This window comes from Gordionus sp. m RMFG-2023, chromosome 2, assembly GCF_954871325.1.
Source record: "Gordionus sp. m RMFG-2023 chromosome 2, tfGorSpeb1-WG-v2, whole genome shotgun sequence".
Classification (NCBI taxonomy): Eukaryota; Metazoa; Nematomorpha; class Gordioida; order Chordodea; family Parachordodidae; genus Gordionus; species Gordionus sp. m RMFG-2023.
In genome coordinates this window covers 25,010,854-25,155,032 of record NC_088776.1, presented here as the reverse complement: position 1 = coordinate 25,155,032, position 144,179 = coordinate 25,010,854, and the positions used below count along the sequence as shown (strand labels likewise).

At 25.8% G+C, this 144,179-nt stretch overlaps 5 protein-coding genes and 2 long non-coding RNA genes across 11 annotated transcripts; 3 read left to right on the top strand and 4 right to left on the bottom strand.

The window, feature by feature from the left end:
• Positions 1-4,114: 4,114 nt before the first annotated feature.
• Positions 4,115-37,249, bottom strand: LOC135923174 (uncharacterized). Its single transcript, XM_065457776.1, has 12 exons — positions 37,149-37,249; positions 36,819-37,108; positions 29,343-29,430; positions 29,071-29,237; positions 24,750-24,900; positions 17,325-17,584; positions 14,665-14,818; positions 13,850-14,012; positions 13,438-13,532; positions 12,920-13,015; positions 7,140-7,253; positions 4,115-4,357 (listed from the first exon to the last, which is right to left on the bottom strand). The coding sequence occupies exons 1-12, from the start codon at positions 37,155-37,157 to the stop codon at positions 4,211-4,213; spliced, it is 1,734 nt and encodes a 577-aa protein (XP_065313848.1). The 5' UTR covers positions 37,158-37,249; the 3' UTR covers positions 4,115-4,210.
• LOC135925397 (uncharacterized) lies at positions 19,870-20,468 on the bottom strand. Its single transcript, XM_065460692.1, has 4 exons — positions 20,293-20,468; positions 20,225-20,251; positions 20,084-20,155; positions 19,870-20,042 (listed from the first exon to the last, which is right to left on the bottom strand). Exons 1-4 carry the CDS (start codon positions 20,336-20,338, stop codon positions 19,870-19,872), a joined length of 318 nt encoding a protein of 105 aa, XP_065316764.1. The 5' UTR covers positions 20,339-20,468.
• LOC135923176 (uncharacterized) lies at positions 21,340-22,225 on the top strand. Of its 2 annotated transcripts, none has more exons than XR_010571149.1 (4): positions 21,340-21,492; positions 21,544-21,587; positions 21,654-21,725; positions 21,766-22,225. It is a non-coding gene; the product is annotated as an uncharacterized LOC135923176 (long non-coding RNA). The 2 variants fall into 2 exon arrangements; XR_010571148.1 differs by having other exon boundaries at positions 21,340-21,519; positions 21,561-21,617; positions 21,670-21,725.
• Positions 37,250-46,387: 9,138 nt separating the features above from the next.
• LOC135925095 (uncharacterized) lies at positions 46,388-47,146 on the bottom strand. The gene is made up of 4 exons (XR_010571526.1): positions 47,060-47,146; positions 46,851-47,015; positions 46,761-46,815; positions 46,388-46,719 (listed from the first exon to the last, which is right to left on the bottom strand). It is a non-coding gene; the product is annotated as an uncharacterized LOC135925095 (long non-coding RNA).
• A 6,012-nt stretch (positions 47,147-53,158) lies between these two features.
• Positions 53,159-85,508, top strand: LOC135923725 (ribosomal protein S6 kinase-related protein-like). Its single transcript, XM_065458635.1, has 10 exons — positions 53,159-53,173; positions 74,067-74,174; positions 74,219-74,259; positions 77,148-77,175; positions 77,741-77,830; positions 80,883-80,971; positions 84,043-84,162; positions 84,529-84,755; positions 84,852-85,095; positions 85,229-85,508. Exons 1-10 carry the CDS (start codon positions 53,167-53,169, stop codon positions 85,274-85,276), a joined length of 1,002 nt encoding a protein of 333 aa, XP_065314707.1. The 5' UTR covers positions 53,159-53,166; the 3' UTR covers positions 85,277-85,508.
• A 5,189-nt stretch (positions 85,509-90,697) lies between these two features.
• Positions 90,698-113,248, top strand: LOC135925413 (sodium/glucose cotransporter 4-like). Of its 3 annotated transcripts, none has more exons than XM_065460718.1 (15): positions 90,698-90,894; positions 92,906-92,974; positions 93,085-93,189; positions 93,559-93,618; positions 93,918-94,022; positions 94,527-94,632; positions 94,766-94,846; positions 95,204-95,409; positions 95,507-95,642; positions 96,936-97,043; positions 101,593-101,743; positions 108,677-108,845; positions 108,992-109,206; positions 109,377-109,516; positions 112,974-113,248. In XM_065460718.1, exons 1-15 carry the CDS (start codon positions 90,745-90,747, stop codon positions 113,183-113,185), a joined length of 2,013 nt encoding a protein of 670 aa, XP_065316790.1. In that variant the 5' UTR covers positions 90,698-90,744; the 3' UTR covers positions 113,186-113,248. The 3 variants fall into 3 exon arrangements, with proteins under 3 accessions (XP_065316790.1, XP_065316789.1, XP_065316791.1); XM_065460717.1 differs by having other exon boundaries at positions 108,992-109,210; positions 109,378-109,516; positions 112,974-113,247; XM_065460719.1 differs by lacking the exon at positions 112,974-113,248 and adding an exon at positions 109,596-109,871 and having other exon boundaries at positions 108,992-109,210; positions 109,378-109,516.
• Positions 113,249-120,678: 7,430 nt separating this feature from the next.
• Positions 120,679-138,226, bottom strand: LOC135923126 (uncharacterized). 2 transcript variants are annotated; one of them, XM_065457711.1, is made up of 14 exons: positions 137,990-138,226; positions 137,911-137,951; positions 137,703-137,869; positions 137,569-137,610; positions 137,291-137,383; positions 137,202-137,250; positions 131,800-131,882; positions 131,560-131,632; positions 130,147-130,266; positions 126,171-126,293; positions 125,794-125,931; positions 124,578-124,703; positions 121,605-121,867; positions 120,679-120,938 (listed from the first exon to the last, which is right to left on the bottom strand). In XM_065457711.1, exons 1-14 carry the CDS (start codon positions 138,040-138,042, stop codon positions 120,897-120,899), a joined length of 1,413 nt encoding a protein of 470 aa, XP_065313783.1. In that variant the 5' UTR covers positions 138,043-138,226; the 3' UTR covers positions 120,679-120,896. The 2 variants fall into 2 exon arrangements, with proteins under 2 accessions (XP_065313783.1, XP_065313782.1); XM_065457710.1 differs by having other exon boundaries at positions 120,684-120,938; positions 126,084-126,293; positions 137,990-138,222.
• Positions 138,227-144,179: the final 5,953 nt, after the last annotated feature.

Below are 144,179 nucleotides of genomic sequence, written 5' to 3'. Positions count from 1 at the left end.
GTTTAATGGCATTTTTATAATTTAAATAGACAGCATTTTTTTTTACTTAACATAAAAAAATATATATCCCTTATCAAATTCTTTGACAAATAATTTCAGAAATGCAAGACATACATTAAATTTATCTGAAAAACAACAATAGCCCTATATAATAAACAACATATTTTTTAGATATAATTTTAATTCATCATATTACAAAAAAGTATAAAAGTCGGTTATTTTTTATTTTATTTGTCATGATTCTCTAATAAGTGGTTGCCCAGGCCTTCCTAGTTTCCCTTAATACGGAATTTACATGTTTTTTTTCCATATTAGACTAATTGGTAAATCAGATATTTCCCGTTCATGTGATGATATTAAAAATTTAACTACCTCCGAGGCGGGAAAAAATTTTCAAAATTATAATGGGTAGAACTGGGCTTGGAACCTAAAAATTAATATTCGCTTGCACCTGACTTGGGAATATCTTTTACAAATTATTAAGGGTTGAGCTGGGCTTGATAAACTTTTTTTAAATTATAAGATCTTGGATGCTTCCTAATATTGTGAGCTTGAACCTGGCATGATATCTATAGTAAAAAATGAATAAAAATCTCATTCCCCGTCATTTTTGACGGGCTTTTTACTAGTATTAATATATTGTACATTTTTTGCAGAGAGAGGGGTGGGGGAATTTTCATTACCTTAAAATTACGAGAACAAGGCAAATTTTATGGTGGGGGTGTCCACTTGCCTCCTCCCTAGCGACGCCTATGCTTAGGATCTAGCTATGAATATTTTGGCGTCATTCCACCCAAATATCTCGGCCTTAATGTAAGAATCAGCAGCGTAGCTTTAGCCATTCGTTTAAATGTAGCAGTTTCTGACTCAAAGAAGTATGCCAAATGTAAGCAATCTGGCCGCCATTGCCTCCAATGCATTTTTAGTAGTGAACATTTAATCAGGCATATCAATAGAAAAAAATTGTCTTTGCCACAACTTTAGAACCCAAGGTGTTTTCGATAATAGAAGACCCGATGGAATTGTTAGATTTCCTGGAAGAACAGTTAATTCCTAGGATGGAACTTTTTTTGCGTAAAACCCCTCTCACCCTCCAACATCAACGAGAACATTCTATAATACACACAGGCTCTTGAAACAAATAAATATATGGATATACCTGGCGAGTATCCAAAAAAAAATAACAACCTTCGTGAGCCAGGCGATTAGTCTAATTTTAAAAATTTGACAGACTCCTAAGGAGAAGAGAAAAAGAAGGAATATATCTACTAAAAATCTGCAAACCCCGGCCAGCAGGTCGAAAAATTTTAAAAAACGGGCTGGGATGGAAATTTATTTAAAAAATCATACCTGGGCCGGTTAAATATTTTAATGGGCCGGGAAAATCGTACATTAAAATATAAGGCCGCGCAGTACAAAAATATCAAACAGTGCTAATACTTGATTTTTCGTAAATTTTCATTAGGCAAATTCGGGCATTAAAGCTTTGGTATATTTTTTGAATTTCAAACTAATATTTTGATTAATACAATTTGAAAATAAATTACAGCATACTTATTTCTTTGTACTTTAAGAGTTGTCTAACTAAAATACTAAATCTATAAATAATATATTAAATTCACAAAAAATTAATGTTACCAATATTTTTGGATGATATAGAAACAGGGCAAATATATTGGGGTGAAAATTTAATTAATAATTGAATCTATTCTATTATACATAGATTACTAAATCAACACTCTACATATTTCATACAATCATAAGACATTTATAATAAAAATTTCCTGCAAACAGAAATATTTTTTTTTACAAGACCTTTATAATAATTCTCTGGTTAATATACAATTATATTAATTTTCATAAATGATAATAATAATGAATTTATTTAGCTAGAAGCTTGATATTTAGGTCATTATAATTAAAAACTCTGTAATTAATAGCGTCGTCGTGTGGTATAATTTTTTTAAGGGGGTGGGTATGAGATTTAAATGAAGTTTGCCTTCAGTGAATTCCTGTCATGTAGATATATACAATTGGTATTTAAGGTGTTGTTAAAAATGGTCCAACGTAAATTCGACGCGGCGTCAATTCAGCGCAGCGACAATTCGGCGCATATTTAATACAGCTGCAATTTATTATAAATTTATAAGTATATAAGGATGATTAAATAGAATTTTGAATGTTAGTCCTGTTAATTATTTCTATATATTTTTTTTACAAAATTCTCAATTATATTTACTAAATGTGTAATATCATTAAAAAATTTAATAATATTAAAAAAATGAACAACCAATATTTATACCGATTTATTTGGTGGACCAATTTACCATATTATAAGGTATGTTGATTAGGAGCCAAAGTTATGTAACCCTAGAGATTTGGTGCATAGAAGAATGAAAGAAATAATGAAAAAGAAAGGTTCGGACCTCTATCTCTAATCTTACATATTATTTTGGCTAAAATCATAATTGACAGTTTATAAAAATATGCCGAAATTGGCCCGAATAATTAATGCGCAATTTTTTATTTATATTATAGGTATTGAAATTATGAATATGCTAATTGAAAATAAAATTATAAATTTCCAGTGTCATTAAATATGAGAAATTTGACATTCAAATTATCATGGATAAAAAAATATAAGTGGCTTATCATGACATTGACTTAAAAAAATCAAAAAAAATTTTGTATGACTAGATTCATTGAAAGACGAGTCAGTGAAGCTCTTTATTGAACTATATGATGTTGTTTTTGCAGCACTGGAATTTTATAAATCAAGCAAAGGGAAAAGATTCAACAGATGCTGAGAATCTTTTGCAGGATATTATTTAGCCACAATTTTTAATATCCATTCAATGTGTTTATTTTTTATTTAATTATACATATGATTTTAGCAAAATGTTACAAAAAATTTATTTGGATTTAAGAGAGGTTATGAATAGAGTAAAGGATATTGTTGAAATATTAACAAAATTTCTTGAAATATATGGGAAAGCTAATGTTTGGGATTGAAATTGTTAAACCTAGAGTAGTTTCAAGAAAATCTAATTGCTCAATATTGATGCATCTAAGATTGAGGATTTTTATAAAATAAACATTTTTATTCCTTTTATTGATACATTTTTATTTAAATTAAAGGAAAGATTTATTAGCCATAATTTTATTTTAAAAAGCTTTTATTTTCTTTGCCGGTTGAGTCTAAACTGTTGATTATGCTTGAAACACGAGAGTATATTAGGAAAATCTCAGATACGTTGATGATATAGCAGGCTCATATGATAAGTTTAAACGGCCGATTTGGGTCTATTTTTAAAAACTTTTCCATGTGTAATTGCACTTTAGATTCCCAAATTTTTATCTAGAATAATCTCCTTATAAATATTTAATAGGGCTAATCCATTTAAAGGTTTTTCACCGGTAGTATTTCTTAAATAGGTTTTTAACCTTTTTAAAGTGAAAAAGACCTTTCATTAGTGCAGGTAATAATTGGTAATGTTTATAATGTGATAAATTGTCCACTAAAGAAATCGGTATAAATATTGATTGTTAATTTTTTTTGATATTATTAAATTTTTTATTGATATTACACATTTAGTATATAAAATTGAGATTTTTGTAAAAAAATATAAATAAATAATTAATAGGACTAACATTCAAAATGACTTCTATTTATTCCTCCTTTTTTTATACTAATAAATTAAATTGCAGATGTATTAGATATGCGCCGAATTGATGCCGCGCCGAATTATCGCGAATTGTCGTGCGCCAAATTGACGTGATACCGTTAAAAATCCCGATTTGGGTCGATTTTAAAAATGCCCCGATTAAGATTTTACCCAAAATAAAATTATGTAAGCCTGAAGATTTCTCATAAATGGCAAAGGTTTTGACCTCTATTTACCAAATATCGAGGCCTACATAATATTATTTATGCTAAAATCCTAATCGGGTAGCTTTTATAAATCGACTTGAATCGGACTTTTTAACTAAACTAAACTACATTTTTGAATAAGTAATTATTATTAATTACTTATCCATGTTCTTACAAAAATTATTAATTTGTTAGATTATTTATAATATTTTTATTTTAGAGCAAGTTCATTACAAGTCCCGTATAAATTTTATTGTAAAATTTCTGATTTTTTTTCTCGGATAATCTCGGTTTGCTGAATTATATATGCACAACAAATATAATATAAAATAATAATTATTATCCAAGTTTTTTCGCTTTTTTAGGTTTAAAACAATCCAATGCATTAAATTTTTGGATAGTATTCGTATATATTTTGCTCCTCCTATCGGCCACTATTGTATCACCTCCTATCATGTCTAATAGGCTCAAATCGTCATAAAAATCCTATATTTGCATAAATAGTAAAATATTTAGATTAAATTTTGAAAATAAATGGTATTTGTCAAATTTTTTTTATATTACCAACGTTTATAAAATCATTTTCAATAAAAATATAAACAGAATATTCGTAATTTCACTTTTCATAACTCATAAATGATCATAACAGTTTTATCAAAAATATTAAAAAATTAAAATTGTTTTATTTTAAACTATTCCAAAATAATTAATCGTATTCTATATTCTTGTATTCACTTAAATTAATAAAAAGGAGACATATATCCATTTATTATATAACGTTTATTTGCTAAAGGCCGAAGATAAAAATAACTATTTTAGACAATAAAATATTTATTCTACATCTCTAAGTCGCTTTATAAATAAAATTAATAAATCTGCTAGGTTAATGAATGGTGAAGGATATACTGTCCAAAATTAACGGGACTTAAAATGGGGCAGTTCGTAATTATTTTTAGGTCACGGTTTAATTTGTTTATCTAAATTGTTTAAGTTCCAAATTGTTTATATATATGTATTTAGATATTGATACTATGAGGATTCAGAATTTTTTACTTTAAATAATTACTGAAAACTATTTTTAAATTTAAAATCCGATTTGACCGTTAAAATTTCAGCACGTGTAGAGTACCTTCTAGAAGTTTGCATTGGGCGGATTTTTAGCCAACAAGCCCGCCCAGCATGTATTAAATTTTTAACCAACCCGAACGCCCATATTTAAAACTAGCCGGACCATGGTTTTGGAAAAAATATAAACCCGTCCATTGTTGTAAATTTTTTAGTCTGACCTGCCTTTGGTTTTGAAAAAATACCTAAGCTGTCACTCATAAAATTAAAAATTAACGAAAAATAAAATAATTTTTTGTCCAACAGCTGCTAAGCATTTTATTCATTATCATATAGTTTTATGATTGGATAAATGATAAAAAATAAGCATATAAATTTCTAATACAATAAAGGATATAAATAATGAATTTAAAATTATCAAATCAAATATAGTGATAAAATATTTATGACAAATTATAGGTTTTCAATTAATTTGTAATCGTTGCTTTTTAATTATATTTTTTTTTATTCATTTTTAAATAATTTGATAAATTAATAAATTGAAATAAAATATAAAGGGCGCACTTATTTTTGATTAAGCATGTGCAAGGCAAGCGAGGAGATATAAAAAATTATTATGTTAAAGAAATAAAAAATACTAATAAACAGTTTTCGTTCATATTTTGATAATGATTCCTATTTATTTTAAAATAACAAAAACAAAAATTTATCTGCTTGCCCATCCATTTAACATTTTTAACCTTCACGACCGTGTTAAATAGGCTGGGAAATGTGGATAGGTTTTTAGTACAAATTCCCTATGAATTTAAAGCATTTTTGCCTGAAATTACGCGTATTTCTTAATTTATATGAAAAATCTATATATCAAACATTAATAGAAATTAAGAGTAGTTCAATGTTCATGACAAAATTGTCCGAGTACTCATACGCTATACGTGTTGGAATACTTCCGGCAAAATCAGATTTTAGTAATAGTAAAAAAGGGCACTATGAACGAACTTTTTCATATAAAATCAAACTGAATAAGAGAACTTACATAATTTATATAATATAAATATTGATATCAGAATGAATCATTTATCATGTTATGATTCCAAATTACCCAGTCAAGTAGTTAGCCAAAAAAAATTCCAGTCAAACTTTATTATTTTTTAATATTAGAAGGATTATTTTAATTAAATTTTGTAGCTTTCTTAATCATTGCCCTTTTTAAAATACTTAGTATCTTTTTAAAATACTTAGTATCTTTTTAAAATACTTAGTATCTTTTTACAAAAATATAGTATCCTTACGCATTTATATAATATTGAAAAATGGCACCATGTGTTTAAAAAAGACGTTATATGACCAAAAACTATATATCATATATAAAGGATAATATAGGCTTAAACATTTATAACTCAATTAAAAAAAATTTTTTACAAATCAAAAAATTGCCAAAATATACAAATTATTATCAATTAAGCAGATAACCCGTCAAGAATGACCGGTGAATCAAAATTTTCTCCTTTATTTTATGATAGATGAATCTATGCCTATCTCATGAGGTGTGAATCAGAAATTACCATTATTTTGATGAGAGGTTATTCCAAAATTATTCCTTATGTTTATAAAAATGTAGTATACATTTAGTACCTTTAGTAACAAATAATTTAAATATTTATAAATACTATATAAGTATAAAAAATTGTATTTATGCGCACAATAAAAAATCTTTTTGACTAAAATTTTATACATTTATATTTGCAATATATGTCCTAAAAAAATATAATCTGCTAGATGTGGGGCATACCTTATTTTCAATTTATTATTGCCCACTAAATCCTCAACTTTCCAGAAAGAAATACCTTGATCTTTCAGGATTCGCCATTTTAATTTATAGGAGTATTCATACCATAATCGAATCAAAAAAATAACAAAATATTAGAGACAAATATATGATATAAATTATTTTGTAAATAATCTTTTATTTTAAAAATTTTTGACTTTAAAAAATTTTTTTGTCTAACTATTCGACTCTGTGTAGTATATTTAAATTTTAATTTTAGTCGTTTAAGGATGAAGATTCGATTTGGTTCAAATTTATTAAGCTTAAACTAAAATTCACCCGTAGCTATAAAGATCTATTTTGATAAAAAAAAAGAAGCTTAATTTAATTTGGATTATAGAATATAATCAAATTAATATATTATTAATATAATACTTTAGTTTTTTCTGAGAGAATTTCTTGCTTCCTGGCGGCAACTTTGCGAGCAGAAGTAGCTTTCTTGAATTTTCGTTTCTTGATTCTTATATCAATTTTCCTTGGTTTTAAACTCTGCAAAAAAATAAATAAAATTTTAAATCTTATATTAGGAATTCCAACATCAAATCAAGTTACGGCGCTTTTATAATTCCGCCCTCTACTAAGTGATAAACGTTACTATGATTTAAATTTAACTCGAAAGAAAACTTGAAATGTAAATAAACAGAGAAATAAAACAAATTACAAATTAGGTAAAATCGCTATCTCTTTAGTTGCGTTTTTCCAATGATTGAATATATTTTAAAATATTTTTTTATTTTACATCTCCTGAATTTAGTTTCGGAAATTGGCTTGCTCAAAGCCTGAGCCATGTGAAAGGATTGAATTTTATATTCGGTTTATTCAAAGGAACCACTGGGCTTTTTTATATGAAATATGATTTTTTAAATTGTATTAGCCATTCCTTTCAACCAAGTCAAGTGAACGTAACAATACGCTCAAGTTTATTCAAATATATTTACAAATAAATAAAAAACCTTAATAAAATATTACAAGTTCGATTCACGGTGTATTTTTTTTAAATATTATGTTTTGTTAATTTAATAATCGATATTATATAAAATTATTGAAAATAACATGTAAGCTATGTATAAAATAACATATATAGAAATAAAATATAAAAATATTTTTTAAAAAATAACATTAAATATATTTAAAGAAATTTAGAAATAGTCATCCTCCTCTGGTGACGGCCATGTATATTTAAAAAATTTTAAAAAGTAACATAAAATTTAAAAGCTGATTTTTTGTTTGATCAAATAAGCCCTAGATTGTTGTTTTAGGCTCTTTTTGCTAATTTGCTATATTAAGGATTTCCTCTTTCCCAAATGAGAAACTGATATTAAGATGGGTATAAATATATTGTTGTCGGCTAGATAGAATATTTTTTGGATCGTAATTTAGATGGGGCGAAAATGTCTATATATGTAAAGTCCCAGTATAAGTGTTTCCCCATATTCCAGGGGGTTAATGTATGCTCAGGCTAAGAGTTATTAATAATGGAAGTATCTCGTGGTTCGAGGTGTGAAGGATCATCAGATTTGAATAATGAATTTTGGATTAATTCTTTTATGCCTTACATATTTGTATCTGTTTACGAGACAAGGGAGTGGATGTTAGCCTTAGAAACAATCATTATTCCACATTTTTTACAGTTGTAAGGTAGATATATGTCTAAGCCTAGCCTGAAAGCCAAAGCATATCTAAATTCTATATTTGTCAAAAGATATTTATTTTACATACTTGGATAAGCTTAATTATTCGTGGCGATTTATCCTTTACCAATATACGAAAAATAGTACACTGCTGTGTCGTTGCTCGAAGGTAGAACGGAGGGTGACATCGCAGCAACATCCCAATCATTTTGTAAATTAAAGAGTGGAAAAATTGCTCCAAAGTAGACCAGTTTGACAAAGCATTGTTTAACATGAAGTCCTCAAATGGTTTAAATAATTTATGAATGAGATTTTAGATTAGTAATTATGAGGAAATAAAAGCAGCTATTGAAAGGGGTAATGTTGATAGCCAAGTAGGCCTGATTTTGATGGAAGGGTTGTTTGTAGTCAGCTATTTTGGTCGAATTTAAGATTGACTATATTCGCAAGTATCGATTACAATTTTTCTTCATATTTTTGAAGTATAGGAGGAAACAAATATTTGTACTTCGGTAATATAAATTTTTTTAATTAAATGTAATGCCTGATGGGATGGTTAATGCTTGAAAATATTTTCTTTTGAATATAAATTAATTAGATTATAAAAATGTTAAGATGCCTGTGAACCCAGAACAAAAATTTTATCTTTAATCACACGAGTAATGAACAATAAATGGGGAAGAAAAATTTGTAGTTGAGTATAATTTACATTTTTTATAACAAGATAAATGTCATCCTGGATCACTTCTCATAGCAGTAATGCAATTTCCGTGAAAACTTTAGAGTCCCCTGAAATTTTTTATAGATATGATTTTTTTTGCTAATTTTAGATAGAATTTTATTTTTTGTTAATTTTAGATATTTTTTTATTCATAACCGATTGTAAAATATAATACCCTACTATATATTCGGCAGAGTTGTTAAAATAGCGAGCTACTTGTAGCGCGCTACCTTTTTTTGTAATTATTTAATTTTTAGCGTGCTCCTTTTTTTGAAAGTAAATGAATGTAACTATAAACATGAAAATATAAATATAATATCAAAATTAATTATAATTTTTATGATTTATTTTTAATTTAAAAATTGAAATATATTTTAAATTTGTAATTTATATTTTAAATTTGTAAAATCACGTGTAAATAATTTAAAATGTCATCGCCTATGGATATCCAAATCGTTGAGTGAGTCAGACGATGATATTAATGAAATGGCGAGATAGTATATTTATGTCTTCTCATGTCAAATTTTATCGGGAAAAATATTGTCTGCGAAAACAATAAGATTAGTATTTAATATAAGAAACTATTAATGATTAAATGCACTGATACACCATGCGAATATTCAAAGAATAACTATTTAAATTTTTTATAATCATTTATTAATTTTATTTCTAGATTTACCATCTAATGATTTGTTACAATTATTTAATCAGTATGGATACATATAATCATTTTAAAACCTATAAATAGTGATCACCATCAAAAATTCACTAATCTATTATAACAAATTCTCTAGAAAGATAAGCACACTATTTATTAATTATATATTTTCTTATTTCTCTATTCTTACCAATAATCTATGTAAATTAGTGTCAATCAGTGGATCCTGGCTTATCCACAAGAGGTACCGTCAGTGCTCTTAAATTAAACGGGCCCTTCAATTAGTGGATCCTAGATTATCCACAAGAGGTACCGTCAGTCCTTAAATTAAACGAGTCCTGACAGTAGGGTAAATCACTGACAAAGAGTGGATGAAAATTCACTGCATTGGAGACGCTCTCTATAGGGTAGTGGAGTGCCCACTTAAATGTAGGATGTCTCCCCAGTGTATGCCACGATACAATATTAATGAAATGGAAGATACCAGGGAAGAAAATGTTCTTAATAGCAATAATACAAATTTCCCATTTCCTAAATTTGAAAAAAATTTTTAAATTAATATAAAAACCAAAACTGGCTTTAAATTTATTTTGTTTAAAAATGTAAAAAAAATATTTCCTCAAATCAATACAGTAACTATAACCTCAACTAACACCTAAAGGTAAATGATCATTTTTAAATTCTAATAGTATTTATTTTATAAGAATGTTCATGCCAATAGTTATAAGAAGATAGAAAAACATCTCAATAATTTTGGTATAGGCGACTCTACATCCAAAAAGACTAATTCAATTCAAACCAAATTGATTAATAATGCAAAGGCCAATATTTCTCAGAAACTAGCTGATTGTTGATTTTATAATTGATACAGTTCGACCAATGTCCTTGGTTGATAATCCATCATTTACCATAATGATTAAAACTCAATCCCCTGGTACAACAATTTTATGTAGCCAGACACTAATGAATAAGATAGCAGATAACTCTAAAGTTATGAAAGATGCTCTAATAGTAGAGTTGTCAGAAATATCATATATATGTACCACTGCAGATAGGACACATAATAAAAGGTAACTTATTTATATTTATAAATTGATCTGATTAAATGTTTTTAGAGCGTATATGGGAATAACAGGCCATTGGCTAGGACTTTAAAAATAAGATCTGTAGCATGAGCTCTCAAAAAGATAATGGGATGCCAGACATACAATAAGTTGAATGGTCTCATACCAAACAAAGATGGCCTAGTTACAACCACAAAAGTAATTTCCACTGATAGTTTTTTGAAATAAAAGATAATATAATAGAAAATTTTATCAACGCGTTTTTTAAATCTAAAAATACTCAAATGAGTATTTTGAGTATTAATCTTTCTTATATTAAAAATATGTATATAAAATTAAATACTGCCTTGTCCTCAAGTGCTAGTGTTGAGAGATTATCTAGTAAGGCGAAGCTTATACTTTCTGATCGTCGCTCTAGACTTGGGGATGATAATATTGAAATGATTTTATTAAAATGCAACAAAATAAATAAAAAATGAATATTACCATAAATACTTATTTTATTACATAAATTTTTTTATAATCAAAATTAACTATATTTAAATATTTATAAATGTTGATTTTTATGTATATTTACTATACAATTACAAAAAATAAAACAAATTTATTTCTAAATTTTTTTTATAAAAAATAGCTTAAAAAGTAGCCAAAACTATTTTAAAGAATAGTAACTAATAACGCGCTACTTTTTTTTGATAGGTAGCGATAGCGTTGACAAATAGTGATAGCGGTAGCGCGCTACTTTTAAAAGTAGTGTTTCATTTAAAATTTCACCAAAAATGGATTTAAATCAAAAAAATCATTTTTGAAGTTAAAAAAATGATGTCATATTTCACCAATATTGCTATTTAAAAATATGTAAATTAGTGTTATTAAACGGCCCGATTTGAGTTGATTTTTAAAAACGGCTTACTCAATATTTTATATATAAAAATATTTTGTAAGTCTCGAGATTTCGTTAATAAAATTTTCGGGCTTGCGTAATACTTTTCTGGATAAAATATTAAGTTCGCCGTTTTTAAAAATCAAATCGAGTTCAACAACAATAGTCAATATGCGATAATAAATTTTTTTATTTTCTTTTATAAAAAATCTACAACCTAAAATAGTTGAAGGGTTAAATATCTATTATTTTAAAAATCTCTATTAAGATATTTTAGTTTTCAACTTTAGCAAGTTTAATAGCCTACTTCGTCTCAGGAATTAAAGAGTTGATAAATAGGTAACATTTGGAATTTAATTTAGTGTTCAGCTATGAGCAAAACAAATTTTAAAAAAGGAAGTTGGTCAGAACGTGAAGGAATCGGATTGAAAACGCCATTTTCAAATTGACTTTGACATCAAATAGCAAAAAATTAGGAATCATAAAATTTTTGTTAAGAATTTCTTTATTAGTTCCTTATTTTAGAAAAGATTTTGTAAAAAAAATTTAATATAGAATTGATGGTAATTTAATTTTTAATAAAATTATAGTCACAGACCTTCATGGGTCAGGCCGGCTCACTAACATCATATTTTCCAGCGGGCCTGAGTTTTTGAAAAATTATTTTAACGTAAATTTTTTCATTAAAATTTAGCTTTAAAAACAATTGCTAATTTAAAAAAATATTGCAATTTTTTTCTTCTAATAATATTAAATTTTAGTATCGCAAACAAAATAATTGCATACACTAAAATATTGTTTATTTTCTACCATAAATTACTTTTTAAATATAGGCTTGGGCAAAATTTTTGAAACTTATTATGGGCACGGGCCAGGCTTCAGAAATTTTTAAATATTAAATATGGGCCAGGCCTATAAAATTTTGACTGTGGCCTGGGTCGGGCCTGAGCAAGATTTAGGCCCACAAAGGTCTCCTATTAATAGCTCGCATATTAATATTGCCCTTGTAATCTTATGTTTAGTAACTTTGGCCCGCATCAGGCCTTTACATAAATGTCATTTACCTCTATTTTTAAGTGTAAAATTAGGTTTAAATATAGTTTTCATTGTTTTTTATATAAATTAAAGGTTAATAAAAAGTGTTTAGCCATTATGTGCTTTATGTATTAATATGATATAAAGATCAAAAAATATATACCAATATTTTGTTTCTTTGTTCCAATTTTTCTTGAAGAGTGATCACATTTACTTTATTAATGTTACCAGCGTCTAAGGAGATTAATTCTGGTTGAATCTTTTATTTATTTTATTATTAAAAATATCAATATTTAATTTTTTTATCAATATAATGGGAATACATTGTACACATATAATATACATTATAACTCGCCCATTTATAGCGTTTACTCTCAACTAATATTATTGATAACGTTTCCAAAATCTTCATAAATACTAGTTACCAGGTTTCAACAAGAAAAATAAAAAGATCAATCAATTTAAGAACAAATTTAATGGAATTTAATTAGAATTGGTAGTTAGTAACTGGATAAAACCCCAAATTTTTTCGTTTTTGAAATTTAAAATATTTTATTTTTATAGACCTAATTTAATTATTTATACTTATATTAAAATCTAATTTATATATTAAAATACTTAAAAATAAAGTTGTGCGTTTTAATGAAAAAATAAATAAATTAATAACCATTGTTGCATTACCTTTCCTAGCAAAGCCTTAACTTCCGCTTCTTTCCTTTGAGATTTGGTTTGATAAGGATTCGCTTCGAACGAATCAAAATTTGCTTCTCCCGATCCTATCCACAATGTGATGAGTATATAAAAAGATAATCGATAAAATTTTATTTAAAAAATATTAAAATAAATTTGCTAATCAATAATCATTTAACATATTTATAGTTCTTAAACGATTTTTAGTCGAAATTGAGTTGGAATCATAATCTATCCTTAAAGTCATCCCCCCATTTATATTTTTAAAAATAATTGTTACAAAAGGGATGTTTTGTTAAATCGTTTTCTCGTAAAAAAATAGGAATCGAGCGATGAATTAGACAAAATAAATAATAAATTAACATAATATTTTTTTTGTTGGGGTTTAAATGATTGAAATAACCTGGAACTATGATACTGGTGAATCCCGTTGAATGTCCAATTCCCAGGACATCTTCGAAAGGACAGAATTGGAGATCAGTTATGGTGCTTCGACTATTAACGTCATATAGCATGTACGGAGATGTACCCTCTTCTTGGATACGGCTGCAAGAGTCCTTATAAATCTAGTTGTAAATTATTTTATTTAAGATAGAAAGAAGGTTTTAAAAATATGAAATTTTGAGAACACTCATTTTATATAAAAAGAATATATATGTCGTAATGGGATATGGAATTCCTCAATTTTAAGCCATTTACTTGAGGGTTACTTTTACATTTTTAAAATCTGATTTTAATGGAAATGTATTCCAGCATGTTAAATTTCAGACAATTTTCGCCATGAAGGATTGTATATATTTTTTTCAAATTATCCAATTAAAAAATTCATGGCAAAATTGTCTGAAATTTGGTTTGGGTACTCTACGCATGCTGATATACATTTCCGGTCAAACTAGATTTTTCAAAATAAAAAATCAATCTTAATAAATTATTTAAACTCTAGAGATTTCGAATCCCCATCCATATCCACAATATATATCTTTCTTTCTTTTTTACATATCCAAATACGATATATATATATATATTATATTTCTCTAATATTATGCAAATTTATTGGGATATGCATGTAAAATAAATGTTAACAAATATTTTTAAAGTGATTAACCAAAATTTTAGAATGATTTATATCCTATCATGGATGGTATCATTTATTGCAAATTATACAATTTACATATATATTATGTTACCAGTTAAAATATGTAAAAAAAAATTCAATACTTCGATTCTGGAACCTATTGAAAGAGCTAAATGTTGATTTTGACTAAAAGCCAAGCGATTTGCGCAACCGGTTAATCTGAAGGCATCTAATATTTTGTAATTTCTCAAATCCCATAGATGCAGATTCTTATCGATGTCACATGTAGCCATGTACCTTTTTAATCGAAAAATCAATTCACAAAAATTAAATTAATAAAAAGAAATCGTGCATTACTTAATTTTTTTTATTCCTACCCCCCCCCCCCCACTTCATATAATAGGCAATTTCTAGAAAGTAAAGTTAGATACCAACCTAATTTATAGAGCGATTCCTGATTAAAATATTTGGCATTAAGGTGGTATTGATTTGTAGCAATCCTGATTTTGAATATTATAAAATAGGCCGATCTTTAATGAGTCTTTAGATGAAGCAACTCTTAATATAAAACCTATCCCCTCAGCCGTCTATAGAGTGAAATAAAATATTTGAAATAATGACTTTTTTTTTTAGTTGATTGCTGGAAATAAATTTCCCAGAAAAAAAGAAGGTAGATAATCCTTGAACAAAATTTCTACATAAAATCAGGACAAATTTTTTTTTAATTTTAAAATAGGGTTATAAAAATGTAGTCCAAATTTGAAATCAATTTTTTTTAATTACAAACACTTTTACTGTACAAATAGAAAAGTATGTTAAAAAATAATCGAATTTGTTGAAACGAAAATAGCAGATATTTACATGGGCTTTAAAGGAGAACTTTTTTGGTTAATCCAAAGCTAAAAAATAAACCAAGAATAAAAATTTTTAAAAAAGCATATACCAATTTTCATAAGTAACAAAAAGAAAAATTACAAATTAAAATAAAAGTGTAAAACTTTTTAATTTCCAATCCTGATAAAAAGTTAAGATTAAAAAAAAATAGTAATGGAATTCTTCCTAAATAATTTTAAGTGTTTTTTTAAAACACATATTGACTTAAAAAGTTATGTGCTATACCAGGGTTGGCAAGTCGGTCAATTGACTGGTCAAATTCGGTCAATTGACAGAAGGAGTATTTGACCTGGTCAAATACGGTCAAATACTCTAAAATGTTATTGATGAATAATAACTATATTTATTTAATGAATTAATATATATTTAAAGTATATGTCAATCTAATTTATTTAAAAATTATTTTAAAATATATTTGTATCATTAAGGCATCGATTTAATTATAATTTTATAAATAAATACAAAATTTTCATATTAAAATATTAAGAATTTTTCTCATTATTAATTTGATTGGATCTAAATATATAAATAAATATAATAATTTTACTTAAGCAGGTTTGAGAAAATTACTAATTTCCAATTTATATTACATTATATACAATTATCCAAACAAAAGATGGGCATCATCAATAAAATGTAATGAGCAAATACAAATATGCAAGGAAGCTCTGAAAGCAGCTGTGGAAGAAGTTGGATATTTGTCCAATAATATATTAAATGATATTTTGGACAAAAAATTTAAAATTTTAAACTATTCATAAAAACATTTAGCTATCTTATTGACCTTAGTTCATGTAAAAAACGAGATGCTTAATTTAGAAAGCACATAATACAATCATGTCCATGATTTTATAACTTACCAACCTAAAGAAAAAAATATTTAAGATAAGTTTGAAAAAGAAAACAATACAAATACATGTGCTCACACTGCACTGCTGATTATTGATCCCCAATATAAGGGGAGCATCTTACTAGAGTTTGATGAAGCATATGACATAACATAAAAATTAGTCGTTTCATAAAGAGATAATCATCAAAATATTTTAAGTGATATCATAAATTTCAGAAGTAAACGCGGCGTATTTAATAGCCAAAATACGTGGAAAGCAGTAACTTTCATAAAAAACAATCAGATTTCGGGCTCAAGTTGTTGGAATGGGCTTTGTTCACATTGAATATTAAGAGAAGTGTCTAAGAAATCCGATTGAAGATCTCGACAACCAGAAAATTGGTAGGAGTATATCATAACCTAAGATTGATTAAAAAATGTTAAAGAAAATGATAAGATTGATTATAAATTAGAACAAGGTTCTGCCATGGAGAGCGAAGCATTAATTATAGAATTTAGAAAATAATTTAATATACATACATTTTTTACAATTATATATAAAATAGAATTAATATTGCAATAAAAAATATTTATTTGAATTTGATCATATTTTACAGTATTTGACCATATTTTACGGGTCAAATAACGGTCAATTGACCGAATCTTATATGACCGGTCAAATGCACAACCATGTGCTATACTACAACCCTGTGCTATACTAACCATAATATATTTATAGCCTATTACTTTACTTTAACTAAAGAAAAACGATTTTATCAATATATTTCCGACCCTTGCAATTAATATAGATTCTAAACCAATATCAGGCTTTTATAGTTCGTTATCTTCCTACCAAAGTATTTTTTTAAATTTGATTATCTACTTAAAAATAAATAATATTTTAAATATTTTTTTTAAAAATAGGATAGGGGTATTTATATCCGGGGTCTTATTGGAGACATTTCTACCTGATTACCATCCTAACTAGCAATAAATTACGAATTTAATTGCCCAACAATTATAATGTTAACATTTAAATGCCATAAAGAGATGAAATTGAAAAAAATTAATTTTATTTACATTCCCTTGGAGTCTATGGCGACACTTTTAATCGGGCACCTATGACACAAAATTTTGGCCAAGGGTTTGGCACAGGTTTCTGAGTTAGAAGATGCGCAATTAGGCGACCACATTGAAACACATCCATTGGAGCTACCGACACAAATTATGGCGTTCTGAGGATTTTGACAAACAACGTTCAAGCGACCTAAACCTGTGTATAAATGAGACACTATTTTGCCTAGGGATATGTCGAGCCAACTTAAAAAACCTTTCGAATTCTGGTGTTCATTAAAATAAACATATATTAGCGCCAATTTTTCTTAGAAAATATTTTTTCAACTTTAGATATCTAATGAGCATGTTTTTTTTAAAATGTGAATAACAAAATAAATTAAATGAATAATAAAATAGAAAACTGTGGCATGCTTACCCAGGCTACGAGCATAAACACACCAAATTATTCAAAAAAAAATTCAATGATATCAAATTGATGAACGTAAGCGCTATATAAAACATTCTATCCCAAAAGGGACCTATGAAATACTTTTGTAAATGTAAAAATGTTGATAAAAAGCGTTATAAAAATTATTTAATCCCAAAAGTGACCTATATAAATATTTATGTAAATAAATTCATGTAAGTATCAAATGTTGAACATAGGCGTTATATAATAATACTCTATCCAAAAATGGACCTATGAAACACTTGTGTTAGAGGAAAAATGTTGATAGAAAAAACGTTACAAAAATTGATAAGAACCTTTATCAATAAAGGTTAAAGGAGAAAAGCAATTGAAGAAAAGGCTAATTTCATACAATCCTAAAAAATTATATTCTTAAATTAAACTATATTGTTGATATAAAAGTAAATTTTAGTAAATTTGTAGATTTAAGACCAAATATTTATTTTAAAATGTATGAAAACGACATACCACTTATTGACTGTCGGCTATTATACATTCAGATCAACATAATTCAAAAAAGGACCTCTCTACTCAATGTAATTATTCATAAAAAGAAAAATAATATGGATAATCCGTTAAAATCCTGGAAGACTGACAAAATATATATGTTAGTTTTCTTTTGGGGTGAAATGTTTTTTATAACGCTTTCGATCAACATTTAGGCATTTACACAAGTATTTCTGTCCCTTTTGGATTAGAATATTTATATAGCGCTTATTTTCAGCAATTTGATATTTACATGAATTTTTTTTTGATACATTTTGGATATTTGATATATTAGCGTGTATAATAAACATATACATGCATCTGTGAAATTATATATTATATATATTGTGTGCATGGTCGTGACCTGTTAAAGGTGGGTATGTTAGTTTTATATTTAATTATTTTTATATCTGGATTTGTGAAAATAAAAATACATTAATTTATAAGTTTGTTTTTATTAAATATAAGTGAAATACTTTGATTAAAAGGATCACCCTTTATTATATTGACATTTTTAGTAATTATTTATATAAAAATAATAATAAAATATAAAACCGTGACACAAAAGTTAGGGTGCATTCACAGTAGAGAGCGACAGCGACACGACAAAATACAAATATATGTAAAATGACTATTCATAGTGAGCTTTTGCGACGCGACACGACATTCCCGCCACATTTGTCGCATTAAACGACAGAGCAGCTGATGTGTCGTAAGCGACATAGCATTAATTGTAGTTGCGACAAGCATATTTTTATTTTTTAAAAAACGAGGTATCTATACAACTTTAAAATTATTCCTGTTATATCCTTATATGAAAAGGAGAAAAAATAATCTGAATGTTGGAAAAGAGAGGAAGGAGAGTTCTCAGTACTATTCCCAAAACTTATAAACAATCCTGAACAGTTTTACAATTATATGAGATTAACCAAAGTATATATTTCATTGTATAATCTAAATTGAAATTTTGTATTTAGAAAACCTTTTATTATATTTTAACTCATATTAAATCAAAACTAATTTTATTAAAAATTTAACATCAGTAGAAGAAAACTTGATGATCACACTAAGTTTAATATTAATTTTATTTTATATAATCAAAATTGCTTAGATATTTGGGAACAGGATGTAACTATCCAAGTTTAGCCTATTCATATAAAATGGAAATATCGACAATTCAAAAAATAATTATAACAACATGTACAGTACATTGAGATTAAAAATCTCTGCAAGCATATATTACAATTATAAACAATATTTCTCCATGATATTACAAGCATTAGTGGATGGTAGAGGTAAATTTATAGTAATTGCTATAGGCAGTTATGGCAGTGAATCAGATGGAGATGTATACTCAAATTCTTTGTTATCAAAAATGATTGAGAGTGGAGACTTAGATATTCCACTATTTAAAAACTTACCAAATAGAAATAAATTATTATGGCCATTATAACCTTATAATTTAGTAAATTTTAAAAATATTACTCTACTTTTATATTGATTTGTAATTACTTAATAAAAAGAAAGTTTATTTATTATATGTGTCTTAAATATGATTAAAATAGTATAAAAGCCCTCCAATGAAATAATAACAATGTAATATAATATTTATTATTATTCTTGATCACTGTCAAAATTGAAGAGTATATCAAAAATAATTTCAATAAGCTTTTTCTTTCCCCTTTCTCGTCTTTTTGCAAGGGTTTGCCCATGCATGACATTGATCCAAGAATTTGTAGATAATCTTCCTTTCGTTTTTTCTATTTCAAGTATTTGCTCAAATAGATCTAGTTTAAAATAATAAAAATATTCTACAAATGCAAATTACCTTGATCAATATCCCTCTTTTTAATTAATTTTTTGCAAGATAAATTTGTTCCTATACTAGTTGATGATGATGCTAATTATATATAATATTATTTTTATAAAATATGATAACAATCATTCCTTAAAATTGTAGCATCACTACTTGTCTCTATGCAGATAATTTCAATGGCTATGTATTAATAAAATCTTAACAAATATTAATATATTTACCATCTTCATAATGATAATTTTCATTACCACTCATTTGCTCATACATTGCTCTAGCAATATTTGGTTCATCAATTTTAGATATAACAGGATTTGTTTTTTTCAAATTGGTATACTGAATCCCTGGCTATATTTTTTATATTCCCTCATAAAGCAATCTCTTAGATTTTTCCATGCTGATTTGGCCATCTCTACTGCAAAAGAAAAATATTTCAAATTAATATACTCTTTAATTATCTGTCTCAATATTGTTTTCAGCTGATGGTATCTGATGAAGTTGATCAAATCTTTATTGATTTTCTATAAAAAATTATTAACATAATATTTATTTATATTCTAATATATATATATAACATTTAATATTTTAATAGCATTTCAAAAATTTACTTGCAAATTTTCTTTTTCGGCCATATTGTAGTTATGTCGCTTTGAAAAAAAAAATATTTTGTAAGTTGATTTCAATGTTTAATGCGACAAATGTGGCGGAATGTCGTGTCGCGTCACAAAAGCTCACTATGAATAGTCATTGGTATTACATATATTTGTATTTTGTCGTGTCGCTGTCGCTCTCTACTGTGAAGTGTTGTTAAACTACCTAACTTTAGTCAACTATAAAACAGCGTAGCCATGTTTTTATAAAAAAATATTCGAATCAATCTTCAAGTTGAGACTAAACTTAGAAGTTTAATTCAATTTTTTAGGCTTAAAAGCTTGACTGAGCCACAGTAGAGATGGTAAAAGTTAGGTAATTTAACAACACTAACTGTGAATGCACCTTTACAAAACATTTTGTTTTTTTTTCAAAGCGACATAACTACAATATGGCCGAAAAAGAAAATTTGCAAGTAAATTTTTGAAATGCTATTAAAATAATAAATGTTATATATATATTAGAATATAAATAAATATTATGTTAATAATTTTTTATTGAAAATCAATAAAGAAGATTTAATCAACTTCATCAGATACCATCAGCTGAAAACAATATTGAGACAGATAATTAAAGAGTATATTAATTTAAAATATTTTTCTTTTGCAGTAGAGATGGCCAAATCAGCATGGAAAAATCTAAGAGATTGCTTTATGAGGGAATATAAAAAATAGAGCCAGGGATTCAGTATACCAATTTGAAAAAATCAAATCTTGTTATATCTAAAATTGCTTAATCAAATATTGTTAGAGCAATGTATGAGCAAATGAGTGGTAATGAAAATTATTAATATGAAGATGGTAAATATATAAATTTTTGTTAAGATTTTATTAATACATAGCCATTGAAATCCCCTGCATAGAGACAAGTAGTGAAGCTACAATTTTAAGGAATGATTGTAATCATATTTTATATAAATAATATATATATTTAGCATCATCATCAACTAGTAAATGACCAAATTTATCTTGCAAAAAATTAATTAAAAAGAGGGATATTGATCAAGGTAATTTGCATTTGTAAATATTTTTATTATTTTAAACTAGATCTATTTGAGCAAATACTTGAAATAGAAAAAATTAAAGGAAGATTATCTACAAATTCTTGGATCAATGCCATGCATGAGCAAACCCTTGCAAAAAGACGAGAAGGGGGAAAGAAAAAGCTTATTAAAATTATTTTTGATATACTCTTTAATTTTGACAGTGATCAAGAATAATGAAAAATATTATTGTTATAATGGTATTTTTGTTGTTTATTTTTTCGTGAAATTATTTTATATTTTTGTTGGCGCGGATTAATATTATAACATATGCGGAATTATTTGTTTTGAAAAAAGAGAAGACTCATGGTGAGTCGAGGATATATTTTTTTGTTGGAAAATATAATTTGTAATTTAGATATATTTTAATTTTTGGAATAATTTTTAATTTTTTTTGAAATAGTAATTTTAATTTTTTTATAATTTTGTTAAAAATATAATTTTTGTATAAATAGACTAATTAAAGTTTCGGTGTCAATTTGTTTAAAGAAAAATAAAAGTAAAATAAATTAATTCCTGAAAAGGACAGTTCAATTCGTTAGAAAGGTCATTAAGATACGGCAGCGTCAAATTGGTGCCGTGACCAAAAAAATAAAAGGTAAGTTTTATTTTTATTTTTTTTTAGGTATAAAAAAATATAAAAAGGATAAACTTAACATCTGTTAAGGGCACAGTGGGTTAACTGTGGTACTGAATTTATATTTTAAAGTCACAGGGGTTCTGTGGAATATTTTTTTTTGAGAAAAATTCGGTAGAGTATCGTGGTTGTTGTGTGAAATATTTTCTTTGAGAAAAATTCGGTAGAGTACCGTGGTTGTTGTTAAAGTCACAGGGGTTCTGTAGAATATTTTTTTTTTGAAAAAAATTCGGTAAAGTACCGGGATTTTTAACAGGGATAGGAAAAATTGGAATTTAGGTTACAGTTGAGTATAAAAGTGTTTAAAGAGTCTGATGTATTGTTGTGTTATTTCGGTATTAATTTTATTAATTGTATCATATTGTTTAACTCTTCAGGTAGTTAAGATTTTTTTAGTTATTAACTTTTTGTAGGTAATATTTTGAGATATATTTTATTTTGTTAAGATAGTTAATATAAATTAATTAATTTAGAAATATTTTTAAGTTAATTTAGATATATTTTGTTTCAATAATTTTATTTAAAATTCTTTTTGTCATTAGGATACGTGGACAGACGTTGTTGATTGAGGGACATAATGGGGAAGAAGATAGATATGATAGAGTAACGTGGTTGTCTATGCAGGAGATGTTGCATGGATGGGCAAGTAGTGAAGATTTGAAGATGGGAGAGGTGAGGATAGAAGAAGGGACATGTATCGAGATCGTGGAGAGTCATCAAGGTTGTTGGAATAGAGGAATATAAATATGGTTTGTTTTAAATGCGGGGGTAGAGGGCATATGGCGGTGAATTGTAGAGAAGGACCGGATGTATTAAGAGTAAACTCGCCCCGGCCGATGATGTCGACAAGGCCGATGCCGCCGCCACGGCCGGTGCCACCGAAGAGATCGGGGACATTCGAATTGCCCTCAACGTCACAGCAGAGGCAACCGGTGGTGTGTGAGGCACCCGAAAGGCAGGCAGTGGAGGAATTTCTGGAGGTCGGGGTGAGCATGGGGGAGTTATACGAGTTATTTGGAGACTACAGACCTTTACCCCACCTCTAATAAGGAACTTTGGAGTGGGGAAGGGTGGAGGTGTTATAATGGTATTTTTGTTGTTTATTTTTTCATGAAATTATTTTATATTATTGTTGGCGCGGATTAATATTATAACATACGCGGAATTATTTGTTTTAAAAAAAGGGAAGAATCATGGTGAGTCGAGGATATATTTTTTTGTTGGAAAATATAATTTGTAATTTAGATATATTTTAATTTTTGGAATAATTTTTAATTTTTTTTGAAATAGTAATTTTAATTTTTTTATAATTTTGTTAAAAATATAATTTTTGTTTAAGAAAAAAATAAATAGACTAATTAAAGTTTCGGTGTCAATTTGTTTAAAAGAAAAATAAAAGTAAAATAAATTAATTCCTGAAAAGGACAGTTCAATTCGTTAGGAAGGTCATTAAGATACGGCAGCGTCAAATTGGTGCCGTGACCAAAAAAATAAAAGGTAAGTTTTATTTTTATTTTTTTTTAGGTATAAAAAAATATAAAAAGGAAAAACTTAACATTTGTTAAGGGCACAGTGGGTTAACTGTGGTACTGAATTTATATTGATAGTTACATCCTGTTCCCAAATATCTAAGCAATTTTGATTATATAAAATAAAACAACTTAGTGCGATCATCGAGTCTACTGATGTTGGATTTTTAATAAAATTATTTTTGATTTAATATGAGTTAAAATATAATAAAAGGTTTTCTAAATACAAAATTTTAATTTAGATTATACAATGAAATATATACTTTGGTTAATCTCATATAATTGTAAAACTTTTCAGGATTGTTTATAAGTTTTGGGAATAGTATTGAGAACTCTCCTTCCTCTCTTTTCTAACATTCAGATTATTTTTTCTCCTTTTCATATAAGGATATAACAGGAATAATTTTAAAGTTGTATAGATACCTTGTTTTCTAAAAAATAAAAATATGCTTGTCGCAACTACAATGAATGCTATGTCGCTTACGACACATCAGCTGCTCTGTCGTTTAATGTCGTGTCGTATTTGTAGTGTCGCTGTCACCCTCTACTGTGAATGCACCCTTAATATCAAAATGTCGGAAATATATAAACAATTCCGGCATATTCGAATTCTTAAAAATTAAAACGCGCTAAAAAGTATATGATTTAAAGTTGAAAAAATAACACATTATCGGTATACTATATTATTATAATTAAGTGATCATAAAAAAGGTTGTTTATTCGACGTTTAAATTTTCGATTTCACTTTAGCTTATATATAGAGGATTTTATATTTAAAAGCCATTTAATATAAAAGTATTATTCATAAATAAATTATTTAACCGCAGCAGCCAGTAAAAAATGATATGGTAAAAATTCCATTTGCAAAACATCGTATAATTTTTTAAGGCAATGCAATTCGGTGCCAGTGTTGTCATAAATATGAGCCCATCTCTTTTGACCAACGGCCAACATATTTTCGGTGTGCAGCCATCTTAAATTTATATTTAAATAATAAATCGTAAATTTGATTAGGTTAAAGATCAAAAATAAAATACATCTAATGTGTAGTAGGATTATTCAAAAATAATTCGAATAATTACGAATACGAATAATAAATTATTTGTTTTATCTGAATACGAATAATCATTTATTCGAATAAAACGAATTATTCGTATTATTTAATAAATTGTTTAATAAATCTAACATTTGTCATTTCTATTTCCTGCCAATCTGACAGGTGATGTGTTTGTGTTTATAAAGATTCTAGCACAAATTTAAAAATTTCTGAAGTGAAAATTTAAATTTTTATTTGCCACATTTTTTGAATCTCACGAAAAGTTTATTTTTTGAATCTCATAATAAATTATCTTAAAAATTAAACAATAAGAGGTATATAAAAATATATTACATCTTTAACAATAATTATTGTTAGCTAACCTAATTATGTTAGAGGAGAATGCTTCTGATGAAATTATGCTTGATGTTGAAGATGAGAAAATTTCCTCACAAAAGAGAGCAATCATATGGGATCAATATAAAATCCTTAAAGAAGGTGAAAAGGCTTCTTGCAATCATTGCAAGAGTATTATAAAATGTAAAGGCAAAACAACCTCTCCTCTTATTAATCATTATAATAGGTTTCATTCACACCTTAGTAAAAAAAATAATAAAATTGACATTTTTTTAGAGTCTACACCAAATTCTTCAAAAAAAAATTAATTTTAACAATAATTTATTAAAATTATTGATAAATAATAATATACCTTTTAAAATTATTAATTCAAATGATTTTAAAAATTTTATAAGTGATCTTGATTGTTCTGTAAAATCATTATGCTACAATACTTTAAAATGGAAAGTGTATAATATATTTGCAGATAAAGAACAGTTGGTAAAGGAAAAATATATAAAAATAAGTCAGTTTAATTTTTCATCTGACATTTGGACTAGCAACACAGGTTCCTTTTTTAAGGCTAACAGCCCATTTTATTGATGATAATTTTAAAATAAATAACATAATTTTGGATGTCAGTCCAATAAATGAAACACATTCAGGTGAAAATATATTTAAAGCCTTTGTTAAAAATAATTTAGAGAATAAAAATTTTTATATAACTTTTAGATAATGCAACTAATAATAAAACATTTATTGATACATTTTCTTTAAAATATCCATTAATAAAAATAGGGCACATCCGATGCTTTGCCCATGTAATTAATTTAATATCCAAAGAAATTTTAAAAATTTTAAATCCTTCAATTCTAAAACTAAGAAACATTATTAGAATGATTCGTATGTGGTGGAAGGCAAATGCATATCGGATCCCCATGCTCTCGAAAATGGCAAGGGATTATCTATCTATCTATCTATGCAAGGAACATCAACTGCTTGTGAAAGGCTTTTCTCAGTTGGAACTAATTTATTGTCAAAAAACCGCATGTCATATAAGGAAGAAAATAAAAGAAAAACTCTTTGCCTTAAAAATTGGCTTAAATTATAAAATAAATTAATAATATACATTTTAATTTTGTTTATAACTTGATTATATATTATTTATTATCAGATTATTGATTACATATTATTATAATTTTTTCTGTTTAAAATCAAATTTGTAATAAAAAAATTTGTCAATATATTTGAGTATGATTTATTTTATTAAAAAAATTAATTCGAATTATTCGAAATATTCGAATCGAATACAAATAGTAGATTTTATTATTCGTACGAATTCAAATAGTAAATTATTCGATTCAAATTCGTTTTTGAATAGGCCTAATGTGTAGTTGCTATTTAAATAAGGACCTGGAAGAAAAACATTCAGGAAAAAAACTAGGGCTGTGCCAATATTAAATATCGGATCGGTACCGATATTTAGTGTTTTCCGAAAATATCGGATCAGGCCGATACCTGTCATAAAACCGATCCGATCTTTTTACCTTTCTTTTTTTTGTTATTTTATTTTATTTTATTTTATGTTATGTTATGTATATTTATTTTACATTATTATAATATTTTCTAAATAATTTTTTTTAATTTTATTTCTTTTTAAAATAGATTTATAGTATTTTAAAAGTTTTTGTTATAAAAATAGAAAGGAACACCCAAAGTTTTATTTATTTTAAATCTTTTTAAATAACGCCAATTTTTTTAATTATACTTTAAATAAAAGATTTTTTTTTAATATGGTATCTGAATTATGGAAATATTTTACAAAAGACAAAGATAATTTTGCAAAATGCGTTATCTGCGGAATCATCTGAGTCTGCCTTCAGTACGGCAGGAGATATAGATAGTCCATATCGTAGAAACTTATTCCCAAAAAATCTGGAGGCTCTCATATTTATTAAAAAAATCTAATATATTATAATTTTATATATTAAATATTACAATTTTATAACTCATACCAACATAAAATGGATATATATTTTTTTTATTATAGTCTTAATTGTAGAAATAAAAAAATTAAATTAAATTCATATTTCGATTTTTTACATAAAAAATATTTATTTCTTAATTACATTTGGTTCAAACGGGGGTGATTAAAAATCAGTATAAATATCGGATCGGTATCAGATCGGGTTTGAAGCATCGGAAAATATCGGCTCGGATCGGTGATAAATATGTGGATCGGCACAGCCCTAAAAAAACCCTAAAATAACAACGGAATATACAAATAAGATAGATCTTGTAATTTGGTGTAAAAATTTTTTTTAACCCTCAATTAATAATTAGCAGCATGGTTGATAGTATTTAGCCTTATTTTATCTCAAATAATATTCAAGAACACTAATTTGAAGAATTAATGCTAATAAAAAATATACTTTATTATAACTTCATTAAAAATGTCAATTTTATCAATTATCTAATATTTCAGAAAAGGATTCATATTAAAATATAAATACATTCATTGTCAAATTAAATGTAGCAATAAATTTTTTTTAATTTTTTTTTACCCCCTCATGACGTAATTTCCATTGCGTTAAAGATTCTCATAAAATCAATGTACTCCTTGCTATAGTTGGCAAACAACTAATTCATCTCAGTTTATGGCTTAGCCTAAGCCAATAAAGCAGCTACGGCTAATTAGCTGTAGTCGTTTTATTCTTAGGATCAATTTTAATCGGCTAAGCCATTTCCATATTTGTAAGATATTATCAAGAATCGTTTTAAAATCGACTCATTTATTAAATCCTTTTTTATATCACTTGAAAAATAAAATTTTGTGTATGATGTTAGAGGTCTAACTTTTATTTTAAAAATTTTAATATTTAAATTCCAAAATTCCAAAATTACCTATCTTTTTATATTTAAAATTACATCTATATGTATCATTTATAAAATCAATTCACAGTTGGCTGCACTGTTAGATCCTAAGTTTCAAAAGTTAAATATCGTGAATTGTTATCTTAAATTAACATATTATAATTCAATTTTTATGATTATGACATTGCCTTAAAAAGATGTGGAACAAATAGTTGAATACGAGAGAGATGTTTATTGAAGCAAATTATATACAAAAATTAGCCGATAAACATTCACCTGATGCTCATGTGATAAACGATATTCAGATTTAGAGAGATAATGTTACTTGTTATTTTAACCTCTATCTTCATCAGTAGATAATGTTCTAGACCTTTGGAAAAAGAGAAAATTATTTTATAACTTAAAGTTTTTGTCAGTAAAATATTATGTCACGCTAAAAGCACTCCCAGTTAGCATATTTTCCAGTTGCCAGGCTAATTTTAAATTCGAGAAGATCCTGAATATGCCTTTTAAATTTAGACACATTAATTTATCTTTTTTATAATAACCATTAATACAATATAATTTAAAAAATTTGTTAAATTTTTAATATATTTATATATAATAAATTTTATTTGGCAAAATTTGTTTTAATAAAAAAAAAATTTTTTTAGTGTATTATTAAAAAATCTAAAAAATTTTTTAGGTTAAAATTTGGCGCACCGCTGACTATATAAACGGCGGAATGAAAAACGGAGCAACAGCGATCGCCATAAAGCAAAACGCCACAGCTAATTTTTCTCATCGGTGAACGGGTCTAAGTATATATAGATTAAATAGATAATATAACAAAAAAATAAAACACTATCATCATGATTAAACTCATTGTTAATTTATCTTCATAAAAATATAATAAACCTAACACAATTAATGGCTTCTCCAACATTTACTTCAAACTTTAACTTTTTAGTATGCCATTCAAAACCAGACAAGTGACCTTTAGTGCCACCCAAAAGCAGATCCCGCCCATTTCTTGAATAATCCATGGTATAGGGGCCAAATTGTTCCAAATTTAAGATAAAAGACTAAAGTTGTTTTAATTAAAAATTTATCAAATTATATAAACAGATAATTTTTAGTTTTACTAAGTTTTTAATAAATTACAATTGTTTAAATAACATAATCTTAACCTTATTTGCCGTAGATATGTCAACATTTTCCAATATATCTTTTTGAGTTAATTCATAACTTTCTTCTTCATTTTCAGGAATTATATAGCTTCAAGATAAAATTGATATATAAAATAAAGATCTAATAAATATAATGAAGTATTTTTTTCCCGAGCCCAGCCAGGTTCAAATTTTATATATACAAGCCCAACCTGAGTCTGGCCCAATTTCTTTAGGACTGAGATTGGAATGGCCCAGATTTTGTAACTCGCGCAAGTGGTTGGGTGGGGCATAGTGTTCATCTCCATATTAAAGTTTTATTTAACATACATTTAGATATTTTGGTAAAATATTAAAAAATTTAAAATTTCATATCAAAAATTTTAAGATTTCATATTAAAAAATTTAAGATTTCATATTAAATAAAATTTTTATAAAAATCTATTTAAAACATGTAATAATTAAAAATAATGAATATTTAAATATTAGTATAATAAAATTATCTTCAAATAATTATGTAAGAGTTAATTGACATTTTTGAATAAAAAATGTTTATATCAATAAAAATTATTGAATAAAAATACATGAAACTTTGTCTTGGAGTAAAAATTTAAATACCTTTAGGGAGTCATTATACCCCAACAACTACTCATGGGTTAATCGAGATATATAAATCAAATACATTTTTATCAAGTTAAACAAAATTTTAAAAAATCAATTGCTTCATCACGCTTTATTCAAATAAAAGAGGAGTTTTATTTTTAAGGCCATGTTGGCCGAAATTTTTTAATAAATATCTTAATGTGCCTAGCCTACCCCAATTTGTTTTAATTTTCAATATAGCTTAGCTACACAATGCAAAATATTTTAATATAAAACTTTTAAAATAAAATATTTATCAGAACCAAGATGAAAATTACTATAAATAAAAATTTTTTTTAGATTATTCAACAAAAAATATTTATAATATACCTACCAGAGTTGTTAAAGTACAGATATAAAAATGTGATATCCGTATCTAATAGATAGCCATTCGAATCTGTTTAGATACATTTTGATATAATTTTATTTTACGTTTTTTTTATATAAAATAATAATATTTGAATTAGATTCATTTAATGTCTGAGTTTATTTCATTACAAAAACAAATCAGACAAATTTTATTTTAAGCAATGGATGATGACAACATTCTAAATTTTATATTATAATTTATTTTATATATATTAATTTTAAAAAAATATATCAAAATTTTTAGATCAATATTTCTGGAAAATCTCTGAAAAGAAATTAAATAGTCTAAAATTGTATTATTTTGGGCATCCCTTAGATAATATAAATATTGATATATAAGTTTAAACAGATAAAATTTTGAATAATTTTTTATAAATGAGTGTCTGATTTTAATATATTTAATGATTATACCAATATAAAGTTGTTATTCATTTAATATAACGACCACTCTGCCGTCAATAGTGTTGTTAAACGGCTCGATTTGAGCCGATTTTTAAAAACGGCTAACTAAATGTTTTATTCAAAATATTATGCAGGCCAAAAAATTTTGCTCATAGATGATACAAAAGTTAGGATATCTATTAACGAAATCTCGAGGCTTATGCAATATATTTCTAGCTAAAATATTGAGTTAGCCGTTTTAAAAAATCGGCTCAAATCGAGCTTTTTAACAACACTAGCCGTCAAGTATTCCGGAAGAAAGATTTTAAATCTAAAAATGTCATTACAGTATAGTTGGGTAATTACTATAGTTTTAGGTAAACCTAGTTTTTAGCCGAAAACTATTTTGTCTCGAGATTTTTATTAAAAAGAGAGCAGCTCAAATTTGGATGTAACTAATATAAATTAAAAAGTCTTAATATTGAGGGATTTTCTCCGGTAGGCGTCAAAAGATTGAGCCGAATTAGCTGATATTTAGTCATTACCCAACTATAATTTACAAATAAACGGGGGTGTCCCAATGATAAAAAATTTTTTTTATTATTTTTAATTATTATATATTTTGTATATGAAATATTAAAATCTATCAATCATTATTTTAATTATATATTTGTATTAAGATGTGATATTGGCTCAGTAAAATTTATTTAGCTTACTTTGAAATGAATTTTAGCAATAGAATTCTAAATTTAACATTATGCACTAGAGGTCTACAATGGGAAGTTTAGCCCACAAGCCTGTCCGCCCAATGTTTTATAAAAAATCAACCCGCCTATTGTTTAAAAATATATACCCACTCTCCAACCAATATTCTAGATTCTTTACCCGCCAGCCCATATAAAATTTAAATATGACCATTCTTTCAATTTTACAATGCATCTCATAAAAATGATTCAGTTTCAGTGCCACACCCCTAAAAAAAAGTTTTACAACTTATGAGTTATTATATTAAACATAAAAAAAATACGAATTGATCAAATAAAATATTGGAAAAAATATATTGATATTTGTAATTATTATAATGCAAAATAATAATGATCCACATTTTTTGGATTTAAACATCTTCTCCTTTGTTCTAATTCCAGCAATGCTAAATCCTCGTTCAGGAGAAGCACTAATTGCTGGAATTGCCAATATTTTTCTAGCTAATCTTGATAGCTTTGGTAAATCTTTATCTTATCGTTCCACCACATAGTGAAACCATATAATAAATTTTTAAAAGTGATTTAAAATTAAAATTAATTGTAACATAATAAGAAGCCTTAAATCTTGTTATATATACGAAATCAAACTTGCCATAAGATTTAAATATTTTTTTATGTTATTAGGTAACAGTGTGCTCCTCTATATCAACCTCGTCCATTTTCTGTGGTATAATTTTGATGATGCTATCTATTTCAAATATTGTATTTATAATTTAATACTCATTAATTGAATTCTCTTTGCTTTTGGGAAAACGGGTAAAATGTGTAGTCCATGGAATTTTTTAACCTGACCACACACCCATAGTTTGAATATTTTTTTAACGTGCCCGCCTACCCAATCTTTAAAATTTTTACACGCATCTACTTAGATGGTTGAGTAGGCTAAAAACCTTCCTATTTCAGACCTCGATTATGCAAACCATACATAAATATAATAAAAAATTTATCTGGAGCATTTTTAAAAACGTATCTGTTACGTTTTAGATGATGTACCTGTATCTAGATCCAATGTATCTGTATAAATCCATTTGAAAAGTGTCTTTTAACAACTCTGAAACCTACTAATCTAAAGCTAGTGTTTTGAAATTTATGATTTTATCTAATTTTTAGAATAATAATAAAATATAGTAATCTTAAAACTAGAAATAAAGTTAAAGGAATTAATCATAATCAAAATATATCATATATGATTCTAAGAGATAGATCCAAATCAATGGGGGGCAGAGAAGACAAGAGGGGTAAGCTTTTTTATCTAAAAAAATTAACAAATCAAACCAAATTTAAATTTAATGCCATATCTTCATAAATTATCATCAAAAATTTCTTAATGTTTACTAACCAATTCTAGAATCTACTGCTACGCAACATTTTTCCTTGTCAATAGGGAGATTTGATGTTTTGGATTGGTCCAACGAAACATCCTACCGAATTCCGCATTTGTTTTATTGTAACTTGATGAGGCATTCCTAAATTGACTACTATCTATGGTAGTCTGAATTAGTGATCTGCATCGGGCCTAATTTTTTAAGCCCGGCCCGAAATTTATTTTATAAAGTTTTGCCTGGCCCAGCCCGAACCCGAAATTTTTTTTAAAAAATTTTGCCGGCCCAGCCCGAATTTATTTAAATAAAGAAATTAATTTTTATAATTACTCAAAATAAATGATATATGTTATTTGGCGTCTTCTATAAATAAAATCACATATTTTTATTTCACATAAAAAATTCAACATAAAATTAATAAATTTAGTAAATTTTAAAAAATTTCTAAGGCCCGACCCGACCCGAATTTTCTTAAAAAATATTAGGCCCGAAGCCCGTTTGGCCGGGCTGGGTTCGGGCCTACTTTTGTAGATCTCTAGTCTAAATATTACCCCATTAATTTTCATTATTACCATAGATAGGGTCCTTGTTCGTGATTCAATCTTATTTTCAACTTGAGTATCGCCCTAAACATCTAACGAATGGTTACCATATGCGGTCGATGGATAGGTTGGCTTATTTTTAGTCTTCCAATACTTGTCTATATATTAACTCCGATCAATGATGACTATGCCCCAGTGTCAAATTCAATCTAACCCATATATCTTTGCAGTTAGTTTTGCTCCATTTTGTCAAATCTTCCAATATTATGGATAGAATCACTTAATGAAACACATATGATTTAAATTCTTTGATTTGCAACAAATTGCAAAATGACCAATTTTTTTACATTTTTTACATGCCGCATTTTTGGCTGGACATCTATCTTCTTGGTCATGAATAAACCCACATTAAAAACATTTACATTTTAATTACCAAAAATTAAGCCAACCTGTCCATCGACCGCATATGGTGACCTTTTATTTGATGTTAAGGGCGAGACAAAAGTAACGTTAAGATTGAATCACGGACAAAGACCTTATTTGTGGTAATAATGAAAACTAATGGAGTACCTTTGTTCAGATTACCATGGATAGTAGCATTCAACAAGTTACAATAAAACTGGTGCGGAATTCGGCTAAGGAAGTGTCATTGGACCATTCTAAAACATTGAATCTCGCTATTGACGAAAAAAAATATTGCGTGGTAGTATTCTAGAATTCGAGAATTGATTAGTAAACATCAAGCAATTCTCGATAAGATGGGACATATATGTGATTTTGCAGTGAGAATATATTTAAAAAATACAGCTGTACCAAGATCGTTTCCAGTCCGCAAGTGGCAATTAAAATGGAATTAGACCAACTAGTGGCTGCGTGAGCTATCGAAAAGATTGATTCGGCTATAACTAGGGTACAGTAGTCAACGCCAACCATAAATGTATACAAGAGTAGACGGTGTTTTAATTTGTGCTGATATGCCCTACCTTAGAAGATTTGCTAAAAAATTTAAGGTGGTGATAAATTTACCGTTATACTGAAAGATGTGTACTTACAGATGGAGTAGAATCGGAATCTCAGGAGTTTCTAGGATAGAGACAAATAAGGGATATTTTCGTATTGATGAATGTGGCAAGTGCACCTACTATATTCCAGATATATGGATGAGTTGTTAAAAGATTGCCAAACCAGTGCTTACTTAGATAACGTAATTATTTCTGATAGGAACAATGAGCACATAAAAAATTTGTGAATGGTGTTAGACAGATTACAGATTGACGAAAGTTAGATTTTTACAAAAATCCGTATCATTTTTTATTGATAAATCCGGTATACATCCTAATCCAGAAAATGTAAAGGCCATCCGAAATGCACCAAAGCCTAAGAAATGTACAACTTAGTTCTGGTACTCGTAAATTATCATGAAAGTTTTATTCGAAAACGACATAGTAGAACTGTGTTAATACATAGATAAACGAGCGTGAAAGTACCTTGGCAGTGGGTGAATGATGAACAAGATTTTTTTGAAGAGGTTAAAAAATATTGTCATCCAAAGCGTTAATACCTTATAACGTGTAGTTACCAATAATTTTACAATGTGACATCAGATTCAGGATTAGGGGCTGTGTTGTTACATCAATTAATAGATGGAAGGACAAAACTTTGAACTGATCACAAATTATTACAGCGATCTTGGGAAGATTGGAGATCTACCTATAATTTCTAATAATCGTTTGACTCATTGTGATCAGAAGATGGTTTCTTATGATTTCACAATCTAATATATGCCTGGAAGTAAAAATGTTATTGCAGATGAATTATCAAGGCTCCCGATATTGGGCGTTGAAGGTTTACAAAAAGAGTTGGGATTAACATTAAAAAAATAGCAGGTCATAGTTGGCAAAGTTAGCAAAGCATTGATTGTCATAAAATTAAGAAATTATTAGTATTTTATAATAAACAGAAAGAGTTATCTGTTGATCTTGATATAGAATAGAATGGGAGATTGGTTATACCCAATAAATAATGAATGCAGTGCTAAAAATAATTCACTGTGGTCATCCTGGTGAAAATGTAATGAAATCAATTTTTAGAACATATTGTTTGTGGCCTGTAATATCAATATAGAAAATTAAATCAAAATATGCTCTGGATGCTACAAAAATAGACCTGAAATTCAAGAAGTCTGTATTCTTGGACTATAGGTAAATTGGAACTGAATCCATATTGATTTTGCTGGACCAGTGTATTCGCAATATTAAAAATTTGGTGTAGATTCTTACTCCAAATGCTTGAAGTTGGTCTAATGCAGAATACCTAAAATGAGGCTATGAGCAAATGTTTAAAAAAATAGTTTGATAGGTTTAAAATACTAAGTATATTGGGACCATAATTCATATCTGTTTCGACGTTACTGTGAATTAAATAAAATAAACATATATTTTGGACACCCTATCATCAAAAAAATTACACAAAGAGAGAATCTTCTGATCCAGATGAGGCTTTGACACAAGTTTTAACAACCTATCGACTGGGGAAGCATAACTCTACAGGGAGATGTCCTGCCAAGATTATGTTTGGAAGATAAATGAAAACTAGTTTGGATTGGATAAGACTAAATGTAAAACATGAGATTGAAAAGGCAAATGAGAGACAAAATCATGATTTATATTCAAAAGGGAAAGTATTTCACAACCTATTTGGTTAAACAATAAGAAGGCTGAGGGTTGGAGAAAGGGATTGATAAAAGAGAAAACAGGGTTATATTTATATATTGTTGAAACTCCCTATAGAATATTGCAAAAATATGCAGATCAGCTAAGAGATCTTTCAATTATTCTGTCTTATGAAAGTTCATCAAAAGTTACAGAAATAGTTGTGCCAGTAAATGAAGCAGGTATAGACATTATATTGTTTATCAAGAAACCGTAAATTAACAAAGAGGTTTATTGAGGAAATTTAACTGTAAAATATTTGTAGGAAATGTAAATATATTATTCATAAAAAAATAGAACATTTTAAAAATTCATAACTACAATGTTATTGTAAAAAATTATTTTGACAACTTGGAATGAATATATAACAAAATCTATGGTATTCTTATGGTTTTCTAATATAAGTAATAAATTTATTAAGAAAGTAAAAATAATTATTTTTAAAAGATTATAATTTTTTAAATATTTATAATAATTTAATTAAAATTTTTAAAACTACTATATAGTGTCTATTATTTAAGATAAGAGTAGCTTGTCAATGGGGATAGGGTATGTGAGGGGGTCCAATATAGACCACCCCCCCCCACACACACTCTTATAAAATTTGTGGTTGTGTGTCTATATAGCTGTATATAGCTGACCAAAATTAAAATATTTTATTTTGTAAACTGGTTTAGAATAGTAACTAAAAAAAACTTTAAAAAACGTGTTTTCTACTTTAACAACTAAAGATTCAACTATAATCATGTCTAAAAAATCTCTTAACCCATATTCCTCAGTGAGTAAGATTTCTGTTTTGGCTGCTGTTTTTGCAGCAAAATAAAGACGTTTCTCTCTTTGTAATTCTTTAATTCGTTGATATTTTGATTTAATATTTATATGCTCTGTCACGTTTTCGCCTCTTGAATATTTTTTCCCACATTCGTTTATCTTCTTTGAATGAGAATTATGAAAGGATTTTTCATCTGTGAAAGGACTATTATTATAATTATTTTTTGGTTCTATATATTTTTCTTTAGTCTTATTAGAGGCATCTACGAAATATCGCAAAGTTCGCTATGATAAAATTTATATAAAGTTAAAACAACAATTTTACTTTGGACATGCTTTTCTCTATCGTTACTAAAATATTTGCTAAAATCAAACGATATACATTGTGTCACATATAACTTTCAAATAAAGTCATATGTTAGTTGGCAGTTTATTTAGAAAAGCAACGAATTATAAAAAAAATAGAGAGAGGCAGATGTGGCGGGTGTATTCTTAGATGTTGTGTTTTAACTAGTTTATGATAGTTATTATGTCTTTCTTCTAGTGATATGTTTTTATATTACCATTTATATTTTTGTTTTTCTTTGTTCAATTAGAAGTAATGTGTTTTTCTCGTATATCTTTTTTTTTCTTTATTCACGTATACCAAGCTTGTTTTGATTTCATTCTCAAAACTGGTTCTAGCTAGTTTTCGAGATGGACCTGGATTATTAACATTCTTTTTTTATTATTTAATTTATCTATATAAAGACCACCAAAAAAATGAAAACGAGTTGATTTTTTTTTTGAAAGATTAATTAATTTCTTTTTTGGTAACTATTAAAAATAAATTTGTTTCACCATATTTACACTATGTTGTCCGCGTGATCCCATGATAAAATCAATACCCAAACCCGGCCCCCTGGATCCCATTATCAACCATCCCGGACCCCCGATCACGGACTGTTTTCCCCATTCTGACGGTGGGACCCGTCGGTCGGAATCAAAATTTTAAATTATCAATGAATGTGAGGAAAGAGCGTTGATGGCTATGTGATTTAGGTGCTAAAGCATCTCCCTTTCCAAAATTAGCATCAACTTTGAAAAATGAGTTAGCTACCACCCTATTTTTTTAAATTGGCACCTAATTTTTAAATAATTTGCATCCATCTAAATTAAATTTAAATAATTTGCATCCATTTATAAAATTTAAATAACTTTATTTCTTACTAAATTCAATATATAAAAATTTTCTTTATGGCATTAAATCATTTTATTATTTTCTTCCTTTTGCTTTAAGCCAAACCAAATTTTGTATTTATAATTATTTTATATATTATTATTTTATTAGATTAAATCCTACACAGAAAATATAACAAACCTATTAAAATTAACAGTTTTAATATTCAGGGTAAAATTTTTCATATTTATTTATTTTTCTTTTATATGCCTCTCAAAATACAATATGAACATAAGATCTTATAAATCAAAAACTCGACAATATTTGTTTCCGTAAATTTTTCATATTATAAAAGATGTTCTAGAGTTTGTTTAGGCATATTAGAATACGGTCTTTTTGGCAACAATACTAATAGGTACAAGTATAAATTAAAAATATTTTTAAAAAGAGATAACGCTTACACGTAGTTATCAACTAATATCATACAATCGGAAAATTATAATGTAGATATATATACAATACACGTCTAATATCAATAATTTTCTATTAATCTTTAAGATTAACAAAAGGCACCAGTGGCGTATCTTGGATTTTCTTATGGGGGAGGGGGGGGGTTAATTGGCCTTCGGCCGGGTCTTATGTTTTAGCTATTCTATTAAATTATTCATAATTTAATAATAATTCTATTTCTATTTTTAACTATTATTTACTAATTCGTGCTTATGGATATTACAAGCCTATTTTTTATTATTTTAAGTTAGGTATATTATATTTAATAAAGTTGTTTTAAATGTAAAGTTGAAATAAAGTTTAATGTCATTTTTTTATAAAATTTGCTTTAAAAACTAGCCTCAGCTTAAATTCTCGTACAATATAAGTAGAATATAATTTTTTATTGAAAATACGAATAGTGTATAAAATATTGACTAGGAAATAATTTAAAAAACAAGTTTATTTTACTTCTTATCAAATACAATATTATACAAAATTTTTTATTAAATACTATAATTATAATGTGATTTTTAATTTTCATGGGAATGTTGCCAATTCATCAAGAATTTCGTTTGTCATTGGAACCAAATCTCTGTGGATATTTAACAGAGCTAACCCATTTAGCCGAGATTCGAAAGTAGTACTTCGTAAATATGTTTTCAACCTTCTCAGTTGGAAACAGTCCTTTCATTCGTATCTGTTGTAATAGGCAAACATGCAAGAATATAAAACAACTTCAAAATATTAGAAAATTTAGCCAAGGTTTCATTACACCGATTGAGCGCATCAATAGCATGCTCAGGTAAAATAGCTAAACGTAGTAAATATTTATACCACAATGAAGAAGGATCTTTGGGTAATACAACAACTTGAAGCAGTGGCGTCGCTAGGGGGGAGCGCAGGGGCTCGATCCCCCTGAAAAATTTGAATAGCCCTCTAAAGCAAAATTTTTTTTTTTAATGGCTCCATAATATCTCCTTGAGCTAAAATTAAATTTTTTAATTGCCCTCTGAATAATTTCTTTTATAATTCTATTGAGTAATATATAGATTTAATTTTATTAAAAAATTAATAAGACTATCTTAATTTTTATTAAATGAATACTATTTTAATTATTAGATTAGATTATTACATATGAATTATACTATGTCAGCTTGCAATCAAATTCTGTGTTAAAAATATAACAATATCACTCACTAAATATTAATCTAGCTTTAACAGTTGAAACTTAATTGACTTTTATTATTTAAATTATTATATAACCCTAATAAATATAATTATTTATTAATTGAATATAAATAATTTAATATAGCCGAGTTCAAAATCACTAATCAATTATGTTATTGATTTTTAAATTTAATTATCATGCCTCTTCCTAAAATTATTTTCAAGGTCCAAATCCATATAAGTATAAGAGATTTATTTATAAAAAGTAAGTAGACATATAGTTTATAATCCTCTATTATATATTTTTTTTTTATAAAATATTAGGTAAAATGCCACTTTTACAGACGTATGTTATATAATATATTACAGTTAATATTTTTAAAATTTTACTAATAAATGCTTTTGATAATAAATATAAGTAACAATTTGCTTACAAATAATTAACGCTATCTATTTATTTAAAATATAATTAAAGTTAAATGTATTATTATTCATCCCACAATAGATATAATAAATTCGATATCTTTTCTTCTCTTTTTTTACGTGTTTTTAGGAAAGCTATATTTTTCTTCTTCGAAAATAGATTTAAGTTAAATCTTTAATACAAATATATTTTTGATATTATTATAAACTACTATTATTTTAAGATATAATATACCAACTAGAGATAGCGCCATAATAATATATAAAATCTTAATTGCTTTCATGATATCACTCTGATTCATATTTTGTAGTTACAAAATGTTTCATTTCTAATATGACATCCTTACCGTGTAAATAACTCAAGGCTTCAATATATTTGCATAATTTCTTCTAAAAGTTTTAATGTATAATAAATTGTGATGGCTTACCATCGTGAGTGTCATGGATAGGACTGCAAATTAACCAGCATCTATTATTTGTGTGGCTATGTAATTTAAGATTATTACTACTGCTGCTGAGAGCATATGATCGCATATTTTAGATAAGCAATAGGTCAACTGTGTAGTCGTTTATATAACATTGAAAATGGAAGATAATCTTTTAGAAATTTAATATCATAAAATAATTTTATCGATTACTTATCTAGCTTCCATCATGGAATCTAAGAGGAAGCTCTAACCACCATATAGTTTATTGATTTGGATTGGTCGTTTATATTTTCTTCTTCAAGAATTGTAGATTTGGTAAGGTCTATAAATTTTTTCTTATTAGTCTATTCTATAAAACATTGTCTAAAATGGTAATAGGGAGTTATATTAGTTTCATGACCTTTTGTCAATGTAAGTTGCTAACAGCGTCTACATGAGCGGGAGGGGTAGGAACAGTTTGCATCCTATTTTTTTGAGGGGGTAAGTTGCTCTAATGGGGGTAGGATAAATTTTTTGGGGTTATCTATTAAATTTTGAGATGAAATAGGACAAAATTTATTGCTGTAAAAATATACTTTTATTATAGTATTATAATGCAATTCATCTACCAAATCTATATATTGCAAACAATCATACACATTGTTTTCCAAATAAACTATCCTTTTAAATGTAATTTAAAAGGTTTAGATATTTTAGCAAGCTCATAATGCCATAATAATTAATTCATTGTAAAAATGGAGGTTTTAATTGAATTTATTATCTAAAAAATAAATTCTTTATATTCACAAAATATCGATAGTTGGTAGTAGAGATAGATTAATTTAAGTTATCCTTTATAAATTCTTTGAAAAGAGTATCATTAAATAAATAGGTAAAAATAATGATAATTTTTAGGGGGGTAGGCAAAGGTTTTTGAAGGGGGTTTGCATCCAGTGAAAATCCTGTCATGTAGACGCTGGTTGCTAAGAATTATATTATATTATGTAGTTTTCAAAAAATATTATCAATTGAGACATATATGAATTAATTAACCTTTTTTATCATTTATTATTCTTCAGACTCAAAATCATTTTATATCAACAATCGAAAATATTTTATACTGTAATAAATAGATTTTCTATTAAAAAAATATTATTTTTAGAAATGTCTTGAATTATTTTTATATGCTAGTTTATTTTGTATGCAGAATAATTATTTAGAGTTAGTAAATTTTAAAAAAGTATAATATATTAATATAAAACCCGGCCGAAGGCTGGGCAAAAGCGGGCCGAAGGTCAGCAAATTGGGGGTATGGAAGCGAACCCCCCCCCCCATAAAAATTTTTAGTTGAGTCCCCTGAGATTGTAAAGGCTAGCGACGCCCTGACTTGAAGATTGCTAAAGACTTGTTTTTTATCTAAAAACCATACTTTTATTTGCGATAAAAAAGTATCTAATAATGGGAGGAAAATGGATATTTTATAATATTCTTCAGCTGAGCCAATATTTATATTACATCTCAATAATTGACTAGGTGCTAGACGAGGTTTAATTATTGTTATATCATAATTAGCCTTCGATTTAACGTCTAGATAAATATTATGAAAATAATTATCTACGTTCATTCTTATTGTATCTACCTGTTCATATATTTTTTCCGTCAAATCAATAACCTGAACCAAATTTGGTTTTTGTAAATTTCTACAAAGTAGTGAGCTAAAAATAATTTATTGATGCAACTAGCAGCAATGATAAACTCTGATTGATCAATTGAATTCAATAATGTTATCACTTCTGACGACACATTACTTTTTTTCATGCTCAGCCTTATTTCACTTTTGTATTTCTATTTCTTCTGTTCTACAAAATGGAAGTAAAAATGAAAAATATTAAAAAAATTATAGATATTTATTAATAATTAAAATTATATTAAAAATACTTATTAATTCTAACTCACTAATAATTTTGAATTTTATAAAATAATTATATATAATAATAAAATAAATTACCGTTTGATTTCAATCTCTTTGACTAAAAATTTTTCCATTTTATTAATATTTTTGAATAATGTTAATGTACTCACAAGGAAAGGAAATTTTAATAAAATTTATTTATAAAAAATAAGTTTTATGTTGGAAAATTGATATTCAAATATTTGTAAAATTTTGATAGGGAGGGAGGGGGAGGGGGGGGGTAAAAAAATTTATTAGCTTAAAATGAAATATTTTAAATCTTATCAATCATCCCACAATGGATATCTTCTTTTACTTCTCTTTTTTATGTGTTTTTAGGAAAAAATTTTCCTTCTTTGAAAAACAGTTTTGAGTTAAATTATTAATACGTTAATATTTTGATATTATTACAAACTACTATAAGCCATAATATACCAACTAAAGGTGGTGCTACAATAATATATAAAATCTTAATTGCTTTCATTATATCATTCTGTCCTTAATTTTTAGTTACTAAATGATTCATTTCTAAGATGGCGTCCTTACAGTGTAAATGACTCAAGGCTTCAATATATCTGTATAATTATTTCTTCTAAAGATTTTTAGTGTTTTTATTTTATAAATTTATCTAACATAATAAATTCTGTTATGAGATTACATCGTGAGTGTCATGGCTATGATTGAAATTAACCAGTATCCATTATTTGTGTGGCTATTATAATTTAAGATTATTACTCTTGTTACTGAGAGCATTTGATTGCATAATTAAATGAGTAATAATGGTCAACTGTCTAGTCATTTATTATTATTTAAAATGGAAGATAATCTTTTCGAAATTCAATATCTCACAATACTTTTCTCGATTACTAATCTAGCTTCCATAATGTCATCTGAGGAGGCTCTAACCACCATATAGTTTTATGATTTAGATTCGTCGTTTATATTCTCTTCTATGAGAATTATTGATTTGGTTAGGCCTACAAATTTTTCCTTATTAGTCCATTCTATAAGACATTGTATAAAATGTAAAACACAAGTTATATAAGTTTTATGCTAAGAATGCGTTGTGGGGTTCTTAAAAACTATTATCAATTGAGGCAGTGTATGAATTAATCAACGACGCAATTTTTTTTATATCCGCAATCGGAACATTTAATATTATAATTTTCCGATGTCCTCAATACGTCATCGTGACGTCATCTCATCGCTACGTCATGTCATCGGTACGTATTTATTTATTTATTTGTTGATTTATTATTTGTTGATTTATTATTTGTCGATTTATTATTTATTTTTAAATGTCTATACAAACAGATGAGCCAATAACATCGGTTAACTATGCAACTGTAGGATGCCAAAGTAAAACCTTAAATATTCTTTTAATTTAACTTTACAAAATTCTACAATCATTTTCATTTTTGTACAAATGCAGGTTCTCAAACTAAGACAGTTTTTATATACATATTATTTATTATCATCCTTTAACAATATATACCTTTATAAAACTTCCATTTCCTATGCAAGTATTGGATGTCAAAGTAATACATTAAATATATATTATTTACAAAATATTACAAATTATTCATATTATCATTAATATTTAATAAATCTACCTATCAAAAAAATACATTTACTCAATAAAATACCAACAGTCAAAATAATTATTACTCAAGAAGCTGCTATCAGTGTAAATAATTATTCACCAAATGTAAAATACAATATGATACATAATATTTTTGTTATATCAATTATATTACAATACTAGTAGATAGCCCATCAAAAATGACGGGGAATGAGAATTTTCTTCTTATATTTATGTTAGATGTTACCTGTTATTTGAAAATTATATCCAATTTAATTCTTTTTACCCCTTGCCATCTTCAGGCCAGGTTCAATCTATTAAAACTAAGACTAAATACTATGGTTTGAGTAAGAATAAATTTAAAGCTTTTACTTGATAATACCAATATGTTAAATTTACTGATCATTTATACATAATATTTCATATTAAAAAAAATTCCCAGGTAAAGTACAAAGTCATAATAATTTTGAAAAATTTATCTAAGCTGAATGAACGATCATAATAATTTTGGTAGTTGAGAACTGAAATAAAACTTTTAAATAATCATAATGAATTTAAAAATACAATAAAAATCAGATTTTCATGGGCCTTGGTTTTTTGATCAGGCTGAGCCCAGGCCTGCAAAATAATTTGTTTTAGGCCAATGTCTGACCCATAGTTAATAATAAAAAAATTATCAAACGTCCAAGCTCATAATTTTCCCTATGCCGAGCCCAATATAATTTATAAAAAATATTTTCCAAGCCCAGTCCAACTCATAATAATTTTATAAAAAATTTTCTCAAGCCTGTCCAACCCATAGTAATTTTCAAAATTTTTTCCCAAACCTGGAGATAGGTAAATCTCTAAAAACCATATCAATTTTTTATTCTATCTTAACCCAGCTCACCCCTACTTCAGACCAAGGCCAACCCATTTAGACTAAGAGTGAATACTATTTTTTGAATAAAAATAATATTTAAATTAGCTTTTACATGAGGGCCATATAATTATTCTGCGTTAAATATTACACCTATGCCTAATATTAAAAAAATTTTCAAGCCAGGTCCACGCACTTGGGAAAATTTTCTTAAACCTGCCAAAGACCATAATAATTTTGGTAGTTGAGAACTGAAATAAAATATATAAAAAGTCACAATGCATTTAAAAATACAATCAGAATATGAAAGTTTCAATGGTAATTGAAGTATTAGTAAGTGGACAATTTTTACAAAATTATTTAATTCTTTATTTTATTATTCAAAATATTACACTACTAATAATCTCTGCAATTTCTCTTGGAATATCTGTCAATTTTTTCTTAAACCATACAATAAATATATTACAATAACTTAGATCGTAACATTAAAAGGTGCTGGAAAATAAGGATCTACTATATGTCAAACAATATATATGGTTGAAAGAAAATATTGATGATATTACCAAATATTCTGAGTCAATTTTAAAATTGACAACAAATGTAAAATATTAAAAGACAAAAATATAAAATAGTTTTAATTTTAGGAATCTAAAAATTGACATCTCGGAACAGTATTATTTTATATATGTATATAAAATTAACTGCATCATACCTTAATGAAATTGCTATCCCTATGTCTAATGATTCTGTATATTATGTTACTATTATTTGTTATTTATTATTGAATAATAGCTAGATCAAGATAATGCCAACAAAGAAAATGAAAACCCTATAGTTATTAATAAAAATATTCCTATTCCTACTCTTAAAAGATATTATATAATTTCTATTATAATTTTATTATATAACTCAAATATAATAACTTATATATATTTTATGGAAAAATTATCTTTCAAAATAAAAGTTATTATTAGTTTTCCAACTGTTTATTAAATATTGATACAATTATTTACAACATATATTTATTTATTAAGTATATAAATAAAATTTAAATATAACCATTATCAAATAATAAGTTCATATAAATTTTAATAACTGAAAGGTAATATATAATAATAAATATAATTTAATATTTACATATCTTTTAATAAATAACTAATAATTGAATCATATCAAACATTTTGAATATTTTAATTTTTTTAAAACTTAAATGTGTCCAAGATGTTGTTATTAATGTAAAAATTTTAAGGATTTTTTTAAAACATTTTGGACGCAGCTTAAAATAAAATTTTAGTTAATTATCATTCAATAAATTTTTTGGGTTTAAAGAAAAGTTATTTGGAGAATAGAATAATATTTCTTAAAATTATAAAAATAAAATTTGGTATCTATTCTATCTCCAATTTTGGAATAATAATAAAAATGATTATTTTAGAAAGGAACTATTTATTATACACATGAATTTCATATAAAACCTACACTTATCATAAAAAATTATTTAAATGCTTTTAAGACCTTCATAAATACTCTTTTAACTTCTCCCTTAACAATCATTCTTAATTGTTATGTATACCTAATAAATTAAGACACTGGATACAAAAATTTTCATGGCTCAGTTATATATTTTCCATTTTATCAGACTTTAGATTTTTATAAGTAAATTTATACCCTATTTTTTTGTGACATAATAATTTACTATGTTATTTATATATATATTATTTTATGTAGATAAGAATAACAATAAATTCTCATATACCTAGGAATCTTAACTTATAATGTTTTTCTTCTGGACTGGTATTTTTCATAGGATAAGGTTTCATAGTTTTTTAAGGTGTTTGATATTGGTTTTTCTAACTCTAAAATAATTAAAAATTATTTATTAATATTAAAAATTTACTTTGATATAAAGTGCTTACCATCTAATGAGCCAGGTCAAAATATTTTTATGCAATCTAAAAATATATTAATATATCTAAATTTATAATACCTTCTCCCAATGTTCTCTAGTTGGAACTGGCATATGAATATCTTTTAAAGTTTTCCATATAGCATCACATACCTCTGGAATGATGATAACAAAGCAATTCGCTTATTCTGCTTTTTAACTTGGTTTGTTTTTTCTTATATTGGTAGTTGGGTTTTGTTGAATAATCTAATAAAAATAATATAATTATAAAAAAACTGAAAAAATTATACTTGGTTGCTGGATATCATTGCTATGAAATGTGAAGTGAATGAAATGGTAAGTGTATGAATGCAGGTGATTACTATTGGATCGATTACGCTATAATCATTTTTATTAGACAAATATGTTTTAAAAGAAAACTATTGGCTAAATTTGATTGACGTTTTTTGAAGATTATTATAATAGATTTAAAATTAATTAATTTTTTTTTTAACTATTTAAATTTCAAGATTTTTTTTTATTTAAAAAAGCATCTTATTAATTTATAGAATCATATAATAATAACCTTTTATGCTCTAATAAATATTTCAAGTTTTATTTTTTTTTAAAAAAGCATTTTATTAATTTATAAAATCAAAATATATTAATAACATTTTATACTCTACTAAATATTTATATATTAATGATAAAGCCATATATCATAAATATCATTTACAACATTGTAAAGCAAGGGGGATTTTAAATACACATTTTATTAAGGGTAGCGTGGCTATTTTCATTTTTGTCAATGTGTTTTTAGGCGGATTTAGCAACAAGAATGTGCCCTAACCCCCCCCCCCCCCTTTCAATCTATTAATTAATATTATGATACATAATATTTTCATTATATCAATTATATTACAATATTCAAAATTTATTTTCTTATTTATTTTATTTTTATATAGATCAGTTGTCATTTAAAAAAAGCATTTTATAAATTTATAAAATCAAAATATAATAATAACCTGATCATAGTAAAAAAAGTATAAGAATAATTTATTTTTATTTCATGGATAACAAATGATGATGCAAACATTAATCATTAAGCATAAAAAATAAATTGTTAGAATTGTGCAGTGAACTCAATTTCAATCCATATTTTTTTCCATAACTAATTTTGGGGTTGTCTCCAATAAAACGAGGTAAGATTTGTTATTTCTTATAATAATATTAGGGCAGACATGATTTTGTCATGATTCTCTAATAAGTGGTTTACCCAGACTTTCCCAGTTTCTTTTATTACGAATTCACATGTTTTTTTTAAATGTATGCTAGGAGTTAACTCGTAGACTAATTGATAAATCTGAGATTTTCCCTTCATTAATTATAAATTTAATATCTCCGGGTTTGGGAAAATTTTTTTAAAATTATTATGGGTTGGACTGGGCTTTGAAAATATTCCTCAAAATTAATATTGGCTTGGTTTTCAAAATTATTATGAATTGAGCTGAACTTGAGAAATTTTTTTTAAAATAAGGTCTTGGATGCATGGAAATTTTTTCCAAATTTTTTGTATGTAGACTAGGAGTTAACCTGTAGACTTATTGGTAAACCGGAGATTTCCCCTTCAATAATTAGAAATTTAATATTTCCGGGTTTGGGAAAAATTTTTCAAAATTATTATGGGTTGGACTGGGCTTGGAAAATATTTCTCAAAATTATTATGGATTGAGCTGGGCTTGTAAAATTTTTTTTAAAATTATTAAAGTCTTGGATGCTTGGAAATTTTTTCCAAATTTTTTGTTTGTATATTATGAATTAACCTATAGACAAATTGGTAAATCGGAGATTTCCTCTTCATTAATTAATATCTCTGGGTTTGAGAATTTGAAAATTATTATGGGTTGGACTGGGCTTGGAAAATATTCCTCAAAATTATTATGGATTGAGCTGGGCTTGAAAAAATTTTTTAAAAATTATTATGGTCTTGGATGCTTGGAAAATTTTTCCAATTTTTTTTTCTGTATACTAGGAGTTAACTCGTAGACTAATTGGTAAATCGGAGATTTCCCCTTCATTAATTAGAAATATAATATTTCCTGGCTTGGGAAAATTTTTCAAAATTATTATGGGTTGGACTGGGATTGGAAAATATTCCTTAAAATAATTATGGATTGAGTTGGGCTTGAGAAATTTTTTTAAAGTTATTAAAGTCTTGGATGCTTGGAAATTTTTTCCAAATTTTTTATATGTATACTAGGAGTTAACCCGTAGACTAATTGGTAAATCGCAGAAAAAGTATTATCTTTAGAAATATCTTGTATTGTTTTACTTTGGGCTAGGCACTCCAAAAATATTTTTATAGTTGAGCCCCAGAGATTGTAAAATCTAGTGACACACCTGCCTTGCTATATTATTATATGAAATTATATACTATATAGCTTTTTTAATGATATAATTACTACATATATATTTTTTAATGAGTTTAGACTAAAAGGTAAATTTATGTTTATTAAAATATCCCTACAAAATTAAACAATTTAAAAAATATAAACATATAAAAACCAAATAAGGTAAAATTTATTATAAATAAAATAAATTTTAAAAATAATATATAAAATGTTTATAATATAGATTTGTGGTGTCATCAAATTATTATTTTGAAATATTTAGTAAAAAATATCACTATAGAATGTAAAAACAAATTTTTATAAAATATATAAAATACAAAATAAGGCAACATTTTATTTATAGAAAATATATTATATTTTTATAATATAGGATTATTGTATAAATAAATTCCACTTCTTTTCAAAATTTTTTATCCTTTCAATGCCAGTGAAAGTAGGTGATGGCATATGAATGCTTACTAAAGTTAGCCATATAACTAGACATGTGGTCCTTCCTAATGATTATTTGGATTAATGAAATCCTCAGAAGGAAGGAAAGGCCAGGCTAAGATAGCTACAGCTAGTGGCTAAATATCTAGATATAAAATTTGTTTAATAAAGTACTTTATTATTACCTAAGACAAACCCTGCGTTTTTCTTGTATGGTTATAGGATATTTTAAAAAACTGTTGTCTTTAAACTATTTAAAAATTAGATTGCAAATATAAAAAATTTCCTATATAAAATAGAATTAAAGATAAAATATAATAAATAAATACTTTTGTCATTCTCATATAATTGTAAAATTTTGCCTTATTTTTTAAGATTTTAGGAGAGAGGTTGCACTCTCCTTATTACATAGGCGAAACCAAAATTTTCCTAAGGGGAAAGGAATTAAAAAATTACTGGGGGGCCCCAGACCCCAATTTGGACCCCGCTTTTGCCCGGGCTTCGGCCGGGTTACCAGTCTATATATAGTCATAAAATATTTTTAGAAGATAGGAGGTTAATTTTAATAAAATAAAATTAGCCTGGAACAAATATGAAATATATTTTTATTAGTTTATATAAAATATAACTTATATATATAATATAAAAGCATGGTAATAATTTATTACAAACAAGTATATGAAATTTATTTATAAAAAGTAAGTAAGCATATAGTCGATCAGCGTCTACATGAGCGGGAGGGGTAGGAACAGTTTGCATCCTATTTTTTTTTTTGGGGGGGGGGGTAGGCTGTTTTAATGTGGGTAAGATAAATTTTTTGGAGGATTATCTATTAAATTTTGAGATGAAATAGGACAACATTTATTGCAGTAAAATTAATACTTTTAACATAGAATTATTATAATACAATTCATCCACCAAATCTATATAGCAAACAATCATACACATTGTTTTCCAAATAAAACTTTCTGCTATCCTTTTAAATGTAATTTAAAAGGTGTAGACATCTCAGCAAGCTCATAATGCCATAATAATTAATTCATTGTAAATAATGGAGGTTTTAATTGAATTTATTATCTAAAAAATAAATTATTTATATTCATAAAATATCGATAGTTGGTAGTAGAGAAAGATTAATTTAAGTTATCCTTTATAAATTCTCTAAAAAGAGTATCAATATTAAAAAGGTAAAAAGAATAATAGTAGAGACACCGCCGCCGAAAGCGGCGGGGATTTTTTAGGGGGGTTAGGCAAAGGCTTTTGGAGGTGGTTTGCACCCAGTGAAAATCTTTCATGTAGACGCTGTAGTCGATATTCCTCTATTATATAGAATTAGTTACAAAATATAAAGTAAAATTCACTTTTACAGACATATTTAACAGTTAGAGAATATATTACAGTTAATATTTTAACAAATTTTACTAATCGATGCTCTTGATAATAAATATAGCAACAATTTGCGTTCAATTAGTAAATGCCATCTATTTCTTTAAATAAAAAATGATATTAAAAATTAAATTATTCATCCCAAAATGTCTTTAAAAGATATTTTCTGATGTCCTTATCAATATTTTATAGTTTTCTGTAAAATATTTAATTCGCTATATTGGTAAGAATTACTTGATTGTCATATGATAATTGATAAAATTAGATATACTGTAAATCTACTACATAAAATATTCCACTGTTCGTATTGTGCTTTAATTTTCTGATTTAAAATATTATTTAATTTGATCAATAGTTTTATAATTATATTTTACTTTTATTAAGATAAATAAATTAAAATTACTCACTTTATAAAAAATTATATTTGATATAACATATTATTTAGTAATTTTATGGATCTATTATTAATAATTATAATACATTTCACTTTTGTCTTAAGACTTATATTTAGCTTATATTCCATTTTTTAAAAACATTTTGGTTCACTTTTTTATATATAAATGCTTTTTCCCAAAAATGTATAAATTATGATGAATAGGTTTATAGATATCAACTTTTACATTCTTTCTTTCAAATTATTGTTTAAGATATGCATATCAGGGAGTGGAGGAAGGACTAAGAAAGGGGGATATTTTTTATTAGCTTAAAATGATAATCACAAAAATTGATAAATTTCTGAAGGGGGGATTTTCCCTTGCCCCCCCCCCCCCCGGCTACGCCTATGTCTTCTTAACATTTAGATTGTTTAATCTTCACTTCTTCATCATCATTATGTATAAAAAAAATAATTTGATGGAAACCATTATAATGAAATATTATTAAAATCGCTTACAATTACCAGATTTTAAATTCGCTCTATGAATAAAAATCGCGACAACCTATCAGCTGATGCATCGCTGCGATTTTGCTAGCGAAAATCGTTAAAGGATCTTGAATTCATAATCATTTTATTTCGACAAAAATCAATTTTCATAAAAAAAATGGACACTAATGTTTTTGAAACGAACAATCAATTTTTTTCAGTAAAAAATCCTATTCATTTATATCCTAAAACATTTAATTTTGATCATAAATGACCGTCAGTGTTTTTGAAGCGAGAAATTTATGACAACACTCATTTTACATCGGGTCTTACAACGGCTTCGACTGTTAAAATGACTATCCGTGGTAAAATTACAGCATTAAATTTAATGCAGTCAATTTTCAACGGTGCAACGAAAACATTTTAGAGATCATATTTGTTGAATGTCAAATAAAAAGTGGGAAGCCAGGCTTACGGGCCAAAAAATTTTCATTGAGTGAGAAGGGAGTAGCCATCTTACCCCCCACTGTTGCTAGATCTCTGCTTATAATATGATAGAGAGTTGAATCTAGTAACACCCCCCTTCCTCTCCGCCCTCCCAGCATTAATAAAACCATTAAACGTTAATATTATCTAATGTAGCTGTAAAAAGTAGAAAAACTTTTCAGAGATATTGTTTAGAATGGTAGAATAATATGGAAAGTTATGGAAAAGACATATTCATAATATACTGTGCTGTGGTTTATTAAATTATAGTAGCTTTTAAATTGAGTTTAAAGACAGCTGTCAGCTTAGTCACATTTTAACTTTTTTATAGTTTTAGTATTTATTATTCAAAATTTCACGTTTGTGTTCACACTGAAGATATTTAAATAAATATATAGATGGGAAATGAATTTAAAAAGGTAAAATTATATTGACCTTATCCATTTTATAAGATATTATATAGCAAAATAATAAAAATTTAATATATAAATCAAAAAGTCTTGGAAATCTTCTTACTTATGATATATATAGTAATTTTTTTTACAAGCACATAAATAGTATTAAACCATTTGTTATAACTTGGACGAACCAAATATTTCTTCCTATATTTGCTTTAAATAGTATCCCAAATGAAAAAGATTTTAAAGTAATAATTTACAAATCAACAAAATTTTACTATATGTATTAGATTATAGCAAAAATTGGAAATGGTGCTTTTGGGAAGGTTTATAAAGTTTGTAAAAAGGATGAAGATAAATTATATGCAATGAAAGTTTTGAAAAAATCAATGATAATTGATTGTGAAGCAATAGATCAATGTAAAGATGAGGCATATATACAATTTATGTTTGGTAATAATCATCCATTTATATTAGAAGCCCTATACATCTGGCAGAACAATGCAAATTTATATATAGGTTTTATTTTTTAAAATAAAATTTTTATCACTTTTAGAATTTGTTCTGGGAAAGGGTTATAGCAAAAAATTTTCAAGGGTGATGTAATTTTTTTTAATTAAGATTTGTAACTATTTTTTGATATAGCTAGCCAAAATATGATTTAAAATGCTAATAGTGTGTTTATATGAAAATATTGCTAGGATAAAGTGGTCCTAAAGATCTCTAATAAAGTGTAGGGGCTAACTAATAGTTCCCCTTCATCTATAACAAAATCTTTACTATGGACATTGGCTAAAAAATTTATTGTCCAGAGCTTTTAAAAAAATCATGCTGAATTTGTTATTAATGCAGTACAGACTAGTGTTGTTAAATGGCTGTCAAGCTGGCTTAACCCTTAATTCAGTTAGTTTTTGAGCTGTGGCTTATGGTCAAGCCAATTGAGTTATCAGGCTCTAGCCAATTTTTGAGCCAAAATTTATTTATTTGAAATTAGTGTTGTTAAACAGCTGTTTAGCTTAGCCCTTAACTCATCTAGTTTTTGAGTCGAATGAATTAGGCTCAAGTTGGCTCATTGAGCCATATTAGTTGGCTGGCTCGAGTGGGCTCAAGCCAATTTTTGAGCCGAAATTTATTTATTTGCTATTAGTGTTTTAAATAGCTGAGCCAAGTTGGTTTAGCCCTAAAGTGATCTAATTTTTGAGTCAAAAATTGACTCATCAAGCCAGCTCGAGCCATATTAGTTGGCTGGTTCGAGACAACTCAGGAGTTGAAAATTTATTTATTTGAGATTAGTGTTGTAAAATGACTGAGTCAAGCCTGCTTAGCCCTAAACTTAGCTTGTTTTTGTGTCGAAAATTGATTCAGGCATTTCTTAATTTATTATTTAAATATATTATATATTTCGTTTATTTTAACCTAATAGTTTTTAATATAATAATTTAATTAAATATTTCAAGTAAAAAGTAAGTGAAGATAACTATAGTGGTTATATTTTATTTTTTAAAATTGGTTAATAAATTAAGTAAATTATAAGTAAAAATGCAAAAGATTAACCAAAAATTTAAAAAAGAAAATAAACAATTTTTTAAACTGAATTTTCCATTTTTTATAAACAATAAAAACAATATATAAAATTTTTAGACATTAATTAAAAATATAAAATAAAATAGATGAAGTGGCATTAAAGAAAAATTAACCTCTGATGTTTTTGTGTTTTTAATATTTTCTTAAAATGTATAAGTTATTTTAAAAACTGAAATATTATTCATAAAATTAGCCAAAGCAAAGTACTAGACTGGAGTGGAAGAATTTTTGAATATATTCATACTTGTAGTTAAAAATAAGCACTTGAGCTACCTAAGTGTTCTGGAGGCTACTCATGTGGCTCAACGAGAGGTTTTCCAACAGGAGACAAAATGTATATATTTTAAGGTAAAATCTTTGTTGATATTGAAGATAAAAAAAATATAATCAACTATAACGATTGAAAGATGGTGGTTAGTTAGCCCTTAAACAACATTAAAAAAGCATGGACTATGTCTAAATACGTTTTTAAAAATCCTAGCCAGGCCTATATTTTTTTTTTGAAAGTAGTAGCTGGGACAAAATTTTTCTTTTTTAAAAGCCATGCAAAAGATACCTCTGAATAATTATTATTTAAAAGAACCACATTTAAAAATTCATAAAAAACTTAATATTAATAAAAACCACCTTTAAAAATATTTAATAGAAAAATTAATTAATATTTACATCAAATTCTATGAAAGAATAAAAAAAAATGTTGAGTTAATGAATAATTATTTATTAAAATACCTTTAGCTTAAAAGAAAATAATGACTTATTTACCTATAAAATAAATTATAACACTAATTTTGACCCAAAAATTTAAAAAACTTAAAAAATAACGAATATGACAATTGTCGCTTATTTAGGGTACATCTTAACTGAAATTTTATTTAAACATGTTAGAAATACTTATTTTAGCCCATTTACGTCATAAAAACTTTAAAAATAACAATTATGACAATTGTCATTTATCTAGGGTACATCTTCACTGAAGTTTTATTTAAACATGTTAGCACTACTTATTTTAGCCCATTTCCATCAAACAAATTCAAAAACGTTAAAACTAACGATTATGACAATTGTCACTTATCTAGGGTACATCTTCACTGAAGTTTCATTTAAATATGTTAACAATACTTATTTTAGCCCATTTACGGCAAAAAAACTTTAAAAATAACGATTATGATAATTGTCACTTATCTATGGTACACCTTCACTAAATTTTTAATTTAACATATTAGCAATATTTATTTTTTCCCATTTGCATCAAAAAACTTAAAAAAAACGATTATGACAATTGTCACTTTTATATGATACATCTTAATGAAATTTTTAATTTAACTTGTTAAAAATACATATTTTTGCTTATTAGCGTCAAAAAAATCAAATATGTTTAAAAATACCGATTATGATAATTGTCATTTTTCCAAAGGAACATCTTCATTGAATTTTTAATTTCACATCTTTACATAAATGATATTTTTACTCTTTTGTAACGAATATGGCAATTGTCACATTAAAATATTATCCTTAAAAAGATCATATAAAATATCATAAATAAGTTTAATATAAAAATTTTTTTTAAAAAAACTATTTAGAAAAAACCACCTGTTTTAATATACTTAAAAAAATAGATAATTTTATAAAAATGGTAAAAAAAAAACTATAAAAGATCACAATCTTCAAAAAAGATTTATTTACAAACAAGCAAAATATGTTCAAAAAATATTTTTTGCTTAAAATTTTAGACTTGAAAATCTCTAATAAATTTTAACATAAATAAATATTACAATATCAGTAAATCATTTTTTTTATCAAAAAACATCAAATAAATAAATCCATTTTCATAATATAATATAAATTATTAAGGCTGTGCCTATATTAAATATCGGGTCGGATTGGCACCGATATTTAGCGTTTTACAAAAATATCAAATCGGGCCGATACCTGTAAAAACCCAATCCAATCCGATCTTTTTACTTTTACTTTTCCTTTTTTTCTTATTTTATGTATATTTATTTTACATTAATAATATTTTCTAAATATATTTTTTTAAACAATGCAAATGCACAACACCTCTTAAATTATTTATTTTTTTAAAATATTGACCTGTCAAATACGGTCAAATGTGGTCAAATTCAAATATATGCTTTTTTAAGTTAATATTAACTTTATTTTGAATATAATAGTAAATGAATCTATAATATTAATTTTTTAAATTCATTGTCATTCAATAACTATCATGTAGCTATCTGTAGCAGAGTCTTGTTCTGATTCATATTTAATATTATCATTTTCTTTAATATTTTTTAATCAATTTTCCTGATGTCTTAGATCTTCAATTGATTTCTATTTTCATAAGAATATTAACCCAAATCGACCTATTTTCTAAAGAAGTAGAACTAGGTGTTAATCTCTTAATGGGCAGGGTGGACAAAGTTTAATCTATTAACTTGAGGTCGGAATTGATTGTTTCTGGAAATTACTACTTTCCACATAATTTGCTATATTAAACATGCTGTTTTTGCTTCTGAAATAAATTATATCACTTAAAATATTTTGGTTATCACTATCTTGTAAAATAGCTAATTCTTGAATTATATCACATACTTCATTAATTTCACTACTAGTGAGATATTGTGGACCCAAAAATAAGCAAACATTGTGATCACAAAACATATTTAATTTATTCCTTTAAATTTTTTATAGTATTTGACTATATTTGACCAGGTCTAATAATCATCCGGTCAATTGACTGAATTTGACTGGTCAATTGACCGACTTGCCAAGTATTTTAAGGAACACCCAAAGTTTTATTTATTTTAAATATTTTTAAATAATAACGCCAATTTTATTATTTAAACTTTAAATAAAAGAATTTTTTTAAATGCAGTATCTGAATTATGGAAATATTTTACAAAGGACAAATAATTTTACAAAATGCGTATCTGCGGAATTCTAATTTCATGGGGAGGAATAATGAAAAATATATTAGTAAACTTTTTTTTTAATTATTGTAGAAATAAAAAATTTAATTAAATACATAATTCGATTTTTGCATAAAAAATATTGATTTCTTAATTACATTTGGTTCAAGGGGGGGGGGGTGAAAAATCAACATAATAATCGGATCGTTTTGAACCAATATCGGATCGGATCGGTGAAAAATATTTGGATCGGCACAGCCCTAATTATTATGTTTAAAAAAATTTTAAAAACAAAAAAATAAAAATATTATTAAAAAATATATATGAGGGAACTTGGCATGGTACACGAATTCTAGATTTTTATTATATTCTTTTAAAATATTTAAATAAATAAATTTTGGTTCACAATTAGACTCGAGCCAACTCCTGAGCCAGCTAGAGCCTAAGCCAATTTTTTGGCTCCGACTTTAACAACACTAGTATAGACCATTAAAATGCCATTATTTTATTAGAATTGGAATTTAAGTTGGGGAAATTAATTTATAAGACTAGAAATTTAACCTTGATTTGAAAATTAGTATTTTAATTCAGAAAAAAAAATGTTTAGTACATAGACTTGTGCGCTGCCAGCGAAAAGCTACACTGATTTTTTTATGGCGTCAGTGCGGCGTGCATGATTTTTAGAATGCTATTTAATTATATTTTTATATTAAATTATTATTATTTAAATTTGAACATTAATAAAATTATTGTATGAATTATATTCTTTTGACATATAATAAAATAATGTATGTCATTTACATTCATTCATATTCATATATCATATTTCAAAATTACACAAACATATACATATTCATTTTTTATGGACTTACTACATGTAAACCACCCTAGTTTGTTTATTGCCAGCTAATAATACAGATAGTAACTGATGTTTGGGCTAATTTCAAAAGATGCGTCAGGGGGATTATGAGCATCATTTATTCTTAGGGCAAGGATTTCATTATTTAGTTACTGTTGATGGCATAAAAAGTTAAATATTCTGATTAAAAACATTAGAGAAATCATTTCAGCCCTCAGATATATATTAGCAGATTTGGAATGTGAAATCGAAGATGAGTAAGGTAAATGCCTGCAATCAATTTATAAGAAAGGCCATTTTTTGATATTGATGATTCTGATCCATACCTTGATGTTTCATATTTCTGGTGAGGCTAATAATATAAATTGCATTGCATACACAGATCTAATTAACAAGAAAAGCTTTAATATTAAATAATCCTACCCACTGGCACAGCGTATTAATTATGGCAGAAATTATCCATAATGTTAACAATATTCCTATAAATATGTTAAATAAATAAGGATAACAATCCAACTTTTTAATAACAAATGGATATAATTGATGGATTTTACACATTAGTAAATCCATTCAGAGAGTCGGTGGATTTTTTTTCCTCCCAAAAGGGATCAACAATAAATTTAGGATTATTATTTCTCTTGGAATCACATATATAACTCAATAAATTTAATTGTGCAAATATCATTTGCCTATAAAAAAAACTTGGCCATATGTTTCCATTTACCGAATTTCAAGTAATTTATTTTATATTATATTTTTATTAATAAAATTTTAAACATTAAATATTAGCGACACTACTTGATCCCAAATTCCAAATTCTTAAAATTGCTTCAGAAAATTCGAATTCTACATCATTACAATTTTTAATTAGACATTAAAAACTATTAGAGCCTGATAGAAATTCACAAAATGAGATTGTTGAAGATATTGGGCAAGTATCCAGTTCATATTTAGCTAAACTCATAAATATTCCCTTCCAAGCTACGATTATAATTTATATTAGCAATATATAGCAAGAATGCCATATTTTGCTTAGCTAACAAAGTATACTTGAAGAGGATGCACTAAAATTATCTTAGACTTGCTAATTTAGCTAGGAAGGTTCATTATATACCTGCAACTAGTACACCCAGGTGAAGAATTTTTTCCATCGCTTGATTAATTTGCAAAAAGGCCTTCTTTATATCCTACGAATCTTGATAAATTACTATTTATATTCATGACATTATATAATTTTACCAAATCTGATTTCTAATTTATTATATTTCTTACTTTATATTTTACCTGCATTATTACTAATATATGTTGTTTATGTGTTTCTAATCTGAATAAAAATACAATTCCTTAGTCTATTTTTGAGAATTAGAAAATACATAAATTTAAATGGGAGTGAGAAAATAATTTAAGAAATGAATTAAACAATATTACATTCTTAGAACTAAGAGTGTCCAAATGAATTATAAAAAAATGTATTGAATTATAAATTAAATTCATTAAATATTTTTTAAGTAAATAGCAGGCCGCAGCCGCCGCTAATCTATTAGGCGACGGCGAAATGGTGCGCTGCTGAACGCTGATAAATTTTTTTAGCAAACCTCCGCCGTCAATTGGGGCATCGGCGCACAGGTTACCAAAGCTAACAAAAAATAATTTCAAACTATAATTTTTCAATGAATATTTATCAATTTTAAAATATTAGTTTTTGCAAAAATTTCTAAATTCAATTTTAATTTACTTAATTACTATGTATTATGATATTATCATTTAATTACTATTCCTTAAATACTTTTAGTATTAAAAAATATTTAAAAAAAAATTAATTTTATATTTAGACCTCTATTTAATGTGTGGACTAGAGGTTTGCAATAATAGGTTTAAGGCAAATAGCCTGCCCACTCTTGTTTTCTCTCTCGCCCACTTAATTTTAAAAAAGTTTTAGCCGCCCGCCCATTGATCTATTAATTTTGTTTAACCTGCCCACCCGCTTAATGTTTAAAATGAATCCCGGAAAATAAATCCCCGGAAATTAATTCCCTGGAAAAAAAATCTCCGGAAAATAAATCCCCAGGAAAATAATTCCTAGGAAATGAAATACCCGGAAAAAAATTCCCCAGAAAATAGTTCCCAGGTAAATAATTCTCCGGAAAAAAAATCCCCGGAATAAAATTCCCCTGGAAAATAATTCCCCGGAAAAAATTTCCCCACTATATATTGAATTGCTAATGCATTGCTAAATTGCATTGCTAAAAGGCAATCAATCATAATCAATTATAAATCAATCAAAAATTTATTACGTATATTTTTTTAATGATAATTTTTTAAACTTTTTTAAAATATATTTAAATCATTTTTTTATTATAAATGAAGAATACTGATTAAATGATATAGTATTATAATTTTATTTTTATTTAATATTATTAGTAAGAAATTTATTTTTCTAGCTTATTAAAACAAATATACATTTTATTCAATTTTAAAAATTAACAAATATATATCCGTAAGAGGGCGTTATATGTTTTAATATGTATCATTTTAGCAAACCGGAATGAATATTGGATAGCACTTTTTTTATATTTGGGTATATATATACATATGAAAAACCTAAAAATTAAAATTTTTTTTTAGGTTTCTTTGATGTTTAATTTATGAGTAGGTTTAGAATAGTAAAACAATGGAAATTTTCTAAAGTAAATATTGCTGGCGTTATTTATCAAAATCTCGTTTTATACGTGTATATTTACGTGCTAAGCATTTTCTTAAAATATATTTTGAAAATAATTTGATTTGGCCGATTGCCGAGCTCAAAACCGACCACTCACTAAATATTCGATTGACCAAATTTACTAGTAATATAATTTGAAAAATGTTGATTTCGTTATATATCTATAAATACGTATAAAACATAATCCTAAAAAATATTTTTAAAATATCGTGATTTGGCGGATAACCGACTCGTAGCTCACCCAATGACTAAATACTGAATTGCTGGCGTTATATAACAAAATCTCTTCATTTTTGTTTTATACGTGTATATTTACGTGCTATGCATTATCCTAAAAAATATTTTGAAAATAATTTGATTTGACCGATTGCCAACCTCAAAACTCTACTTACTAAATATTCGATTGATAAAATTTACTAGTTATATGATTCGAGAAATGTTCATTTTTTGTTTTATATATCTCTAATAATTCTCCAGAATTAATTTTATCAAAATTTTTAAATATTTTATTTGAGAATTATTATTTCGTTGATTTATTTATAGGGAATTTTTTCTCCTAATTTGTTAATTTTGTAATTTTAATTATCTTAAAAACGGAGATTTTTTTTCCGGGGAATTATTTTTCTAGATTCTTTTTTAATATAGCTTACATTTAATATATTTATTGTGGCTTTCGTTCTCTTCGCTACACTGCACAAGGTACGATTCCCAAACAATTTATTTTAAATGAAATAGTTACATTTCTCATATTTAAATAAATATATTATGCTAAGCTAACCTATTTCATATTTTACTTTTAATAAACCTTTTATCGGTCCGTTGTCTCACCCCATCCTTCATTATTATATAGGATATAACTTGTAATATACAATAAATTTATTGAATTTAAAACAAATTAAACAATAACATAAAATTTATCTAATTTAAAAACATTTAATGGTAAATCTAAATATATTTCCGCGAATATGAAGTTGATGATTTATTTTCAAAAAAGATACTCCAGCAAGTAGTCCGCCAACATATTTATACGATTCTTGCCGGGAATTTAAATTTAAAACTTAAGACCCCCAAAACGAAATTCTTTACCATTTTTCTCAAAAAGCAATCGATAAAAAATTATAAAAATTAATAAATTTATAAGGAAATAAATGTCTAACACTATCACCAATTTTCAGGGATTTTCATTTGATACTTTTTAAAATATATCCGTATAAAGACCTAAATTTTACCATTTTTGAGATTTCGAAAAGTTGCCTTTATACTATAATATTTATAAAACTTGACGTGAAGGGAAAACTTAGAAAACGAATTCGAACTCAATGTCAAATTCTGCACCAAAACTTGTTTTTATTTATTTTTTCTCCCATTTTTCTTGTCACACAGTACAATTAATAAAAATTGATAAAGACATAAATATTAAATAAAACCTATACAATAATTTTAATCTATATTTTTTCAACTTTTAGGTAGAGATATCAACATCCAAGGATGTTTTTATCATCTAAATCAATCAACTCATAGAAAGATTCAGGAATTGGGGTTAGAATCATCATATCGGAATGATCCAATGTTATGCTTATTTGCAGCTATGATCGATGGATTAGCATTCTTACCTATACACGATGTCAAACGAGGTATGGAGTATTTAAAAACCATTGTATCGGATGGAAACAAAGAATTATTGTTTTATTTTGATAAAAATTATGTGAATGGAGAATTGAGACATGGGAAAAACTCTCAAAGGCAAGTAGAGCCATTGTTCCCACCAGAAACATGGAATTTCAATATTACGATTGCTGGGGAAAATCGAACAAACAATGTATGTGAAGGATGGAATAACCGATTTAAGCATATTGTAGGCAACAAAAAACCGAAGATATGGGAACTAATCGAAAAAATAAGGATGGAAATAGCGGTTGATATGGGAAAAATCGGCCAATTGGGACATACACTCCCAAAAAAATCGTATTTATGTAACGAAACAAACTATTTAAAAAAATTTATGCATTGATTATTTAGAAGAGAGAAGGGACTTGCCCAATTTTCTCTATTCAATTGGAGAACATATACGTTCTAGAATTGTTTCTTTTGAATAATATAATTTATTATTCTATATATCATTTAATAAAATTATAGTTATTTCTTTTCTGTAACTTTTGAAAAAAATTCATAAGCAAAATAATAATTGTTAGATTAGAAAAATATAATACTCACTGCTGATAATCACCTCTGGATGTATTTTGATTAAAGTGGTCAGCATTTTTCATTACTTTTGGCAGTATTTAATTAAAATTGGGCAGTAAAAAATATAATATTGCAAGTTTCATAGTGATTTTGTATTCAGTTAGTTAAATTCTTAAAGTAGGTAAATACTTCAGTAAAATAATTTTTATTAAATAGAGGGTATCAGATTGAATTGCTAATTTCCTATTTCGCCACAAAATTTATAAAATATATTATTTAATAGCTTATCCTTGTAAAAACAAAAAGGGGCGCTATTTAAGAGTCAGTAAACTGTGAAAAGCCTTTTATCATATTTCTAAAAAAATGATTAAAATTTGTGTAAAAATAATTTTTCAATAAATACCTAAAAGTTGATGAAAGTGTGTAAAGGTGAACTAGATTTATTTAACTTTCGTTTTATTATTTAAAATCTCAAATCCTCGAAGAAATTTGACTTTAAAAAACATTTCTATTTAATTAAATACCGCAGAGCAGATCCGGGTCACGGGATTTTTTTTCCGGGGAATTATTTTCCTAGATTCAAGTTTACTAGTAATATATTTTGAAAATTGTTCATTTTTGTTTTATATATCTATAAATACATATAAAACATAATCCCAAAAAATATTTTAAAAATATCGTGGTTTGGCGGATAACCGACTCGTATATGTTTTACTCGTAATTATAGATTATAAAACAAAAAAACATTTTTCGAATCATATTACTAGTAAATTTTATCAATCGAATATTTAGTCGAAGGATATTCAAATCTACTCAAGAAAAAAGAATTAAATTTCGAATGCAAATGATTTAAAGAAAGAGGAATAAAAAAGAATGATTATTCAAATTAAAGAAAGTTCAAGATTTTTTCAGTTTGTTTGTAAAACATTATGTAAATGAAATATAGAAAAGTATATATATATTCGAGGATATTTGTATAAACACAGATCATGATTTTACGAACTTAAATATAATTTTTAATTTTAATTTTTGATTATTTTAATTTTGTTTAATTAATTTAGTTTGATTATATTTTTAACTTATTATTTAATAAAGATTTAGTATCATTTTAGTTCTAACTTTTCTGATTTGACGAATATTATAGAAAAATATATATAATCGAGGATATTAGTCTGATTTAGTATCATTTTAGTTCTAACGAGGATATTAGTCTGATTTAGTATCATTTTTTTCTAACCTTTCTTATTTGACAACGATTATAATCTTCCAATTCTTATTCTAATTTTTCAAAATGTTACAATGATGTTGGAGAGTGGAGGCGACAGGGCAATTTCAACAATTCAGTCTAATTAACTCTCCCACTAGTCTCAGCAATATAAATATCAATACCATATTGGTACAGAGGTGCCTTACAGCGATTGATCCAGGCTTTAGAAGATCAAAAGTCAGTCTAATTAACTTTGAAAAGAGATTCTAAATAAAGGGGGAAGTGGATGTATGAGATGACTATCGACACTAAGACAAAGAATGAGAGCAATAAAACAATGGTATCAATATTAATGGTCGTATTTCGGAGAATTAGTCGTTTAGCTAAAAAGAATGCGTCACAAGAGATCGTTATACGTACAAGTGATCGATGTAGCTAAAAGAAATTCGTTATAAATTTTTATTAAAGATATATGGTTGACTGTTATGTAAGTTGATAATATTTAGCAAAATATCAGGTTGTTGATTAACCAAAAAATCTTCATAAAGAGAAACGGCTTTTCGTCATTAGAAAATTTATGCCGCAATCGAGCTCAATTAGAGATCGGATTTTTATTTTGGATCAAAAGATACAAGAAATCATTATCGTATAAGAGATCTTAAGGCAAAGTGGATATATTGACAAGAAGACCAGGATGCTATCGTTAATCGTTGACAAATTATAGCCAATTGCTTATCAAAAATTTAGTATAAGATAAAAAATCGAACAAGAAGTCGTGGAAACCATCGTTACTCGCAGACAAATTATCGTCAGTGGTTTACCGTCATTAGTTACTAGAAACCGTTAGAAACAAGCAAAGACTAGGATAATGTGGGAGTAAAACGAGATATAATTAAAGGAGCTAGAAGAATGTATCGGGAACCATGCCTTACTCGCAGAATGGTGGGACTAATCTAAGTGGAAGGGTGTTGTAATTGTTAAACCAAATTACAAAGCCGAAGGATATTCAAATCTACTCAAGAAAAAAGAATTAAATTTCGAATGCAAATGATTTAAAGAAAGAGGAATAAAAAAGAATGATTATTCAAATTAAAGAAAGTTCAAGATTTTTTCAGTTTGTTTGTAAAACATTATGTAAATGAAATATAGAAAAGTATATATATATTCGAGGATATTTGTATAAACACAGATCATGATTTTACGAACTTAAATATAATTTTTAATTTTAATTTTTGATTATTTTAATTTTGTTTAATTAATTTAGTTTGATTATATTTTTAACTTATTATTTAATAAAGATTTAGTATCATGTTAGTTTAACCACTTTCTTTATTTGACAACGGTTATAATCTCTCAATCCTTTCAAAACTTTCAAAATGTTACAGTGGGGTTTTGAGCTCGGCAATCGGTCAAATCAAATTATTTTCAAAATATATTTTAGGATAATGCTTAGCACGTAAATATACACGTATAAAACAAAAATGAAGAGATTTTGATAAATAACCCCAGCAATATTTACTTTAGAAAATTTCCATTGTTTTACTATTCTAAACCTACTCATAAATTAAACATCAAAGAAACCTAAAAAAATTTTTTAATTTTTAGGTTTTTCATATGTATATATATACCCAAATATAAAAAAAGTGCTATCCAATCATCATTCCGGTTTGCTAAAATGATACATATTAAAACATATAACGCCCTCTTACGGATATATATTTGTTAATTTTTAAAATTGAATAAAATGTATATTTGTTTTAATAAGCTAGAAAAATAAATTTCTTACTAATAATATTAAATAAAAATAAAATTATAATACTATATCATTTAATCAGTATTCTTCATTTATAATAAAAAAATGATTTAAATATATTTTAAAAAAGTTTAAAAAATTATCATTAAAAAAATATACATAATAAATTTTTGATTGATTTATAATTTATTTTGATTGCCTTTTAGCAATGCAATTTAGCAATGCATTAGCAATTCAATATATAGTGGGGAAATTTTTTCCGGGGAATTATTTTCCAGGGGAATTTTATTCCGGGGATTTTTTTTCCGGAGAATTATTTACCTGGGAACTATTTTCTGGGGATTTTTTTCCAGGAAATTATTTTCCGGGTATTTCATTTCCTAGGAATTATTTTCCTGGCGATTTTTTTCCGGGGAACTAATTTCCGGGGATTTATTTTCCGGGGATTTATTTTCCGGGGAATTATTTTCCGCTTACTGTTTAAAATTATCTTATTGGCTGGTTTGGCTATATCATAAAATAAGACTACTTTTTAAGTCTGTTCTGCTCATTTTCCTGAAATATTAAAAATTCACACACCAACAGGGACCAGAATGAACCTTAACGAACCGTTAAAACATTATAAACCTTTATAAATATCAGAACCGAATCGATATAATTATTTTTTGAAGGAGTAAAGAAAACCTTTATAAAAAAAGGTTAAACCGGTTTAAAGCATAATAAAATAAATAATTCTCATTTTTTTACATTATTTTCCCTGTGGTGTAATTATCAAAATTATTAAATGAAAATATTTATGTGATCTGATTAACTTATCTTTATTTTTATATTCTTATTTTGTAATAAACTTGATTTATAGCTATTCTAATTTGACTTATCCTTACATTTTATTTTATATTTTATTTATATAAACTATTTTATAATAGATAGTTATAATTTATTTTAAGAATAAAATAATATAATTCAACAACCTTCTTACCTTTTTATAACACTAACCAGGCGTCAGGTACATTATTATAGTTGTATTACATGGCCTTACAATTTTTAACACTACCCTACCGGTAACGGAACAAATAGATCACCTCTTTCTTACTCCTCTCTTCTTCACTATGCTAGCTGACTACATTAGTGATCTGCATCGGGTCTAATTTATCAAGCCTGGCCCGGCCCGAAATTTTTTTATAAAGTTTTGCCCTGCCCGACCCGAACCTGAAATTTTTTTAGAAAATTTTGCCGGCCCGAACCCGAAATTTTTTGGGAAAATTTACTGGCCCGGCCGGAATTTATTTAAATATAGAAATTAATTTTTATAATTACTCAAAATAAACGATATATGTTATATGGCGTCTAGTTTCTACATAAAAAATTTAACATAAAATTGATAAATTTAGATATATTTAAAAAAAATTTCTAATGCCCGACCTGACCCGAATTTTCTTAAAAATATCGGGTCCGACCCAGCCCAAACCCGAGATTACGGGCCGAGCCTACTTTTGCAGATCTCTATACTACATAGTGGTAGCGTTTACTATAATAAAACGGGTATACATGTGCACGCTACAACTGGTGGGTGATGAATGAATGAATTTTTGTGATCTAATATCCTTAATAAAGTATGTATTAATTTTTTACTATGGCATAAATTTATCGACAATCATTTGTATTAGAACATTTCTTTTTTTTTTGCAAAATATCTAAATAACCAATTTGTAGATTTTTGATTTATTGTATTTATTTAATTAATTTAGTATAATATTACCCCATGAGTAGCTTGATAGAAGGGTCATTGTTCCCATATGAATTTCAAAATTACCAAATTTATAAGGTTTTAATTTTATATCTTATTTTTAAAATTTTGGGGTTTGAGTATATTTTAAAGCATTAGTTTTCTTATAGGAATAGTAAATTTTTAAGTAATAATATCCATATGATCTGGCTTTACAAATTGGCGATGTTATCAATTTCAATTTTACAATATTTTTAATTGTATGTTAATAATATAATATGCAAAAATTTATTTTATTTGCTTTTAGAAATTTAAATGGTCCGTCCAAAAATTAACCTAGTCTGTTCATTTTATACTTATAAAATTCTAAATGACCAGCCATTTAGCTTATTGGATGATTTAGCTTTAATAAAATTTATCAACCCAATTATAACAGGACTTGGAGATAATTTTTCTATAAATTTAGAAAATATGCGGAATAATGTTAATAAAATGGCCAGCAAATGCCTTGCTAATATATAAAATAATAAAATCTTCAATAAAATGATTTCTATAAAATAAAATATTGCAACAAGGTATTGACAGAGCTATTTTAGGCATCAATATTCAATTTATTTCTGATGGGAAAATACAATTGCGATATAATGAAAAATAACTATTAAAATAAATCCGGACAATAATAAAAATAAGGCTAAATAAAATATGTCGACCTGAATTGCCTCATGTTTTATTTAAAAGCACTATCTGATAACGTGGGTCCATGTATAAGGCCACACAAAAGGCATCATTTTTACTATTCGTCTCTTTTGTCTTGATACATGTTGAAAGGTGCTGAGAAAAAGGTGTTTGTGCCTTTTGTGTTTCTATTAGACAATCTAGCCAAGCAGCATAAAAATCTCATAATATTAATTGTTCAGTTTGAAGAATTTTTGTTAATATAAAAGATGGTTTATTTGCTTTCAAAATATCTTTAATAATTTCCAATTCATCTTCACATAGATCAATGCTTTCATCCATTTCCATTTCATCACGATTTCCTTTTAATTCTGCCAATCTTTCTAGCATGAGGTAGATAGAATTCCACCTAGTACAGCAATCAATCAGGAGTTTTTTAAGATTTAGGCATGTTAGAATATTTATTGAATTATGAGTATGAATCTAGTTTTATTAATTATCAATAGTTCATCTGGTAATGTTTTGATCAATCATTGATGGCTAAATGAAATGGGAGGCACATCGAACTCCAACTAACAAGGATGCAGTCATCCTAAATATAATATTATCAGTTTCATCATTGTCAATATTACTAATATTTGATAAATTATTCTCAGGTGATAACATCATATCTTTGTTGTCAATATCTTAGTGATACATTAGAAGCTTGATTAACTTAACCATATTAGATGCATTATCAGTAGTTATGCTATATATCTTGTTAATATCTATTTTGCATGTCTTAAATATTTCCAAAATAACTTTTTTGATATTTTCCGAGGTATACTTTTCTGTAAGTTTTTTTTGATCGCAATTGTATCTTCCTATCAGATATTAAATATTGACATATAAATAGCTCTGTCATACCTTGTTGAAATATCTAATTTTATAGAAATCATTTTATTGAAGATTTTATTTTTTATATTAGCAAGCATTTGCTTATCTGAATTTATAGAAAAATTATCTCCAAGTCATGTTATGGTTGATAATTTTTATTAAAGCTAAACCATCCATTAAGCTAAATGGCGGGTCATATACAGTAATAAGTTCTGTGCAAGAATTTACTGTTTTTATTGATTTTAGTCTTGATAATAGAATTTAATGCCTGCTCATTAGAAATATTATGGCTAGGCTACGATATTGATTTCAAAATAGGCTTGGAAAACTTTAATTTTTTGTAGATAAGGATTCAATTCTTTAGTATGATGCCTTTGAATATGTCTTTGTAAATTAGCTGCAAGGTTACATTTAATTATAATTTTGCAATTACATATCTTACAGGTTGATTCATTTAGAATTTTATAAGCATAAAATGAACAGACTAGTTTAATTTTTGGACGGACCATTTAAATTTCTAAAAGCAAATAAAATAAATTTTTGCATATTATATTATATTATTAACATAAATACAATAAAAAAAAGAGATCTGAGCAAACAAATATTGTAAAATTAAAATTGATAACATTGCCAATTTGTAAAGCCAGATCATATGGATATTATTACTTAAAAATTTAATATTCCTCTAAGAAAACTAATGCTTTAAAATATACTCAAATCCCAAAATTTTAAAAATAAGATATAAAATTAAAACCTTATAAATTTGGTAATTTTGAAATTCATAGGGGAACAATGACCCTTCTATCAAGCTACTCATGGGTAGTGGTGATATTATACTAAATTAATTAAATAAATACAACTAAATTAAAAATCTACTAATTGGTTATTTAGATATTTTGTAAAGAAAAAAGGAATTTAAAAGATTGTCGATACACCACAAGGAAAATAATGTAAAAAAATGAGAATTGTTTATTTTATTTTGCTTTAAACCGGTTTAACTTTTTTTATGAAGGTTCTTTTTACTCCTTCAAAAAATAGCTACATCGGTTCGGTTACGGTTCAGATATTTATACGGTTTATAATGTTTTAACTGTTCGTTATGGTTCACTCCTATCCCTGATTACAATCTTCCACTAGCTCCTCCAAACATCATAAATCAGATGATGAATTAGTAAAGCTTCTGATAACCCCTGAGTCAGAATTTTAAAAAGCTATTTCAAATGTACGCAAAGAACTTAATATCAGAAATATTATTGATTCGTTTGAAGGTATTGGAAGGACCGATATAAAATCATCCGTTTTTATACTTTGGGAATTGAAAAAATTTAAATATCCAGAATTAAATTAACTTGCTCTTATAGTACTGGCGCTTCCCGCAACACAAGTTTCTGTAGAGGGACTTTTCAGGGCTAAAGTTTTTGTTATCGTCACAACGAATAAATATGAATCCATTTATAATAGAAAATATAATACTTATACGTTCAAATAATATATTTAAAAATGAGTTATTTTGATTTTTTCATACTGAACCATAACCAAACTGAACCGTTATAAAAAAACAGTTCGGGTCCCTGCTCACTCATTACTTAAAATTTCTTTTTAACCCGCCCACCACCTACATATTGTTGGAAATATTCTTAAAGACGCGATCACGCCTGCCAAAAGTACTGGTGGGCAGGCTAAAAACTCGGCCATTACAGATCTCTGTAGACCAACTATCACATATAGATGTCTCAACTTACTCAGAGTATGACATGTTTGTGCCAAAAAAAGTTTTCAGATTCAATTTTCTAAAGTATTGTTTTTATATATATTGACTATTTCAAATAGCCGATAAGGATTCACAAGATGTTTTGTTTATTCAGATTAATCTAGTAGGGGAGAAGTGTCATGAATGGCCATGTTTTACCTTTTTTGAAAAAAAGGTATTAAGAATAGGGTTTAACCAAACAAATTTAATATTAATGTGTAGTCAAATTATTAATCTTTAAAATAAAATTTGAATTAAAGCTCTATCTATAATTGTTTATGAGCTAGATGAGGTTATGTGAAAGTTATTTTTCTTATGTATTGACTGGCCATATACTATGTGTTAACTGGCCATAATATATTAATTAAGAATTTTATTATAAATATGAAATATTACAATATGAAATACTTGCAAAAGACCTATCTTATATATTTTTTCATTTTAGGTATATAAAAATTTAATTATACACTAATTTAATAAGTATAAGCATCTAAATTTTTCATCATCCATTTAATGATACTTTATAAATTAATAACTTAATTATCTTTTTGTTAAACAGTTTAATTTCAATATAAAATTAACCACTCTCTATTTAATGACTATAAATTATTATCTTAATTATCTACATGTTATAGACTATTTTAATAATTTAATAATTTAATCATTCATCAATTTATAAATTTATGTTTAATAAACTTAGTTAGATAATATATTATTTAGAATTTTATTATAAATATGAAATATTACAATTAGAAATACTTCATGTTAATATTTCTTAATTTTTAGGCAATAAAAATTTAATTATAAGTATTAACATCTAAATTTATCATCATCTATTTAATGATAATATTTTATAAATTAATATCTTAATTATCTTTTTGTTAAACATTCTTATTTTAATATAAAATTAATCACTATCTATTTAATAATTTTATAAATTATTATCTTAACTATCTACATGTTAAAGTGATTTTTAATAATTTAATCATTCATGATGTTTAATAAACTTAATTAGGCAATTATTAATACACAACAATAATGAAAGCCATTTTATTAATTTATAAATGAAACAATTATAGTATCTTTATTTATATACATAACAAACAAATAAATCATTGTTATTAGTACAATGAGTATGGGCCCATTCAGCCATTTAATCCACTCTTCACCTTTCTTGCTCTTTGAATATGCCTTCTTGCATATTATGCAAAGCCACTCATCATTAGTTTTCTTTAGATTTTTTCTTTTATTGTTTTTTTTAATATTTGTTAATTTATGTTTTTTATAAGGTGATTAGGTTAAAATTTCTTATTTCTTTCTCCTCTTGTCTTTTTTGATAATATTATTGCTATATAAAATTGAATGTGGTAGAATAGATTGTGAATTCAGATTATTATTGTGCTGATGACATGATGTTATGCATAACTCATTATCAGAAGTGGTAGGCATAGGGCTAAGAGTGGAATTTACTGTATCATTTTCAGGATCACAATAAGCTAATTTTCCCACTGCCAGAGGAATATTGGATAATTCTGACATATCATCATCATTAGATATTAAATAACTATCTTCAGAGAATATATCAGGGTTGAAGGGATATATCCCACAGGCTAAAAATCCATTCTGAATATTTTTGGGGGTTGTAGCTTTAGGAAGCTCCATTAATTGATGGTATTTCATATATGGTAAATGATTTGCCTACATGGTTTCTCATCCAATTGTCTATGCTGTTATTATAAAATTTTTTAAATGGTCCAAAGACTGATTTATCTAGTGGTTGTAACTTGTGGGAGCAGTGTGGTGGTAGGATGAGCAGGATTATTCCATTGTCTTTGCAAAAATCTATTGATCTATATGAATGTATGATTTTGGCCAGTCAATGCCTGGCCAGACAATACTCACCTGTCTAGCGCCTCTATATGTCTATTAAATAAAACTTTTAAAGTCTTATTTTTTATGGTAATAATGCTAAATGCCTAAGGATAATATTTATATAAAATATCAGTAATCTAAATTAGTAATTTTTTCACCAAACAAAAAAATGTGTAACGTGATTTTTCCAGAAAGAGGTACCAAAAACAGTTTTTATAAAATATTTTTATATTGGATTGCTCTATTCAATAAATGAACTTAGGTAAGGTAAATATCATAAATATACACATTTTGACTAATTTTGAGAGAAATCGGTCCAATAGAAAAAAAGTTAAAGGGTGGTGGCCAGTCTTCAAACATGGCCATTTATGGCACTTCTCCCCTATTGAATTTATTCATGATTGAACGAAAAATTCCTCAACTACCCTTATTAAAATGACAAATATATAACTTTCTGAATAACACCTACAAAAATACAAATCAAATCGAAAAATCTTATCGAATAAATGTTATTCATATTTAGAATTGAATAATACAATTATTATTCAATTCAACTTGTCCCTTATTCGATTCGATTTGACAATTTGATTTTTCCATTACAAATTTTAAAAAATTTGATTATTAAATTTTGTATTCTTTACAGATAAAAGATGAATTTTATTTATTGAGCAGATGAAAATAGAAGCAAACCGATATATTTATAAATTTATATTAAAATATCAATAAAATCAACTTAAAATTATAATTACGCATATTAGAGCGGCGTAGACCAAAGCTGTCGCCTAGCAAAATGATTTTCGGTTTATGTACAATTTGTGCAAAATATTTTTAAGGGCCTGGCCGGGTCTAAAGTTTGCATATTTTTTAAAGCTTAGAATTAAATAATATGCCCTTTTCCTTCATAAAATAATTAATGGGCCAGACAGTTTGTCCAAATATTTTATTAGCTAGGTAATATTTATTATAAAATAAATTCAATTTAAAACAATCAAAATTTCATTTGTTCATATCCAATCTTTAATTTGTTCAAATATTATTTATATTTAAAATTATTCCTTGAATAATATATATCCTTATTCTTATTCGATTTGTAATTTCGAATCGAATAACGAATTCGTTTTAGGTATATCATGTTTCTTTTTTAAAATTTACATGGCTTTCATTTTTTTAAAAAATAGTTAAACTATAAGTTTTTTTTGCTTATTTATAAACTTTTTATTAATATATAGTCACAGAATTTCATGAAAATGGTGAATTACATACTTTATGGGCTACATATAGAAAATTTTCAGAATATCTAATAAAAATATATACATTTGAATTGTCATCCGCAATAAGTTAAAATTAGAAATATTATAATGAAATTAATTATTATTTGCAGAATATTTACATGAATCTGGGATCATTTATAGAGATATTAAAGTAAACATATAATAATTTGAATTCTATTGTGATAAAACTAATTTTTTATTATTTTTGAAAAAAGATATCTTGTTCTTTAACCTTAATTCGAATTAAGAACCCGATTAGTTTTTCTTAGGCCTGGTATGAATGTGTTAAAATATGTTTGGTAACCATTATTTAAAAAAAAAATTATAACTCCCCCCCCCCCCACCCATGGGTGCCCAAGGAATGGGTAAGGGGTGTTGCTCAAACTTCCCTGGCAAATTATTGTAAATAAATTGTGTAATATTTACATTGTAATTTTAAGAATTTTAATATTTAAAATTATGTTTATAAAGATATTCCACTTTATTTTAAAATTTATTTTAATATCCATGAAATTTGAGTAAATTATCCTAAATAATGTGTATTTTGTCTTTGCGTTCTATATGAATAAGATTGAAAACTATTTCAAAAAGACATATTAAATTTTATATTTAATGTTAATATTATATCTCATAACCTAGAAATTATTTCTTTGGCCAGAACTTGGTAGAAGTTTAAATTCGTTATATAGACATACTTTTTTAGACTAAATTATTTATCAACTCCATCTACTATTATAAGTATTCAACGAATTTCTTAATGTTTATCTTATATTAGAACGTGTACATTATTCATTGAAAATAAAAGCCAAGCAAAGAAATAAATTATTATCTTCTTCTGCAAGGGATAAATTATCAACACCAGTATAATTATGTTTTATACTATATAGGAAAAAATTTCGAAGGAACTTATTTCATATATTTAAGTTTATAAGTAATTTTTTTGAAAGGTGAAAGTTTTAGATTCGCGTCCACACAAAATATTTTTTATAAATATAGCTGCTTTTAAAAGCATAAGATTTTTATTTTCAATACTGCAAATGAATAAAGTATTTTCAAATTATTTTTTATATAATAACAGAATTTGGAACTTAGACCAACGGTTCTGAATATTCTTTTAAAAGTGGTTCTGGTTCTTAAATTTTTAAAAGTGGGTTCGGTTCATATTTGACGCGGTTTCGGGTGTTCTGCTTTCAAACTTTGTATAATAAAATAATATAAATATATATTTTCAGAGACCTGCAGAAGTAGAAATTGTGCAGCTCAATCCGGGTGTAAAATACATTTTTTTGGCCCAGCCCTTATTTTTTTTTAAAAACAAAAAAATTAGCTGGTTGTATAAAAAATCTATTTTATGGTACGGGTTTTAAGAAAAATTTGACTTGAGAAAAATATACCAATTCGGCATTTTACGGTTCGTTTTTAAAGCTAATTTGAAGCCATTAAATTATCTATTCTTTAATAACGATTATTTTTCTTTTAATAATCCAAAGAAAAAGAGTATTTATGTTTATTTTTGGCAAAATATATTTTATGTTTGGCTAAAAAAATACAAATTATAATGATTATTCTTTAAATTAATAACTATTTACAGTGTAGGAAAATTAAAATGATGTGGCTGGTTATATTGTAAGTTATTTCCTAGTAATCTATATAAAAAATTACCTGTAATATTAGTTGGATTTGGTTATTATATTTTAAATGTTTAAATAGCACTATCTCTTTCCTTCCGGTAGGATATATATGGGTGAAATTAAAATTGTGTGATTAGGCTAAAAATAAAAATTATTATAATTAATGATTAATTTTAAAATAATTTTACAACTAACTTAGTATTTTTTTAATGAGAGATATAAATTATTTTATATCTTGCAGCGTTGGGAAAAGCATTTCATTCTTACTGCTCACTGCTAATCGTGGAATATGTAGTGCTTATACCACACGAGTCGCGGATCCTTAGGAGAACATCTTCTATTGAATTAGTATTTATGTGGTTGAATTTATATGACTGATAAATTATTAAACTAAATCATTTTTTCTACCTGCAATCATTTATCATTGATTCTCCAACATATCAATAGTTATTTATTATACATTTTATGTCACCTAGCATTAATTGATTCACCATTCATTAAGAATGATACCGAACATATTTGACAACTGAATGAATGTGATATATCATTCTATGATACATTTTTTTTAATATATATTATATTTTTCTTTATATAAGATTAATCGAGTTTTGAAATATTCGGCCCAGCCCGGATTTATAGAAAAAAATTTTCGCCCGACTTGGCTTGTGTTATTTTAAAAATAATTTAGGCGCGGCTTGGGTTATTTTAGATTTTTTTTACCCAAGTTGGGTTTATGTCTGGGTCTGCAGGTAATCAGGGTTTAACAAAATCTTCAAATGAATTTTAGCCAAAAATTTTGAGTAAAATATCTTTGAAGATCCTTTCGTAAAAAAATATTCACATTTTTTTATCTTCAATTGAGCAAGGATTTTTTAATTTTGAGCAAATGTTATATTTACATATTAAAGTAGGGGAATTGGAGTTGGTGAGCAACTACACTTTTCAAATTTATATTAGTATAGTATTTTTAGAAGATGATGATTAAATATCTAAAAGATATAATGCTGGAGTCGAGAAAATCTTCCATTAGATTTAAAATTTATCAAATTTTAACTTACATTCTTATATTTTCTTTTTATTTAAGATTTTTAAATATTATTTAATATTCGTTTTATATGTTAAATTCTTATAATATTTTTTCCCATTTTGAACTTTATCCTCATCCAAGTGAGTCTTTAAAGTAGTTTTATGAAGCTTACACCATGTTCAAAGAAAAATAAATTAAACTGGGGATCCCAAAGAGAGGAGGGGGGGGGAATTCTAAAAATGGTTTGTTAAATCAACCCGCACCTGATAAAAAATATCACATTCATATTAACTGGAAAAGCCAGAGGTAGATTAGTTAAGACAATCCAATAAATATATTCTTCCTATAATATTGCAACTAAAAATTTCCAAAAATATATAGCTGGAAAATTTGCTCTTGGATCTAAATGGTAAATTATTTTTATCAAGATTTACACATCATAGCACATGCCAGGGACTCAAATTAGAAGTTTGGTGAGTTTTAGTCCACTAGCAATTCTTTTTGAAAAAAAGCTTCACCTATTCTTATTACCCATGTTTTTGGGTATATCCATTCATCCATTAATCTATACCAACTAGTTGACAAAACATTGTTTTCACCCTCCTACCCATTTTAAATTTACAAAAATCCGTAAAACTCGCCCTTACCAGACCTTTAAACTATTTTGTATAAGGTTTATAACTTAGATTAACACAATCATCTTGAGTTATACCTAATTTATTTATAAGAATTCATCCGAGTTAAATAGTTTAGTGCTTTCCCTGGCATGTATTTTGATGCAATATTGTTGAATTCGATTATTTATATTTAAGAAAAACATTTGATAAAAAAAATACTATATATATTTTTAGAAAATATTTTACACATTTAAATTATAATAATATTAGGAAATGAAAGGAATATTTCTCATTTAACTGGAATTATTTGTTTGTATAATTTAAATAAAGACAATAATATTTATTTATTTAATATAGGACACATAAGACTCACCGATTTTGGTCTGTCTAAATGGTTAGCCATAGGCGAGAAGACTCGAACTATATGCGGCACCTTAGTATACATGGGCATGTTTTTATTTTCATTTATTTTTATAAAATGCAAATTTGAGAATCAAATTCGATATCTTTTATAATTATATCCCACATTTAGGTTTTAAATCTTATTGTGAACGTATTTTATTATTTTCAAATATCGAATCTGCTTGATAATTCATTTGAATCAGATACGATTCACGTATAAATTATGGACTTCGTTAATAATATTGCCAACTTTTCTAACTATTAAATTATTTTAGTGATACCTGTACATTTGAGAAAACTATTTATATTAATATACTATAGAATTTTCAATGATTTTTAAATTGATATTATTTTGGCAACTTTTTAAAAACTAAATTTAAATATATCGATAATCAAATAGAAATAACATATTTCAGAAACCTTCAAGCCCGGAATCTAATGAGTTATTTTTTTAATACATGCATATGGTATGGAACAAAAAGAATAAAGCTCTCGGTAAATACGTCATAGTAAACGCAATCATCCTTTCTCCTTATAAATAGAAACTATTCTCGAATCCCATATAATTAGATTACTAAATTGGGAGTAACCCAAAAGAGAAGCCCATCCAGAGTTTTTAGGCAGGTTGCAATTAACTATGCGAGCAAGAGGCAAAGCCACTTTTACGTCCACGGGGAATAAAAAGACAGATAAAGACTCATGCCTACTCAAATAAAAGTAATGGGTATAGAAAGGTATTGGCAAGGTTAAGACTAACTTTTATCATCACTGTGAGTGCTCAAAGAAGAAACCTGAAACAAAATATAGGATTAAATAGTTTTAATAATACCAATACAAGACGATCTATTATCAATTAATTTCAAGATGTGTTTATATCACATTTTATATCATAGTATATGGACGTCTTTTTCGGAAATCAAAATTCCCAAATCCTAATGATTCCATTTTGCTAAAATATGTCCGATTATACACACAAATAAACCAATTTATCACAATATAGGAGAAAGGAAATTTAAAAAAATCATATCTATACATAAAATTAAAATATCAATGGGCATTTTTTTTATAATAGCATATGAAAAGCAACCTAACCAAAAAAGTCCTCTCGGTAAATATAAAAATTTACATATATATCTATTTAAAAATAACATGAAAAATATTAAAAAAAAAGAACAAATATATAAAATTTAAAAAAAAATTAAAAAAGAGAATTAGGCCAAGAATTTTTAAAATAATTGGAACGAATTATTGTGATGGCAATATTTTGTTTGAGTTTATAAAAAGGGGAGTTATGTGTTTTTTTCCTTATGGATTGAAACCGTTTCAAAAGATTCAAAGTGGCTTGCCCAAGTAAGCAAGATGATATTAACCCCCTGGCGTGTACGCAACGGGGAGGGGGTGGCAGGGGTCAAATCCTTCCCTAAAGCCAAAAAATCCAGATTCCGGCTAAAATATTTTTAAAAATATTATTGCCTACTACATCTTATTGCATATATATTCCAATTTAAATTTATTCAATTAATTTCTCCTTTTTTTATAATTTCCTTTTTTGAGACATTTATTTTATAATGATTCATACGCCGATTTATTCTATAATTAATTTATATTTGTGTGTATTAGAAATTGTCAATATTTTATAGTCACTAGTACTGTTGTAAATCACTCAAGATTTTAGTAACAAAAATATTGCCTAAGCCTTAAGATTTCACTAATAGATATCTAAACCTTTGTGCCATCTATGAGCATCTTCAAGGCTTGCGTTTTATTTTTCTAGATAAAATATTGAGTTCGCCGTTTTTAAAAATCGGTTCAAATCGAGTAATTCAACAACACTAGTCAATAAAATTATGAAATTTAAGTTATTCTTAAATGTCTCCTATAATTATTTTTATTGCAAATTTAATTATCCCCCCCCTCCCCACAGCATATTGACTCAGCTAAAAATTAATTAATATTTATTTTTAAATGTTTTATTCAATCGAACAATCATAACATCCAAAATACCTCTTTAAGATTTCCGCGCAGATCCAATATGCATTTCAATGAACATAATTGCTCATATTTTAAATTTTAATTGCTATAAAAATTATATTTTATTTTACTTTATTGATTGTAAATTTTTGTCCCAAAATTTTACTTTCAAAAATGAATATAAAAACAAGATAAGCAAGGTATTCTTATAGCATATTTAATTATCATTTATAATAAAATTTCACCTACAAAATGGAGGAGAAAATTAAGAAAACGAAAAATAATTCCGCGAAAATCTATTTTTATTTATTTTTTATAATTTATTTATTTATAAAATTTTTAATTGGATAACTGTATTAACTAACACATAGTGCAAATGGAATCATTATACATGGGCCTTTATAATATTCTTAATCGTAACCGAACCTTTATATTAAATCGATACCTTTTAGTTTAAAACGGCTGTTTAACCGAGTTTTAATTTTTATAATCTTTTGCCCCTGAACCGTGACCGGACCATAACCTTATGTTAGCGTCAATATGTTTCCGGAAATGTGTTATTTTTTTAAACTTTAAATCATTTTTTGAGCGCGTTTTTTAAATGATAAAAATCTGATTTTACCAGGAATGTATGCCATCATGTTTGGAATACTTACCTTATGAATTTTAGACAATTTTTCCATGAACATTTAAACTTAATATAATTTATATTAAATTTTCCATATATTTTTTATATAAATTATAAATGACTCAAAGGTTAACAGTAAAATTGTCTACAATTCATAAGATAGACATTCCAAACGTGATAGAAAAATAACACATTGAAGCTAATATATATAATGGTTCGGGTTCCTGATTAAAAATAAATAAAGGGAGGAGAGTTTTATAAATAATATAGTTTAAACAAATGTTTGATTGAATAATTCTGAATTTACTTTTAATTATTAGTCTTAATAAAAATGGCGTACAGTTGACCTTTATTAGTCCTATTTTTAATGCATTAATTATCAATTTAGGGATATAATATTCCCATATCATTGTTTCAATTTCAACCAACACAAATATATCTATTTTAATTATAACTGCTTTCAATATTTAATCTATTTTTCCCCTTAAACTATTGTAGCACCGGAAATCGTTAACGAGCAGGCTTATGGACATGAATGCGATTGGTGGTCTCTTGGCATTTTAGTATACGCTATGTTCTTTGGAAAGGTTGGTTAAAAAAAGAGAAAAATCTATTTTTTATAGTAATCATAATAGTTGACCTCAATATAATTTGATAATTATATCGATGTTGTTAATCTAACTTACAATTTTTAATAAAAATGTTGATGATTTACCATCAAAAAGTAAAGTGGTATACACTTACATGAGAGAAAATGTAGGGAATATTCCCATTTTAATTAGTATCTCAACACATTTTTAAAATTTAAGGTAAATAAAATTATTTCAAAACATCTTATGAGCAAAATATAAGATAAAATTCTTTTTATAACAAAAATTTTATGATTTTTATTTACTTCTAAGCATCATTCAATTAAATCACAATAATTGAAATAGCTTATTAATAAAATATTGTTATAAAAAATATTATAATGCGGGATTTTTATTTATTCTTATGATATTTCTATTAAAAATACATTAGAAATATAAGTCCAAACCTAACGTGGGGAATTTCTTTTCCCCTAAGCTAAATTTTTTAAAATTAAATAATAAAAATGTGAAGTTTATTCAGGAACACAAAACTCTTCTCCCATCCTAAACTTATTTACTCTAATTATATCATTAAGCTCTTGCTTTCAGATCAAGCCTATAATATGATTAAAAACTTTTCCTATTTCCAGAAATTTTCCAAAATTACCAAATTAAAATCAAATCCATATTGGAGGATATTTTTAATCTAAAATTTTGGCAGAATATCTAGTTACAAATTAACCTTCCTACAAAATCCTAAGGACTTGGTCTACGCTCTTCTACTCTTATCAATCGTATTTATATCATCTTATATCAGTAACTAGGATCTCATTTTTAGTTTAATCAAAACCGACTGTAGATTCGTTACCGCATCTCGCGGTATCTATCAAGTCTGAAAATATAACAGAATAAATTATCCCAACCTATTTACAAAAGGATTGGATGCAGATATTGTGTCGCACTCCCTTAACTATCTACTTTCGAGGAACGACACAGAGAAATTCACCAACGTCTGTTTATGGTTATGGACGAGACCGGTTTGGAATGATTATAGGCTTATCAAAGCAAACAAACAGATTACCTGGCCGATAAAGATTTAGATATGCAGTGGCAATTTGGGTAGAAGCGGATATATCTCAATCCTATAAATGTCAAAGATGTGGGTTGCAAGTTGACTAATAAGCAATAAATTTCTATCCTTAGTCTTTTTAATAGATATGAATATATAAGGGAGGAAATAATTAATGAAATCAATCAAAAAGTATAAAACGGAACTAATTCCTACATAGCTTGAAACTTGAGATTCTTCACTCAAAACACTTGTATTGACAATTTTGCCTCCTTTTATAACAATTACAATCCAATATGAAGCCGAGTGGTAGAAAAGCCTAAAATACTTTCACTGTTGGTAACATACTCATCCCATTACTTATTACTTTGTTCTCTTGGAGAAACTAACATTCTCTTTAAACTTATAAATCGAATGAGCCATAAGTCTACAATCTCTAGAGCATTTAAAATTAAACGAAAAATAAGCTATCAAATAATTCGGTTTAATTTCAAATTCAAAGATTCATGGCAATTATATGATAGATTAATTTGTTAAAAAAATTATATATTTTTTTTAAAAGCATAAATATTTTTTACGTATTTTAAAGTTATAATTTTCTTATTTATTTTGAAAAAAACCTTTTTTATATAGGAAATGTATGAAATTTTACAAACATTAAATGACCTAAAATAATAAATGTTATTTATAACCATGTTGAAAAATCTTATTAATTTAATTTCATATTGATTTTTTAAAAACATGTTTCTACCAGTCTGCACGTTGCCACTCATCTCGAGGGTTAAAATCAAAAGTGTTCGACTTAACGCATTTACCTTGGCATCACTGATAATCATGCCAGTTTTCTATCGAAATTAGGTCAAATCCCCCACTTTTAAAGATACCAATTTTATATAACACGTAGTCTCTTTTGAATACGCTTCTCGATTTTTTGTCGTTTTTTTAAGTGGCTTATTTTTTAGTAAAGATAAGGGTTTGAATCAACTTTATGACAAAAATATGCAGATTTGCAAAAGTAATTAAAATAGAAAAAAATTTACAAAAAATGGTTATTTAAAAAAAATGTCAGCCCCGAAGATTATACCTTTTTATTAGCTTTTCCTTTTATACATTGTAAAATAAGTTTAATAAAATATTTAATTTATTTTTTGAGCATCACCAGTGCAGGTTGAGGCATAAACTATCAGACATTTTCGAATATAAATGAATAAGGTCAAAATTTGATGATATTACTCATATCTTTATATCTAAAAGAATAGGGTGAAACAAACATAATAGAGTTGTCTTTATCATCAATGTATTTTCTAGGGATAGATTGGATATATACCTAATATTAGATTCGTTTCTGGATTATAAGAATCTAACTTTAACCGCCCCTAAGAAAATTATAAGATTTTCAGACCATTTCTATATACTTTTATCTACAATTTCCATAATTATTTATATAAAATATCTAAAATTATGTTATTTACCTTTTCAAATAAAGAATAATTGTCATTCCTCTCTATACTATCATGTATATGTTTAGGCACCTCACTACAAATATTTCCTCAGAATTTATATTCTCAAAGTTATTGTTATTTTTGTTTAAAAAAAGATAGAACTTATTAACTATATATTCATTTATTTTATTTACATTTCTGCCCGATACAGGGTGAAAATTTGGATCTCTAGTAGTTTCAATCGTATCGCATAAATCTTAAACTGTAAACTTAACGATCTAATTTTAAAGAATAGAATAGATAGTTCACTTCAGCCCCGAAGTAACAATTTGACTCCCGTTAAATGCTGTACTATTTATATTTCCCAAATTTTGCGATACAATTAGTCCTTCCTTTTTTTTACCACGGCTTTAAAATACTCTATAATAAAAGAATTGCTAGCCCTTTTAGATATTTATAATTTTTAGAAATAATGAAATAACATATTTAATCTTAACGTTTATATTATTATTATGGGAATATTATCTTTTTTGGCTAATCATTTTTATGTACACAATTGCTAAATATGTAATTACAAGTTTCCAATTCACGGTGCCGAAGACCATCTGCAAATGAGGAATAAAATGAGGAAATACGATTATAACCAACTTCCACCTTTTCCCGCCATAACTAAATCGAGCAGCGATTTCATTAAACGAGTAAATAATACAAATTTTACTAATATTAAGAAATAGACTAATTTATTTTAATGTTATTACCAAGAAATTATTCAAATTTTGGAATTTCACAATTTTTTTCATAAAAATTACGCTTTTAATTGTTTTATAATAATCTTTATTAATTTGGAATTTTTTTGGGTTTAAATCACATTGACATTTTATTAAGCCTTAAATATCTTTGCTCAATTGATGTTTAGATAAATAAAACTAAATTGCTTAACTGTTCTATATATTCATCTTTGAAATGAACCGTACTGATAATTTTTCGTTTTCTTTTGATGATCAATTTTGTATTAATCTCTGAAATTTTTAATTTTAAATCTAATTTATTATAATTTTTGATAGTTGATTTCTAAAGATTCTGCTACCCGTACCAGGAACAGTGCCGAAATTACGAAACATCCTTTTCTTACAGAATTTCCTGATCAAAAATTGAATATTTGTAATACAGATGAATGGAAATCTTACCCGGTTTGGGATTTTTATCATACCCCATCGCATAATACCCACGATACCCCTGACAAGGTTAACACCAAAACGGAGGAAAAAATTGAATCCTATACACAAAAAAAGTTATTTATGTGACTTTGAATTGTTTTAAAAATATATATATTATAATAATTAATATTCGTATCATGCTATCTTCCTTTTAAAATTGTTTTATCTAGCATCAAGTACAAATCCATAGCGTGGGCCAATGATAATGATCTCTCAAAAAACAACATCGATCCCTATTCATTCAATATTAGTAAAAGAAAGAATTCTTTATCTAATTTTGCTCAAATTACGCAACCCAATTTATATTCCGCTATTTACGCCATGAACCATCGACTTAGTCTTAATAGTTTCGAGGAGCTAGATAACCACGACGAATCCTACTCACCAAAACACACAATTTCCGCTCTAAATAAAGTAAAGTAGTGACCAAATAAAGGAACTTATATAACTCAGAAAAAAAAATTGATTATTTTGTATTTGAATTTTTTTTTTTTTTAAAATTGATTTTGATCCAAGCTCTACTTATCTTTATTCATTTTTAAATTAGGACGATTTCGCCGATTTTGATTATGTCAGTAAAGATATGTTGATATGATTCCCCTATAATCACGCTATCAAACTTTTGTTTTCGGTTGGTGCAGTTGAACCATATGACTGATCCCTTCATATTAATTTATTTAATATATTCGCGTATTTAGCTCATATAATTTATTATGTACATCTAACATATTTTTGACAAAATTCAAGAATGACTATCAAAACACCGACAATTAAATTCAAAAATGTAAATATTTTTAAAAATATATATTCTATTATTTATATATCAAATTCATGCATATTTTTTTTACAATCTAATATTTTAATATTTATATATAAATAAAAAATTAAAATATATATTATTTTAAATATTTTGTTTCTATGAATTTTGAATCCTCTCAAGTGGTAGGATATTCTTGTAAATTTAAAATCCTCTGTGTATTCTAAACATCGTCATATCATTTTTATAAACCGATATTATTAAAACATTTATTACCAGATATCTTCTTTTCCAACATTTTTGATTGCCCCTTTAACACTAGATAATTTTATAATTGTGGATTCATGCTATATCAATCTTCAGGTTGCGTAATATTTTTCCGGATAAGATGTTGAATTAGCCGTTTTTTAAACTCGGCACAAATGAAGCGATTTTGCATTAATAAATGTAATAATGAAAAATAAAAAAAAGTGTAAATTCAATTTAATATGACAACAGTAAGAATATAAATTAATATCAGATCAAAATATTTTCAACAAAATGTATAAATCATAATCATATTGCAAACATGAATCCAAAAATAATTTAAATACTATAAATCAGGGCTATGAACCAGAACCCTCAATATTTACTGAACCCAAACCTGAACCCTTTTTTAAAATTTAGGGTTTCAGAGTTCAATAACTTTTTTTTAGATATTATATTTTAAAAAATATATTAAAATAACATATCTAAAACTATATTAAAATATAATATAAAAAAACATATAAATTATTTAAAACATAATATATTTTTGGGGGGCTTTTTTTATTTTTTTAAATTTTTTTATGTAATTTCTTTTATGCTTGTTTTTTTATTTTTAATATTAATATTGGAGTTCTTTTTCTGGTTGTTTAATATTTTATTTTTTAACAAATATAAATTTTTTGGAAGTTTCTTTTTTTTTAAAAAAGTTATAAAATATAAATAATTTCACTTCCGAGTTTTGAATTTTTAACATATTTAGAACTATAATTCTTAGTTCCCTTTATTATTTAAAGCTATAATTCTTAGTTCCGATTATTATTAGATATATATATATATGTCTTCTATCCAAACTTATTATTATTTCCTCTTTTTTTAACTGAGTATTTTTAAAATAGATATATATACTCTAATGATGAAATAACTTATAAGTTTTGCTTAAATAATCAATTAATAAAATCTGGAATAGAACACTTGTTGCAATTCCATAATGCGAGTAGAAAAAAACAAAAAGAGTGAGAAATTTTAATACTATATTTCGATTTAATGAATACAATGCGTTATTTAATACTATACTTCAATTTAATGAATTAAACTGCAACATTTAATACTATATTTCAATTTAATTAATAAAATTGCATTTCATCTAAATATTTAATTGATAAACCCCCAAAACTCGATTTTTTAGATAATAATATATTAGAATACTTATTTTTGTTTATGGATTATAAAATTAAAAGTAAGACCAAAGGAAAGAACATAATCACAAAGTAAAAAGGCTTTATAAATTGCAAGTTGCAATGCACTATCAAAGGTAGACATAAAAAATCGATAGTTTAAGTTTGACATCTCGTTTTTGTAAGATAGCATGATAATTCGTTTGTATTTTAATTATGATAAAATCTTTATGATAATTCGCCTAAATATAGTAAAATAAAGTTTATAAAAAACTGATTTATCTGTTATTTTTACTAAATTTTTATAAATCTTTATTTTTCTGGACCACAAACCCTGAACCCAAATCTGTTTCAGAAATATTTCACTGAACATTAACCCATTTTTTTAGAAAGAGGGTTCACAGCCCTGCTATAAATACATGTTATTCATATGTTTGATTTACCAGATTAAGTCAATAACGGTTAGGTATTATTAACAGAACTATAATTGTTCATTAGTTAGGAAGATAGTTAATAGTAATGAATTTAAAAAAATTATGACAATATTAAATATAAGATCTGGGCTGATATTTTCAAAAAACCGACCTGAGTTAATATTTTACTGTTTTGGGTTATGTTATGATTGTATATATAATTTTTTTTTATTTATAATTAATTTCATAATATAAATTAATACACCAAAATTCAATTTATTTATAATGTTTATAAAAGATAGAATTATTTTAAAAGAAAAATATCTGCAACAAGAAAAGAAAATATCTAAAGAGACGCATTCCTAATATTGTTAAACAGCTCGTTTAGCCTTTTTAAAAACATCTAATTTAAAGTTTTAGTCATAAATAAAATACCTAGGCTTAAAGATTTTGCCCATAAATGGTAGAAAGGTTTGGACATCTATTGGTAATTTCGATATTTAGGTAATAAAATTTAGTTGTTAAAAATCGGTTGAGCATTAAACACCACTACATTCAACTATAAACCGCCCATATTTTAAATGAGATTATTAACCTTTGGAGAATAAAAAAACAAAATACACTTAATCATTCGTGAAAGTTAGTAAGTATTTTTGAATATGAAATCGGTTCAATGATAGATGGTAAATAAATATCAACCGGTTTTTATTAATATCGTATTGGATCGGCATAGCCCTAAAAAAAGTCAATTATTTAACATATCCATATTGAATTTGTATTATTTTAAATTTGGTAATATTTCTAATTCTATATCATTTACAGCATTGTTCGATACACTTGGGTTATTTTTTAAAAAATAATCATCTTAAATCAGAATAATCGGGACAATTATACTTAGAGTATATATGTATACCCACCTTAGTACTAAATAAATATATAAATGTAATAGCTGTCATCCCTTTTTGTCAATTTGTAGGATTTTATAAATATAATTTTAAGCTAATAAATTGTCCCTCTCACTTACACTTCACCCCATCTCCCTAAAAGATTAATATATATTAAACAATATACTAAAAATATGTATTAATTTAAAGATTTTGTAAAATAATTATTTATAAAACGATATTTATATTTTAAAGAACCAAAATTATTTTTTAAAATATTATCCGCCCAAAGGCCTTCAAAAATATGGCCTAGAGCCCTTAAATAAAATTTGTATAGAGAAAATAAACCTAGAATTAGTTCTCTCCCAGGAAAATCCTAGTTATGCGTCCATGAGTGCAGTTGTAAATATGTTAGCCTTCAAAATTTGATAAAATTATTCATTTAATTGAAGAGCATAATAATGTATTAATTTTTATATAAAATTTTATTTTAGATGTTTCACAAAATCTTAGTAAGACTGACTAGATTCGCTTATTATTTTTTTTTTTATTATTACCACATAGTTTAAACGGTGCCTTAATATTATCATACATTGATTTGCTTCAAAATATTTTCAGTTGTGTATACTTAATTTGCAAACATTATCTTATTTTTCAGTTGTGTATACTTAATTTGCAAACATTATCTTATTTTTCATCGAATTCTTTATGATCCTATTATATGGTTATGTCATCTCCTATATTCTTGTTCTACTTCTAACTTATATTATTTTATCCGTAGTTTTTGTTTGGTAAAATAAATAAGCAAAGAAAAAAAAATATCAATATCTTATTTTTTATTTTAATGATTATTATTTTTTCTTATTTTAACTTTCACCTGCTTTCCTTCTATACCTCTTTCCATTTTCTTTTATTCATACAATTCAATCCCTCTTATTTAATTTATATTTGGTGATGTGATGGTGGCTTTTGTTTAATAGACCATTGAAGTTTTAGTATGCCTCTGCCGATTATTCCTCACTTCTATACTTAAGTTTAATCTTATATATTTGATTTAAAATTAAAAAAGTACTTAAATCTTTGGTATTTAAATTGATGTGGAGAAAATACTTTTCAAAAATTATCACAAATACGTGCCAAAAAGTATGAACAGAAGTATAATGTATCTTAGATACACGTATAGACTGCCCAACCCGGTAACTAAACTAATAATAATTTATATCAGATTAAGATTAATTCGTTTTTATCCTACCCCAGTACTCACTTAAATTTTTAAAATTTAGAATCTCGGAACACAATTCAACTTATTATTATTATGTAATTTATCCTTTTCATTTTAGTCTTTTTATAGTTTATAATATTATTACATAATTTTTTAAAATTAGTTACTTTAAAATTTTTAATTTATATTTCGAATAAAAAGTATATATTTAAATTTCTAATAATTATGATTTTAAAAATGAATTTTCGTATTTATAGTTAATATAAAAATTTATCATAGTAGCACTCTTGAAAAAGTTATTAAAAAAGTAGCGCACTACTAGTTGGAGACCTACAACTGCAAAAGACAAATATTTTCGACCCAACGCGACCAGATACAGGGTAAGAAAAGTCTTTTCCCGACATGTGCTAACCTGAAATTAGGCCTGAATATAAAATTCATTCCCTATTCCCAACCCGATCGGGAAATCAAAATATTAAAAAAAATTAAAATTATAAAATAGTATAAAAGTAAACCATGATTTATTGATATTACTTACTAAATCTAATATTTTAACAAAAATAGTTCCGGTCCAATCCCCTGAAAGAAATATTCCTACCCGAACCAACACGAAATAACAAGTAATTATAAATTCCCGACCCGTGGTTAGGTTAAAATTATAAATTAAGCAGATTATATTCTTTTCTTTGTATATCTTTTTATAATGGATATTCTTTAACAGAGCTTTAACCATACATTTTTGGCTAATGACGGTCATTAAACGGCTCTCCGCCTCCTACCGCAAATGAATGGTGTGTGGTGTATCTTGCTCAGAGATTATAATAAGAAATTTGACATCTAAAAAATATTACTTTTAATATGAACATTTTTTGTATATTAGCTTTACTAGTTGAGGTCAACTAGACCAGTTAAGACCTTCCACAATACGATTTTCTTTTTCAAATCCTAAACATCTTTTTTAGATTCTATTTAATTTCTAAATTAAAATCGATCTAAATGCAGCTGATAACTCTTTTTTGTTTTGAAAAATTTGAATTAAAGAGCGGTCTAAACTGGTCCTGCTTAAATTTTACTAGTTTTGAGTTTCCGATTCCACGCCCTACTGTTATAATAATTTGAAAATGGGAAAATTGTCAATGTGCTATTAAAAAAAACTTTTCATAATTAATCAAAAATCATATCTCATTATTTATGTCTTATATATTTCATCAAATACGAGGATTAAAAAAATTTACATATTTTAGATGTTATAGTTGAATAAATTAAAGTATATTATACAATTTATTTTTAATATATACATAAATAACAATAATAAGGTGATGTGTAAGTATAATAAAAATAAATTGAAAAAAATACTAAAATTTTGATGTCATTGGCAAAAATATTCCAATCAAAATCAAGCAATATAGAAGGGTCTGAGGATACTAATGACATAGCTGGCATTATACATCTCAATTACATAGATTTAATAGTATTGATCGTTTACTTCTTATTCGTGCTGGGATTAGGATTTTGGGTATAATATTGATACATTAAAGCTTTATATTTTTAATATCACTATCAAATATTTTTGACATTTATGCTTTAACTATATTTAAACTTATGTGTCTTATGTTGGAGAAGTTAAGGTGTTGGTTTATTTTAAACTCTGATAATTTAAAATGAGAAAATCTAATTTAGTTATGTTTGAAAAGATAATTATATAATTTGTTCATTATTTTTCGAATATCCTTTTAAAATATTTATGTATTGATTACTTCAAATATGTCACGAATGGAACCTGTTTCTATCAATTTTATATTGAAAGAGATAATTTTTTTTTTAAATAAAATGCTTCTGTGATATAACTCTTCTATATCTATTCCATAGCATTTTTAAATGTATTATAATATTTATTATTAGAAGGTCATTTTTTAAACATTTTTTTACTAAAAAAGAGCGATAAAAATTTTAGAATTCCAGAAAAAAATTGTTTATTATTTTATATATTGGAAAAAATTTATAACCTTAAATTATATCACTTTTATTTAATTTATATACTATATTCCGGATTTCAATGATTAGAAAAAAATTGGTTTATATTTTTTAAAATCAATACTAGTTAAAAAGTTCTGAAAAATCGAAAACCTTAATTTTATAAAATGGAATTTTCTATATACCATTCAAATTTTAAAAAAATTTACATAAATTTTAGAATATAATATAGAATTTCAAATCCATTTACAAAAACCTTAAATTATTTAAGAGTTTTCTCTGTCTGAAGAATGAATTTTTTATAATATTGAAAAGTAAATATTAAATGTTGTTAAAATAACTAATTACTACTATATTTCTGCAGAAAAAAACTTATTTTTGAAAAATGTTACTAGTTATGTTTTTGGAATTTGTTGTATTTGAGGGTAATAGCTTTAAGGGTCCTTAACTATTCTTATTGTTAATTTTTAGGTAGATAAGGAGAAGAATGGTTTTAAAGGATTCCTTAATCCCAGTAAAAAATTGCTGATGAGTTAAAGATCAGATTGGAGATTTAATACTTACCACAATAGTTAAATTCGACGTAAAAAACTTAAAGCCGTTATGTTGCAGATGAACTTATAATTAAAACATGATTGATCTTGAGTAAATAAAAGTATTTAAATATCTATAAACCCTTTTGGCTTTTTTTCGATATTGATTTGTCAAACGACTCTATATGACTGTGATTTACGAATTAATTGTATTAAATTAAATAATTTGCTTACAGACTTACTAGAAAGTGAACTAGATGATAATTGAAATAAAAACCTTAATTCATATATTATTCATTCATACCATTAACATTTCTAAACAAATTTTTAAGCTTATTTATAATAAGCTAGCGGAAGTGTTTTCTAATATTTCTATTACTTTAAAAATTTTATTTGCAATTTTGCTTCTTCACTAGAATTTCAAAGCTTAAATTACTCAAGACCTAAAGTCCTGCATGATTCTGAATTTGCGCCTTGAACTATCCTTAATTTGAATAGAAAATGATATTGATGCATCTTTAGATTGTGAAGATAATATTAAGCAAGGAAGATGAAATTCTAGCTGCGCTGTATAATTTAGTTAATAATTGGATTAATATTGTATTTTGTAATTACACCATATGTGTAAAATAACTATTATGTTACAACAATAAAATATTTTAAAAGAAGACTTTTTTGCCTTTATTATTTTAGTAATAAATTGGGAAATGTTGATATAAGCCTAGGCAAATTAAATTTTAAATAACACCTATTTTGTTTGTCGTGAGCCTGCAAAAACGTTACTACACATATTATTCTATTAATAAAATTACCAAAAAAATTACTAATTAAATAATCATTTTAGAATTTTCCGCATTAATACAATCAGAATAATCAAGTCACGGGTTGGTGAGGAGGGGGCATACTGTCCATAATTTAAATCAGATTAAACCCTATCCCATACTGTGGCGAATAGCCTTGACAACTAGAGATAAAAAAGTCATTATTTTTATATAATTTTAATTATTTTTAATTTTACAGACTTCGCTCAAGGTATCTAAGAACGTCAGTGGTTATTTTTTAGCTGGTAGAACAATTTCATGGATACCTGTAATTTATAGTTTTAACTCCCATAATATTTTTTTAAAGATTCAAATAAATAGATATTTATTTATTTTTAAATAGAAATAACAATTTTTACAATAAATTTAAATATATAGGTTGGAGCATCCCTTTTTTCCAGTAATATTGGTAGTGGTCATTTTGTCGGATTAGCTGGAGGAGCCGCCGCTGGAGGTTTAGGAACAGCTGTTTTTGAACTCAATGTTAGTAATCTAATAATTGTCATATTTTTATATAATTCGATCTCATTCTCAAATAAGAACATTTAACTAATTTAATCAATACAGATAAAATTATACTTTATAACTCATATTGAAGTAATATTAACAATTGTTTACTAGTCAACGTCAAGCTCAAGACCCCAAGCTTTGAATTAAGGATATTTATTCCACTAAATTATAATATAAATATTATTAAAATTTTTGGATTAAATTATGGTAATTAATCTGTGAAATATTTTCTTTTCTTATATAACTAATATTATACAATCTTTTTGATATAAATTTTATAAAAAAAAAGTTGTCGAAAATTTCTGATGAATATTAATTTGAATAAATTTTATTATCTTAAAGGCATTATTCGTAGTTCTGATACTTGCATGGGTGTTTGTACCTGTATATATAGCATCCGAGGTATAAATATATATTCATGAAAAAAATTATTACATTAAATTTTAAAACTTTCAAATACAAGCATCGTCTATATGATATTTTGTTACGGAAGAAGCAAAATTTAAGACACCATTTAAAAATAAAAATAATTACATATAAGAAACATATTGCATATTTTTTAAAAATTTAAATTTTGATCAAATTATTTTTCAGGTAAATTTTGGGAGGAGTAAAGTCTCTCCTTTCCCCCCTTTAACGCCTATGACTAATATTATATAAAAAAATACAAATGATTTACACTCTTTAAACGTTTTTTAAAGGTATTTACTATGCCAGAATATATCAAGAAACGTTTTGGCGGGAAAAGAATACGTTTAGTTTTATCCTTGATAGCGTTGGTCCTGTATATTTTCACCAAAATATCGGTTCCTATTGTTTATATTTATGCAGTATAATTATTTTTAAACTCTACGAGTAGATTTCTTTTTAAAATTGCTTTATCATTTTTGAGGGTCATGCTCAAACTAGTAAAAATCCTTTAAAATCCTGTGATCTATATGAATTCAATAGGTTAAAATTTAAATTTTAAACATCTCTATCCAGTAAATTCTCTCTCCCCAGAGTTTTATGCGCATTCTTATTATTTAAAAATATTCCATTTCTGAGGGTAAGACTAAGTAGTAAGTAATCTAATTTTTTTAAAAAAATTCTGTTTCACATAAAAACAATAGTATGTTTTATAAATTGTCATTTCCATTATCAATCATTATTATACATTAAAAACAATTTAATGCCGAATTATGTGTCAAACCATTTTTTAAAAATAAAAGCCTAATAATAAGAAACAAAATGTAGGTATAATCATAAGAATGACAAACAAGACCTAAAAAAAATTTACTTTAATTTAATATTAAAAAAATAATATATAGGCAGATTTATTTGCGGGCGCTATATTTTTGGAACAAGCGTTAAATTGGAACCTCTATTTAGCCGTAGTTATATTATTGATTGTTTCAGCCCTTTTTACCATTACAGGTTACACACATAATTTAATAATTGAAATATTTAACACTGAGCCTTCTTTTTTAAATTATAAGATCCTAGAATCTTACAGTTTTTGTAATACATTTAATTATAACTAATTAATAATATTTAATATGAATTATAGGTGGTTTGGCGGCTGTGATATATACCGATACATTACAAACCGTAGTTATGTTAATCGGAGCACTGACACTTTCGATTTTAAGTATATATTTGTTAGACATATTTTAAGCAGGCATGTAGCCAGAATGGGAAAATCAAACAAATTCCTAAGGCCCATCTTGAACTATCTTTTTGAACCAAGTCTTTTTTATTGAAAAACAGCTTGGGCAAAAATTAATTCTTTGATAAATATATATCCAAAAGTATATATATTTATGTAGATAAAGCAGAATTAAAATCATTATAAATATGGTGATATATAATATTTTCATGTGTTTTGCACATAGATTTTATTCATAGAATTTATCCATTAATCTTAATTTTTTTTTTAAATAGAGTAGATAACAAATGACTATATCCCCTTTTATTCTTCTAAATATAATATTTATTATTGAAAAAGGCTTTATCAAAGTAGGCGGTTTTAATGCTGTGTACGAAAAGTTTTTTTACGCCATCCCTAAAACAACTTTATATAGTAATTCAACCTGCGGAATTCCACCAAAATATTCACTGAATATCATGAGAGATTTGAAGAGCGATTTGCCCTGGACTGGTAGTATATTTGGATTAACAGTTTCTGCTATTTGGTATTGGTGCTCAGATCAGGTACATAATAAGATAAAATAAATAATGGAAATAAGGAAGGACATAAAATAAAAGGAGTAAAAGAAATATTGCCATGATTAACCGTTTATCTTATTAGGTAATCGTACAAAGAACTTTAGCTAGCAAAAATTTGACGCATGCAAAAGGTGGCTGCATATTAGCGGGATATTTAAAAATTCTACCTGTGTTTCTTATCATTTTTCCGGGAATGATTTCAAGAATTTTATATCCAGGTCCGACCTTATATCGTTTTTTTTGCTTATATTTAATACAGCGAGAATAGGATAATAAAATTATATTTACATTACACCAATAATGCATTTGGGTAAAAAAAATTTGTTCGCGGTAATTTTAAAATATGTAATCAGGGTATTATATAATGCACAATTAAAGAATTTTTTTATTCGAGTATTTGAGTGCTTCATTGTGGAGCATACGCCTCCTTAGGTTAAAATAATAGGAATATATTTAAATCAGAGGTAGACAAATAAGTATAAACCTTGAAGTCGACGAGCCTAATATAATTTAAATTTTAATAATAATAATATAAAAATTCTTTATTAAATATTTCTCAAAATTCTTAACGATATCATTTGATTTCACAAATTTGCATTTAATCATCCATTCACAACATGTTTACAAGGTTTAAGTTAAATAATGAATAACTTGGATTAGTGTTTGCAACGGTCCGGTCCGGTCCGGTCTTTTTTTTCTAAAATGGGCCGGACCGATAGACCGTTAAGTCAAATGAGACCGGACCACGGGACCGTCGGTCCGGTCTGGTCCAGGCGGTCCGGTCCCACCTAAAAAAAATTCTATAAAGCTACAAAAGTTTTATTCTGCATTTAAATTAATTAAAAATGAATAGTTAAACTCCCTATTAATATTTCAATTATATCATCAATTCATTTTTATTATATTATACACAAAGGCTTAATCAAAAGAATATTAAAATACAAACAATTTAATATAAATTATATCAATATGAATATGATTTACATATTTAATTAATTTTTTTGATATATATATTTGGTTATAAAATAATTTAATTATTTTCTAAAAAATCAAAAATGATTCCATTTTTTATCCATAATTCAAGTGCCATCATAGATTGAACCATCTTTGGATTCATTCTATTGCGTTTTTTAGTTATTTTATCATTAGCTTTAGAAAATTGAATTTAATTGAATGAAACGGGAGAATATAAAAAGTAAACTATGAATATTGAATTTAATGAAACGGAAGAATATAAAAAGTAAACGATGAATTAGATATTATAAAGTGTTAGGCATTAAATAATCATATTTTATATGTTCATGTACATACACATTAACTATAAAGCAATTTATAGTAAACTTTTATATTCTTAAATCGGTCTTCGGTCGGACCGGACTGGACCGTGGGACCGTGTTGTTGGACGGGACCGTCCCTAGGACCGAAAAGTCTGATAAGACCGGACCGGACTGGACCGTTGCAAACACTAACTTGGATTCATAAACAACGATAACAATAATGATTAAATTTAGATATGGTTGGTTGCGCAGATCCAGACGATTGTTTTAGACGTTGTGGAATGAGACACGGTTGTTCGAATATAGCGTATCCTCAATTAGTTTTAAAAATTATGCCAGTGGGTAATTAAACTTAAAGTTATATAGCTTTAACCTTGGAGAGCAATCTGTTAAACTTATAAGGTACTATTTTAAACTTGAATGAATATATATAGACATGTGCCCCAACGAAACAATAGGCGGCCCGGTGCGAGTATCGAAAATCTAGGCGGCTAAACTATTTATAACATATATTTTTTTATTGCTAATAAATTTTATTAAATTAACATATAGGCTACATTACAGATATCTTGGCACATTTTTAGAACTTTATTGAAGTGAAAACTCATGATAAATTCAAAATCGATTTTGTATTTTTATAATTATCATATATAAAAGTAATTTTATTTAAATTTTCCGGACATAATGATGATCTTCTTGAATTCAGCGTCAAACCAGCGGTAGAGAAAACCTTTTCTAAGTATGCTAGTTGTCGGAACACAAAGAATTTTTTAGCTAACGTGGAAAGATTAGGAAGCTCGACCCTCTTTTCTCTCCAGAAATTTAAAACACATATCTTGTGAATGCCGTTTTCCGAGAAGAATATGGCATTCTTATTCTAAATCACTTAAAGTGGAATCATAATTTATACTTGTTTTTTAATGTTTAGTTGCTAATTTTGTCTAATTTGAATTTAATATTTCCACTTGATTATTGCTATATTTACTGCCCTATTATCATTATACTCTATATGTTAGATGTTTTATAATAAATTCTGACGCTGTGTAATTTTGTTCTATTATATATATTTACACAATTTTCAATTTTTAAATCTTGGGTATAGAAGAGAAGCCAAATCATAGTTTTTTTTGAAATAAAAAATAAATAAATGAACATACTATATATTATCACATACAGATGACATGGAAATCGTAAAGCAAGTTTTTTTAGCTTATTATCTTTTAGGGGAATAATTTCTGAGCTATTATCATTTACTATTAAATTTGTTTAAATCTCACTTCTAATAAGTGATTCCAAAATTAAGGTAGACCTTTTTGTGAAGATAGAAATTCAACGGTTTCTTAAAATTTTGAAAGAAAAGCTAATAGTTCTTCTACTAGATCTGATTCATAGTTTGTGTTACAACGTTATTAAATAAATTTTTATTTGCTCCAGATATGCTTTTAATAATAATTAATACTATGCTACCTGGTTGGTGCATTTGATTTTAACGTTCTCGTATGTGTGGCATTATTGTTATTATCATCATTGAAATTGCAAATTTGAAACGAGTATAAAGGTAGAGATCATTACTATCAATATCTAGGATATTTGATGTTAGATCCAGTGGCGTAGACAAGTGGGGGGGGTGTTGACCCCCCCCCCAATATCCGGAAAAATTTTTCTTAGAAAATCTTTTTTTTTAATTTTTTTTTCTTATTGCGAATAATTTTATTTACAAAACGGTTTCAATTCATAAATAAATTTCTCATAATGAAGGGAATTTCAAGGAATTGTTGAAACTTTTATGTAATAATAATGATAACTATATAAAGCTTTTTGAAAGCTCTGCTAAAAATGCCACCTACCCTACCTTAGTCCAAGTATTCAAAATGAAATAATAGACATATGCAAATAGGTTCATATTGAAAGAAATTTCTTCAAAAGTGAAAGCATCACCATTTTTTAATATTTTGGCAGATGAGACTTCGATGTTGGTAACTAGAGCAATTATCCATAGCGGTAAGGTTTATTGATATGGAATCAGGTGATTTCAAAATGAAGGAACGCTTTGTTCAATTTATTGACTTACATGACACTAAATCAAAGACGTTAGCCAAAAAATTTTACCATCCATTTAAGACCTAGATTTAAATTTAAATCTAATGAAGGGTATGATAGTGTCCCTTAATTGGTCACGTTAAAGGGGTGCAGTCAAGAATTAGAGAGCTTTATAGCACATCTCTATATGTTCACTGTGGTTCACATTGCCTAAATTTGATGATATATGAGGCGTGCGAAATTCGAGACATCAGGAACAGTTTACGTAAAAATATTTTAATTTAATTTTAATTTAATTGGAATTTATTGGATTTTATTATGTATTATAGATATCATTTTATAATTCTAATATATTTATAAATATAGAAACAATATCGTTGGTTTGTGACTTTTTCACACCACCCAAGAAGAGGCAACCTTTTAACCGAACGTTTATGATATTGATTCAAATAATCAAAAAAAACTAAAAAGATTTTGCCCAACTATTCATTGAAAGACAACAATCAGTGAGACTTTTTATCGAATTATATGAAGTTATTTTTGCAGCACTCGAATTCTACATATCAAGCAAAGTAAAGGATTCCGCAGATGCTGAAAATCTTTTGCAGGCTATTACGAACCACATTTTTAATATCAATTTAATGTGTATATTTTTTATTAATTTATACATATGATTTTAGCAAAATGCTACAAAAAATTGATTTGGATTTAAGGGAGGTTATGAATAGGTCAAAGGGCAATGTTGAAATATTAACAAATATCAGAGATAATGTGGAAAATTTCATGAAACATACGAGAAAGTAAAGGAGATCGCTAATATGTTTGGGATTGAAATTTTTAAACCTAGAGTAGTTATTAGACAGTCCAATCGCTTAAATATTGATGCATCTACGATTGAGAATTTTTATAAAATAAATATTTTATTCTACATTTTTATTTAAATTAAATGAAAGATTTATTAGTAACAATTTTATTTTAAAAAGCTTTTATTTTCTTCTGTCAGAGTCTGAATTGTTGATTACACTTGAAACGCGAGAGGATATTAAGAAAATCTCATTTTATTCTGATGATTTATCAGGATCGCATGATAAATTATTGTGATGTCGTATTTTGGTATAAAAATCTTGATAAAATAGGATAACTTTGAGGCCAAAAAATGCTTTGCAGGCCCTTTTCATGTGTTATTGCATTTTAGATTCTCTGCCTAATTTTAATAAAACTATTGCATTTGCAATATGAATTATTTATATTTTGATTCATTTGTATTAATTATAATTGTTAAATTATATTTTTTTAAAATACCGTACAAGAATTACTTATATTTTATTGAATTATATTTTTTTAAATATAGTTGTATACAATAAATTTTTAATATAATAATCTGTATAAAATTTCAACATTTTGAAATTTATTTTTTGTATTATATCATTAAAATAAATAAGGGATGTTATTTATACCAAATTATTTTAACAATAAATAAAATCTATAATGAAATTCTCTAAAATTTAATTAAAATTATTATTTTTAACACTCAATAAGATATATTGAGTGATCATAAAAATGGAAGGTTTGGGGGGCAAATTTTTTTCTTCTTTCTACACTGGATAGATTAATTTATAATTTATTAAACATTGATAAAATTTTTAGAATGTTTCCAGCCGCTTATTAACCATAAATTTGGCAAAAATTCTGTTACTAATATTCTTTCATTTATGCTGGCTACTATAGTGTAGTGTTGTTAAACGACTCGTTTTGAGCCGATTTTTAAAAACGGCTAACTCAATATTTTAGCCAGAAAAATATTGCCTAAGCCTTGAGATTTTGCTAATAGATGTTCAAACCTTTGTTCTTTCTACAAATAAAATCTTCAGTCATGCTTAATATTATTCAGGATAAAAAATCGGCTCAAAAAGAGCCGTTTAACAACATTAATAGTGATTTGACACTAATAAAGCACATAATATTAGCAAAATTTAAAAATAGGGTTTGGGGGAAAAGCCCCCCAAAAAAATTTACACCCCCCCCCCCCCCCATGGATAAATCCTGGCTACGCCACTGATTAGATTGACCTTAAGTATTTTCTTTGATCTGTCTCAAACTCAAATTCAAACTCTGCAGTTTTATATCTTAAAACAGTAATAATTTCTCTCATTCTTATGATAATATATTCAACAAAAGATATTTGATACCTTACACTGTAACCATATTATGTAAACCATTACTCAAACATAAATGATGTTCATATTCACCTAATCAAATACCCTTTCTAACATTAGGTCTCCGTTTATATGTAAAATTTTGGTAATTTTTAGAATTTTAGACTTTTGATTGATTAAATTTCTAAAATGATGTGAAAATAATTATGATGTAAAATGGGTGTAAAAGAAGAATTTATCAAAATCTTGGTTGAAATAAAAAATTTAATTTACAACAGTGATGTTGACCAATTATTAGAATAAAAATGCATAAATTATGGAAATCGGCGGCGCATGGCTAGCATGATTTTAATAATCGGCAGCGTTTTCGGCGTGTAGTGCAGAGGTCTAAATATATATCATTTGGAATTTGTAAAGTAACTCTATAAACTGTATACCTATATTATTTTAAATGCAAAATAAGCCCAAAATGATATTTTATAAATTTGAATGTGATATTTTGCAGATTTCAAATGATTTTCTTCAAGTTTAGAATGATATATATTCCAAGTTTAAAATGACAATGAAATCCATGTAGGTGGGATAATTATACTATAATTTCCTTTGTTTTGTTTTATTTTTGGAATTATAAAATAAATTATGAACTTAAATTTTTAGGGCAAATTCGAAAATAAATTTTAATATTTATTTATAAGGAGCAAAAGGATTAATGACATCTGTTATGATTGCAGCGTTGATGAGCTCTTTAACTTCAATATTTAATAGTGCCAGCACGATATTTACTATAGATATATGGACAAGAATTCGGAAGAGAGCCTCGGAAACCGAATTATTAATTGTAGGAAGGTATATAATATATATTAATATATTTTGTGTGCCAAATTGAGATTATTAGTTTTTTGGATTTTTGGGAGATAGATTTATTTTTATATATTATTTTATATTTAAAGTATTCACCAGGGATGTGAACCCTTCTACAAAAACACAGGATATGGGTTGGAGTTAAAAATTTACAAAAGGATTCGGGTTCAGGGTTTGAAGAGCAAAGGAATATTGCTCAATATTAATTAAATAACATAATATTTTTTTTAACCTACTCTATATCATAATTTACTGGCAAAAATTTAAAAATCATTTATCTTAAAATCATTTTTATTTTTATGTTATTTAATCCAAAAAGTATTCACCAAACAAAATTTATGCCAAAACTATTGACAAACAGGGACGAGAACCCGAACCCTCAATATTCAGCTGAACCCAAACCCTTTTTTAAAGTTTAGGGTTCCAGGTTCTAACTTCTTTTTTTTTAATTTTAAAATTTTATTTTTTTTATTCTAAACTTTCATTTTATTTATTTTAAATTATATGTTAAAAATAATATAATATAAATAACATGGTAGATTACGATTTTATTTATAAATTCCTATTTAAAAAGAATTCTTATTTAAAACAATGGTTTTTTATTTCAAAACGTTTAATTATTTTTGTTATATTATACGGCCATTTTTCGTAAAAATTTTTAAAATAGAAATATATTATTTTTTAAATTGTATTTTAGTATTATATTATATTATATATAATATATTTTATTATGATGATAAATTATTTTTATAGCGATACTAATTAAATTTTTAAAAAATAAGATGTTTCTTTTATTTTAATAAGTCATTATTTTTCTGGTCTCCGAATCCTGAACCCACCTGAACCTGAACCGGGTTCAGAGATTTTTCACTGAACCCAAACCCATTTTTTAGACGGAAGGTTCTCGTCTTTGTTGACAAACTTTTTCTTATATTTTAATTAAATATTTAAAAATTGAATATCTAGAAAAACATTGGATTTTATTCTCCTTTCTTAATTTTATTTTTTGTCCTAATATTTTACTTTCTAAAATTGATATTAAAACAAAACGTATTAAATTATTATTTAGAATAAAATTTATTGATACAAAAAACTAAAAATTTGAAAAATGGAAAATGATTCAACGAAAGAGTCTCTTTTTATTCATTTTTTTACAAAATTTATTATTTTAAAAATACTTAAAAAAATTTTTTTGATATCTTGAAACTAGTGTTGTGAAGTAACGTCAAAAAAGTAACGCCATTCGTTACCTCCTTCTAGAGGTAAATAGTTACGGTAACGCGTTTCTTTTTTTGAGTAACGGTAACGCAAAACGTTACTCGTAACTTTATATTTTTTCTTAAAAATATCAACAAATAGAAAAACAATTATAAAATTACTTTTATTTTTTAATTCTTTATAAATAATTTAAACCGAGTTTTAATTCATATCAACCACTTCCTTCATTTTTATTTTAAATTCTCGTTGTTAAATTTTCTGTCGAAATTAATATTCAATCAAAATTCAAAGTAAATGTTTATAATGATATTATTATTCTTATAATTTATTTTAAGAATATTATGTCCATAGTACTTACTTTTTCAGATGAAGATGATTTAACCTTTCCCAGGCCCTAATTTGAAATATATTTTAAACCAATAAAAAAAATTAATAGTATCAAGTCTACACTTTGTAAATGTAAATTATATTCCAAAACAAATATTTCAACCTCAATGTCCAACAGTTCAAACTTAAAAAATCATTTTAAGGTAAAAAAATAAATTAATATATCATTATTTTAAACATTACTTTAATAATAAAATAATATTTTCAGAATATTTTGAAAAGCTTAATCATGGAATTAAAATATAAGTAGGGCTGTATCGATATTAAATATCGGATCAGATCAACACCGATATTTAGCCTTTCCAAAAATATCGGATCGGGCCGATACCTGTAAAAAACCGATCCAATCTTTTTACTTTTCTTTTTTTTGTTATTTTATGTTATGTATATTTATTTTACATTATTATAATAATTTCTAAATAATATTTTTTTAAACAATGCAAATGCACAACACCCTCTAAATTTTATTCTTTTTTAAAATAGATTTATAGTATTTTAAAAGTTTTTTTTATAAATAGAAAGGAACACCCAAAGTTTTAATTATCTTAAATCTTTTTAAATAATAACGCCAATTTTGTTATTTATACTTTAAATAAAAGAATATTTATAAATATGGTATCTGAATTATGGTTATTTTACAAAAGACAAAGATAAATTTGCAAAATGCGTTATCTGCGGAATCATTGAGTTTACCTTCAGTAAGGCAGGGGATATTGATACTCCATATCTTAGAAGCTTATTATCGGAAAATCTAGAGGCTCTCTTATTTATTAAAAAAATCTAATATATTATAATTTTATATATTAAATACAATTTTATAATTCATACCAACTTAAAATGGAAATATTATCAAATAATTTTTTAAATTATAGTCTTAATTGTAGTAATAAAAAAAATTAAATTAAATGCATAATTAGATTTTTTGCATAAAAAATATTAATTTCTTAATTACATTTGGTTCAAATAGGGGTGGTGAAAAATCAATAAAAATATCGGATCGGTAAAAAATATGTGGATCGGCACAGCCCTAAATATAAGCAATTAAATTATACTTTAGTATTGGGCTGGGAACCAACATTAAAAACCCAAGATTAACAAAATATTGGTTTTGGTTCAAAGTATTATATTGAGTTTTTTATATCTTCTATTTCTTGTTTTAGTATTGGTATTGGTTTGACTATAATTGTTAATAAATTTAATGAATAAAAAATAGTGATTTAAAAAAACTTTGTTTAAATAATATATATATGTGTGAAATAGTGGCGTAGCCAGGATTTATCTAATAACAAAATTTTACAGAGAATTTCTTTATAGATTTTAATTAAAATACTATATATAACATCCCATTATTTAACCAGCTGTGTTGAGCAGTAAGCGCTCTTGTTTGTGATCAAAATTTTGAAATCATTTGTTGCTAAAAATAAATAAAAAATTGTTACATAAAGATGTTATCTTATAATATATTATTTTTGTATAATTTTATTTATATAATAATTAAATATATAAATATTTTTTTTATAAAACGATCTTATATATTCTTTTTGTATAGTTTTATTTTATTATATATTGTCAGAAAAAAATATATATAATTTTTGTATATATTTAATTTTTTTAAGTAACGAGTAGCCCCATACTTTTTTGAAAAGTCGGTAACGCGCGTTCCTTTTTTGAAAAGGTAACGAGTAACGGTAAAGCGTTCCTTTTTTCAGATGTAATGAGTAACGGTAACGCGTTTTTTTTGTGGTAACGTTTACAGCACTACTTGAAACCAGGGTTGTGCATTTGACCGGTCAAATACAATTCGGTCAATTGACCGATATTTGACCGGTCAAATATGGTCAAATTCAAATAAATGTTTTTTACACCAATATTAACTTTATTTTGCATTTATATAATATTATAATAAATCTATGTATAATAATAAATATCATAATATTTTTTAATTCATTCTATAGTCAATGTTTCACCCTCCGTGGCAGAGTCTTGTTCCGATTCATATTCAATATCATTATTTTCTTTAATATTTTTAATCAATCTTAAATTATGATACACTCTTACTATTTTTCCTTCTGTAGAAGCCTTTAATCTATTTCTGTTTTTCGTGTGAATATTGCCCCAAACCGACCAATTTCTTTCAGAAGAAGAAGTCGAACTAGGAAATGTTAGTAAAATATTAGCGACTTCTCTTAATGGGCAAGGTGGGCAAAATGCATTCCACCAACTTGAGGCCGAAATTTGATTGTTTCTTATGGAAGTTACAACTTTCCACATATTATGGCTATTAAATATACCGCTTTTGCTTCTGAAATTTACTATGTTACTCAAAATATTTTGATTATCACCACCTTGTAAAATACCCAATTCTTGTATTATATTACATGCTTCATCAAATTCAGTATTAGTAAGATGCTCCCCTTGATATTGGGGGTCCAATAAATAAGCAGCATTGTGAGCACATGTATTTAGATCAGTTTTTCTCTTTTCAAACATAACCTTAATTTTTTTTTCTTGAGATGGAGAAAATATAGAATCATGGCATGATTGTATTATGTGTTTTTCCAAATTAAGCATCTCGTTTTTTACTTGGGCCAAAGTACATTTATCCCCTTGCACTTTCAACAATGAGGTAGCTAAAGGTTGGAGTATAGCTAAAAATTTTAAATTTTTCGTCCAAAATTCTTCGTTTAATATATTATTGGTAATTTCTATGGGACAAATATCACAAACAGCTTCTTCAACAACTGATGCTTTTAGAGCTTTCTTGCATATTTGAATTTGCTCCATACATTTTATTGAGATGCCCATCTTGTTTGGCTAATTGTACTTAATTTAGATGGTATGCCATTGGGAAAATACTGCAGCTGGTATGTGTTTATTCTTGAAAAATTTAACAATTTTTTTAATTATTGAAAAATGGTCACTGAAGGCGTTCAATCGTTCAAAATCGTGAAAGAATAACTGCAATGTATGCGCTGTACAACCATAACATTGTATGATAATAAATAGATTCAGATTTTAGAATTCTCCAGGCTGCTTTCATGTTAGCGGCATTATCAGTAACTAAAGAATATACTTTTACCGGATTCAATTCATGAATTACATTTTTAAATTCCTGGGCAATATAATCTGCCGTATGGCGATTTTCCTCAGTATTTAGAAATTTGTAGAACACTGGAACAGGCGTCATCACCATAAAATTAATAATACTCTCGTTTCTAATGTTGCTCCAGCCATCTGATACAATTGATAAGTAAGGAGCTTTATCTATTATATCTACAACTCTCACCTCCATATCACCTACGCTTTGTCTAGAAGATATCCAGCCAGCTGCCTTCTCCTGGGTAATGTGTAAATAGGACGTATTTTTTTAAAAAATTCTTGGATGTAGGGATTTTCAGTGATGTGGAAAGGTAAATTGCTCGCATATACAGCCTTTGCAAACAATTGATCCAGCTCATTTTTTTCTTTGGGATTAATTCTATCTATGAAACCGGTTATACAAGATTGAGATTTATATTTAATCGCCTTGCTTGTAGATTGATTAGAAATAATGGAATCAAATTCTCCTGAGTCACAAGACAAAATATTGTTCATTTGATAATCATTCTCACTAATTTCACCCAATTCTTCATTAGAGTTAGACTTAGAAGTATTACAAATTACATTTGTGATATTTTTTGTAGAGGTTGATATTTTGGAATTTGAATAAAATTTTTCCTTAATTATAACAGGGCACATAGTACAGCTGCTTAATAAATGTTTGACCATTCTATCAACGTGGGTGATATAGGACATCTTGCAAAACTTGCTTACCGCTTTAACTGATTTACCATCGCGTACTTCTTGAAAATGTTTCCAAACATGATGCTTTGGTTTGACCATAATCCCTAATATATTAAAATTTAACAAAAAATGATTTTGATTATTGTAAAGTTAATCAATCTTAACTATTTTATAATTATCGACCCATTATTCCAATAATTTCTTAATATTATAAATATAATATAATATATATAACTTTTTACCAGAATTGAATAATATTCCGTAAATCTGACCAGAACAATTAAAATGAAAATTAATTTTAAAAACCAAATATAGCAAGTGTAAGTAAAACAAATGAGAATTAATATAATTTATACTCGGCTAAATATTAAATAAAATTTAAATTTATTAAAAAATAAGAATGAAAAAATTATATTATGATTATAATAAATCGGGTATTTTTATTTTTTTTAAGAAAAATGAATTGAAAAAAATAAAGAAGGCGAGAAACGGCAATGATTAGGCAAAAAAATAACTAAAAATATTACTATATTTAGAAAAATTATATATTTATATTTTAACAATAAAAAAATTCTTTTGTTTTTAACAATTCATGATACAAATAATTTTTTAAATAATTGTAACCTAATAAGATTGATAAACATGCTTTTAATGCATACTAGTAAATTATATCAAAATATTTATTCGCCATTAATATTTTAGAGTATTTGACCGTATTTGACCGGTCAAATACTCCTCCGGTCAGTTGACCAGTCAATTGACCGACATGCCAACCCTGCTTGAAACCCTTGCCCTCAACTTTTAAAAAGGTTTAGAGTTGGGTTCTGGTTCAGCAAAAATATGAGGGTTTCAAAGGGTTCGGGTTCACATAACTGGGATACACTAATATGTAAATAATTTATATACTATTCTTCAATAGTTTATAAATTGTGAATTTATAGTATTTTTATCAGAAACCTTACATATGTCAAAATTTTAAATTCTTTCAATTTTTTTCTTCTTTATTTCAAGGCCCCACCCGACCCAAACTTTTAATATTTTGATAATTTGAGGTAGCCTATATTTCATAAATTTCTTTATTTTAAATAATCTTAGATGTGATTTGTGAATTGAGTTCAAAGGTAAATCTAAAATTTAAGCAGTAAATGTATGTAAAAATGATTCATTATGTAATTTCCCGACTAATTGATATTTTTAAATATATTTTTTCCTTCCTTCCACTACGCCCCGCGGGTTTTGTAAAAAAAAGTATTTATTGACCCAGTTTAGGTTTGTATATTTTTTATTATTAAACTTGGCCTGGCCTAGATTTTTAAGATCTGGACTGGGTCAGCAGTCCTTGTTTTTTTAATAACCTAGCTCAGTAGTAAAAAACTGTTTCAATGTTATTCGTGCCTTAGTTATTGCATTTTTCAGGTTAATTTATATAACTTCAACCCAATATTTTTTTTTAAACCAGATAAGGTATTTCAATGTTATATTTATTGCAATCTTATATTCACTATATATTTCTATGTACAACAATTTTAGGCTTTTTGTCATCGTATTAGTCGTTATAAGTATAATTTGGATACCCGTTATTCAGGGATCTAAAGGAACGCGGCTTTTTGATTATATTCAAAGTATAACATCTTTTCTTGCGCCACCAATTTGCGCTATATACGTTTTGGCGGTATTATGTCCTAGAGTAAATGAGAAGGTATTTATTTAAGCGATTTATGAATTTCCACTATCATTTTATTAATATGACGAAAAATACTCAATGTAATTATTATTCTCATTTAATTATAAACCGACAAAATATGTTGAAATCAATTTTAACAAAACATTTTATTTGCATAATAGGGTGCTTTTTGGGGGATGATTATGGGATTGGCAATTGGAATCACTCGATTTATACTAGAATATTCCTACCCTGATCCAAGCTGCGGTTCCGATGTAGATCTAAGACCCTTGATTGTGTCTAAGATACATTATCTAAACTTCGGAATTATATTGTTCGTTCTATCTGTGATTTTCATATACTCAATAAGCATGATGACTGAACCAATTCATGAAAAATACGTTATTAAATATATTTTTATATAATATCTATACAATTTTATATAAAATCAAATTACTCTTGGGAATTAAGGAGGTCTAAGATGAATAAACTTAGATAAGTTTACAATAATTATATTCTCTATATAATATAATATAATCATTGTAATATTATATTTAAATTGTTTAAGCTGAACCGATTAACGTTTTGGACGAGATATAGCAGAGAGCCCCTTTTAGAAAATATTCCTGTTAACGATTGGAAAAAAGAAGATGAGTTATTTGATCTAGAACTCGAAAACTTAAATACAAACAATGATGATGATCATGGTATAATATAATAATATGGCAAATAATTCAAATTCCTTAATTTTTTTCAAATTATTTTGATAAATGAATATTAAATAAGAGGGAAAGTAAAAACGATGCAAAAAATTACTAAACCAAGTAAAACTATCAAAGAGCACGCATAATATACAAAAAGCACAGCAAAATGACGCAATATCACAAAATGGCGCAAAAGGTAAATTTGCAAATGCACCCAAAGTATGCAAAAAACAGGCAAAATGATGCAAAATCACAGTAAAGCACACAAAATGACGCAAATAGATATAATAAAATAGTGAATTTTAAAACTATTAATAATTTTTTTGGTAAATAGTTCAAAATCGTTTTAAATAAATCTTGGAATAATTTTAGTGATAATGCAATTCACAAATGTGACAATTATCATATATATTTGTTATTTTAAGTGTTTATTAATTGGGAAAATCGTTAAAAAATGGATTTTAAATATAATTTCGTTTAATTTTCGTGATAATGCAATTCAAAAGGATGACAATTTTCATACTCATCATGTTAAACTTTTTTATTTTTTTGGCAAAAAATGAATATTATAAATCATATTACAAACGTTTCCCCAAAATTTTTTTATGTTGCCTGATTAAAATGTATTCCAGAAGAAAAAAACAAATAATTACTTCATTTTTACATCATTGACATATTGTGTTATGGCGTAAAATAAAAATGTTCTGTGCTTTATTTTGATCCCGATATTAAAAAAATTATCGCTTAATCGAAGATATCGCCCAGTGTATTAAGTAAGGGATAAGTTGTAGAAATGAATGGTTACAAACTCAAAGCTCAATTCATTTTGTAACATCTGATGATGAAGCTGAAAACTTATTGTTATCTCAAGATAATAGTGACTTAGCAATTGAGAAAAACAATAAATTCCTTAATTGATTCTGATGATAAAGTTAAAATTTTAATAAAGACTTGTATTCTTAAAATAGTGAGATATTATTCGTTTTAATAGCTGCTATTTACCCACTTTTGTATAGAGGAAATTGTGTTGTGATTATAAAGCAGTTATTTAGCATTTTTGCGATATTTTTATTTCAATTTATGGACTTCAAATAATTTTATTATCATTGGTTAACCTCATCATGACTGCAAAATAAAAAAAAATCGAGTATGAGATGAGCGCCATTTAATATTTAATAAAAGTCGAAATATTTATTATTTAACAACAACTATGTGATAAATGCCAGACCATTGAGGGGAAAAGGATTATTTTATCTTTATGGAAAAAATCATAACAATTATAAATGCTAAAAAAATTAAAGTAACTAAAAGAAGTGTCTAAAGAAAGTCTATAAAAAATTTAGCTAGATGAGCAATTTAAAAAAGAATGTAGAAGAGTGATTGCTCGGGAAACTAGATCGACAGATCTATAATGAGATTTTCTTAAATAAAAATTATTTAGTCTTAGGAGTAAGGACATACATAAATGGGTGATTATTGGCCCAACTAAATAAACTCATTCCGGTTGTATACTTCCATTTTTAGATTTTTTTAAAACTACCATTATAACGCAGATGGTACATAACACATTTGTCAATCTTTTATTTTTATCCATTTTTTTAAATTTTAACCCGGTTTTATTTTCCCTGAATAAATTTAAATACCTATAACGATTCGTCTGGCTACCCTGTAGGTTGGATATTGATATTATTTAAAAAATTACTAGAAAGTACATTTTTTGATTGTTGAATATTTTTAGAATACCGAGCCATCACATCTAAATAAATATACGGTAGAAAATAGGTAGAAAAATACAATTTTGATCAAATTTGAGATTTACAGCTCTAATATAGACGCGTTTATCTTTTTACCCCACCTTTCATATAACCTCGGTTGCTTTACATAGCTTTAACAACTAGATATGTATATTTATTTTCAAAGTTCTGTATAAGTTCTTTCGCGATATTCGATTCCAGGTAATGCGTTTGAAGCAAATACATTCCTTCTATGCAATAATCACCGAAAAATCTCATATATAATATCAAAATATAATTATAAATTTTTTTGGCCAAACAAAGATTTTATTTGGGTTTGTCTAAAGTTTTATGAGATAAGAGTTGATAAAGTCAAAATAACGGACTGAACATAAAATGGTATAAAATGTATATTTTTGATATAATTAATAATCGAAGAAACTTTTGAAACATATTTTGACAATTTCAATATGATCTTTATTTAAATTAATTGGATCCCAATCCAATTTTACTAAGCAAAATGCTAAACAAAGGAATAACAAGTTCATATTCCAATCGATAAAATTATGACTTAAAATGTATAAAAAATACATAGGATTGCAATTTGCTGCAATATAACAAAAAATTATTAATAACATAAATTAAAGTTTTAAACAAATTAGATTTTACCACATGCAACACTTTGGAAAATTTTTTTTGGAGAAAACAGGCCCGGTGGAAAAAAAATATGGAACAGCACTCCCGAAAGATAACAAAATTATAGTTTTTGAATTTTCTTTATAATAAAAATATAATTTTGGTAATCACTCTTCTATATTATAAATAGGTTTATTTTGGTGTTCAACTACATTTATTTCGGGTTAGGCCTTATATGTAAAAAACTTGGCCATGTAACCTTAGTAAAAAATTGGAAACGGGCCAGACCGGGTACAAATTTGGCCGGGCTGAGCAAAAGCTAGATTCCAACTGAGCCGGGACTGAAATTTTGCCATTTGTAGACCTCTAGTGGTAATGCATTCATGAATGTTTTCTAAATACGTTCTTCGTAATGTTTTCGCGATAGTTGAAAATGCATTCATGATAACGCCATTTACAGAATGTTATGGTAATGACGAAATTAAATTTATAATATCCATTTTTTTACCAAACAAAAATAAAAAGTTTTAAAATGGCGAACATGAAAATTATCAAATTTGTATAAGCATTATTACTGAAATTATACAAAAATTTATTTAAATCATCCACAAATTTTTTTTATTGTATTGCATCAATTTGCCTGCATTATGCGATTTTGCATAGTTTATTAATAATAATAATATTTTATTATTTTTTTTGTAGTTTGCCTCATTTTATTTTTTTTGGGATATTTTTCGTGCTTTTCTGTGATTTTGCACACTCTTCTCTCATATTGCCTGGTTTAGTAATAGTATTTTTGGCACTCTTTATGTGGCTTAGATTTATATATGCTTTTTTCTTCATTTTACGTGCTTTTTGCATATTTTGCGTCTTTTCTTCTCATTTTGCGTGACTTGATAAAATAAATTTGCATAAACTTTTTGTGCAGTATAGAATTTTTGTGTTATTTATATGCTTTTTATGTCATTTTGCATGGTTTAGTAATGCCCTAAAACTCTTATTAAATGTGTGATCAACTAACAAAATATGATGTGAAAATGAATTTCAATTTATTGAATAATATGACTTATTCGCATATTGATTTTGTTTAGTTCCCTGGTGGAGAGAATATCTTATAGTGAGATATTGTTGCGGTATACAATCCGAAAAAGAGCTCAGGAAAAATAAGATAAAGGCTAGAAAATTGAGTATAAAATCTCGAACCAATTACCTGTATGAAGAACCTTTTTGGAAAAATTTTGTAGCCTTAAATGCGTTGATTTTGGTTTTAATAGGTGTATTCCTATGGGTTTTTTTCTCCTAAGTCATTCATTATTTTAAATTATGAATTTATAAATAAACATTTTTATCACATAAATTATCTTATATTGTAAATAACCTTCATTATCATTATATTAATATGAATTGATTTTATTTTCATAGTATATTAAATAAAAATTATAAGATTTTTATATTACAAATTGTATAATTTTCAAATTAATTGTACTTTTGCTAAATATAATAATACACATAGATGTGAATATACATTTCAATAATAAAAATATTCTATTTGATCTATTTTAAGTATTTATAACTTTTATTGGATTGTAGAAATATAAAATTTAATGTTATCTCATCTCTTTTTACATCGATAGAACTTTAAGTATTTTTTCATCATTTATAGCATTGTCCAAGATTTAAGTCTATCTAGCGCTTGGTCGAGATATAATTTCTTTAACTACATAATAAATTATTTACTACTAAATATCGCTCAGCCCATATAGGCTGGTGCTAAACATTAATACGCACATGTCAAGCGCGTGGCCAGGAATTTTTTACGGGGGGGGGGGGGAGGTGGGTAATTATTTTTATATTGAAATGATTTTTTTGGAGCATTAAAAATTTACTAGAAATAATCATTATAAAAAATTTATTAGAACCAATCACATTTGAAAATATGATATTTAAAATATTAAGAGTATTTGATAATACGGTTAAAAAATTATTATAGCTATATAAACAGGTATTTAAATCACAATAAAATATAAACATTTTATAATGATTCAAAAAATTAGTCAAAATATTATCCATAAATGAAAATTTAATCTTCTTTGCGATTGAGTTAATTTTTAATAATTGTTCTGTGTTGGGGATAAGATTCCGATGAGTAAAGCTCGTCTAAATCAATTTTAAGATGTCTTAATTTTGATAGTAATGAAGAAAATGTTATCTCATTTGTTGTGCTAATTGGTATCATTGCCAAAATATACAATAATTTTAATAATTTGGAAAACTTATATAATATATTTTAAAGTATGCAATACTTCCACTGTATTTCTTGGAGGATTTTTTACATAAATGAATCTTTCATTTATACCATCTAAATTCTAAAATTAATTGGCCTTCAGATACACTTATCCAATGAAAATTTAGCAAAATATTTAATTTTTCAATAACAAAATTTGATATATCCTCTGATTAGAGGGAGTTATAAGATATAGTATTTGTAAATTGGATAGTTTGATAAATCAGAAATCGTTCATTGATTTGAGTCAAAATAAAATCCAAGAGTGAAATAAAAAAGAAAATTTTACAATAATTCTCAATTAAGTCCACGTTAATATTGGAACGATTTGTTTGGGTGAAAGTCGAGGCATATGAATCTTAAAATTATATAATTTCGCTCTCCCCAATAACACTCTCGAGAAATTCCTAGTCGATATTATCTTTTTTTCTAAGTTATGATATAATAATATTCGCGATTCTCATAACTTCAACCAAATTCATTTTTTTTAAAAAAAATATTCCATAAATTGTAGTGTAATAAATTTTATTAATACATTACATAAAAAACGGCGGTCATATTAAATCTAATAATGTATTCCCTTCAGATAAAATATATGTTTCAGGTGATTCTGATATTTTTCCAAGGGCATAGCTCTTCTATATCCAAAAATGGTGTAATTGTTGTCAAAGGCTCCATCTTGTGGTGTAGGCTTTTTGCAGTTTCTTTTTTCCTGTATCACAAGAAGTCTCAGAAATAGTTATATTCAGCAAATTTTGCCTATTTGGATATCTGAACATTTATTAATAGATAAATTATATATTTTTTTGGTTGATAAAATTTTCTTCTATCCATCAGTGTTTAAGGTTTAAAAAATGTAAGAAAATAAACTTCAAATTTTAGTGAAAATTAATATACAAGAAAATTAATTTTAACCTTTTGCTAATATTTAGAATAGAATATAAAATATTTGAAATAGAATACTTTGCAATTCGCAATTAATTAAGCCCTTTTATTTATTTTCAAAAATTCTTGCTACACCCCCGTTGGCTACGCATCTAGCTCTTATATATTTCAAAAATTTGATATGGGAGGGGGGCTGCTGGCTACGCATCTGATACATGTAGCTAATTGAAAAATGTGACGAATAAATGCAATTTTTTGGATTGAACCTGAAATTTCATTAGAACTAAACATCATGTAAAATCAATTAAAACTAATCATATTTTAAAAATTCCGCCACAAATAATAAAATATTGATAAATACAAAATATTAATATGGGCATATAAATTATGCATAATATTGTAAAAAAATATTCTATATATAGAGCCAAAAGAATTAAATGGTCATACCTCCTTAACTTAATATATATTTAATTAATTTGTCCAAAAAATATCAAAATGTGTAGATGTATGACTTTTATCTTAAATAATGTTCATTTATTAGATTGATTAGCCCAATAAAAAAATATTTGAGAAAATTATTTTTGGTATCTTTCTACTTAAATCTATTCCTACATTTTTTTGGTCTCGAGAAAATTTACGCATTCAAATTAGATGTTTTATATAAATATGATCTATAAACTTTTATCACAAAAAATGAAACTTAAAAGTCTGCTGGTAAATACAATAGACTAATTTATAAATATATAGAGGAGACAGACTTCAATCGTTTGGTAGATAGTTTAAAGAAAAGGGCATTCTTGGCAAAATTTTTAAAATTGGCAAGGAAAATTATAGAAAAACTGAATATATGTTTGTTTGGTACTTACATATTCATCAATCAGTTTTTCCACTCAATAAACAAAAACCAGTTGTAAGCTAAATAAAAATATCGGCATGCCATATTGGCTGTCTTAAATATCGTGTTTTAATTGCGATTCAAAAATCAATCACGTATAAATATATTAAGGTTTTTCCCCCGATTTAAAATATTTTTGAATATTATGATTTTATCATCTTTATATATATTATTTGTTCCTTTCCATTTATAAGTAAAATCAATATTTTGAATCAATTATATTTTCAAAAATTTGATATGAATCTGAATCTCATATTAAGAAGCAGTCCTAATCATGAAGTTTACCATTTAGACATGTAATGCTTAAAATAGTATACATTTTAGTTTAATCTTCAATCCGTTTAGTAAACAATATAAATAAAAAAGTTAAGAGTAAAATATGAAAATTACTAAAAATATCAAGATTCAAGATAAAACGAAGAATCTATAACACAAGAGCGTTTATAATAAAAAAATTAAAAAAACGGAATATATATTTTAAAATAATTTGTAAAAGAAAAATTTGTGAAAATTTATTTTTTAAATAAGTATTATATATTTTAAAAAACTATTACTATTTTTATTATGTTTCAAAATATGAAACTGGATGTCTGTTGTAGATTTGATACCTTGATTATTTAGTAGCGATTACCAAATAACGAAGTCAAATAGACTTGCGCGACTTTAGAAAATGTGAAATAAGATTGGTTAATGTTAATTGAAAACGATTATAATAGCTGATTTTTTACTCTCAAGTGTTAAGGTTGAGCGATTGTTTAGTAAAATAATAAGTGTGCTTTAATAATTGAAAGTAGAAAAGGTCAAATGTTGATCATATACAAATCATAGCGTATTTGTGAAGCTTCCAGTTTTTTAATTTTATTTGTACAATTCCAAATTTTTTATGTGAAAATATAATTATAAAATGTACTCTGTATAGTATGGTTTATTAAATTTTTTCAAGCTCTTTTCCAATAGGAGAAATTTCTGGTTGGGGGGAAGGAGTTTGAATTGAACTCCAACACCCCTCTCCTTGTCTACGAAAGTGGTTTTATAACATAAATTGTAAATAAGATATTAAAAGCAGAGTTGTTAAAGGATCGAATCAAAAGATCACCGATCTTGGATTCAATCCTAAATTTGTCAATTTTCCCGGATTTATGATCCTGACTTAAATTGAGGATCGTGTTTGAGATCATATTTTTTAACATTCGATCCTGATTTTAAAAAGTAATTTTTTACTTAAAAAGCGTTAAATAAAATAAAAATTAAATTAAAATTTTTTAAAAAAATATCTATCTACATCATATTAATCAACTTCCATTCCAACATATTTTATATTTCAACAATTTCCTATCTAGAACGAGATTTAGAGCCAACAAGTTTTATTTATCTAATTATATTATATATAATATAAATAAATTCTAGGTTTTAATAATGTCCTCCATTATAGATTTAGTAGATAATATATCTAGTATTGATGTCCACAGCAGATATATGTGAGAATCTTTTACCATTTCATAATTTACATAAGTATTTTACTTTACGTAAAACAGATGGAAGTAACTATACAATGATCAGTGCAAAATGTTATTTATGTAAGAACAAAATATATTCTTCAAGGATTAGTAGTTCAAACCTCAAAGTCTAAATATAATATTAAATTTAATCAATATTTATGATATGACCATATAAATACCACACATATGATGGGCCAGGCCTAACTATTAAATTTGAAAGTGCTAAGTCTTGCAGATACCTGATTTATTTGAATGAACACTTATTTAATAATAAATTAATTGTCATTTCTTAATATAGATTTCCTTCACTGTATGATGACAGTAACATATTGGCAGCAATAATTCACCCAAAATTGCCTTATATTATTCTGCCACAAAATCTGTTGGTAAAACAGAGGTTAATTGCCTATTTGGAAAATATGCAAGATCAATGCAGATGCATCTAATGAATGTATGGATGAAATAGATACTTTTTGGGAAAATTCTTCACAAAATGCTCGTTCTATTAATAATTTTTATATCCAAATGATGATTCAATGAATATTTTTAATAGTTATGTTAATTTTAAAAAAATATTTATCGAACTAACACATCTTGGAGCGCTAACATGTGCTTAATGAAAGGCGTGGAATTTAAATGATAATAACTTAGAAAATTTTTTATTATTAAAGGTTAATTTTAATTATAAATAAATATATTCTAATCTATATTATATTATTCTACGATAAATTTATTTTTATATTATTTAATTTTGCATCGATCAGAAATTTCCTTCAGAAATTAATAAGAAAAGGATCGAGATCCTTTTAAAAAAAAAGGGTCGATCCTCTTTTTTTGAAAAGATCGTAATCGGGATTCGATCTTTTTAAAAGGAACGATTAACAAGCCTGATTAAAAGTAAACTTTAGCTTGAGGCAACTAAAAATTTTCTAATGCCCTTGTGGAAATAAGGATAAGGAAGAATATTATATTTAAAATAGCGTATAACTCATATTGGAATTTTTCTTAAAATATATATATGTGGAATGAATTTACCTATGAATATTATTAGCCTTGCGACTAGTTATGGCTAGTTTTTGCCTCAAGGCTTTAAGAGGGTCTTCAGTAAGTTTACGAATATGAAAGCCAATTTTTTTTAAAAAGGGTAATGCTAGATTAGTATTTAAGATAGTGCAAATTATCGGAATTCAGAATTTTTAATCGCTTTTACTCAAGGATGTTCAGTTTGAAGGAGAAAGCCAATGGATCAATGCACGAGTAATTCCAGAGGAGGAATTAGCTCCTCTTTCTAGGAATTTGAGAAATTCCATCACGATGTTTCGCATTAGATCTGAAAGACCTGAAGGTTCTAGATTAGATGGAATAGTCCTTGGAATTAACTACATAAATTATGTCTAACAATATGACCTGTACAAGAACGAGAATGAAGGCTATGTCTTCTATTTCCCACAACAGTAGAACTGCAACTGGAGCAAGTGTGAGGTTGGGTTATTAAGCAGCTTAAACAAATGCGAAAAAGACGAGTTCATTGGTTTAATTGTAAGTGACCAGAGCTATTTAGCAGAGAATAATATCAATAAAGGAGTGATTCAATGCAGTTTGCAAATATAGGTATATCCTAATCCTTCTACCTATTCGTTTCCGAAAAAGGTGATCAACCATAATTTGAGACTTCAAATCGATAATGGTCTTACCATTATCGAAAGGATCAGGTTTTATAAAATTGGAATTTACTATTTTTCTAATTAAAGGGCAAGATTGGAAAGAGATATATGTAATCCACCATTATTGGTATGTAAAGAAGCTTGAAAAATTTTGAATTATATCCATTATTTTAAAAAACTTATTAATTTTCTTTCAAATTCTTAGTGATATATTGTATATAATTTTGGAAGGTAGTTGGAAGAGGAGGGGAGGGGGGTAGGGGGAGATTTACTATAAGCAAAAATGTAAATTGTGCCAACAGGCCAATTTGCGATGCTCCTTCCGTCCATGCGCCTGATGCTAACATAGCAAGTGAAAATTATGAACTAAGAAATTTCCCAATTATTTTATACAAAGATGAGAGTTTTGTAAGACAATAAAAAATATTTTATGCTTACATTGTTTGTAATTATAGAATACTAAAGGCAGCAAATTTTAACCAATAATTTTAATTATAGAAATATTCAGATCGTTCACAAGATCATGGAAAACTTTGAGCCTATTAAGACGACTTTGAAAAAGCTTAAGGTTTTAGAGGAAGGAAATACGATTTAAAAAATTAACATTAGAAAAATTAGTAAATAATCAAAATGATTTAATAAGAGACGTTTTTAAAATTTAAATTTTTATTCTGCTTTTTTTAGAATCCAATAAAAATTTATATTCAAATTAAAAATTTTGATTAAAAAAATAAAATGTAATCTTTTTATAAATCTTTTAAGGGAAGTTGGTAATTCCTAATTTCATGAAAAAAAAATTAATATATATTACATAAATTTTTAAATATAATTTTCGTATACATAAAATATATAAAGATATACAATAAATTTTTTAAAAATATATATAATAAACTAAATTTGACGGGAATATTTTAATCCCATATAAATCTGAAATAAAATTAAAGGCGCTGGGGCACGTTGAATCAGTAGTCATTGTTTTATAAAAACTATTATATATTTTAAATAAAATTTAACTATTGATGAAAATAATAATTTGAACAATATTACAAGTAAATTTGGTTGTCAGAGCAATTGGATAATGTATATATTTTTTGTTAAAAACTAAAAATAATTTTCTTTATAATGATTGTGCTTAATTTACTTAAAAAAATGTAAAATGAACATTTAGAATAGCTTTAGTATTTATACCCGCTTGAGAGATAAAGAATGTGTACATTTTTGATGCTTTTTATATCGTTATGGAACAAGTTATTATTTTTTTAAAACATAATATAATAAAAAAAACTAATCTCAATTATCTTATATTTTGTATAATATATATCTTCATAATGTGGATTATCACAGAAAGAAAAGCAATGAAAAGATTATATATGATAGTGCAATATATTATATAATAATAACGGAGATATTTTTTGTTTGTTTAAAAATTATTACGAATTTCACATCAAATGAAATTTTGACCAAAAATATTTAAGTGGAAATTTTTTAAAAAAAAATGAGAACTAAATCTATATTATCAGAATATAAATTTTACATTTTTAAAGAAAATATATCTCTTTTAAAGCAATAATATATTATTTTATCGTTGTTTTCAAATCTTCAAAAGTAAATAATTATTTATGATTTTGCATTGAGAAATATTACATCAACAATATTTTTTTAAAAATATTTAAATTTAAAAAAATAATAAATAATATATAAGTATAATATAAGTAATGTATATAGTATTGACCCGTGATATATATTTTTGTATTTCTAGTATCCGTACTAATTTGATGATATTTAGTTTAGTAACCATTGGCATAATTATTCACTGGAATCAGTTGAGGCTAATATTGTATTAAAAAATATATAAATGTAGAATTACAGAATCATATGATAAATATCTGTAAGATTATGAATATAAAATTTAAAAGAAAACATCTTATATAATATAATTTTATCAAAAACATTCTAAAATTAAAGTTTTGATAAACATCTATAAAAATAAGGGGTTCAAATTAAAACAAAATATGTTGTGTGAAATTTTTTTTAATTCAGTTCAGCTGATTCAATAAATAGATTTAGTAAAAGGTAGAAGATTTATATGTTAAATATTATAGCTATCAAAATTATCTTATAATAAAAAATTACTATGAAGAAAAACACTGTATTGTTGTAACGTTAGTTGGTAAACTTTCAAATAAAAATTAGAATCTTCTAACCAATCAAAAAGCTAATAACCCACTAAGGGTCCTACCCAATACCCCAAAAGGGTTTTGAAATCTTCAATCAAAGAAAAAATTATCAGTTTGCAAATAGAAAAACTCATTGTTTTTCTTGAAAAACATAAAAAATTGAAATTTTATTATTTAATTTTTGAAGTGAAGGAATATATAGAGAAATATAGACTTTTTAAATTAAAAATGTGTAAATTTACGAGTGTTTTCAAACAGCATTATAAATGTTGAAAGTTATTTTTGCCAATTCAATACATATTATTATTTCTTAAAAACCTCTAAAGAATTCGTCATCATGTAAGGGGGAGGTCCGGCATTCAAAAATAAACTTTCTGCAAGATCAGATACACTTTCTTCACCACTTCCGCCTTCTCCTAATTCATCATCACAATCTTCGGCATGATAAACGGGCGATGAACGATTATAAATAAGGGATGGCTTATTTTTGTTATTATTCACAATAATATCCTTGAGGGAGAAATCAAAATGATTCACAGGTAGTGGGCCTGCCATCAATGGAGCCGCTGCAGCAGTAAACACTATTATTGATTATTTAATTATGTAATTTTGAATTATATTTCTTGTAAACATTTTATTAGCGATAAATATATTAAAACTAAGTGCCTCCTTATCGTTTGCATTATATTTGTTTGCTAATTTTTTCCAATTGAAGGTCATAATTTTTATATTATTTTGTAATTTTTTTTGCATGTGTAGTGTTGATAAATTTCTAGCCAAGTCGACTTAGCTGCAAATGGGGTTTGGAACCTGGCCCAAGTCAATGAAAGAGCCATATAAGTCGACCCATTGGGTTTTCTCGATTATTTGATACATAAAAAAGTTGTGGCTAATATGTTTAAGACGAGTTAAACAATTTATATCAGAAATAATTCTTTTTACTAATTTATTTTGAACTTACAATTAGCATTATAAAAATTTAACTGACCAGCAGGTCGGCTCATGTCTGAGTTAGTATTTTTGATACTATCTAAGGTTTGAAGTCATAAGATACTCATATTTTAGTAGTGTTGTTAAACGGCTTATTTTGAGCCCATTTTTAAAATCGGCTAGCTTAATATTTTATTAGGATAATTTTATGCAAGCCTTAAGATTGTGTTCATAGGTGGCATAACTGTTTGAACATCTATTAACGAAATCTAGAGGTTTAATTGAGTTAGCCGTTTTTTAAATCGGCTCAAATCGAGCCGTTTAACAACACTATATTTTAGCAATACTACACATGTGTTTTCCATTCTTATTAATTTTAATACTCCAGTTTTAATTGAGACCTGCACACAAGTCGGGCCATATTTTGATTTTTTTTAATAGGCTGGGCCTGTAATTTATTTAAAAAATACCCAAGCTGGGTCAGGCCGGAAATTTTTTTTAAAAAAATACCCATGCCGAGCCGTATATTTTAAATCGCCATTATTAGCTATAAAAATTAAAAATAAATATAATATATTTTTTAAAAAAATCCGTGCCAGGTAGAGGTCTGAAAATTTATTTTTAAAAAAAATCCGAGCTGGGCTGTGCAAAAGGTGTCACTGCAGGTCTCTGAATTATATAGGTACAAGTTTTAAAATAATATTATTTCTATTTCAGAAAATATTTAAAGATACCTTTAATCTTTAATCACTATGACAGCTAATTTTAGAAAAGAAATAAAATATGCATTTATTACAGGGTTGTGCATTTGACTGGTCAAATCAAATTTTTTTAGACAATATAACCTTATTTTATATATAATAGTAAAAAATAAATTTATGCAATATTAAATTATATTCTAAATTCTATAATTAATGTTTTGCTCTCCGTGGCGCTTGTACTGATTTATATCAATATTAAAATATTTTTAATCAATTTTAGGTTGATATACCCTACCATTTTCCTGTTGTCGAGAAAATCGATATTAGAGATCTGCAAAAGTAGGCCCGGCCTGTACCCGGCCCAAACGGGCTTTGTGCCAGGCCTAATATTTTTTTTAAATCGAGCCGGGCCAGGTCTTTAATTTTTTTAAAATATATCTAAGTTTAACAATTTTATGTTGAATATTTTAGGTAAAATAAAAATATGTGATTTTATTTATAAAGTAGACGCCATATAACATATATCGTTTATTTTGAGTAATTATAAGAATTAATTTCTATATTTAAATAAATTCGAGACTGGCCAGCGAAATTTTTTAAAAAATTTTGGGTTCGGGCAGGGCTTGAAAAATTTCGTCCGATGCAGATCACTAATCGATATATTTTCTTGGTATGAATATTACCCCAAATCTTCAACATTCTACTGAAAAAGAAGTATAATTAGGAAAGTTAGTAAAATATTTGACAATTCTATTAATGTTCAAGGTAGATAAATCTTATTCCAACAACTCGAGGTCAAAATCGGATTGTTTTTTATAAAAGTTACTGCTTTCCACATATTTTGGCTATTAAATATACCGCAGCTTTTATTTTTGAAATTTATTTTACTTAAAATAGTTGATTATTAACATCTTGTAAAATGCCTAATTCTTATTTTATATCACGCTTCATCAAACTCACTACTACTAAGATGCTACCCTTACATTGAGAACCCAATAAATAATCAGCAGTGTGAGCTGAGCATATGTATTTTGATTGTTTTTTCTTTGCAAACGTATTTTCCAAATTAAGCATCGTTTTTTACGTGGGCCAAAGCATATTTATCCCTTTACAATTACAACAAGATAGCGATATGTTAAAGAATAATTTAAAATTTTTCGTCCAAAATATTTCTTCATTTAATATATTATTGGTAATTTCTTTTGCAAATATCCAACTTCTTCAACAGCTGCTTACATATTTCTATTTGCTCCTTACATTTTATTGACGATGCCCATATTGTTTGGGTAATTGTACATAATGTAATATAAATTGTAGTAATTTTCTCAAACCATGCTTTAGTTTTAGAAAAATATTATATTTATTTATATATTGATATCCAATCAAATTAATAATGAGAAACTTTTATTTTTATATTTTGAAATGAAATTCTAATATTTTAATATAAAATTTGTATTAAATCGATGCCTTTATGATTGATACAAACATATTTTTAAATAAATTGTAACCTAATTAGATTATGCTTTAAATATATATTAATTAATTAAATCAATATAATTATTCATTATATTTTATAGATTTGACCAGCTCAAATACTCCTTCGATCAATTGGCCGACTTGCCAACCCTGATTTATTATAATTAATAAAGGATTTATTAACTTCTAGCATGAGGATAATTTAAATGAGTCGGTGACAATAGATCTGTTGGGATATTGTTATTGGTTATAATTGGGGATAAGATATTAGTCCCATGATTAAGGAAGTTGTGTTGAAAAGTGGTGAAGGCTAGATATTTATATTTATTGTTGTAATAAAATTAAAAAATATACATAATAAATTGCAATATGAAGCATTATTTTATGAAGTATATTTTATGATCTCAGGTCAGAAGTCAGGACCCTTTTTGATCCCTATTTGTGGTTTTAGATATTTTTAGATCTTGTTGGCGTTTCCAGATGAGGGAGAGGGGTGCAAGCATTTTTTTTAGATAATGCTCATTTTTATCCGATGAAGATGATAATAATATTGGCTAAAAACTACCATTAATGTATCTGTGATTTTAGATAAATTTTACTTCTTTTTACCGAGTTGAAGGTGACGCCAGTGTCGCTTCCTCGTATTATTTAGGTTATCGTGAAATTAAGAAACAATTTGAAAATTTCAAGTCATATAAGAGAAGAAATGAAACTGTCGTTCTTTGATGAATTGATATATAAATATTTGTGATCGTATTTTAACTACCGTATAAAGAAATTAAAGATCCTAATAAACAAAAAATAACTATATATTTAAATAATCTTAGAAAAAACTATTTTTAATCAGCATCACTCTAATTAAATAAATATAGGCTTCTGCGAGTATTTGCCTTTACAGATATGTTACATTCTAGCAGGGTATATTTCTTTTATAATGTATAGGATTTCTATTATTTTTCAGGCGAAAAAAGTCGTGCTTGTTAACACCTCAAAGGAAGAAAAGAGAAATGGGTGTATAATTATATCAACAGAATAATGGTATATAATACCATATTTAACAATGGATCAAAATTTAACGTTAGTTTTATATCCTGATTATATAGGTGTGGTGTTGTATAGGAGGGTAAAATCTAAAACGTTTATATTTTTCAGATAAGTCTATAAATGACATAAAATAAAAATATAAATCTATATTAAGTCAAGCTTTGATTCCATCAGATATATTTATCCCTGGTAAACTTAGGGTGGCGGGGAATTAACGAAGTCGTGAATTTTCAATTATAATTATAAAAAATATATATAAAATTGCCTTTTATAAATTAAGGAAACTTAAAGTACCGAAAAGTTTATGATTGAATGTTAATCGAATTCAACAGTCTAATATAAAAGTTATTTTATACTATGTATTGCAGGTGGCGAAAAAACGTGTCTAGCCAAGGTGGGATGAGTTTGTTGATATGGGTTGACATTGAGATCCATGTTTCCATTGAGAGTTCCAAACCGATCGTATTTTCCATTGTGTTGTCCACTTAGATTAACTATTCGTTTCATAATCAAATATATTAGCTTTATAATAACCTAAAGAATGAGTAAAAAGGATTTCTTTTTAGCTCAGACCTTAAATCTAATATCCTGAATTAATAAAAGTTTAAAAATGATGTGTTCAAAAAAAACAAAGATATAATATAACCTATACTGTTGTGATTGTTATTTATATTAGGATCTGGGGCATTGTGATGATGATGCAGACTTAAATGACTAAAATCTGTTAGAATACCATTAGGAGACATTCCATTGAGGGTTGAGATGTGATGGCCACTTAAGTCGTGGGAAGTCATCATAGGGTTATGATTAAAACAATTTGCAGCAAAGGCGAAAGTGGGTGAATGAGGTGCAATGCCTAAATAAAAAATTATCAGAGAACTGCAAACATGATCATGAAGTTATATCTTATTATATTATAAATAAAGATAAGCCAGATCTGTTAAAAGCTCAAATACTAGGGATGTAAATATTTTTTATAGGAAAGGATAGGGAGATATTTCATCTTTTTCAAAATATCGGTTATCAAACAAGGTCATAAAATTTCCAATCCAATAAAATGAGGTTTTGAAAAACTATTTCACATTTCATAATATATTTGGTTATTTGAAAATTTTCGCAGGCAACAAAGATAATATATTTATATTTAGAAAAGATTGGCGATTATAAATTAAGTTTTCGGTGGAAATATATATTTTGCTTGTAGTGGGTGGTGATTGACCTTAACTGTTCGTATTATGTGGTGATTGACCTTAACTGTTCGTATCATGTGGTCAATCGAACTTATATTTACAGTGATGAGAGAACATTAATTTCAATAAAATATGGATAATGGAATATATAGTTGTTATGAGTTTATTTTGAACATATTCGAGAGAAGTATATTATAAAATAGGTATATTTTATGATATCACGATTGTCCTTTTATATGAGCATATTTTACATTCAGATTTATTATGCATGAAGGACTTAAAACTATTTAGATGTTCTATCGTGGGCAAATAGTGAGGAAATGGGGGGAGGGAGATAAACGTAGAGTTGTGAGGAAAAGCGTAATTAAAATATACAACAATATATGTCCTAAAAATAAAAGTATTAAATTAACATAAATTTTAAAACTAACAAAGTTTGTTGTCATTTAAAAAATGAGGAGACAAATTATAATAGTCAATTGAAATATTATTATTTGTGAAATTAGGCTAAATTCAATTAATCCGCTTAATGACTTGTATTAAGAGCTATGGTGAAACGAATTAATATTTTTTTCTATTACTAATAATTTATTCCGATTTTTTCAAGAACCGAGTTGAAAATAATATCGACTAACGCAATGTATTAATTTTAAACTAGTGTTGTTAAAAGGTTTTTTAAAACGACTAACTTAATATTTTAGCAAGATAAATATTGCATAAGCCTAGAGATTTCGTGAATAGATGTCTTATTTTTGTGCCATCTATGGGCAAAATCTTCAGGCTTGCGTAATATTTTTCTGGATAAAATATTGAGATAGCCGTTTTTAAAAATCGACCCGTTTAACAACATTAAATAGAACCAAGATATATTTAATCAATATTATCTAGTGCTGTTAAGTAACGTCAAAAAAGTAACGTCGTTAAAGGAACGCGATTCGTTACCTTCTTTTAAAGGTAACGCGTTTCTTTTTTTTGACCAAAATGTTACCTTATATTTTTTTCAACAAAAAGAAAACCGTATTTTATTGTATTATTAAATTACTTTTATTTATTTTTTTAATTAATAATATAAATAACTTAATCCGAGTTTTAATTCATATCAACCACTCACTGCCTTCATTTAAATTTAAAATTCTCGTTGTTAATTTTTTGTCGAAATTAATATTCAATCAAAATTCAAAGTAAATGTTAATAATGATATTATTATTCTTATAATTTATTTTAAGAATATAATGTCCATAGTATTTAATTCTTCAGTTGAAGATGATTAAACCCTTCCCTGGCCCCAATTTGAAATATATTTTAAACCAATAAAAAAAATTAATGGGACTAAGTCTACACTTTGGAAATGTAAAAAATCATATCCCAACACAAATATTTCAACCTCAATGTCCAGCAGTTCAAACTTAAAAAGCATTTGAAGGTAAAAAAGATAAATTAATATATCATTATTTTAAATATTACTTTAATAGAATAATATTTTGAAAAGCTTAATCATGGAATTAAAATATAAGTAGGGCTGTGTCAATATTAAATATTGGATCTGTACCGATATTTAGAATTTTCCAAAAATATCTGAGAGGGCCGATACCTGTAAAAAACAGATCCGATTTTTTTACTTTTCTTTTCTTATTTTATTTTATGTTATGTATACTTATTTTACATTATTATAATATTTTCTAAATAATTTTTTTTAAACAATGCAGAAGCACAACATTCTTTAAATTTTATTCTTTTATAAAATAGATTTATAGTATTTTAAAAGTTTTTTTTATTAAAATAGAAAGGAACACCCAAAGTTTTAATTATTTTAAATCTTTTTAAATAATAACGCCAATTTTATTAATTATACTTTAAATAAAAGAATATTTTTAAATATGGTATCTGAATTATGGAAGTATTTTACAAAAGACAGAGATAATTTAGCAAAATGTGTTATCTGTGGAATCATCTGAGTTTACCTTCAGTACGTCAGGGGATATAGATACTCCATATCGTAGAAGCTTATTGCCAAAAAATCTAGAGGCTCTCGTATTTATTTTAAAAAATCTAATAACTATAATTTTACATATTAAATACAATTTTATAATTCATACCAACATAAATTGGATATATTATCAAATATATGTTTTTAAATTATAGTCATAATTGTAGAAATAAAAAAAATTAAATTAAATGCATAATTTGATTTTTCGCATAAAAAATATTGATTTCTTAATTATATTTGGTTCAATATAAATATCGGATCAGTATCAGTATTGCATCAGTTTTGGAGCAATATCGGATCGGATCGGTGAAAATATGTGACGGCACAGCCCTAAATATAAGCAATTAAATTATGTTACAGTATTGAGCTGGAAACCAACATTAAAAACCCAAAATTAACAAAATATTGGTGTTAAAAGTATTTTATTGAGTTTTTTATATCTTTTATTTCTTTTTTTAGTATTGCTACTGGTTTGACTATAATTGTTAATAAATTTGAAGAATAAAAAATAGTGATTTTAAAAAACTTTGTTTAAATATTAAATAAATATGAAAGAGTGGCGTAGCCAGGATTTATCCAATAACAAAATTTTACAGAGAATTTCATTATAGATTTTATTTATTATTAAATATATAACATCCCATTATTTAACCAGTTGTGTTGAGCACTAAGCACTCTTGTTTGTCTGATCAAAATTTTGAAATCAATTGTTGGTAAAAATAAATAAACAATTGTTACATAAATATGTTATCTTATAATTTTATTTATAAAACGATCTTATATATTCTTTTTGTATAGTTTTATTTTATTATATATTGTCTGAAAAAAATAAATATTATTTTTGTAAATATTTAATTTTTAAGTAACGAGTAGCCCGTTACTTTTTTGAAAGTCGGTAACGTGCGTTTCTTTTTTAAAAAGGTAACGAGTAATGGTAACGCGTTTCTTTTTTGTAGTAACGTTTACAGCACTAATATTATCATTTATAGCTAATTAGAAATTTATAAAATAAATTAAAAGTAACGAGAGAAGAAAAAAAATAAAAATATTAGAAATAATATAAAATTTTGTCAAATTCCAGTCATTTTAAAATTAAGGTTCATATTCAATCAAATCCGAGAAAATGGCTCTCCAGTTCTAAACTCCTGTGTTTATTTAATCTTAAGCATCTAAAAAAATTAGCGTAGGCTGATCTGGGTTGACTCCTACCCAAATACCAGAGATATGATATTAATGTAAACATTCATTTTAAGAGTTAAAAGTAATGGTATAACAGAAGTAACACTAACATAATAATCAATTTTTTAGCAACTAAAAAATATACAAGAATAAAATATATGAGAAGCTTGGAAAACACTAATATTAAAGATTTGAATAAAGTCAAATGGAATCAATGATTGCATAAAATTTGATATATCTCATTTCTTAAGTACAGAATAGAAATTGATCTAAATTAAATAAATATATATATTTAGTTTTTGTTATAATAGACTTGTCTTATGATCCATTTTTTAAAATTAAATTAAAATTACCTTGTATTGCAGGATAGATAAAAGGATTGGCGAACGTGGGAGATATGAATTTTGTTGGCAGTCCATAATTCCTATTCATGAAGCTATTGCTGGTGTGAATGTTAAGGTGATTAATGGAATCTTTTAAAAGTTGATATTTGGAGAAAAAGATCTATATTATGAACATTAAACTAAATCATATAATTTCTTTCTTTCTTTATAAAAAGATGGAGACTGATCTAGTACCATAAATAATTGGCTTGCCTCAAAATGGAAAATAAGATGGAAGTCCTTTGTATCAAATCATGGTTATAAAATAATATATAAAATTCAATTTCTTTCTATCTTTTTTAAATCTCAGTAAAAGAAGAAACGATTATCAGCTTAAACACAGATGCAGAAATGGAGATTAAATTGTTAAGACAAGATGATTGAAAAATTTTATTGTGGTAAATTTTTAGTATATTCATTTTGTAAATTTATATTCATTTATTTATAGCACATGTCCTTGTCCTTTTTGGGTGGACATGTTGTAAATAATAAAATATTTATACTTAGATATATAGTATTATAATGTCGATCAAATGTTTTTATTTTATTGGTTGTAAAAAATATAAAGTATATTGATTATTATTATACTATTGGATTTGATATGAAAAATAAAGTGTGATACACTTTTGTACCTCTTTGATACGATAAATTTTAAACTACAAGAATCACACTTGATTTTTCATATCAAATCCAATAGTATAATAATAATAATCAATATACTTTATTTTTACAATCAATAAAATAAAAACATTTGATTGGCATTCTTTTAAATATAATACTATATATATAAGTATAAATATTTTATTGTTTACAACAGCAAGATATAAGTATCTTATATATATTCTATTTTTTTATAAGATATTATCTGTATATAAATATATTATTTTATAAGGAATCTAAGTTCTTTTTAAAAGACCAGCCCAACTCTGACGATTGTCAAAGAAAATCAATGTTATTCATTTATAATTGCAAGAAATTTGTAAATACAAATAAATAGTTGTTTAATTTTATAGTTATTATGTCAAAGTTTAATCTAAAATGATTTAATTGTGAGTATATTCTTAATTACCCTATAAAAATTTTGTATTTTTGGGTGCAAAAAATACAAATAATTTAGTCAGGTTTTATTGATTTCAAATGTATATTCAACTTGAAATACTATTATTCATTATGTAATAAATTAAACATTAGTCCAAAGAAAAACAATTATTTTATAAACATAATCTCCACAAAGATCCTTTTATTAGGCTCTCTTGTATTTTACCATTATATTTTCCCTTTCTATTATCCCTTTAATCATTCTAGGATTAGACTAGGGCCCAGCAGCAGAAGGCCAGTCACCTATATTGATATAAAAAGGATTATGTAAAATTTTAAAATAACTTCCAAGTTTGAGATTAGTAGCAACCGAAACTGCTTGTAGAACTTCTTTGGGTTGAGCTTTTTTACATTCCACCTAGTGACATTTTAATTTTTAAAAAAATATTATGAATATTAAGTTGCCTTAGTAGCAAAATATTTTATCTCTAACATAAAAAATTAGCATTTCCACTAAAATTAAACTTTTTTTAGAAAAAGTAATCTTATTCAAGATTATAAAATAAAATATATTTTATAGTTTACCATTTTATTGCTGATTTCATGGTAATGTATTTCGCAAACTTTTTCAGCAATGTCTTCTGTTTCAAATGTTATAAAACCAAATCCTTTTGTTTAATATTGTAATTTTTATAAGCTTATATATGATTAAGAATAGGGTTATGTTGATCAACAATTTTTATATGAATTTATTTAATATCCATCTCTAAACCAATGTGATCCAATTTTTATAATAAACTATGGGCTAAACAAGAAACACTTTAGAATTATCTAGAAACAAACCAAAATTTTTTATAGGATTAGTGAATTTTTTTATAAATATTATTTATAGGCTGATTTGATTAAATTTTCTTATTAGATCCAATAATTTTATAATATTTAAAAATATATTTGTATAAATAAAAAAGCATTCTTATATAATTGAAGTGAATTTTTTTTAAAAAATTTTTAAATGGACCAGGCTAAAATTTCTAAAAAAATAACTAAGTATATCATGTCAAACAAAAAAATTCACACAAAGATAGGCCAGCCAGGGCATTAAAATTCTGGCATATTTTTTTATGAAGTAGAAGTTTGCAAATTGCAAAATATCAAGCACAAGCTAGTTTTATGTCTAGCCCATCCAAATGTGCTCCAAACCCAGTTCCAATCTTATTTTTGTCCAGCCCAGGCCAGTTTTTTATAATTCAGAAAAATATCCTATAAAAAAAATATCCAAAGATGATGAGGATTTCAATCTTATTATTTTTAATAGCAATAAACATAAAATGTAAGAAAAGAAAGAAGAAATTGTATTTATGAAAGGATGATCATAGTAGCAGGTCATTAAATCTTATATATTATAAACAAGATATAATATATTATTTTAACAAAGTTAGGCTTTAGATTTTTATCTTTCTATTCTTTATTTAGCAGATGTGGCATCTCTACTTCTTGCATGCTCAGTCCATTTATTTTTTTGCCCTGCCTAGCCCAAATAAAACTTTTTCAGACATCACCCAGCCTGGCTGAATTGAAAACTATAATTTCAACTTTATATTTTGATTAATACTTTTGAAAAAAATTACACTGGGATTGGGAAAAAAATTTTGGCCCAGGCTTGACAACATGTTCAAAAATTATAATGAACCAGAGCAGGCAAGGTTGGGCTTTGTAAGGCCTCCAGTATGAATTGCCAGCCTAGCTTATTAATGTTTTATGTACTATTTGCTTGTCTCCAACCTGACTGCAGAGTTGGGCAGACTACAAATACTTGTATCTAAGATACAAGATCCTTTTGTATCTTGCAGTATCTTATTGACTTTTTAATAAGATACTAGTATCAGTATCTAAGATCTTTTATTTTGAAAAGAATCTTATATCTTTTTCATTTTCTTTAAAAAAAATAGATTCTTTTTATTATTCATGTTTAAAACATTTACATATCACACAATGTAACTTTATTTTCTTCGTAGAATCTTGTATTATTTTTTCCTGCTATATTTTAAATATATTGATAACCAAAATTAGTTGGAAATTTTAATTTGTAAAATGTCTAATATTCATAGTGAAGATGAAATTCAGGAGATAGGTTCTCCTGAATCAAATTCGAATCTTAAAATTCTAGATGAAAAATTTTATAAGGTAATTCATGTGAAAAAGGACAAGGTACAAGATGAATGTCAAAATTGCAAAAGTAAAAAAGTTATTAAAGGTTCAACAAACTCCTCTACAAACTTTGTTAAACATATTAAAGTATATTATACATTTTTATTTTATAATTATTTTATATAATAATACCTATACTTAAGTCCCTCTTAGATAATTGTTATTTTAAAATTTTTTAAAGAAGATGGTTGATATCAAATTAAAATCATTTTGGATATATATTGATTTTATAATCTTATAAATTATGATTTTTGCAAGTTCTCTTATTAGAGGAAATATTTAAGCAAAAATTGATATATAACATTAGATAATTTTATAAGGCTCTTAATAAAATTATTATAATAAGGTAGAATTTAACTTTATTAGTTACTTTTATTTATTTATGATATAAGTAAAATTACATTACAGTATTTACAAAATTTAATCAATTAAAATGCATAAAAGAAAATTGTTATGTATTTAATAATTAAATAATATAATGTTGTACATTATTTTCATATTTTTTATATATAATTAATATTTTGCTAGAAATATATAAAAAAAATGTGAAAAGAAATTTAAATGAATATTACAAATTCAAGAATTAATAAGTCATATTAGAAAATAAAATTATTTAAAAAAATACATAAATATCACAAACAAGTAATGATAAATACTTATTAAAGATAATGAATAAAATAAAATAAGTATATTTTTTTAGAGATGCCATTTAGCCATATACTCCGAATATAAGTTATATTTAAAACAACACAGAAAAAAACCTGCAAAATATAACACCATAAAAATATGATTCAACCTAGTATATCAGAATCATTTAATGCAATTAATAAAATAAAACCTATAATAACCCAAAATAAAATTGATATGTGCATTTATTGTCAAGGGTTTACACCCTTTGAGCCTAGTTGAACAGTCTTAATTTGTTACAATGATGGAAGGTTAGATAATTTATTTTAATTTTTTTATAAATTATTTTCGAAGATAACAAGAGAAACCCTTGAAAGGCATAAAGATTGGCATGTAGAAGAATGCCTGGCACACATTCATTTGATAAAATTGCCAGAATATGGGATTTCTGATAAACTATTGCTACTGTCACAGATAATGCATCCAGTTTTGTAAAAGTCATTTACTGAATATGGTGCAAAATTAAATGCTCTTGACAATGATTTTGAGGATCTATTAGAGTTCAATGATGGTTTGTAGAGATTTTTTTTATATTTTTTTTAAATCTTTAGATGATATAAACAAAATAATATTACCCAGGCACATCAGATGTGCCTGCCACACTTTGTCCTTAATTGCAACTAAGGATATTATTTCATCAATATTAAGCTCAAAGAATTTTGGAAAGATTCATTTTGGACTAATGGGGAAATGCACAAAATAATGGAATGCATGTGAAAGGCCCAAATCTTCTGAAAAGATAAAGGAGATTACAGGTGGTATTTAGTTAAAGGTTCCATGCATAAAGAGGTGGAACAGTTTATATGATAGTTTGACCTCATTATTAAAATAAAAATCCAATTTTAAATTATTATTTGAAACAATTGATTGTACTAATTTAAAAGAAATGGATATTGTATATATGAGAAATATTGTAAAGTTTTAGGCCATGTAGCAATTGCATTAGAAAAACTACTAAGTCAGAGTAGTACATTTTATGGGGAATTAGTGCCCATACTATTTGTAGTTAAAAGGGAATTAGGCAAACTTGAGCATTCAAGTTTACAATATTGTCTACCTCTATTAAAAGCTGTCCAAAATGCTATGGGTAAAAGATGAAATTTTTTTTCTTATGATGAATATAATGAGGCCTTTTTGGCTTCATTAACATATCCATATTTTAAGAACCTATGGATTGAATCTGATGATAAAAAAATATATTACTAAATGAAGCCTTAAATTTAGCATCTAGTATACCATCAAGCTCATGCTATATCACCAATACATTTAATATCTAATAAAGGAAATGATGATTATTTTTCATTTGGTGAAACAAATGTTGAGTTCAACAACACAAACAACATTGAGCTCGATGTTTTAGATTATATTAAAGACCACCTAAAAACACTAGAAATGCTTAATTTTTATCCTTTAATTAGGGAAATTTTTAAATATAATAGTCCCATACCTTCATCAGCTACTGTTGATAGGTTATTTAGTTTTGGCATAATGTTAAATACGCCAAAAAGGCAAAGGATCATAATAAATTATTTGAAAAAATAAACATTTGATTTAATTTATTCTTTACTTATTTGCAAATTTTCAACCCCCATAAAATATACTACTATCCCTTCCCTGTTTATGCTATTAATGGGAAAAAATAATATTAAAATCCCTGGTTATTATAATTAATTCATCAATAAATATTTTATTAATTATTGCAAATATTCATTCTAATTATATGAGTATGCTATGTTCTGCAAATAAATAATAAAAACCATATTTTATAAACTATTCTAATTTAATTGGTAATGATAATTTAAAAGTATCTTGTATTTAAGATACTCTAATTTAGCAAAAGATACTTATATTTTGAAAAAGATACTAATATCTGTATCTAAGATTCATTTTTTTATAAAATCTGTATCTAGATTCTTTTTCCGGAGGACTTACCAAACTCTGCCTGACTATTATAATTTTTTTTAATTTATCTGGCCTAGCATTTGATCTTTTAGATGGGTTAAGCTTTACAGATCTCTAACAACTATTAAAAATAGAAATTGGTTTATAAACACCAGATATCATCTGCAAAAGTCAAAATGTTAGTTGGATTTTTATCTTTGATCATTTTAGACCCTGCTTTGAATTTTTAATCATTATTTAGAGTAATTTGTGCCGTATTTTGTAATGATTGTTTCAAAGAAAATAATAAATATGAGTAGTAAATAAATATTAAAAAGTAGAGCTCTGCAAATCCATTTTTTTTGGTGAAGTATGGCCCAGAATTTAAATTAAATTTTAAGCCCAAGATGGGCTCAAGTTTTTTATATCTATTATTAGCCCAAGCCTAGCCTAAATTTTAAACAAGAAAATGTTTCATTTATTTTATAAAAAAAATTACATTTAAATCCAGTCAAATATATTTTTTAAATAATATGCCTGAGATAAACAATTTTCCAACTGATTAAATGATATAATTTTAAAAAATAGGTAAATCAGCCTGGCCCAAATTTCCAAATTAAGACAGGATCTAATTATTTATGTTATTGAATTATTTGGTCCATTCTGGGTCAGCTTGAATACAAGTCTCTGATAAATATGTTGATTACAAGATTTGGATTTTTTTTATATCTTAAGGTATACAAAAATTTAATTAAATCAACATATTATTTCATACTTATAATTTTACAAAGATAAATCTAATTAAAGTGTTTTAGAGAATATCCAAAAATAATGAGATTTATGAATATAAAAACCTTATAAGAATCATGAAATTGAACATGGTCTAGCTATATTTTTATAAATTATTATTTTAAAATAATACATATTACTGCTCATGCAATGTTTGTCATTATAAGGATTTAAATGTGAATAAAAACAAATATATTTTAACTTTTTTAAAAAATTTATACTCACTTTTGATTTTTAATTATGATGATATAATAAACCCAATGGCTATTATAGAAGATGTTCTTTTTAGATGTATAACATTTATAAACAAAAAAGAATAATGATAATATTTAAAGCTATAAGGTTATTCTATTATTAAAATAAGAGACTAATGATCACTGTAATTAAGTTTTACATATATGTATAAAGTTTGTGATACATACCTCTGTGTCTATTGGTGTTTTTATCAAACATTAACATTGCATCTTCAATCTATTTTTATATCAATATTTTAATAAATATTATTAATAACTTTGCCAAACGTTTCAAAATATTGCTTGATGTCATCAATGTTTGTTATAACAGATATACCACCTATAAAAACCTTTTTGGTTTTGGTTATAAGCTTAAAAAATTTTAGAAAATTATATTTTATATAAAAAATAATTTGAGAATCTATTTTGAAAAATTAAATAATGAAATTAAAATTATTTATAAATCATGTTTTTAATATATAATAATGAGAAAAATAAATGGCAGATCAAAACATTAATTTAAATACAAATAAATTTAGAATCAATTAAAACTTACTTTTGGCTGACCCTTTTTGGGAAATGCAATCTTTGGATCAATCTGTTATAACATTTATATAAAATATATATTAATAAAATATGATTATATAAGAATAAACAGAATGTATTATATATTTTAAAAATATAATTTACGATTTTATTATCAAGTTCGTGTTGAGATATGGCTAGAACTTTTTCGATTGACTTAGGATCAACAAAGGTTACAAACCCAAATTTTCTTGAACGTTTAGTTGCTGGGTCTTTCATTATCATGCATTCTTCTACTTCGCCAAATTTACTAAAATATTCCCTGAGTGATTCTATTGTAAAGTAAATTTTATAATCATAAAAATTTGAATACCGGTGGAAGTTTGCCAGCTTAATCCTCCAACAAACATTTTTCTATAAAAAACATGTAAATAAAGATGATTTAACTTTACCCATTTTCTAAATTTTCTCGTTCCTCCGAATTATTAGAATCAGTATCGCCCATGTTTAAATGATTGTCTTTATATAATATTTACATTTAATCTTTCGAGCGAATAAATTTGAATAAATTAAACTAAATCTATCTAAGACTAAGGATTACGCGCGAATTTAAATTATATCATATAATTAATTTTAAAAAAATTCTATTATAAATATATCATAATTTATTTTGTTGCATTATGTGATGGCGCGAAATATTATAATAGAAATAATAGTAAATAAAATTTAAGCCAAATAATCGTCATTTGATTTGATTGTCATTTGGAGATAAATAACAAATAAGTTAATTTAACATATATATCCACAAAAAACATATATATATAGTATACATATTTGAATATTATTAATGACATTTAATTTTGATAACTATAAAAAACTTTATGACCATCTAATTTTATGATAATAATAATCGAAAATAATCTGAACATAAATAAAAATTATATATCTATTCAAATTTATTTTAAAAATAAATTAATTTGATGCAATTTATATTTATAATAACAAAAATATTAAGATATTTTTAAGGATTAAATGCAAAGGACAACATTTAAAATTATTTTATTTATCAAATAATAACTTCTTTTTAATTTCGTAAAGTTTCATTAAGAGTAGTTAGGTTAAAAAGCCAGAATTGGTCGATTTCTAAGAAAGGCCCGATTAAGACTTTAATCAAATAAATATTTTATAAGCCTAGATATTTGGTCATAGATGGCAGATAAGATTGGATTTTTATTTGAAAATCTCTAGGTTTACGTGATTATATTTTGATTCAATTCTTAATCAAGCCGTTTTTTAAAAATAGATCCAAATCGGACTTTTTAACAAGATTACTAATAGGCTGTTATTTATTTTTCAGCATATTATTCAAAATTTTTAGTATATTTGAAAAGATGTTTTCGTAATAACAAAATTGTCAGTATTTTATTTATCCTACCAGTATAAATATTAATATGAAGTACCTTCGAGTTCGTTATAAGATCATTTTTCCAGTGTTTAATAGATTTGACTTGTCAGTAAATTTTCTTGTATTTATTTGTCATTAATATACTTTTCTATAAATTATTTTATGATATTTAATTTTTACTATGATATAAACTTAACTAAAATTTAACCTCAAAACCCGTGCCGAATTTAAATATTAACATAAGTCGTGTATTTGCTTTTTTAAACTTTTTACTGACATAAACTTTTACGCATAGAGCTACTGCAGCCTCAAAATTGGATATTTCTTCTCATTTTAAATTGACCCCCATGTATCTCTTCTTACCCATTTTGATAAGTGTGAGAAGAATCACGTTTTGCTCTGATTACGAGGACAAAAATTAATCCAAAATTATCTTATGATATTGCAGAAAATTTCAATTTTTGAGGCCGATCAAATGAAAAAAGGAGGCTGATCAGAAAATATAAAATACATATTATTTCTTTTTGATCATAAAAATTATGACTTTACTCTTATATTTTTATATTAAAAGTTATCATATTTCCTTTTTTAGCATTAGAATATCCAATTTTGAGAGTCATCATTTAGATATTGCATATTATGGGTGTTTAAAAGAATAAATACATGTCCTTTTAAATAAAAAACACGTTGATTGATTTATATTTTTTTATATTTAGAGGTTATAATTTTATAATTCAATTAGCTTTAAATTAATAAATGCAGAATATCTATGTACCAATATGCTTATTTGATATAATATCGTTGTTAGGTAAACAAATCCTCCAGAAGATCAAACCACAGTGAAACACTTATCAATTTTGAAATTAAAAATAATCATGGGGATTACCTTGAGATGATACACAAATCATATCAAAGAATGATAAAATACTTAAACGCCATTTAGAAAAGGCTATTTTTAAGATCAAATGTAGAAAAGGAAAGCTGAAACTTCCCGATAAATTAAAATACAAGGGAAGAAGATCTCTAACAATATGATGTCAAAAAGACTGTTAATAGGTTATTATTGTTGTTCTAGGTAAAATTATGAATTTCTTATTAAAAAAGATAGATAGGTAGCAAACTATTAGTTTGCAAACACAAGAGAACAGTTGATCTTGTCAAAAATCATTTATCTGGCTAAAGCTGCTAGCCTTTTAAAAATAGGTGAAACAAGGTGGTGGACACGTAAAAAGATAGTTTAGAAGAGAGCCTACTCTCGATCTCTATAAGGCAATAACTAACCTTATCAGTAACTAAATCTTTAATTGAGAATCTGAGGAAATTTAAAACTGTAAATTCGCCTTTATTTTATTTAAAATAATGGGATGGCTTTTATTATATTTATAAACTTATTGAAAGTTTGTCAGCTTCGAACATGATTGAAGATACCAAATATCTTCTATCTTTTATAATCTTCACCTCCGTTGAAAATAAAGCTCAATAAAAATGGCTACAAATTTAAATAAAAATATTACTGATTTAAAGCTTCTAAATAACATCAGGGTACAAAATAAAGTTCTAAAAATCGAATAAGTCTAACAAAGAAAATCCGATAAATCTCTATTAAATTATTTCACCCTACAATTGGACCATAAAATTTTCGGTGAATAAAGATCTTATAATGAATGTGCAATGTTAATATCCATTTTGATGATTAAATATTTAAGATATTTCTGGCCTTAAAGAAAGTTTTACAATTAGAAAATTTATTCATTAGCAAATTATGAAAATGGTCTTCATTTGCTTATATTTACATAGATTTAATTTTTCACCCGAAAAACCTAAACTATTTAAAAAAATTGACTGAATCAATATATATTGTATATTCACTCTCCCTACACCATATCTTTCTAAAAATTTAGTCTAACCTGCCCTCATCTCGTCTACTAAGATAACTAAAAAATTTCTGTTCTCTAACACTATGAGCATCAATCAATCTGATATATTTGAAAAAAGGCATTTTAAGACACTGAATGTCGATCATTACCCAATTTTTCCTTATTAGGTAGATATAAAGTGTTGTAATCATAGAAATATATATATATATATATTAAAAAATTAGAAATGTCAATCATTATATTTTTATGAGAGTGAAGAAAAGGGGATTATTCATTCATTGTTTATTTTTCTTGTATGAATTGATTAATTATTTTTCTTTGTATGAATATGAATTGATTAATTTATTTTTCTTTGTATGAAACGTAGTGAAAACATTTAATAAAGAAACTAATTGAAATATGGTGATTATTTTATTTTAGTTATTTTGACAGTTATATTATAAAGAAACAAGATTTTTTTTACTGAAAAATTATATTTTGATTTATGACATTAATTAGCCTATACTGATGATTCATTCATTAAAAAACGAAATTGGAATCCTACATTGAATGACATTTAGATGATATGTTAAAGGCAGTTAAACAAAATGCCTATCAATGTCATTTACAACACCTGTCTTCCATGTATGTATTAAAAATATATTTTTTTTGATAAGATAAAAAAAATCAGTAAAAATTTATTAGTAACCTAAGCTGACGATTCATTTATTAAACTTTCATATTTTAAATTTTTGTAATATGTATATAAAGATTTTTATAATTAATCTGTACCCTGCCGCACGCTCTCTTTCCCAGTCTTTCAAACACCACCGATTCGGGCCTAGAACTTACAAATTGAATGGAATATTTTAGCATTTGTGTTTTTCTTGAAATTGCTTAAATTCAAGCGGTTTTTTAAAAAAAAACAATCATTCGATTAATATTTTGGCAAAAATAATATTATGTAAGCTCTGAAATTTGAATAGAATTCCAAACCTTTCTGCTGCATGAGAAAATTCTCCAGGGTTACATAATATTATTTTGATTAAAAACTAAATCGAGGCGTTTTTAAAAATCGATCCAAATTGAGCTTTGCAACAACATCAATGGTAATTATTATTTACTCTAAAACTATTTTCATAAAAAATAAAAATTCATGGACAATTTCATCTGGTAGCATGGAACAAACTTCTTTTCCAAAATTAGAGACACCTAGATGCCAAAAGAGGCATGAAGTTCTTATTTCTTGAGATAGGCCAACGTTGGAAAAATCGACATTGGTTACAACGTTTTAACAATCAAGAAAAATGTCCTATTCGATTCTCATGTAGAGGTTATAACACTAAAGGGAGAATTCACAGCAAAATCCAAGAAAAAAGTGTTAGGAATTTTTTTTTATCAACATTATATATATAGCCCTGAATGAATGGTTAAAACATAAAACTACAAAATAGGGTCATTCCAATGTCAAATAAAACACTTTTTCAATATTCATTCCTGAATCAATTTTGGTGCATTAAAATATTTTAAACGATAAAAAAAGGCTTTTAATTGCATTGAAATATCTATGTATAGTTTCATCTATATGTTTATTTTATACATTATTTGCTATATTTTTTCAAAGCGTGCTAATTATTAAAGTTATTATAAAAATAGCAAAAGATTAATAGAAAAATTGAAGCTAATAATATATTCGAAAAATTAATTTAAAATTTTCAAATGGACATATGACTAATATTTTTAAAAAAATCAAATTTGATGTTTTTAATAATTATATTATTGCTTAATTAGTAATATTAAATATTCATACCAATATAGTTTTCAATTTAAAACTAATTGTTTAGATAAATAAAATATTTTAAAAACTCGATTTTTATACTTTTAATCCCCATTCAGGTAATATAATTGTTAATGCGCTATAATTTCGTTCTTGACAGGTAATATAATTACTAATAAGCAAACTTAAATCTTCTACCTCGAATTTTCAAGCTGATTCAAAAGTGTGAGGATGCTTGCAAATATAAGAGGGGGGAGTTGTAGACAATACAAATATAATTTTAAACGACTATTTAAAAGTAAACTAGAAAATAGTTATAAATTAAAATGCCAAAGTTATATTAAAAATGTATCAAAATAATGTGTGAAAATATGAATTAAAATAAAATCAACCTAACTTAAAAAAAAATGATAACCACAAAACTACAATGCAATAAAACGATGTGCAACTACAATATGTATAACCAGGCTTGTTTATTTGACCTGTCAAAATAAAATAAATGTTTTTTAAAACAATATTAACTTTATTTAACATATAATAGTAAAATGAATTTATATAATATTCGTTTTATATTTTTTGAGTTCATTCTATAATTAATGATTTGTTCTCACTGGCTAATGACATATAATAATACCTAGACTGGCGTTGCATTCATTAAAGTGTACATCAATGAAAAACATCTGAGGACGCCATGTTGGTTACGCATAACATATATAAAAATTTTAGGTTCTTGTCAATTCAGCGAAACTTTTATCGCGAATCCACATTAGCGAATACTTTTCCGCGAAAACAATATAGCGAAACAAATATCAAAAATTTTTTATAGCGAAACTCTTATCGCGAAACCTTTAAAGTGAATATATTAGAGCTAAATTTTTATCGCGAAACAATAATCGCGAAAATTTTATAGCGAAGTCAATATCGCAAAACATAAATCGCGAAGACAATATAGTGAAAACTATTTCGCGAAATATAACGCGGCATATTATAATTTTTTTATATTTATTAAAATAATTTATTTTATTTATATTTAATGTTAATATTTTATTTATCAACAAATAAACATATTATATGATATATATTTTTTATTTATATTATTATATTATGAAATGAAAAATGGATTTCTTTTATTTGATGATTTTTTGTAGTTCAAAAAGATTTTGAACATATTTTGATAAAAATTTTTAATCTTTTTTGAGGAATTATTTATGAATATTATTATAAATAAAAAATCTTTTATAGTTTTTTTTAATCATTTTTGTAAAATTATATATTTTTTAAGTATATTAAAAGAGATGGGTTTTCTAAATAATATTTTTATTTAACTCATATATGTTATTTTATATGATCTTTTTAAGGAAAATAATTTAATCTGACAATTTTTATATTCGTTATTGAAGTTGTTCCTTGGAAAAATGACAATTATCATAATCGGTATTTTTAAACATTTTAGATTTTTTTTACGGTAAAATATGTATTTTTAACATGTTAAATTAAAATTTCAATTAAGATGCACTATAAAAAGTGACAATTATCATAATCGTTATTTTTAAAGTTTTTTTGACGTAAATCGGCTAAAATAAGTATTGTTAACATGTATTAAT

What these genes read in the sequence shown, in the direction of transcription:
- LOC135923174 (XM_065457776.1), bottom strand. An exon ending in AACAAAGAAACAAAATATTG is followed by an intron (nt 7,254 to 12,919) that starts GTATATATTTTT and finishes ATTTTTTTGCAG; the next exon opens with AGTTTAAAACCAAGGAAAAT. An exon ending in TTCTCTCAGAAAAAACTAAA is followed by an intron (nt 4,358 to 7,139) that starts GTATTATATTAA and finishes ATGCAAATATAG; the next exon opens with GATTTTTATGACGATTTGAG.
- LOC135925397 (XM_065460692.1), bottom strand. Translation starts at nt 20,338, where the DNA reads ATGTATGAGCAAATGAGTGGTAATGAAAATTATCATTATGAAGATG. An exon ending in AAATTATCATTATGAAGATG is followed by an intron (nt 20,252 to 20,292) that starts GTAAATATATTA and finishes ATTAATACATAG; the next exon opens with CCATTGAAATTATCTGCATA. An exon ending in AATTATCTGCATAGAGACAA is followed by an intron (nt 20,156 to 20,224) that starts GTAGTGATGCTA and finishes ATATATAATTAG; the next exon opens with CATCATCATCAACTAGTATA.
- LOC135923126 (XM_065457710.1), bottom strand. Translation starts at nt 138,042, where the DNA reads ATGGGCGATACTGATTCTAATAATTCGGAGGAACGAGAAAATTTAGAA. An exon ending in TAACAATCACAACAGTATAG is followed by an intron (nt 125,932 to 126,083) that starts GTTATATTATAT and finishes TGAAACGAATAG; the next exon opens with TTAATCTAAGTGGACAACAC. An exon ending in TTCGCCACCTGCAATACATA is followed by an intron (nt 124,704 to 125,793) that starts GTATAAAATAAC and finishes ATAAATATCTAG; the next exon opens with CCTTCACCACTTTTCAACAC.
- LOC135923725 (XM_065458635.1), top strand. An exon ending in CGGCACCTTAGTATACATGG is followed by an intron (nt 77,831 to 80,882) that starts GCATGTTTTTAT and finishes AAACTATTGTAG; the next exon opens with CACCGGAAATCGTTAACGAG. An exon ending in ACGCTATGTTCTTTGGAAAG is followed by an intron (nt 80,972 to 84,042) that starts GTTGGTTAAAAA and finishes TGTAATTACAAG; the next exon opens with TTTCCAATTCACGGTGCCGA.
- LOC135925413 (XM_065460717.1), top strand. Translation starts at nt 90,745, where the DNA reads ATGTCATTGGCAAAAATATTCCAATCAAAATCAAGCAATATAGAAGGG. An exon ending in TGCTGGGATTAGGATTTTGG is followed by an intron (nt 90,895 to 92,905) that starts GTATAATATTGA and finishes TTAATTTTACAG; the next exon opens with ACTTCGCTCAAGGTATCTAA. An exon ending in AGCCCTTTTTACCATTACAG is followed by an intron (nt 94,633 to 94,765) that starts GTTACACACATA and finishes TATGAATTATAG; the next exon opens with GTGGTTTGGCGGCTGTGATA.